Below are 121,661 nucleotides of genomic sequence, written 5' to 3' on the forward strand. Positions count from 1 at the left end.
AGGGATTACTGGAAGGCAGTTAGGTCATTGGTGGTGTGCTTTTTACAGAGATCCTGGGTCACTGGTTGGTTGTCACTTTGCTTCATGTCCTGTATGAGGCAAACAGCTTTCTCTGTCATGCAATCCCACAATGCTGTGTTGCCTTACCACAGGCCCCCAAAGCAACAGTTAGTTGACTATGGACTGAAACCTCCCAAACTGAGCCCGAACAAGACCTTATTTTTTCCTTCTTCTTGTCCTCCTGTTCTTCTTTCTCTTCATGTGTGTGTGTGTGTGTGTGTGTGTGTGTGTGTGTGTGAGAGAGAGAGAGAGAGAGGGAGGGAGGTGTGTATGTACTGGGGATTGAACCCAGGGGCATTATTCTACTGAGTTATATCCCAGCCCTTTGGTTTTTTCTTTTGAGGCAGGGCATAAGTTGCCCAGGTGGGCCTTACAATCTTCCTATCTCAGCATCCTGAGCTACTGGGATTATAGGCATTTAAAAAATTTTTATATAGCAAAATATACCAAATTTTTAAAAAATAGTTTTGTGTCTTGCTCAGGAAGATTCATCTTACAGTAAATCACATGTTTACTGGCTTACATGTAACTTATAATCTTTATTTATTTATTTTTTTATTGAACCGAGGAACACTCAACCACTGAGCCACATGCCCAGCCCTTTTTATTTTTTATTTTGCGACAGGGTCTTGCTAAGTTGCTTAGGACCTGGCTAAGTTGCTGAGGCTGACCTCGAACTTGTGATCTTCCTGCCTCAGCCTCCCATGTCACTAGGATTACAGGTGTGCACCATCAAGCCCAGCACTGTTTTGTTTTTTATAGTTCTCTTTTGGAAGGCTTTTGCATTGGCATCATCTACATTATTAGATTTTCAGACATGATTTTCTGTGGTTGAAAATTTACTGAAGGGATGGGGATGTATCTCAGTGGTAGAGAGCATGTATACTGTGTAGGAGGTTCTAGGTTCAAATCTCATCACTGGGAAAAATAAAAAAATCAACAAATTTATTGAATGACCACTTAGGTGTTGGCAGTCTTTTTGGGGTTACAATGGTAATCAAAAAGATAAGGCCCCTGCCTGAATAAAGTTTACATTATAGATGTGGCAGCAGACAATAATAAAGATTATTACCAAAAAAAAAAAAAAAAAAAAAAAAAAAAAAAGGTGGGGAGACAACTCTTATAGTGGTCACTGAGGGACTTAACAGAAGTATGCAAAAGATATGCACATAGAACAGTTCCATTTTGGGCTGGGATATAGCTCAGTGGTAGAGCATGTGCTTAGCAGGCACAGGCCCTATATTTAAATCGTCAACACCGAAAACAGAAATCCCACAATTACTTAACCATCTTTTTCTTAAGGGTTGAATTGTCAGTGTTAGTACTTTTTCACCGTTATACTAATAAATGTAATTAAGAAAAACTCGTCTATGTTCAGTTGCTTTCAAGAGGGAATTCTCCATTTTTATGTTTTTATATACCAAACTTTTTTAAGGGGCCAAGATATTGGTCAATGGTAGAGCATGTGCTTTACATGCACAAGGCCCTGAATTCAGTTCTCCAAGCATCCAAAACAAATCAAAACCAAAATTTTAAAAATAGGTGATTTCAATGAGAGTAACCTGAATAGTTGCTCTGAAAAGTGAGACCAGTAAATATATCTGTCAAAAAGCCCTGTCTGGGCTCAGCAAAAGGAAAAGCTAAATGTAACGAGTTGACCAGGATTTACCAGTGAGGAGTGACAGGAAGATGACAAGGCATTTGCTTGTGAACAAGAAAATCTGAATTCTAAAGGCATTTCAGCCACCCTGTGACCTTCACAGGTTGTACTTCTCCTTGAGTCTTAGTTTTTTAAAATTTAGGTGGGTTTTACGGTTAGTTCAGTTTTTATGGTTTCCACTGTCTTCAGGCCAACCAATCTGTAACCCCCCAAATCCCCAGATTCCACAGGAGCTTGTGAAACTGGCTTACAAGAGAACTGACTGAAACTTCACCCGCGGAACGCCAACTAATCACTCGCAGGCATTTCCGGAAGGCCAGGACAAAGAGTTTGAAGTCCTTGGGAGCGCACTTCCGGATAATTAAAGCTGCGTTTTCGATGTCACTACGCGAGCCGCAGCCGGGTGACTCGACAGCGCGACTGCGCATGCTTCCCGCAGGCGCGAGGCAGGGCGGGGCGCTGGATGGGGCGGGCCGGGCCCCTGACTTGTCTCGCGGTTACTGGGCCAGCGCGAGCGCGCGAGGCTCAGGGGCGGGGCCTCCTAGCCCGTGAAGTCGCGGCAGGTCTCTGCCGAGCGTCGCCGTGTTCGCTGGGCTGGGGTTGTCTCAGGTGAGGAGGTCGCGCCGGAAGTGGGTCTGGCCGTGGCGCCTTGGTGTTGTAAGGAGACTGCGCGGGGATTTGTTGTTAAGGGGGCGCGGCACCACCTTCTTCTCTACACTTCCATTGCAGCAGCCATGGCGAAAGGCAGAGTTGCCGAACGATCGCAGACTGGAGCGCTCCAGACAACCCCAATGGGGGACGGGAACGCGGGGACGCGGGGCCCTGCGGCACCGGGTGGCAGAGACCACGTGAAGGGTGAGTGGACCCAGCATCTGGAGCTGAGGAACTGGCCCAGAGGCCAGTTGGTAGGGAGGGGTTCCGGAGGGGAAAGGACACCAGCGGGTTTCGGGGGGTTTATGGGGTAAGAAGGAGCCTGCTGACGTTTGGGGGCGGGAACAAGAGAATGGGGTACTTGGGCTTAGGCCCCTGCGCAGCTCAAGGCCAGACGCCTAGTAGATGAATCTAGTAAATGCTCTTAATTGAGTTCAGGTAAAAGAAGGAATAACACCGGCTTATTGACGCTTAGAGCAATTGCAAGATTGATAACGAAGCTAGCCAGTTCTGGAAGGAACTTTAGCAATGGTTGCGTTGTTTTTACAGATGAAAATACTGAGGCCCGGGGTGGGTATTTGACTTTGTACGTACAGAGTCACAAAGCCAGAGTGGTAGAATAGTTACGAGCAAGGTCTTGATCTTCCAGGTGCCACTTCCTAGTGCAGGAACACCTGGATTTGAGTCCCTGCTCTGTTATTTACTTGGGACCTTGGACTCAATCTAAATTGTAAAATGGGAATAATCGTATCTGTTTCATTGGTTGACATATGAGTTGAACGAAATTCATATAATGCTTGGCTTATATAAAGTGGGGTCTAAGTAAATGTTAAGTTCAGTTATAGTTAAGGTCACTCATTCCAAAGCTTTTTTATTTTAACTTTTAAAAAAAATTATATGTGTAGTTGGACACAATACCTTTATTTGGTTTATTTATGTGGTGCTAAGGATTGAACCCTGTGCCCCACGCATGCGAGGCAAGCGCTCTACCACTGAGCCACAACCCAGCCTCCCAAAGTATTTTTTTTTTTTTTGTACCGGTTATTGAACTCAGTGTTACTCGACCACTGAGTCACATCCCTAGCCCTATTTTGTATTTTACTTAGAGACAGGGTCTCACTGAGTTGCTTAGAGCCTCGATGTTGCTGAGGCTGGCTTTGAACTCACCATCCTCCTGTTTCAGCCTCCTGAGCCTCTGGAATTACAGGCGAGTCTCTGGAATTACAGACGTGTGCCCCCGCGTCCGGCATTCCAAAGCTTTTTCCCCATTACACCATCCTATAATTTCTCAGGCTTTAAATATTATTGTAAGGAAAAAGTGTACTTTGAAACTAAGTTGATTCCATCTTGGTATGAAATTGTGCATTGCTTTTCAGCACTTGAAATGATTAAGCTCTTTTAAGGGATTTTAAAACTCATAAACTTGAAGTGATTCTAACATATGAACATTTAAATTGTCAGTAGCTCACTCACATTTTTATGTTCCACCACTAGAATGACTAAATTAAAAAACTTAGAAATGTTATTAAAGCATAATTTGCTCTAACGTTAAGGAACAGTGTTTTGAAGAGTACTGCTGAGAGTAACAGAAGTTTTCCAATTAGAGCAGTTCTGAGATTTTCATTTGACTTGAGATGGTGATCAGTTTTTTTTTTTAACCTAAATATATAAAGAAAATAAAACCTTGAAACCCCCGAAGTGCTTTTAAAATGATTTATCATTAGAACAACACATTTGGCACACTTTTTTTTTTTTAATCAAAGAAATTTTTTTTTATTTTTACAGACTGCATTTTGATTCATTGTACACAAATGGGATACAACTTTTCATTTCTATGATTGTACACAATGTAGATTCATACCATTCATGTAATCATACATATACATAGGGTAATACTGTCTGTCTCAGTCTACTACCCTTCCGGTGCCCCACCCCCCATTTTCCTCTACACCATCCAAAATCCCTCCGTTCTTCTCTTGCCCCTGCCTGCCACCCCCCTCCCTTGTTATGTATCATCATCCACTTATCCAGAGACAACATTCAGCCTTTGGTTTTTTGGGCTTGGCCTATTTCACTTAGCATATTTTCCAGCTTTATTCATTTACCAGCAAATGCCATAATTCTTTTTTATGGCTGAGTAATATTCCATTTTGTATATATACCACAGTTTCTTTATCCATTGGTCAGTTGAAGGGCATCTCGGTTGGTTTCACAATCTAGCTATTGTGAATTGCGCTGCTATGAACATTGATGTGACTGCATCACTGTAGTATGCTGATAATTCCTTTGGGTATAAACCAGGGAATGGGATAGCAGGGTCAAATGGTGGGTCCATTCCAAGTTTTCTGAGGAATCTCCATACTACTTTCCAGAGTGGCTACACCAATTTGCAACTCCACCAGCAAAGTATGAGTGTGGCACACTTACTCTTTATGATGATGGTGGAATGACTTTTGCAGAATGTAATCTCTAAGAAGACAAAGGGAAAAGATGTAAAGGACTGCCTCCATGGAGAAGTAGGGAGAAGGAAAGGGAATGTTGGGCTGGGAAACAGTAGACTTAAAGGTTTGTGTAAACTCTTTATATGTGTCAGTGAAGAGATAAAATTGTTACCAAGTAGTGGTTTCTGTTGGGTGGTAGTAGGAGATAAAGGTCCTATTCTGAATGGTGTGAGATTACACTAGGCAAGGGAGTTTTTTTATCTAACCTGTTTTATTAATGATTCCCAGTTTTTTATTTTCCTATTTTTCCTTTTCTTTCTCTAGTTACCATGAGGAGTTCTCTTACTAGGTAAAAGATTTTGGGGACATGATGTATGATAGGGTTTGGTTTACTTGGTAATCAGTTGTTGATGTGATGGTATTAGTAGTTACTTACCAACCTATTTTCCAGGCTTTAACAAATGGTTTTTATTAATTGCAGGTGCTAACGTGGCCTTCAAAAGAAGGAAAGATTTTGAAGAAGAGAGAAAAATTTTAGTAACTCTTGCTTAAGAAAGACATAGTAGGGCTGGGGCTGTAGCTTAGTGGCAGAGGACTTGCCTAACACTTGTGAGGCACTGAGTTTGATCCTTAGCACTGCATAAAAATAAACAAGTGAAATAAAGTCATGCTGTCTATCTACAACTACAAAAATAAATTTTTTTAAAGACAGTAATAAAAGGTTCCTATTAATTCCATGACACCTTAAATGAATTTTTATTTTACTAAGTGACAGAGCTACATAACTTTGACAGTTGTCATCATTAATTTTGAAATACCTTCTACCTGCAGCGTTGGGTGCATTTAGTGGATTCCTTGCTGTGACTCTGGTCTCTAAGGTCTGAACCTAAGAGACTGTGGACGACTTTGAAGACTTGAGCAAGGACATAACACAGAAAGTCTGATTCTACCTCTGTAGACAAGATGTAGAACCAGTTAGGCTCTTAATCTTTTTGAGGGTGCCTGGACTAGAGTGTTACTCTCTTTTGCATTGTTTGCCCTCACTAATTTGTTTAACCAGCAAATTCTCTAATTTAAGAGAACTCCTAGGATTTTTTTTTAGCAAATAGGTCATAACACTTATGAAGGGTATGTAATCAATTTTATAGATAATAATGAGCATTTAAAAAATGGAATAAAAGAGAAAATGTGAGTGCTCTCCATATAGTAGGGGGCAAGTTATTTCTTAAAATCTTTTTTTCCGTTACATAGATTTTGTGTGCATCAGATCTTGATATAAAAATAATTGCTTATTGTAGAATGCAGTCAGAAAAGTTTGAGCTGGGTGTGGTGGCACAGGCCATAATTCCAGTGACTCAGGAGACTGAGGCAGGAGGACTGTAAGTTCAAGCTAGGCCAGCAGCCTATCAAGGCCCTAAGCAATTTAGCAAGACCCTATGTCAGAATAGAAAGGGCTGCCCCAGCAACTTGAGACTGAGGCAGGAGGATCACAAGTTCAAAGCCAGCCTTAGCAACTTAGCAAGGCCCTAAGCAACTTAGTGAGACCCTATCTCAAAAAAGGTGGTGGGAGAGCTAGAAATGTGACTCAGTGGTTAAATGTCCCTGGGTTTGATTTCTGGTACCAAAAAAGAGTATAGTTTTAGAAACTGAATGTGGTTTCTTGGGAGCCTGAGGCAGGAGTCTTGCAAATTCCAGACCAGCCTTGGCAACATAGTGAGACCCTGTCTCAAAATAAAAAGGGCTGCCAATGTAGCTCAGCCTACAATGCATAAGACCCTGGGTTCAATCCCCAGTACTAACAAAAATAAATAAAATAAAAAGTTTGAGAAATACTATCTTTTTTTTTTTTTTTTTTTTTTTTGGGTACTAGGGATTTAACCAGTGAACTGCTACATCCCCAGTTCTTTTTAGTTTTTATTTTGAGGCAGAATCTTGCTAAGGTGCTGAAGGTCTTGCTGAATCACTAAAGCTGGCCTTGAGTTTGAGATCCTCATGTTTCAGCCTTGCTGGGATTACAGGCATGCACCACCTTGCCTGGATTGTTTTATTGCCTTTAGAAGACAATATTGTTCAAAGGTTTATTTAGCTCACAGTTTTGCAGGTTCAAACACATGGCAATTGTATCAACTCAATTTTGGTAAGGACCTCATGGAGGATGTCAGTGGTAAAACTTGCATGGAAATAAGCGATCACATCTTGAGACAGGAAGCACAGAGGACTGAGTGGGACCAAGATCACATTTTTATAACATCTCTGGCAAGGACTACCTTTGGAGGGGAATGCTCCCACCAATGACCTAAGGACCTCCCACTAGCTGCCACCTCCCAAAGGTTCCAGTGCTTCCCAATAGCACCACCCCGTGGACAAAGCCTTCAATCAGTGGACCCTTGGGAGACACATACTATACTATACCATATCAGAAAGATATTAAGGAAAGGATAAAGATTTCAGTCAAAGATGTTTAGGTGATACATGGTGTCCAGGTTGGGTGTGGAGGGAAGATAAATGAGGAGCCCAGCTGACAGGAGAAAACAAAGAGAGTAAGATAATGAAAAGAGAAAAGGTGATATAAGGCTGGGAATGCTTGCTTAGCCTGTGCAAGACCCTGGGTTTGATCCCCAGCCGTGAAAAGAAAAGTGATGAAAACAATGATGAAGGAATGGAATGTTGGAAATCATTCTTTCATTCATTTTATTTCTGTGGTACTAGGGATAAACCCACAGGTACTCCTCCATTGAGCTAGATCCCTAGACTTTTTTATTTTATTTTGAGATAGGGTCTTGCTAAGTTGCCCAAGCCAGCCTAGAACTTGCAATCCTCCTGTCTCAGCCTCCCAAGTTGCTGGGTAGAGGCATGGGCCACCAAGCCTGGATGGAATGTTAAAATGTCCCAAGGTAGAGCAGTACCTGGTGATGTGAGAACATCATGTGTAGCCCTGTAAGTGGGTGGCTAAATTTTCATAGAAATGAAAACCTACGGGGCAGAGTAGATCATTTAAATGAATAGTGAAATCTTTTGGGGTTATGGAGAAGTTTATTATAAGCCAGTCTTCGTTTTTAGTAAACGAGAGGATATACCCAAAAGTGGGTAGATGATTCTGAGTGAGGGTATGTAGGTTGGATGGTAGCACAGTTGCAGGGAATTAAGACTATAAAGAATGAGCTTTTATGTAAGATTGGGAGTGCTGCTGCTTCTACTGCCTATAAAAATGCTTTGTGTGTTATTTAAAAATTGATGGTTTGTATTTTGTAGTTATTTTAGTTATTTAAATTTATATTTTATAATAATACAATTTTTAAATCTTAATTTTTTAAAAATTTAAAGCCCTTGAAATGGTTTACTTCAAACAATGTTAGTGTATTCTGTGACCTTCAAAGACTTCTTAGTCTGTGAACTTATGTCCTGAAGAAAAAATGGATCTTTTCTGTCCTTCATGGTAGAGTCAAGTAGGTATAGAAAACACTGAATGTTGAGAACAGGGGCTAGATGACCAATCAGAGTCATTCCTAAGATCTTGTAGATGTTGGAAGATTTTGCTTTCTAAAATGTTTTAATACGAAAGGAGAGAATTACAAACTACTAGAGGGTAATGGTTAATATATGATTTTTCAGGATGGATTTACATATATTAGAAGTTAAGAGAAATAGTGCATGTAAGAGGGAATGTTGAAGATGTTGGATAAATGGAAGGAGTTGAAGAACAAAATCTTTGGGAAAGAGTGTTGACAGTTAATAAAAAAGATAAGGAGGACAGATAAGGGAAGATAATTTCATGAACAGATAGACATGTGGAGCTTACGAAAGTAGAAGGCAGTGTCATTGGTTGCAGGCAGAGGAAGTTAATAGTTTGAAGGGATTTGGAATTATCTTTTATAGGAGAGTGCTGTAAAAGGATTACTATTTGTCATTGATAACACTGATTGAAGCAAGGAAAGCGTATGAACTTTTTCTAATAGTACCTTTGACCAAGGAGATTGAAAAAGCAGAGAGTGGGATAATTCAGATTAGGAATTAGTGTGATAGAAGATTTGGAAGTTTATAAAGTAACAGTAAGAGTAGCTAAATGCTAATGGGACATGTTATACAGTCATAAGAAGACACATTATAAATATGCATGCTGCAAATTTATATGTAAATTATAAAAAACAAAATTTATAACTTATGTATAAACTATAATTGGATTAAATTCTAGTCCCTGAGTTTATTAGAATTATATGGAAGAAGAATTATTGAGTCATAAATACTAACAACTCCCTATTTACTAGTTTGTGTGAAAGAAAGAAGAGCCTCAATTGAATGTCACTCATTCTTTTTGCATTCTTTCAGTTGTTTTATTGTGTTACTGTTGAACACAATGCTTGAAAAAGTTCGCCTAATTTTAGAGTGAGGAAAATAGATATGTTAAACCTGGAGGTTTGTTTTGTTCAAATGTCTATATATTTCATCATCCAGCTCTAAAACAAGTAACAATTAGAAAGATGTATGCTCAAAGAAAACTGAGAGTAGTTAATGTTCTGTAGTCCAGTGAAACATTGTCTGAACCTTCTTTCCATCTGACTCCTAATGTAGGACTGGTGAGTTTATATGAAGAAAAACATTAGAGTAATTCAGAGCTAACATTCTAAGTCCTTATTTAATTTAAGAGAACTGCATTACCTGTTTAAATCCTTAAAAACGTTTAGCTACATACATATGGGTTAGAATGTTGTTTTCCCATCTTTTATTTTATTTATTTATTTATTATTTTGACCTGTGATTGGCAGAATATATACATATGGAACCTGTGGATACAGATGATTTACTGTATATTCAAACACCATTGGTTGCCGCTCCCCATGCTGATAATTGAATCCAGGCCTTCCTTGTTCAAGGCAAGAACTCATCCACTGAGCTATATCCCCAGCCCCCATCTTTTAATTTTCAGTTAAATTCCTGCTTACTCCATGAACCTTGCCTTCATCACTCAAATTCAGTTACCTTGCTTTCCTATAAACTCAGCCCCTTTTAATTCTGCTATTCCTTGCTCACAGGGTTTGGGGTATACTAAAGTTGGCATCAGCTTCTGAGGAACAGAGGTTGAACATCTTAGATGCTCAGCAGACAAAAGATACACTACATTTGAGTGCATTACTTAAATAGAAGTTCTAAGAAAGGGGGAAGATAACCATTAGTTTTTAGAAGTCATTCTGAGACCACAAATATCATCATAATAAAAAAAAAAAACACTGAAATTACTATTTTTGAAGAGTTTAAGAGATGTCCATAATATTAAATTTTTTGTTAGTCCTTTTTGTGTTCTGGACCTGATTCTAGTGAGTTAAAGCAACAAATTGGGACAAATTAATTCCAGATAGACTTAAAACTTTAAGAAGCAATAGGTACTGGGTGCAGTGGTGGACAGCTGTAATCCCCATGGCTCAGGAGGCTGAGGCAGGCGGATTGCGAATTCAAAGCCAGCCTCAGCAATTTAGCAGGGCCCTAAGCAACTTAGTGAAACCCTATCTCAAAATAATAATAATAATAATGGTAATAATAATAATAATAATGGGGGACAGTTGGGGATATGTCTCAGTGGTTAAGCACCCTGGGTTCAATCCCTGATACTGGGGTGGTGGGGAGGGAGGAGGAACAGGCATCCTGAAAAAATACACATACAATTTATGTGCATCATAATGTGTTTTGTTTTGATGGCAGCCCATAGAAAACTGCCCTAAAATATTTATGAATTACCCTTGCTCCTTTTCCAGTAGAGAGCCTTTTAAGTACATTTAATAATGTATAAAGGACTGGGGATGTAACTCTATGGTAAAGTACTTCTGAGTTCAATCCCCAGTGCCAGAAAGGAAAAAAAGAAAAGAAAGTTTTTAATAGCTAGTACAACTTCCTTCTGTGGGCCTCTCTTTAACCTGTAAAAATAGGGTGGGCCTGGGGGCTGGGGTTGTGGCTCAGTGGTAGAGTACTTGCCTAGCATGTGTGAGGCGCTGGGTTCGATCCTCAGTACTACATAAAAAAATAAATAAAAAATAAAGGTCCATCAAAATAGGATGGGCCAGATTCTTGTTTCTCAAGCTTTAATGTTCATGCAGATAACTGGATATTTTATTAAAATGTAGATTTTGATTCTTAGGTCAGGTGTAGGTGCCTATGAATCTGTATTTGTAACAAGACCAATGTGGTGCAGATTCATATAGTCCACAGAGCACACTTTGAGTGGCAAAGGGCCAAATGATTTCTGTTGCTCTATGTTCAGGATAGAATTTAGCAACATCTTACTAATTCAGTTATGACATATATAAAACTGCCATAATGATCAAGGAATAAAATGTACTCTTTTAGTCAAGACTTTGTGGTTAAAGGGAACAGAAACACTTTAAACCAACACAAATAAAAAGGAAAATTGTCATAAGAATAAAAGAGACCATTTCAGTGGCATCCATGAGTAAGAAATGAAATATAGCCAGGCTTCAAGGGAAGTTCAAAGTGAGAAATCAACAAGTTAGGTATCTCTCTCATTTCTTCTCTGGGTTTCTATAACAGCCTCTCTTACATTTTGTGGTACTTGTCTTCCTTACCATGTTATTGACTATGCCCTCCACTTTTTGACCTTTCAGCCCTAACACTCACTTGCCTTTTATAAACAATAACTCTTTTTCTTAGTTCAAAAATCTCAAGGGGAGGCACTGGGATTTGGTTCAGTGGGTAGAACATTCACCTAGCACTGGATTTACCAGTACCACCCAGTACCACACAATTCTCAGCACTGCATATAAGTAAATAAAAATAAAGGTCCATCAACAACTAAAAAAAAAAATAAAAAATAAAAAAATTTTTTTTTTAAAAACAACAACAAGGGCTGGAGATATAGCTCAGTTGGTAGAGTGCCTGCCTCGCAAGCACAAGGCCCTGGGTTCAATCCCCAGCACCGCAAAAAAAAAAAAAAAAAAAAAAAAAAAGCAACAACAAAATCTCAAGGAGAAAATATAGTCAACCAATAATCATTTGGTAAGATTAAGGCTACTGAGATTGGCCCCTTTGGAGGACCAGGGAAAGTTGTTCTAGGGAAAAAGAATGTGGGTAGAGCAGATAATGATAATATCTGTCTAATATACTTTAATAAACTTTTATAAAGAAGATTTGCTAAATTAGAGGAGTTCAGGCAGTTCAGTACTTTGGTTTAAGATACTTTATAAAAGCATGTATAAAAGCTACATGGCCAGTAGTTGGTGTGTGTGTATGTGGTAGATTCCTTCTCAAGGAACTAAAAATCACAAATCCTAATTAGAGCCCACATATTTTTAAATACCATGTTATCAGTATTATACTGGGATAATGGGAAGAAGGCAATAAAAATTGAGTCACCCACATCTTTACCTCTTACCCAGTGAGCCTAAGTGTGTTAAGCTGTTCTGGTCTCACCACTATTGATTACATCCTGGCACAACAGTTCTGCTCATTTTTCACTTGTTCTTTACTGGATCTCATTGTATATTTTTATCCTGTATATAATTTTTAATATATCAAAGGTTACCTTTTGAGGGGGTGTAAACATTTTCCAATTCTTGGAGTCATAGAGTCACTCAAAACATTACATTCTAAAGTTACATTAGTGGGCTGGGGATATAGCTCAGTTGGTAGAGTGCTTGCCTTGTAAGCACAAGACCCTGGGTTCAATCCTCAGCACTGCAAAAAAATAAAAAATAAAAAAATAAAGTTACATTAGTGAATATGCCCTTAAATCAGATTTAATGTCTTAGTGTTTGGGGGCAAAAATGTGAATCTTAATCTTATCTTTTTTTTTTTTTTTGCTTTGCTTTCTTTCAGAAAAGGCCTGGGCAGAAGCTGGGTCAGCACGAATGTCACTTCTTATATTGGTGTCTATTTTCTTGTCTGCAGCATTTGTTATGTTTTTGGTGTATAAAAATTTTCCTCAGCTTAGTGAGTAAGTATACTCAGAGAGAACTGAAAATGTCTAGATAATATGTGAGATGAAAGTGAATTAAAAGCTGAACTTACTTTAAGCAACAGAACTATCATGATGATTGTGTCTCAGTTCTCATGGCTTATAGCAAGCTCATGTCAGCACTGTTATATAAATACTTGTTTCCAAGACTAGGATTGTGGCTCAGTAGGAGCACTTGCCTAGCGTGTTTGAGATACTGGGTTCAGTCCTCAGCACCACATAAAAATAAATAAAATAAAAGGTGTTATATCCATCTACAATTAAAAAAAAAAAAACTTGTTTCCAAATTTACCTCTTGATTGGCTATGTAAGGTTTTCCTAGCTTTGCTTCTCTAATAAGGCCTCATCTTTCCAGTGGCTTCCAAAATTTTTTTAAAATATAATCACAAAAGAAAAGACATTTTAATATTATGAACCATTTCTCTCTCCCTCACAATTGTGTGTGTGCACTCACGTATTTATTTTGGGGGTGGAGGTTACCAAGGATTAAAACCCTGGGGTATTTAATCACTGAGCCGCATCCCCATCCCTTTTAATTAATTAATTAATTAGTTTATTGATTTTAAATTTTGAGACAGGGTCTCTCTAAGTTGCTTAAGACCTTAAGTTGCTGAGGCTGGCCTTAAACTGGCAGTTTTCTTCTGCCTCCTGAGATTCTGGGATTATAGGCATGTGCCACTGCGTCTGGCTACAATTATAAATAATTAAAATTAAGTAGGACTGAGGATATAGCTCAGTGACACAGTGCATGTTTAGCATGAGCAAGGCCCTGGGTTCAATCCCTAGAAAGGAAAAAACAGCAAATAACAACAATGAAGTTTCATGAAATTGATGGTGTTTCTAGTATTTTCTATTTGTTTCATTTGTTTAGTGTTACTGACCAAGTAAATTTATTTTTATAGTCCAGCCTAGATATTGACTTGTGGTTTGAATAAAATGGTATTCTTTTATTTTTTCCTATCCCTGTTTTCTCCCTTTGTACTCTTCCTTGCTTTAAATTTTTGTCTGCTTTTATTCATCCATTTCCTTTTTACCATAACTCTTGTCTTCTAACTTTTTCCCTCTGTTTTATGGAAATCATCTAGTCTGGATAGATAACTTTTCACTGTAAAAGACTATATCTAGTATACATCCATAATTCCATAACAAAAATCTTGGTAAAATGTGTTTCAGAATTTAGAAATTTTTCACTTTGGAAGGATAACATAATATGTGATACCTCCAGCAGAATCTAGAGTAACATCTCATAATCTAGTACATTAATATCTATGCAAAAAAGCCTGCATAGTAACACTAAACATTATAAAAGACTATGACTAACTTTACTAACAAATTTTTGCTGACAAATTATAAAGAAATTTTAGTTTTCAGAATTTTTTTTTTATCTTAGGAAAGAGATTATGGACCTAAAACCTATTTTAGGAGGTCAAAGTATCCCAGAGCTATTTTACCACCCTAAGACCACCCTGGCATAATCATAGATTATATAAAGAATTATAAAAATATGTTTAGACTTTCAACCAAGGCCAGCCTAATATGGTAGTACATATCTGTGAAATGGGGTTTCAAAGCATTAGAAAGTTTATGTGGCCTCTAAGTTCCTTTTATTCACAATCTGTCCCCATCCCATCCCCGACTGGGGATGAACCCAGGGCCTTGTGCTTGCCAGACAGATGTTATACCACCTAGCTACATTCCCAGTTCCTTATTCACAGTTATTTATGCTTGAAATTTTTATTTAAAAATTTTATAGACTGCATTTTGATTCATTGTATCCAAATGGGGTACATCATTTTGTTTCTATGGTTGTGCACTATGTAGATTCCTACCATTTGTGTAATCATATGAGTACATAGTGTAATGATGTCTGTCTCATTCTATCATTTTTCGTACCCCTCCCTCATTTCCCTTTACGTAGTCTAAAGTTCCTCCATTCTTCTCTCAGTCCTACCCCTGTTATATCATCATCCACTTGAAATTTTAGAGTTAAACTTAATTATTTTTATTTTTATTATTCTTATATATTCATTTATTTTGTGTGGTAATGGGAATCAAACTAAGGAACTGCACATGCTTGGCAAGGACTCTACCACTGAGCTACATTCCTAGCTCTAGTATTTTATTTTCCTACTTCAGTGTAAATGCTTTTAGGATGATGGCATGTTATGTTGCTAAGTTAATATTACTATGATTTAATTTTATATCCTTTCTACTTTTTTATCAAGGAGTAGGAAATAGAATTGATTGAAAGAGGGAAAGAACAGACTCCAAATTAAGGTTGTCTTTGCTCCCAGTCTTCTCTAAGAATGATAACATATTACTTGTATAAAGTAATGTACTATTACAAGCCTTTTACGTATGTGCATATGTGCATGCCCATGCATGCATACTCAGATAGAATCTTTTTATTTATTTATTTTGGTATTGGGGATTGAACCCAGAGATACTTGACCATTGAGCCACATCCCCAGCACCCAACCCTTGGCCCTTTTTTATATTTTATTTAGAGACAGGGTGTGGCTGAGTTACTTGGGGCCTTGCTGAGTTGCTAAGGCTGACTTTGAACTTTGATCCTCCTGCCTCAGCCTCCTGATCTGCTGGAATTACAGGTGGGTGCTACCATGTTGGGAACCAGGTATTTTTATAGGATTTAATAAAGCAGCATTCATTCAGCTGGGCATGGTGGCGTATTCCTGTAGTTCTTGCTACTCAGGATGCCGAGAGGGGGAAGATCACTTGACTCCACATTTTGGGACCAACTGGCAACAAAAGTGAGAACCTGGCTCAGCGGTTAGTAAATAAAATAAAAAAGCAGCACTCTATCATTGTTCTACAGAGTGCACAAATAAGCACAAATACATATTGAACATAAGAATGACCCTGGGTTTGTAGCTTGTACCACAACTTGAGAAGCTGAGGCAAGAAGATTGTGAGTTTGAGGGCAGCCTCACAACTTAGCAAGACCCTATCTCAAAAGAAAAGGGCTGAGAATGTAGAGTGTCCCGGAGTTCAATCTCCAGTACCATTAAAACAACAACAACAACAACAATAACAACAACAACAAAAAACAACCAAGTCACAAAGATGATTATTTGAGGCTTTTACAAGTAAGAAATCCAAACAAGGCACCAAATTTAAAGTAAAATTAACAGAAAAGGAAAAGTGTTTAACTTTTTTCCTGAACTCTGAACTGAAATGTTTCAGAAAAGTTGTGAATGGTAAATTTGTTGAAAGCTTTACTAATTTCCATTTTGAATGATTACTGATTTCAGATTATCAAGAGGATTAACCAAAATGATGTCAAATATGTTTTTAATATGCTAACATCAGTGGTTCATTTTTTAATGGTAAACTTAAATTTTAAGCTAATTATTGGAGGAAATGTTTTTAACCTTAAGTTTGGGTCATCCTAGACTTTCATATGTAGATTATATCTTGAGAGAAATTTAAAAACAATTAATTTACAGACTTCTGAACATGAAAAAATTGTTAATTTGACTTTAACAGAGATTAGGACATCAGATCATTTTGGCTAAAACTCTGTTTTGATCTTAACTTCGATTTTATGATGGCAAAATTCTATTTAAAAATTTTCACTTTAATTTTATTTCTTTAGAGAAGAAAGAGTGAATATGAAGGTTCCCAGAGATATGGATGATGCCAAGGCGCTAGGAAAAGTTTTATCCAAATATAAGGACACCTTTTATGTACAAGTTCTTGTAGCTTATTTTGCTACATATATTTTGTATCCTTTAAACTGAAAAATGCTTTTTAGTTTTGTTCAAGAAAAGGTTTAAAAGATCTGCCATTTACTTATATGTAATCATAAATTATTTTTCCTCTTAAAAATTGTTAATGCAGTGTTACAATACTAAAAAAAATGAAAATGGAAAAATATACTTTAATCTTAACTCATTTTTATTAGTTACCAATTTTTTGGTTTTCTGCTTGTTACTTATTAAATATTTTCCCTTATTATGAATATTTATTTTATCTATTTTTATTTATAATTATTTTAATTTTAAAAATCAAATTATTTGAGTTGTTACATATCATTTTTAAATGTATTCTGTTAGTTTTGGAGGTACTATTGACTTTCATTTATTTGCTTTTATAGATATTGTCTTATAAATCTCCTTTGTTCTTTCCCTTTAGAAATTTCTTTTGCAAAAGTTCTGAAGAAAATAAATATTCAAAGGAATTTCTTTGTTTTATAGAAATGAATGTTGTATTTTTTTTTTCATTTATTATTTTGTTTTTTTGGGGGTGCTAAGAATTAAACCCAGTGCCTCAAACGTGCAAGGCAAGTGCTCTACCACTGAACTACAACCCCAGCCCTATCTTTCATTCTTAAATAGTTTGTTTTCCAAATCTTCTTGGTTAACAGAAGATATTACTTCCTGATTTTGTAAATGTTACTTCACAACACGAACAGTCTGTTTTGGGAAACTATTTATAAAGTTATTTAATTGTACACACCCTGTCAATAAATCCACAACTGCCACGCATAGTGGCAAATGTTTGTGAAAATTTTAAGCTAGGTTTTGTTTTTTTTGTTTGTTTGTTTGTTTGTTTGTTTTTTTAAGACAAATTAACTATGTTGTTAATTCTGTTTAAGTATTTATATTTTTTCTTCCATTTTTATTTCCTGAATTAATTTTGGTTTGTTGGATTTTTCAACCTTTTCTCCTGTGAAATTTAATATCATTTTCTTTTTTTTTTAATCTGTTCTTAGTTGTACATGATAGGAGAATGAATTTTGACATATGTAAGTGGAGTATAACTTCCCATTTTGTGGTTGTACATGTTGTGGAGTTATAGCATTTTCTTTTCTTGGACTTATAATGTGTCAGATGTTACATGTTTCTACAGCTGATTAACTTATGCATTTTTTGAGTATATATGTAAATATATTGGAGAAGTTACTCCTAGCATAAGCAATTTAACACATAGGTTTACAAAATGTTTCGCTGCTGTTATGAACATTGTTTACCCACCTGGTGAAGATGGATTTGTATTTAGGTAGTGTGCTGTAGATGGGTACTTTTTTTTTTTTTTTTTTTTTTGCTATCCTCCCTATTTGTTATTAGAAAAATTAAAATCTGGAGCAAATTTGAGGAATAAATTCTGTGCACCTTTCTTCTTGGCAGGCTGTTTTGGGAAGCTATTCATGAAGTTATTTAATTGTGTATAAACTGTCTTAAGAAATCTATTACCTGCTGGGCATGGTGGCATATGCATGTAATCCCAGCAACCCAGGAGGCTGAGGCAGGAGGATTGCAAGTTCAAGGCCAGCCTCATCAATTTGGTGAGGCCCTAAGCAACTTGGTTAACCCCTGTCTCAAAATAAATAAAAAGGACTGGAGATGTAGTAAAATGCAGTGGTAAAATGCCAATACATTTGATATAAAATTTTAAGTAAGATACTGGTTAATAATATTATCAATTCAGTAGGTTTTGATTTCTTATAAAATAGTTAAATCTTTATTTTCTTATTATTTATACTTTTGAATGTTATAAAGATACTTTCAACTCAGTGAACGAACGGGAAATACTTTATCTTTGGGCATGTAAGTTGTAGTTTACTAGTGCAGGACTGATTAATAGAAATAGTTGGGAAGCCACATTTAATTTTTAAATGTTCTGGTAGGCACATTAGAGAAAGTAAAGAGGAACACCTGAAATTAATTTTACAAATGGTTTTACTTGAATCAGTGTAGTAATATTTTATCATTTCAACGTTGATCAGTATAAATTTTCATGTGAATGTGCTGGAGAACCCCAGGCCTCTCCTATGCTAAGCATGTACTGTACCACTGAGCTACACACCAGCCTTTAAAAAATTTATTGCTGAGATATTTCAGCATCCTTTTTTTCATACCATTTCTTTGAATTGTGGTATGTATTTTACATTCATAGCACATCTCAATTCAGACTTGCCGTGTTTCAGTGTTTAATAGCAGTATATGGCCACTGTATTCAGCAGTGCAGTGCTAATACCTTCTTGAATAAAAACTAATTTAAAACTTTTGGGTATAAATTATATTTTTATGTTGTATTCCTTATTTTAACCCTAGCTTTTATTCATTCAATTAGTTTTTTTAAAGCGCTGATTATATGCTAAGTACAATTCTAGTGTTTTGAGTTTTCAAAATCAGAGCAACTATTTTCAACTGGAATAATAAGGAATGGTGGGTAAAGAAATAGCACAGTTCTGGGCTGGGAATATAGCTCAGTCGGTAGAGTGCCTGCCTTGCAAGCACAAGGCCCTGGGTTCAATCCTTAGCACCGCAAAAAAAAAAAAAAAAAAAAAAAAAAAAAAAAGAAGAAGAAGAAATAGCACAGTTCTTCTATATAGAGCCAGTCTAGAGTAGAGCTTCTCAGCACAGGGTACTACTAGGGAGTGGTCAATAGTCCAATTTAGCTGGAGTGCAGAGCATAAGAAGGGGAGGACTGAAAAATTAGTATAGGAATCTGGGCAGTTGTGCTCAATTACAGGGGACTTTGAATACCAGGCTAAATAATTTAGAATATTCACTTGGAGTCCAGGACCTTGGTGCATACCTGTAATCCCAGCCACTTTCACAGGAGGATCTCGAGTTCAAGGCCAGCCTTAGCAACTTAGTGAGACACTGCCTCAAAATGTAAAAAGATAGCCAGCATGGTGGCACACACCTGTAATCCCAGTGACATGGAGGCTAAACCAGGAGGATCGTGAGTTCAAAACCAGCCTCACCAAAAAAGCAAGATGCTAAGCAACTCAGTGAAACCCTGTCTCTAAGTAAAATACAAAATGAGACTAGGGATGTGGCTCAGTGGTTGAGTGCTCCTGAGTTCAATCTCCAGCCCTGCCCCCGCCCCCAAAATGTAAAAAGATATGGGCATTTAGCTCAGTGCTGGAGTGCCCCTTAGATCAACCCCAGTACTGCAAAAGGACAAATATATGATTCCACGTATATGAAATACCTAGAATGGAAAAATTCATAGAGATAGAAAGACTTCAAAGAAATCTTAGATTTTTTTTAGTATTAATATTGTTAATAATAATATTGTTACTCATGTATTTTACAATGTGGAAAAGTTTCAGTATGATATTACTAACATTATGTAATTTTTAAATTTTTTTGTTTTTGTCAATGGACCTTTTTTAAAATTTATTTATATGTGGTGCTGAGAATCGAACCCAGTGCTTCATATATTCCAGGCAAGCGCCCTGCAACTGAACCACAACCCCAACCCGTATTATATATTTTTAGTAATATGTGAAGCAAACAGGTAATTATGTTGAGGTCATTAAGAACCAAGAGTTTAAGCTGAGTGTGGTGGCACATGCCTGTGATCTTAGGAGCTCAGAGGAGGATCACAGGTCCAAAACCAGCCTCAGCAATTTAGGGAGACAGTAAGCAACCTAGCGAGATCCTGTCTCAAAATAAAAAAATTTTCAAAAGGACTAGGAATGTGTCTAGGGGTTAAGCATCCCTAGGTTTAATACCTGGTAACAAAACAAAGCAAAACAAACCCCCCAAAATTGGAAATTAAAAATAGACTAGATATTTATGACAGTAAAAAGTTATAGTTAATTTCTTCAAGTGTGGCAATGAGATGTTAAAATGAAATGGACCCCTTTAATGATGTTGATATAGAACATTTATACTAGTTTCTGTACTTTCATATATTTGAAAATTTCCATAATAATGTCTTAACCACTGAGCCACATCCCCTGTCCTTTTTAATATTTTATTAGAGACAGGGTCTCTTAAGTTGCTGAGGCTGGCTTCAAACTTATAATCCTCCTGCCTCAGCCTCCCAAGCTGCTGGAGTGTATTATTATTTTTTTTAATGGAATTATCTATTAGACTATGGAAAATTTGAGACTGACATTTGATTAGAAAGGTTGAATCAGTGAAAATTCAGAATTATTAGGATATAACTGATATTTGGCTGATATTTGAAGCCATGGAAATGACTGCATTTTTTCCAAGGAAAAGGAAAGTTCTGCTAACAGAATGTTAGAGAATTCCCAGATTTGGGGACAAGGAGAAAAAACCTAAAGAACAAGTGATCTGTAAAGTAGAAGAAAGTACAGTTCACTGACCTTGAATTTCATGTGAGAGGAAGTTTCTCTGCTAGGGTCTCTAAAAGATGATTGCTTTTTGGTATTTATAGTTTAACAAATGGTCAATTGGTCAATGTAAGAGTTAGAGGCCTTATGGCTGAGGAGGAGTTTTTTTTTTTTTTTTTTTTAAACACTTTTGAATATCATTTTACTTTACCTTTTAATAAATCATCTTAGGAGTGGAAAAGGGGTCCAGACCAAAACTGGGAATCAGAAGACAGTAGAAAAAGTGTATCTGTTTTTAAAATAAGATGTGATTTTTGCTATATATGATCATCCTTTTTTTTTTTTTTTTTTTTTTTTTCCTTCTTGGTATTGGGGATTGAACCCAAGGGTGCTTAACCACTGAGCCACATCCCCTATCCTTTCCTATATTTTATAGACAGGTTTTATGTTTAGAGACAGGGTCTTGCTGAGTTGCTTAAGGCCTCACTAAGTTGCTAAGGCTGACTTTGAACTTGTGATCCTCCTGCCTCAGCCTTCCCAGCTGCTGGGATTTAGGCGAGTGCCACCACACCCAGCCCTGTCCTTTTTTTAATGAGTAGTTAATTGAAGTAACTTTCATAAATTCTTATAAATAAATCCTTGTTAATCTTATGTATACCTAGATTTCCAGAAATCTTGTTTCCTGAAACAAATGCATTAGAGAAGCATGTTATTTAAGATTACTGAAGACTTTGTTTTTTTTTTTCTTTTTTTGCCATATGTGTTCAGTGCCTCATCTGGTACATGTTGGATATTTATCTTGTTTTTTTTTTTTTTTTTTTTTTTTTTTTTCTTAAATAGCATAATTTTATTAGCACTGTGTTTATTAATTGTATTTTGGTGTTTATTGTTTAGTAAATTATCAACTTAGAAGCAATTATAGCTGAGGAGTCATATTTTATCTTTTAATACAGGTTGAACATCCCTAATCCAAAATATCCAGAATCCAAAATGTTCCAGAATCTGAAACTTTTTGAGTGCTGACATGACACCAAAAGTGGAAAATTTCCCTTCTGATCTCAGGTGATAGGGTTCAGTCAGAACATAGGCACACTAAAATTACTGTGTAAAATTACCTCCAGGTTATGTGTATAACATAGATGTGAAACAAATGAACTTTGTCTTTAGCCTTAGTTCCTATCCCTGAGATAGTGTGTGTATGGTACAAAATTTTAAAATTCTGGAAAAATCCTGAAGACTTCTGGTCCCAAGCACTTTGGGTAAGGGATTCTCAACTTTTACTGAAATATGGATATAATCGCATTAACATTATCATTTCTATATTTATACTTTTTTCCTGAAATGCTAGATTTGTCTTTTTAAAATTTCACTTAATTATGTTTTAATCCTTAACTTAAAAGTTAACAGCTTGCAAACATTTGCTATTCCAGGCTCTATATTTCTCAGTATACTCTCAGGGTTTCTTTATCCCTTTCCGCTAGCCTTATTTCTTGTTTGTTTGGTAAGTATCCCACTGGACTATTTAAGCATAAATTCATTTATTTAAGAGTCGTAAGTGGTATGTGTGAAGTCCCTCAGTAAGGTGGTGTTATGGATTGTTTTCTAAAGCAAGGTTATTGTAGACTTATTATCTTATAAGCTGTTTTAGGCTTTTTTTCCCTCCCTATTGTTTTATAAGTCAGGTAGTTTAAGAATATTGGTGAGCACAGTGAGTTAAGTCTCAGGGATGCAGGAAGCGTTTTTAAGCACAGCAGTTGACAAAAAATGGTGCCTGAAATTGTATTCTTAGGCTGAAAGTTTAACCACAACTGGTAATTTGTTTTGGGTGGTCTCATTTGAATTACAGTACTTGCAGAGTATCCTCTTCATCCCCAAAAGAAGTCAATGAGTTGAGCTTTTCTTCAGGTGAATGTATCCATGTGAATAAGATGGAAAAATAGAAAATGCTTGTGGCTTATTATTATTTTCCAGTGTTCCGGACTTGGTGCCTCATTCTGCTATATGCTCTCCTATTTAGTTGGAAGACCAGTTGTATATAAATATCTAACAGAGAAAGCAGTAAAATGGTCACAGCAGGTAAACATTTTTTGTTTTGTTTTTAAATATTTTTAGTTGTAGATGGCCACAATATGTTTATTTTGTTTATTTACGTGGTGCTGGGGCTCGAACCCAGTGCCTCGCACGTACTAGGCAAGTGCTCTATCTACCACTGAGCCATAACCCCAGGCCTTGTTTTGTTTTTGAGACAAAATCATGCTATGTTACCTACACTGGGCTCCTGCCTTGGCCTTAGCCTGCCAAGTGGCTGGGATTTCATGTGTGTGTCATTGTGTCCAGGTTACTTTAAAATTATGTAATACAATTTTGGTTAATTGGGAGTTCAATGTGTAGTTTCTACATAAGTTTAACATTAATTTAATTTATATAGAAAGTACATACATTTATTTATGTATTAAATCAGATAGTGAAACTTTATGCTTAAAAGTAATTTAGATAATAAGTATTATCTTTTGACCAAAACATCAAGTGCTATGCTAATATGAATTTTTATTTATTTTTCAGTACTGGAAATTGAAGCTTTGAGATAGGGTTTTAACTGGGCATGGTGGCACATAATTGTAATCTAAGTGACTTAGGAGGCTAAGGCAAGAGGATTCCAAGTTCAAGGCCAGCCTCAGCAACTTAGCAAGCCCTTAAGTAACTTAGTGAGACCCTATCTCAAAATAAGTAAAATGGGCTGAAGCTGTAGCTCACTGGTGAAGTTCCCCTGGGTTTAATCCCCAGTACCAAAAAGAGAGAGAGAGAGATAGGGTCTTGCTAAGTTGCCAGGCCTAGCCTTGAACTTGAGATGTTTCTGCCTCCTGAATCACTGCAGGTGCAGGCATGTACCTCTGCTCCTGACCATAATTTTATAAGCAAGTTTTTGTACTTGCAGTGATTATTTTATTTATTGATTTATTTTTTGTGGTGTTCAGGATCAAACCCAGGACCTCCTCATGAAAAGCATAAATTCTGCCTCTGAGCTATATACCATTAGACCCTCTGAAATGATCCTAATTCTTTGTCTTCATAAATTCAATCAACAGAGAAGTTCAGGTGTCAGTATGAAGGTATCCACATAATTAGACACTTCATCTGTTTTGTGTTGATGCAACATGCAGTTGCTGAAAAACTTGTATCAGCCACCTCTCCTAATGCATGTTATCAGTAGAAAGAATTATTATCTTCAGTCAGGATCTCTGCAAAGACTAGCAATGGTATGTACAAACCTTGCTACACAGAGAAGGCTAACAGTATTGTAAGCAAATCCTATTTTTTAAAAAAATCACAAGGAACAGACTATTATATCTCACAGGAATTTGTCAGCTCATTGTCCCCCTTTAAAGATTAGGAACTTAAGAGCAATAGTCTAGAATCTTATATCTAGACTTCTACTCTAGTGCTCTTTACATTATATCAGTAATGAAAATTAAAGTAGTTTTACCATTTAAGTTTTTCTTTGGAATAGCTCTTTTGTGTAAGATTAAAAGTTAGTCACTTGAGCTGGGTATGATGACGCACACCTATAATCCCAGCAGCTTGGGAAACTGAAGCAAGAAGATTACAAGTTCAAAGTCAGCCTCAGCAACTCAGTGAGACTCAGCAACTCAGTGAGACCCTGGTTATTTAGATCAGTAGTTAAACACCCCTACCCCTTCGTTCAATCCCTGGTACCAAAAATAGCTGGTCACTCCATATCATGTACCTCCACAAGATGGGATCCTAATTAGAATTAGATATACTGCATGTATATAAGATATATCAAAATATACTCTACTGTCATGTGTCATGTATATCTAAAAAGAAGAAATATGGGAAAAATAGTTATAGAAATAAAAATAGTTATAGAAATAAATTCACGAGAAAAACAAAATGAAACAAAGTTGGTCAAAGGTAATATAGACTAATCAGTGTGTATTTAATCAGCTAAATGTTTCCACATACTTATTTAAACTCATTTATCAGCAATGAATGAATTCACTCATGATTATCTGGAATTTTTAGACATTGGGAGCTGGGGTCTGAAAATTTAGCTCCTTGGTAGAGTGCTTTCTTAGCTAGTGTGAGGCCCTGGGTTCATTCAACACCTCCCCACATACACATACACATACACGTACACACACAACTAAATTTGTTGTGATATAGTAGTTCATTACATTGTAGAAAGGTAAAGGCATTAAAAATTGACCACTTGATAGGTATGCTTTATCTAGTTTTCATATGTTTAATTTTGGCATTTTGGGTGTCAAATATCTTTGAGCCATCATAAAGCTAATGTAGAACTTTAGAGGCATAACATTGATCAGAAAGCCTAATTTAAAAACAAAAGTCATGTTATTTAGCTATGGTAATGAGCATTTGGTATATAGTTTTGTCATTTTCAAATTCTATTTTAATCACTTCTATTGGATAAATTCTGAAATATCAGGGACAAGAATTTGAAATAAGGTGTTCCATAAAGCATCTTATTTTCAAAAGTGTCATTATCTGATGCTAATTATCTTCTTTCTTATGACAGGTTGAACGTCATAGAGAACATCTCATTAACTATATTATATTTTTGAGAATAACACCATTTCTGCCTAATTGGTTTATTAATATTACATCTCCTGTGATAAATGTGCCATTGAAAGTTTTTTTTATTGGCACTTTTCTAGGTAAGGCCTCTAGTGCATGCTATGTTAGAGCTCATTGTGTATGTATATCCACAATGTCTAGCTGGCCTAGATTATATGCTGTGTGCATACTTGCCAATGTCATATAAACTCTTGGGCACAAAGCCTGGCCTGTATAAATTGATACTCAGAAATGTTTGTGTTGATTTTAAGTGTTTTGGGTCACCTCTTTGTTTTATTTTATGTTTTTATTAAATTTTAAATAAATTAAATTTTATTAAATTATTTTATTAATTTTTGGTATGGGGGATTGAACCCAGGAGCACTTTACCACTGAGCTACATTCCCAGTGTTTTTATTTCTTTTCTTTTTTTTTTAAATTTTTTTATTTTGAGACAGGGTCTCACCAAGTTGCTGAGACTGGCTTTGAACTTGTGATCCTCCTGCCTCAGGTGCCAGATTGTTACCTCTTCAAAGACCACTTTCTATTGTTTATTGCTTTGATGATACAGGATTAAGCAGAACTTTTTTTTTTTTTTTTTTTTTTTTTAAACCACCAGTGCTGGGGATTGACCCCAGGGCCTTGCTCATGCTGAACTATCACTGAACCATACCCCTAATCTAAGTAAAACTTGGGAGTTTTTATTCTCTTTTTCTTCTAATCAAGTATTAAAATGTTGAACTTTTAATTTCAGTAGCGGATTGATCCTGTTTTTCATTGTATTGAAGTATTACCAAAGTGATTTCTGGAGGCAAGATCAGCAAACCTTTTTGCTTTCAAGGACCTGACACTTGACTTTGAAATTAATCAGTAGACATGAAGATTCATTTATATTTTGTGAATTTTTGTGGTTCGTTAATAAGAGTGCTCTGCTTTTCTTTCCAATTTAAATTGTTTAGCTATAATAAGCAGATGTTTCATATTAAATAGCTCTTAAAGCTTAATACTATTGAAATTAGACCTTTTTGAAGAAATAATAAAAATCTTTTTAGTGTGTTGCTGGGGATTTTCAAAATCAATTTTTTATTGCTACTATTTATTTATTTATTTATTTATTTATTTATTTAGTGATCCTGAGGATTGAATCCAGGTCCTTGCTCATACTAGGCACTACTGCCCCTGAGCTGCAACCTTTTGCTACTTTTGCTACTTTTATAAAAAATTCATTGGGGATATAGCTCAGTTGGTTGAGTGCTTGCCTCTCAAGCACAAGGCCCTGGGTTCAAATCCCCAGTACCGCCAAAAAAAAAAAAAAAAAAAAAAAAAATTTATGAGCAATTTTATTAATATGGATATCTTATCTCCTTGTTTTACAGGTGAAATAGATAGAAATTTAGTTTTTTTTTTCCAGCTTGTTTTGATTTTTAATATGTTCATTCCTTGTGTACTCTTGTATAACATGGTCTTTCTACCGTGTTTTGAATATGTTTGCATGTCAGTGTGTTTCCTGCCATTTCATTTTTATTTGAGGTATATTTAATTTATTCAGTTTTTGTTTCCTTTTCTTCTAGTACTGGGGATGAAACCCAGGGCCTTGCATATGCTAGGCAAGTGCTCTACCCATGAACTACATCCTCAACCTTATCGTTGAAGGTTTAGATTATTTGTAGATGTTTATTAAAAGGTATTGATAAACTCTTTAAAACTTGATTTTTACTCATGTACCTTATTATTTCCTACATTTGAAATTGCTAGATCAGAGCACTTTTTTTTTTTTTTTTTTTTTTTTTTTTTTTTTTACATATGTGGTACTGGGACTTGAACCCAGGGCTTCATGCATGCTATGCAAGTGGTCTACCCCTGAACTACTTCCCTAACCCTTTTTATTTTATTTTGAGACAGTCTTACTAAGTGGCCCAGTTGGCCATGAATTTGTGATGTCTCTATCTCAGCCTTCCAAGCCGCTGGATTATAAGCATGTACCACCGGGCCTGATTACATTTTTCCCCCACTTAAACTACTGATAATTGCTGTGAAACTGTTCTTGATTTTGTTGTTCATTATCCTTAAGAGGTTATTTTGAAAGATTAATTCTTTATGTAGGCATAAACTTGAGGAACTCTGGATTCTTAATGATTGTCTTTCCAAAATGGAAATAGCTGTATTCTTATAAGAAATTTTGTGCACAGAAATTTTTAACTTAAAAAAATTCATGGTTTTTGCTATAAACTTTTTTTTTTTAGGTGTTGCACCTCCCTCTTTTGTAGCAATTAAAGCAGGAACAACACTGTACCAGCTTACAACAGCAGGGGAAGCTGTTTCCTGGAACTCAGTATTTATTTTGATGATTTTGGCTGTTCTTTCTATTCTGCCAGCCATCTTCCAAAAAAAACTAAAGCAAAAATTTGAGTGAAAAATCATCTGGGTTTGGTTTTGCTATCATCATCATCGTCGTCATCATCATCTTCTCAGGATTAGCAGGTGCACCTATTTGTTTTTAAATCACCTCTTCAGTAATTGAAACAAATTTCTAAAATAATATTTCCCATCAGACAGAATAATGCATTTAAGTATCAAGGTGGAAGAGGAAAGTAAAAATAGAAATTGATATACTATGAAAATATTGTCATCAATAGTTGTTATAGACATAAATTATTGTACCAAGAGTAGCTATAGATAAATACTGTAATAAGAGCATGGTAGGAATTCTTGGTACAACTGATTCATTCAAGTTAATATTTTCTCTCTTGTCTAATTACTAAAATAGTGGTGCAATTCTTGGTAATATTTGCCTTCTTTCAGAGCTTAAACTGGATAGCTAAAATTTCAAAGATATTTGCTTTTTCTCTTTTTGCTTTTGATGTAATGAATTTGTTTAGAGGTTACATCCTCATAGACCACTGAGCATGGAATGGATATCAAGTTATCTATTTTGTTAATTTTATTTTTATTTCTCTTATAGACTTTTATCATGGATTAGTCTGGCAATTTAAATTCTGGCCAGTCTATTTTCATCCTTTTTTCTACCTTTTACAATATTTGCACCCTTATATAAAAAAATGAGAATTTCATGAGAACTATCATATTGGTGTTGATAATTTATATTCAGATAATATTTTGTTACAGTGTCTCTTTAATATCTCAAAAGGGGCTCTAAAAAGCAAACACTCGAAGCTCATAGTTTTTAGACATTAGAATAATTATTTTATATTTTGAAACAATGGCAGCACGGCACTAGTGGTTAAATGTAGTTTATTTGTTCCAATGACTGTAAAATTTACCTCATTTATTTATTAGTCTGGTCATTAAGGAATGTATTATGTAATTATCCTTTTTATGCATGATATACCTAGAAGAATGCCTTGTTTTCTTATGGATGGCTTTTTTGTTTGGGACTGCTTTTGATTAGTACAGTTTCCCAATTTAGAGCTTTTACTTTTCTAACTCACAAAAGTAACTTCTCATGTGGTAACTATTATATTTAAATAGTTCTGGAAAAACTAAACCACTCTCTACTGCTTGATTAATGGTAATGCCCTTGGTTCCTTGTATCCAGGACACAGCCATTCTAAAGTACTCTCTCTGTCAATTTTAGCTTCATCCCAAGCCTGTCGTTATGTTTAAAAGTGCTTTAGCTGTGTGAAAAATCCTTATATGTTTTCATTGTGAGAAGATCATCCTTAAAACCTGTTTCTACTACATGACGTGGACTGATTCATTTTTTATATCACAGTATTAACAAATGAATTTATTGTAAATACAAAGAAAATATATTAATATAGTAGTCTTATGTCATTTGACCTATTGTGCAGAATTATTTATTGTTACTTTTAGCAATGTTTTTTTTCTTATTGACCAGAATCTGAACAATAAAGCTTTTGTTATTTTTACAAATGAATTTAAAACAAAGCCTTTTGGGACAAAGTTCACTAAATATTACCATATAAACTGTAATTGAGCAAAATTTTATCAGACTTTTAAAATAAAAGAGCTTGGACTCAGGAGAAGCCTATTTACTCTGGTGTGTGCACATTGTACTTACTCTATTATCAGAGTATTTTCTTCATCTTTATTATAGACCCTTTACTAGTTATTTTTCCTGTTAGAAAACTATAGTTGTTACTTTAAATAATGGTATATTTTCTTCTCATAAGAAAATAGCCAGTGTTTCCAGATTCCTCATCAGAGACTTCATTGGGCTATACCCCAAATGTACTTGGTGGCCTGTATACACAGTCACAGAATTGGCCTAGGCCAAATGTAAAGTCAAGCTTCAGCCATCTACCTGCAACATTTTTTTTTTTTTTTTTTTTTTTCTTTTGGTGCTGGGGCTTGAACTCAGGACCTTGAGCATGCCAAGCATGCATTCTACCTTTGAGCTATACCCCCAGCCCCTTTGGCCACATCTGAAAGACAGTTACGTAGTAATAGCCACAAAAGAGCAAGCATCTGCAGTGGGTAGGCAAGCAAGGATAAATAAATAGAAAGTTGACACACTAAGAAAGTGAGGCCCTTCCCTTTTTACTTAATTCTCTCTCTCTAGAGCTGTTACTTTGAGTGTAAAATATCTAAGATACTTAATAAATGCAAACTAAAATGTAATAATAATAATAAAATATACTGGACAAACTTAAATGTCATCCTTGGGATTTATTTTATGGAAATACTTATATTTAAAACAACTTTGTTGAATAAAGGTATATTCTCTTGATGTCGTTGTTACTGTTATTTTTTAGTACTGGGGATTGAACCCAGGGGTACTGTTTCACTGAGCTACATCCTATTCCCAGTCCTTTTTATTTTTTATTTTCAGATAGGGTCTCACTAAGCTGCTGAGACTGGCCTCGAATTTGCAATTGCCCTGCTTCAACCTCCTAAGTCGTGAAATTCTGCTGTACATTTTTACCACTAAGAATAAAAAAACTGTAAAATCTTTACTTTTTTATTTTTTAAGGAAACAACTAAGCTGGGTACAGTCACACATGCCTGTAATCCCAGGCTGACACAAGAGGATTGCAAGTTCGAGACCAACCTCAGCAAAAATAAAAAATAAAAAGGGCTGGGAATGTGGCTCAGAGGTTAAACATTTCTGGGTTTGATCTCTGGTACCAAAAAAAGGGGCACCAGCAATGGAGAAAAGATAGCCTGTTCAACAAATGGTGCTGGGAGAATTGAAAATCCATATGCAACAGAATGAAACTAAACCCATATCTCTCACCATGCATGAAACTAAACTCAAAATGGATTAAGGACCTCGGAATCAGACCAGAGACCTTGCATCTTATAGAAGAAAAAGTAGGTCCAGAGCTTCAACATGTCAGCTTAGGACCAGAGTTCCTCAACAGGACTCCCATAGCACAAGAAATAAAAGCAAGAATCAATAACTGGGATAGATTCAAACTAAAAAGCTTTCTCTTAGCAAAGGAAACTATCAGCAATGTGAACAAAGAGCCTACAGAGTGGGAGAAAATCTTTGCCAATCATACTTCAGATAGAGCACTAATCTCCAGAATCTATAAAGAACTCAAAAAACTCTACAGCAAGAGTGCAAATAATCCAATCGACAAATGGGCTAAGGAAATGAATAGACACTTCACAGAAGAAGATCTACAAGCAATCAACAAACATGGAAAAATGTTCAACATCTCTAGTAATAAGAGAAATGCAAATCAAAACTACACTAAGATTCCATCTCACCCCAATTAGAATGGCGATTATCAAGAATACAAGCAACAACAGGTGTTGGCGAGGATGTGGGGAGAAAGGTACACTCATACATTGCTAGTGGGGATGCAAACTAGTGCAGCCACTCTGGAAAGCAGTGTGGAGACTCCTTAGAAAACTTGGAATGGAACCACCATTTGAGCCAGCTATCCCACTCCTTGGCCTATACCCAAAGGACTTAAAATCAGCATATTACAGAGATACAGCCACATCAATGTTCATAGCTGCTCAGTTCACAATAGCCAGATTGTGGAACCAACCTAGATGCCCTTCAATTGATGAATGGATAAAGAAACTGTGGTATATATATATATACAATGGAATATTACTCAGCCATAAAGAATGATAAAATTATGGCATTTGCAGGCAAATGGATGAAATTGGAGAATATCATGCTAAGTGAGCTAAGCCAGTCTCAAAAAACCAAAGGACGAATGGTATTGCTAATAAGTGGATGATGACACATAATGGGGGGTGGAAGGGGTTAGTGTTAGGGTTAGAGTTAGGGTTAGGGAGGGGGGCAAGAATGGAGGAAGGAAGGACTGTATATAGGGAAAAGAGGGGTGGGAGGGGTGGGGGGGAAGGGAAAAAATAACAGAATGAATCAAACAACATTACCCGATGTAAATTTATGATTACACAAATGGTATGCCTTTACGCCATGTACAAACAGAAACAACATGTATCCCATTTGTTTACAATTAAAAAAAAAAAAATCAAGAGTTAAAAAAAAGGGGGGGGCACCAGAAGAGATCCTCGTGGTGATGGAACTTGGTTTTTTTTTTTTTTTTTTTTGTGGTGCTGTGGATTGAACCCAGGGCCTCGTGATTGCAAGGCAAGCACTCTACCAACTGAGCTAAATCCCCAACCCGTATTTTTTCATTTTTAATAAAATATTTGAAATTCAGTTAACTTTCAAAGAAAAGAGGTTTACCTCTAAGAAATGAGTAATAAAATGTCCAGACCTTAAAAAAAGACGTTCATTTTAGCTCTCTGTTCCTGAGGTCCAAGACCAAGGGGCATCTAGCAACTCAGTGAGACCCTGTCTCAAAATAAAATAGAAAATAGTACTGGGGATGTGGCTCAGTGGTTGAGTGCCCCTGAGTTCAATCCCTGGTACCCCAGTAAATAAGTAAATAAATCCTAGGGAGAAAACATTGAAAGTACACAATGATACAACTAGTACAAGAAAAAAACATGAGGTTTAAATATTATAAAATATATTAGTGAAATTACAAAGGTAATCAAGCACTTCCCCTTCCAGAAGCCTCAGGCTGATATTTTTCAGGTTAAGTTCCAACAAATGAGAAACCTATCCAGTTTATAAGACAAATATAATTTTAATTCCAAGTCTAGTGAAAATAATGCAATAAAAGTACATACTCATTTCACTTATGAACCTCAATGCAAAGAATCCTAACATTGTATGTCTACATCCAGGCCTTATATTAATATATATTAAATGTTACATATTATATTAACTTTATATATGACATATATATCAAGACTAAAGACTTTAAAATGTGGTATGTATACAATGGAATATTACTAAGCCTCAAAGAAGAATGAAATTATGGCATTTGCAGTCAATTGAACAGAACTGGAGAATATCATGCTAAGTGAAATAAGCCAATCCCCAAAAACCAAAGGCCAAATGTTTTTTCTGATATGTGAACACTGATCCATAATGTGGGGAGGGTGTAGGGAAGAATGGAGAAACTTTGGATTGGGCAGAGGGGAGGTGGGGTAGGAAGGATGGTGGAATGAGACTGACATTATTAACCCTATGTACATATCTGATAGCACAAATGGTGTGACTGCATTGTGTACAGCCAGAGAAAAAAAGAAGTGCTCCATTTGTGTACAATGAGTTGAAAAGCATTCTGCTGTCATGTGTAACTAATTGGAACAAAATAAAAAAGAAAGAATAAAGAGTTTAGCTGGGCACAGTGGCACATGCTTGTAATCCCAACAACTCAGGAGGCTGTAGCAGGAGGATCGCAAGTTTGAGGTTGGCCTCGGCAATTTATCGAGGACTTAAGCAATTTGATGAGACCCTGTCTCAAAATAAAAAGAACTGAGAATGTGGCTCAGGGGTAAAGCACTCCTTAATTCAATCCTCAGTATTTAAAACAAAACAAAACAAAAAAACAGAGTTTATACCAGACCATAGGGACAATTTAACATCCGAAGAATTTATTAGTGTAATTCACATTGAGGAGAGAAATATTATTTCTGTATATTTGGGAAAAGTTGGTAGAATTACACCTATAAATGATAAAATTGTTGATATATGATAAAGTACTACCAAGTCAGTTATGGAGGGGAATTTCTTTAAATTGGTAAATGGTTTACCAAAAACCCATAGCAAAAAGGCTTTTCGTGTGTGTGTGTATGTAGCTAGGCATCAAACCCAGAGCTTTACACATGGTAGGCATGTATTCTACCCATGCCTGCAATTTTTTTTTTTTGGTACCAGCAATTGAACTAAGGGGCACTTAACCACTGAGCCACAATCCTGGCCCTTTTTATTTCTGAATTTGGCTAAGTCGATGAGACTGGTTTTGAACTTGGAATCCTCCTGCCTCGGCCTCTTCAGACACTGGGATTGCAGGTATGCACTACCATACCCAGCTCAATGTCATTCTTTTTTTTTTTTTTTTTTTTTTTAAATTTTCCAGTTGTAGATGGACACAATAACTTTATATTATTTATTTGTATGTGGTGCTAAGGATCGAACCCATGCCTCCTGCATGCTAGGCAAGTGCTCCACCACTGAGCCACAACCCCAGACCCTAAATGTCATTCTTAATGGAAAACTTTAGATGCATTCTCTTTAGAGTTGGAATCTAAATAAGGGTTCCTGCTATCATGAGATGACCTGCTCAGTACTAAAAAGAAAGAGAAATGTGAGGCATGAAGATTTGAAGAGAAAGGGAAAACTGCCATTATTTGCAGCTGACATAGGACTACTTAAATACACACACACACACACACACCACATGCACAGTAGAATAAACAAAGCTAAACTAAAATCAGGTTTTAGTAGGATCGTTGGACATGTTCAAATGGCCCTCCAGTTAATAGGACCCACCATCTTAGAATCTTTGGAATCTCATTCTTATACCACAAGGTGACCTCTCCCCCCAGGAATCTGTTTACAGTTGATAATAGAATAAAAAGCTCACAATGTGGTTGGATTTTATTTACTCTTCTGTCTCTCCCAACTAACCATGAACTCTTTGAGGACAGGAGCTTTGCTGATGAGAGGGAGGGTTTATGAGGTCTTCACCAACTGGTATTGCTTGAAGAAAGGAAGAGTAAAGGGACCAAGGATAGGGAGGGTGTAGGGGTGGTAGAGGATCAGCTATGTGCCTAGTAGCTGCAGGGAGAAGTTGGGTCTGGAGCTTTATGTTTAGTGGTGAAAGACTGAATCTGAAACCTAATCAAAGGTTGTGAGTAGTGGAATCTCAAGTTTTCTACTTTACATTGACAGAAGAGAAATGCCATTAGAAAAGTTGTGAACTTGAAGTCTAGAATCCGAGTTGGGACGTTCATGATAGTGACCAACATTGTCAAATAAACTCCAGGTTTGTTTCTTTTTCCTTTATTTATTTATATGTAGTGCTGAGAATTGAATCCAGTGCCTCACACGTGCCATGCAAGCACTCTACCACTGAGCCATAACCCTAGCCCCAGGTTTATTTTTTATTTTGTTTATTTCAAATAAAGATTTAATAAACACATACAAGTTGTGTGTTGTAGTTTTTAAATTGACCAGATATTTAGCTTAGTTTAATCATTACTGGTGGTGATATGGTAGAGAGATAATCCATTATAACATCTGACATTTTGGAGTCGGTTTTGAGCAACTATATACCAGGTGATTGGAGTAACAGGCTTTATGCTGCAGATCCAAACATGATTTGTAGACTACCAGTAACTGTAAGAACTCCCCACTGTAGCTGTGATTCAGAAGAATAGGATCTAAACTATCATAGCAACCATTGATGCCCTGACAGAGTAAGCCAGCTTACTGCCTTGGCCACTGCAATCTTGTCACATCTTCAACAAAACGACATGGATATTGGTATCTCTGCAACCCTACCTGCCCAAGGAATGCTGCCTAAAGTAGCAGGAAGATGACTTGTTTCTTGTTTTTCCATTCAAATCTCTTGCAAGTACTTCTAATTGTGGAATCTATTTTGTATGCAGAATCCTAACTTTTAAGTGTTTATAAGTTTCCAGTCTATGCAAGGCAGTAAAGAATAATTGGTTCCAGATATATAATATACATGGCTCAATGCAAAATCAAGGTGCCCAGAGTCCGTATTTGAAAAGCAAGAAAAAAATAAAGTGCATTAAAAATACAAGAGATGGCCCAGTATGGTATTGCATGCCTGTAATCCCAGCAACTCAGGAGGCTGAGGCAGGAGAATCACAAGGTCAAGGCCAGACTTAACAATTTAGCAAGGGCTAGGGATGTGGTTCAAAGGTTAAACACCCTGGGTTCAATCCCTGATACCAAACAAAACAAAATAAAAAAAATAAATAAAAGATAAACACTTTTCCTTTCATCTAGTCTCCCTCTTGACTTGTCATGCTATTTTTATTTTCTACTTAAAAGAAAAATTAAAATTTTAAATAATTACTTGAATTTTACTTTTATCTTTACATTTTCCAATGCCAGTTTTTAATATGAGTATTTACATTGTGGAATTGCTGAAATTACACAATTCTATTTTTGTAACTTTTACATTCACAGGTATTTCATTCTTACCAGAATAGTAGAAATGCTGAAAAAAGTAATCCCAACTGTTAATCGAGCCCAGAATCTCACACCTGGTAAACAATACTCTACCACAGAGCTATATCCCAGTCCTTGTTATTTTAAGACAGGGTCTTGCTAAGTTGCCCTGGCTGGCCTGGAACTTGTGATCCTCTTGCCTAGACCTCCTGAGTTTTGGGGATTACAGGCATGTGCCACCATACCAGACTTTATTTCACTTCTCGATATGTACATGTTCTACCAACACCCTCTGCCTTTAACTTAATGATGAATAAGGAAGTACTAAAAGGAAAGGAGATACGGGCTGCCCTATTTTTCTCTTTCCGTTGTTTTTAGCAAGTGATTCATTAATAGAGGTAGTCAAACAAATAAGAATGGCACATGCCTATAATTCCAGGGACTCAGTTTGAGGCCAGGCGAGGCACTGTGGCACACACCTGTAATCTCAGGGGCTTGAGAGGCTGAGGCCAGGAGGATCACCAATTCAAAGCCAGCCTCAGCAAAAGCAAGATGCTAAGCAACTCAGTGAGATTCTTGTCTCTAAATAAAATACAAAATAGGGCTGGGGATGCGGCTCAGTGGTTAAGTGCTCCTGAGTTCAATCCCTGATACCCCCCCCAAAAAAAAAAAAAAAGTTTGAGGCCAACCTCAGCAACTTAGAGAGGGCCTAGGCCATTTGGTGAGACCCTGGCTCAAAATTAAAAAGGACTGGAGTGTTAGGCACGGTGACGATGGCTTGGACGGCTGAGGCAGGAGGACCACAAATTCAAAAGGGCTGGGTAAAGTGCCGCTGTATTCAATCCCCAGTACTAAAAAAATGAATAAATAAGTGATAGAACACCATTGCCTTCTTGATGTTGGAAGTGCTAGTTTGAATGGATCAAACTCATGGCCCACATGCTAGGCAATCTACCACTAAGTTATGCCCCCAGCCCCCAAAAGGTGAAGCATTCCTTGACACTCCAGCTTATGCAGTTGTAACACCCTGTCCTGGCTTCATCTCTCTGAGGTCCTATCTATCACATATGCACTGGAATTCTTTACTCATGGGGGATTGCAAACATTATAAGGGAACAGAGGCAGGAAGGAACAAACATGCATAGCTGGTAGACCTTCAGTTATGTACACGCTCCTTTGGCCCACCAGATGTCACTTACAAAACACGAATTCAAAAATAAGATTATTTAGAATTTTAGGTCAGCACCAGCAGAGCATTAAAGCAAGTGTGTGGCTCTTCTGAGCACAGGGCCCTGTGCACAAGTGCAATGACAACCAAGACAGTTCTGGGCACAAAAGGAGGAGGAACGGATGTTGAGAGGTCAATGACCATATCCAGCAGAGACTGCTTGGAAACAGATAAATGGGAATAGAAGGTGAGAGAGAAAGGTACAGAGGACCAGAGGAAGCCATGTGATGAAAGAGCACAGCAGATATTGACTTAATACTTCTACAAGTCCTGTGTCCTGCAGTTCACTAGCACTGAGTTGGGCAATGCAAAGATGTGCAACCCCCCCACTGCTAGCTCATAGTGGCTTTCAGTGAACTAGAAAAAAATGCCCTTTTCTTCAGATACTTTACTGCTATCTGTTGGAAAATTGTCATAATAACGATATTAGCTAATAATGACTGCAATGAGTGTCAGCAGCAACCTTGCCTGTTACCCTCAGGGTCCCCAGGGTCAGAGGCACAAATGCTCATAACTGGAATCCTGAACTTAACAATTTAGCAAACAATGTGTGGCAGGTCAGAGCCCCGCTACACCCCTAACTCCCAGCCTCAGAGGTAGTGAGTTAAATATCAGAACTAGTGACTCCTTATTTTATATTGTTTTACTCCTGGCTACCCATGAAGATTGTTGTGCTGGGGTCTTTTAGATCACTTCCAACATTTGACAAAGCCTACTTCGTGGAATATATATATATTTTTTTAATCTGGGAGAAGACTAAAAGAGCCAATAACAACAAAATCCATTCATTTTTGCTTTTGACTGGAATTCTAGCAACTTTGTGGTCCACATATCTTATGCTAATTAAAAGGTTTGAGCATTAGATATAATGTATATTTTTAGTAATAAATATAAGAAACTGACTATAAATTTAGTTTGTTTCAGAAACAACATCTTCCTTATAGGGTCCCTGGGGTAGGAAGGCAATGAGATGACTTTTAAAGACGCAGACAATAGAAGCTACTACTTATGTTCAGGCCCTTCTTCTCGGAGGTGTTAGATCAAAGATTTGAGAGACAAAGGTCCTGCCTTATGTCACATCATATAAATAAACTTCAAAGTTGGGATCCTAACTCAGGCTTCCTGGCTCCTGAGCCAGGAAATTTCTCAGCTTCTAAGAGTAGGCAACTGCTTCTCTCTTCCTCCTTCTTCCTCTTGAAATTTTATGAACCTTTATTCAGATTCATAAGGAAGAAAAAGTTTTTATTAACATTTGCCAAAAGATGATTGTACATTGTGAATAACTTGTATTAACCACTATAAATGGGTGGTAGAACAAACCTATAATCTCAGTGACTCAGGAGGCTGAGGAGGGAGGATTGCAATTTTGAGGCCAGACTCAGCAACTTAGCAAGACCCTGTCTCAAAATAAAAAATAAAAAATAAAAAAATAAAAGAGTTGGGAAAGTGGCTCAGGGTAAAGTGCCCCTGGGTTCAAACCCCAATACCAAAACAAACAAACAAAAAATGCAACTATATTAATTCTCTTTTAAGAGCCACCATTTCTAGTGACCCAATGACATTTCTTCCCACAGAGCACATTAAACTATACTCTAAAAGCAGAGTAACTCCTTATGTATGTATATAAACCAAGTGTTCCCCAATACGTTGTAAGACATGATGCTTTGAGAGAATCGGTTTCTCTTCATTACGATTAATTTTTCATGTGTGTGTTTGGTACTGGTGAATGAACCCAGGGTCTCACTTATGCTGGGAAAGCCCTCAACCACTGAGCTACACCCCTGGCCCCCAGTTAATTCTTTTTATTTTTTTAAATTTTATTTATTTATTTATATGTGATGCTGAGGATTGAACCCAGTGACTCACACATGCTGGCAAGAGCTCTACCACTAAGCCCCAGCCCCAGCCCCAGCCGCAGACCCCCAGTTAATTCTTGATATGTTAAAAGTCTAGCCAGGTCTGGTGGTGCATGCCTGTAATCCCCACACCTCACGAGGCTGAGGCAGGAGGCTCACAAGTTCAAAGCCAGTCTCAGCAACTTAGTGAAGCCTTGAGTAACTCAGTGAGAACCTGTCTCTGTCTCTAAATAAAATACAAAAAATGCTGGGGATGTGGCTCAGGGGGTAAGTGCCCCTGAGTTCAATCCCTAGTTAAAAAAAAAAAAAAGTTTTGTGGCACATTAATTCTTTAAAATTCATTATTATAAATTTAATCATTTGTTAGTTGAATATATTTTCTCTATATAACAATTATTGTATGTATTTTCTCTGTCATAGCAAAGGCAGATTGAAGCAATCTAGAAAAATGATACTGATTCTGTTTTAATTTTATAGTCAACATGAAAAAATACTAGAATATTCACTTTTCAATTGCATTTTTCACCATATGAAGGTATCATTTATATACAGTAAAAGCCACCATTTTTTAGTATATTTCTTCTAATTTTTGGCAAACAAACAATTGTGTAACCATCACCACATTGAAGATGCACAACAATTCCATCACTTTCCCAAATCCTTTTTTTTTTTTTTTTTTTGGGTGCTGGGGATCGAACCCAGGGCCTTGTGCTTATAAGGCAAGCACTCTACCGACTGAGCTATCTCCCCAGCCCCCTCAAATCCTTGAGAGCTCAGTTACAGCTAAATATATCTTTCCTTTGGGATCTGATCCAAGGGCCTTTCAATTCCCCTCACTAGACCATCCGGCCTTTCCCAGGAAGCTCTTGGCCCCAGGCTGATGGGAATAACAAGGCCACTGTGTTCACAGTCCAAGGGAGAAGGCTGGGGGCAGCACATATAAGGCCATCTGTCTTGACTCTAAAGGTTGTCAATCCAGGCAGACACAGAAGGGAGAGAAAAGGGGCTGTGGGATACACCAACTGGCTTGGAAACCCAAAGATACTACTTTGTTTCCTGTGTTTGACCACCCCACCCTGCCTCAGCTTCCTCCGATAAACAGGGACAGACACACTCACTTATACATACCATTATTTATGCTTGCAAAAACACAATCATACATCTGATATATATATAAGCATGTACATACATGATCACCTCTATATATAATTGCTCACTCACATTGAAATAGGCATATATATAGAGAGATACATACATACATACTGCACATGTTCTCACAGTACTTTTGGGAAGGTTGCATCACTTGGGGACATTATCAGCAATGAACTCCTCCTCTTGCTCAACTTTACACTTCCTTATGGGTGCGGAAGCCTGAGACTGACTCTTTCTTTGGGGCTTTTTTGTTGATGTGGGTTATGGTGACTGAAGGGTGATGGCTGATTTTCAACAAATTTAGGGAGCTTGGGTCATTCAGAGAATGACATGAGGAGCCTGGTTAGAAACAAACTGTCGTGGGCTAGTGAGACAGTAGAAGGGTATGGGAAAGTGAGGGTGTGTGACTTGTTTCGTAGAGATGAATTATAGACAGTTGTGGGTGTTATCATTTATTATGGAGGAACTGTTATTCCTTAGGATCAGAGGGATGTATTTCAATTTGCATAAGCTGGAGTCTTCATTGAGCATGGGACAGGAAAGGTTTGATTACTTGTGGATACATTGACTGAATTTTTTTTTTTTTTTTTTTTTTTTGTGGTGGGGATCAAACCCAAGGCCTCAGTGCTGGTCAAGTGCTCTACCACTGAGCTACATCCTCAGTCCTCAGTCCTTTTCTTAATTTTTATTTTGAGATAGCGTCTCACAAAATTGTGGAGACTAGCCTCAAACCTGTGATCCTCCTGCCTCAGTCTCCCAAATTGCTGGGATTATAGGCATGCGCCACTGTGTCTGTCCAGCTGGCTGATTTTTCTTGGATGATGTACTGTGAGCTGGGGAGTAGACAGGTTCTGTCTGGATGGAGTCAGGCTGACCCAGGTCTTGCTGGAAGAAGCACCCATACTAGTAGTGTGGTGGTGCAGAACTGCAATCCCTAGTAGTAGAAGTATGGACTACCTCAAGGAGGCATAAAATGAGGCATTGTTAACATTGCTTTGGGGAAAGAAACTGAGCAGCTGGAATCAGGACCTTCTGGAATCAGGACCTTCTGCAATTAGACGCAGAGGGCTCCAGGAGTCTCCAGTGGAGAACTCTTAGAAGAGGTGGGGCTCCAGCCCATTCTGTAGGGGTAAAGGACCAGAATTAATCTGGTTTTAGCCTGACATCTGTCCTTATCTCTATCTTCCCTTAACCTTTCTTCTACCTGGAACCAAGGTTAGAATGAAAATATGGGAAGGGGTGAGGGGTTACTCCAGCCTCATTGCCTATATGATGTGGCAGGCAGGGGAAGGATTTTCTTTTCTACTTAACACAGTGTCCTACTGCTCTTTTCCCCTTAGGCTGAGGGCAAGAAAGAAGATGAAGTTCTTGTTTCCTGAGATGTTTTGCTCATTTGTTTGTTTTTCTGGTAAGAGAAGGTTGTTGGCTCAGGCATTCTTGGATCCAGATAACTCTTCTTCCTTCTAGGAGGTACCACTCTAAGGTGAGGCAGTGGGACTTCATTCTAAGACCTGAACTGCTAGGTTGCTGATCAGGCTTAGGTAGGGTCAGATGTTTATTTGCTCTCTCATGTCCTTCATGCTGAAATGGGTGCTCTGGATTACCACTTATTAACAGTATATTATGTCCTACATATTTAAAATTCCTCTTTTCATTAACTTAAAATTAATTTATGAATCTTTTTTTTTTTTTTTTTGGGTGCTGGGGATTGAACCCAGGGCCTTGATGCTTACAAGGCAAGCACTCTACCGACTGAGCTATCTCCCCAGCCCCAATTATGAGTATAATCTGGTGAGGGGTAAGAATGACGAATCTCATTTCAGAGAGGTTAATGATATGATATGATATGTCTTAGTTTATATAGGTATTAAGAGTGGGAGTGGGGATTGAAATATTAAATCATAAGAGCATCCAGTTCTATATTTCTTCTGGCTCTCTAACAAGCAATCACTCTGCCAAACATATTTCCTACTGGGAAGGAGATCACTTTACAGTTGAGTATTCTGGGCCTCTGAGCAGTTACATTTCCCAGAGCAAATTAATACAGTTATGCTTTTGTTTTTACTTGTGTTTTATGAGTTGAGTTAGTATGAGAGGTCTTCTAGCACTTGGTTACTCTGGACACAGTGGATAAAAGGTTTCTGGACTTTTAAACTAGGGCATTTATTCCTTTTCCAGGGCTTTTTTTTTTACAAAAACAGTGTGATCATTCTAAGATGTGGGTCAGATCTTTTTAGTGCTTGGCTTAAATTCCTTTAATTTATCCCATCTGCACACCTGATGGGATAAATTCTTTAACCTGGCACTGTCCTCCCTCTCCCTGATTTCGACCCCTTAACTGTCTCCTATCTTAATGGGTTACTTGCTATTGTGAGAACCCCTGGAGATTGTGAAGTTACTTTCTCCTCCCCACTTTTCTTGGAGTGCTGGGGATTGAACCCAGGGGCCTTAGTGCTTGAGAGGCAAGCACTCTACCTAAACTGAGCTATCTCCCAGCCCTCCTCTCCTACTTCTCTCCCACCAGTTAGGGCAGGTTAGATTCAGGGAGGAACTGGTGCTATGGTTTCCACTGATGTTGCCTGTGACCTCCAGGCCATCCTCCCCAAGAGAACCAATACTTGAGAGGAGTACCAGGGAGAGAACCCAGGAGAATGCCCAGGCTCAGCCCTTAGGGACGGGTGAACTGCCTTCTACTGCCCTTAGTGGCAGTCTGCTGGAGCAGACCTTTCTGGAACAATAATAATTGTAATATTTAACGAGTGCTCTATATTCCAGGCACTATTCTCACTATTTTACCTATACATGCATTTGTCTTATGTAATCTCTCAGTTCCCCCACACTTCTCCCAACTGGGAATTTAACTCGGGCGATTTACCACTGAACCACATCCCCAGCCCTTTTTAATTTTTAATTTTGAGACTCGGGTCTCGTGAAGCAGCTGGGGCTGGCCTCGAATTTGCCAAGGCTGGCATTAAACTTGGGATCCTCCTGCCTCAGCCTCCGGAGTCGCTGGGATTATAGGAGTGCACCACCACGCCTCACTTGTTTTATGTAATCTTCACAAAAACAAAACAAAGCAAAACAAAACTATACTAGCCAAACAAACAAAACCATGACTGTTGGCACTTGGAGATTAACTAACTTGCTTAAAGTCATACCAAAAAGGACGAAATCAGAATTCAAATATGAGAATTATTTCTAGAGCCCATGATGCCTCTAATCTCATTTCCAATAAAGTCACATCTGCTAGCTTGAGGGGTAAACGAAAGCAGAGGGTCCCAAACCAAGAACCAGGAGGTATATTTCTCTCTGCCTTATATTCGTTTTTCGCACAGGAAGGCTGGCTCAGGGATGCACGGAATATTCTCACAGTTTGAAGAGAAAGGGGAACTTCCAAGTGGCAGGAACCTCTGAAGACTCCCAGAGAGAAAGCGGAGAAAGCTCGTGCGTGGGAAAAGGCCTGGCTGTGGGTGGGGAGCAGCGAGCAGACCGCGAGGTCGTAGTCCAGGTTTTTGTCTCTTAAACTCAATGTAACCTTAGTGAGGTCGTTGCTCTTCCCCCAGCCTCCGTTCTTGTATTTGTAAATTAAAGATAAATATAAGACGGAGCTGATCCCCGCCAAAAGAAGGGGCATCCTCAGTTTTGCAGGGGAAAAGGCCCAGCACCAATGCCAAGGAGAGGGGGCAGGAAGAATGCGCTGTGTGGGGTTTGGGGCGACAGCCTGGCAACAGGATTGGGTGGGCTTCGGAGCTCAGTCCTGCGATCCCATCCCGGTGACAGGGCCGGGCTAAGGAGGAAATCTCCGGACCTCGAATGGGTACATAGGTGGGGGCACATGGGCCAGGGTCGTGGTTCTGCCGGATGCGCCCATTCTCCCCACACCTCCTCAGCACTCGCAACCGGAGTCGCAGTCTCCGGGGATGCCTGTTACAGGCGGCCAGGCATCCGCCGGCCGCGCTGCGGCGACCGCCCGGGAAGCTGCAGCCGGGGGGGGGGACCGAGAACATCACGTCATCCTTTCCGCCAGGCGCCCGCCCCCTCCTCGACGGCGCCTGCGCAGGCGCGGTGGGAGGGGGGGTGCCGCGGCGGGGCTCTCCCGGCGCTTTCCGCCCTTCCCCAGGTTCGCTCGGGCCGCGGCGCTCTGGGCTGGCGGCGGCGGCGCGGAGCGAAGGTGTCCAGGATGCGGCGCGGGGCGGCCCGGTACCCCCCTGCCCCGACACAGCAGCGGCGGCCGCGGGGACCGGGCCAGGATCAGGGGCGGCGGCTGGAGCCGCGGTAGCGGCGGCGGCGGCGGGAGGGGCGGCCTGAGGGCGGGCGGGCGCCCAGGTGCGGGGGTTCCACGCCGCTCCGCACAGCCCGGCCTGGCTCGGCCCCGGCGCCATAAGTGGCGGCGGCGGCGGAGGGGGCTCAGCGCCCAGTCGCTTTGCCGACTACTTTGTCATCTGCGGGCTGGACACCGAGACCGGGCTGGAGCCGGACGAGCTGTCGGGTGAGTGCACTGAGCCCCGGCCGCTTCCCCGCACCTACTGCAGCCAGTGACCCCGGAGGAGCCTCCCCCATCCCGCTTTGTCCCGGGAGCCCGGCGAGGGTCGGTTGGCAGGACGCAGGGCGGGCGCGGGCGAAGGGGGCGTCGAGCTGGCGGAGGGGGACGGGATAAGGGGCCCTGCGCGGGGAGGAGTCCCAACCGCCGCTCCGGCGCTCTGCGCCTTGGGCACTAAGCCATGGGGAAGAGGGAAGGGTCGTGTGCACTCCGACTGGTTGTAGGTCGAGTGACTTAGTGTAAAATAAAGGGAGACTTGTCTTCCAATACCCTTCTGGGAGGGAAGAACGCATCCCGCGTCCTAGTCAAAGTAAGTTCCACTCAGACTTTTAAAAAAAGCAAAACAAAAACTTGGTGGCTTTATCTGGCCTCTTCCCAAGAATCCTGCGAGACCAGTTCCTCAAAACCGTTATAACCCGCCTGGGTTTTCCGACGGATTGCAGCTCTGCCTAATCTGGGACATAAAATAAAGAACTGAACTTGGGCAGCACCAAGAATATGTGAACTCCCATGGCACTTGAAAGAGCTTGTACTCCAGGGCCATAACTTTTTTATGAAAAGCAATTTATGTCCTTTATGAGGCCAGGGTCATTTGTGAATAAAAGGGCGTCATCCTACTTGGGGTGGCTGTGTTGTGTTGTGTTGTTTCTCAAGTCGTCTTTCAAAGGGGGAAGTGGTGAGGGGAGGAGTGGCCATGGGCCCTGATCAGATTTGGAACTCACTGTGGAATTGTGTCAGAATTATAAAATCCCCGTGAATTCCACCCACCGTCATCCAAACCTTTGAATTGTAATAGTGTTGAAAAGTTTTTGTCTGAAGTATCCAGTTAGTGGGTGGAGGTTCGTTACGTTAATACTTTAAAATTATGTCATCTTGATTTGGTGAAGAAAATTCCTTTCCACTCTTTCTTTTTCCTTTCCGTTTTCTCATTCTTTTTTGGTACTGGGATTGAACCCAGGCCACCACACATGATCTGTCATGATGTCACAGTTTGCCATGAAGTTTCTCTTGATTTTTGTTTTGTTTTCAGTACCTGGAACTGAATCCTACTGAGCCACATCCCCAGCCCTTTTTGTTTTTTTGTTTTGAGACAAGGTCTCCTTAAGTTGCTTAGGGCCTTACTTAAGTTGCTGAGGCTGACTTTGAACTTGCAATCCTCCTGCCTCAGTGCCTGGGTTTATAGGCATGGGCCACCATCCCCACAAAGTTTCTCTTTTGAAAGTGATCATCCTGTTGATTAATTTTACTTTGCTTCAGAGATGACAGGACAGTTTCTTTTCTTTTGCCACCAGAAAAATTCCAGTATTTTTTAATGAAAAATATAGGTGCACATTACAAATGACAAAAATGGGTGTCTTTTAAAAATATGACAAATTGATGCTTTATCAAGGCAAAAAATAAACTGTTTCCTCAGATTGATAGCATGTAGAGAAAAAAATCACGAATCCTTTTGTTGGGGTAGCTTACTTTATTTATTTATTAGTACCAGGGATTGAGCCCAGAGGTTCTCTACCACTGTGCTACATCCCCAACCCTTTTATTAATTTTTTAAATTTTGAAACAGAGTCTTGTTAAGTTGCTGAAGCTGACCTTGGACTTGTGATTCTCTTGCCTCAGCCTCCAGAGTGGCTGGAATTAAAGGCATATGCACTACACCCAACTGGTTAGCTTTATTTCTTCAAGTTCACCTTTTTAGGTCTTCAAATTCTCATAATTCTGATTATTTGTTTCTTTTGTATTACATTTGTGACTTTGGGATGATACAGTTGATGGAATTCAGTGCAAGTTATTGGTGCTGGAAGCGAGCTCGGGGAGGAAAATGAGGCCCAGGAAGCACAGTAGGGCCAACATTCTACTAGGTCGTTGTTTAATCTTTTTCTGGTGGTCCTCTCATGACACTAAACTGAATCTCTTTGGCCTGGCTGGAGGTCTTACCCCCGCCAAAAAAAAAAAAAAAAAAAAAAAAAAAAATATATATATATATATATATATATATATATATATATATATATATTTAAAACTCAGCAGTGTTCTACTGAGCTATGTCCTACACCTCCAGCTTTTTTTCTTTTAAATTTTAAATTTTGAAAAGGGTCTCTCTAGGTCACTTACAGCTGAAATTCATAATCCTTCTGCCTCATTTGACTGGAATTGTAGGCATGTGCCACTGCATCTGCCTCTGACTGGATGTCTTTAGAAAATAGTAGCATGTTGAGAAAGAGTAAAAATAACAGTCTCAATAAAAGAAAATTAAAGGTGGAGTAAACCAATGTTATTATTGTACTGTGCTTTTGAGTGTATGATAAATTGTGTAGAAGCTTGGTTTTAGCAAATGAAGACAATGGTTTGCAAATGGTAAAACAGGAATGAAACTAGGAAGTTACTCTTAGTGAGGGCATGGTTTTTGGGGTCTGCTATGCTACCAACTATTTCTGTGATTGGGGGGCAAGTTTAATAACCCTGCTAGGGAAAAGTGAATATAAATATTATAATTCTCTCTTTTTTGCGGGGGAGGGGGTGGGTACTAGAGATTTAACCAGGGGCAATTTGCCACTGAGCTACATTCCCAACCCTTTTTATTTGAGACAGGATCTCACTAAGTTGCTTAATGCCTTGCTAAATTGTTAGAGGCTGGCGTTGAACATGCTGTCTTCCTGCCTTAGCTTCCTGAGCTGCTGGGATTACATGTGTGTGCCTCCATGCTGGGCTGTTCTCTTTTAATGAATATCTGTTAATTTCCTGGCTTTTCAGCAAGCTAAAATTATATCCCTATGTAAATTTATTGGGAGAATAAAAGGGAATGAGTTGTATAAATGTATAAGGAAGGTTATTTTCGCCGGGCGTTGTGGTGCATTCCTGTAATCCCAGTGATTTGGGAAGCTGAGGCAGGATTACAAATTGGAGGCAAGACCCTGTGTCATAAAATAAAGAGGACTGGGGATGTAGCTCAGTGGTAGACCTCCCATGAGTTCAATACCCAGTGTGGCACAGGTGGGAGTGGGTGGGGGAGGGGCAGGGCCTTTTCTTTCTTAAAATGTGGTTGTACAAATGGAATATGAAGATCATTTATCAGTAGGTGGCCTTTGTTAGAACAGATATTGATTGAAGGATTAATTTTACCCCCTTCACTCATTTCTTATGGGAAATCTGGACTACCCAGAGGGAATTTTTGAATAAAACAAAACAATACAAATAGCTCACCCTGCTGAAACTCTCCAGGGTGCATTTTCTTTCCTTTGCCTTCTCCATACCTCCCAAAGTGATGATGTCATAGTCAGTGAAACTACAGGAAGTTGTGAATTGCACCCAGGTTCTCTAGGGAGGTACTGAGGAGTCTGTTTTCTCCAAGCAAAGTAAATTATATACCTCACCCAGTTTCTGAACTTTAAAAAAGTGTATCCAGAGCAAGTAAAGCAAAGATGCTTAGTGTTCCTTCTGGTTTTGGGAAAAATTAAGATTCTTTCCTCTCCTTTTACAGTAATTAGCATGTGGAGTTGCTGTGTTGAATGTAGACTCAGATCCTCCTGCCTCAGCCTGAGTCACTGGGGATTACAGGCATGTGCCACCATGCCTTGCCCCATCTTTCAGCTGGATTCACTGTTCACATCTTGCCCCATTTTCTTTGTCACTTACATGTATGTCCCCTCTATATTATATATAGGTAAAACAAACTGTATTGAGATATAATTCACATACCATACAATTCACCTGTTTAAAGCATAAATGATTTTTAGTATATTCATAGTGGTATAGGCATCACTACATGTTAATTTTAGATTATCACTCAGATACTAATCACTCTGTCCTTGAAACCTGTACCTATTAGTAGTTACTCCCAAATTTCTTCTAATCTCTAAACCTCCAGCCCTAGCAGGATATCTTATTTAAAAGAAAGAAAAGCTGGTCATGGTGGTGCATACCTGTAATCTCAGCAACTGGGGAGGCTGAGGCAGGAGAATCACAAATTCAAGGCCAGCCTGAACAGTTTAGCAAGACCCTGTCTCTAAAATAAAAAGAGTTTTGGGGATGTAGCTCAGTGGTAGTGGTGCACCCCTGGGTTCAATCTCCAGTACCAAAAACAAAAACCAACCAAACAGACAAACAGAAAACTACACAGAAATAGAGCCTGCTTCTCCTCATTTTATAGAGATGAAGTGATTGTAAAAAGTTTAGTGAAGGGACTGGGTTTGTGGCTTAGTATAGTCAAATAGAGTGCTTTGGTATGGTCTGTAATGTCCTGAGTTCTGTCTCCAGCCCTGAAAAAATAAAGAGAAGAAAAAGAAAGAAAGAAAAGTTGGATGCGCCAGTTTCAAACTGGAATTCAGTATGAACTAAACTTAAATTTTTATTTTCCTTTGCCAGTTTGGTCAATTCTGGGGAAATTGTCTCATGGTCATCTCTACTTTGAAGCTTAGATTACTAGTTGTAGTGGAACTCAAATCCTGCTGGCTTACCTCAGGCATCTGTGGATACTGCCAGAAGTCAAGGTGCTGTAATGGAGATTTCCTAAGTCATGTGTTTTCTTTTGTTTGTAAGGTAGAAGAAGGAGGAAGTCAGAAGAGACTAGCACACAGAAATAGAGTATCCCAAGACAGTTAAAAGCACGTACTAAATGTACTTGGAGAGAGCCTATATTCCTAGAACGTAAGAGAATCCCATTTCACTTTCTCAGATAGGAAAGATCACATATAAAATAGGTGGATTTTACTTTAATGACACTGAGGCTCTGTTACTCTCTTCTTGGGAGGAAATCCTGAGTCAGTGTTTGGTGCTTAAACCAAATTCTTAGATTCTGCTTAGCCCTTCCTTCCTTCCGAGGTTAAAAATAAAGTTTACTTTGCTTCAGGCCTCCTTTGGCATACCCTTTTCCAGGCCTATATCCTTTTATAAACTTATTTTTTTGGCCAAGTCTGGTGGAAGGTACACTTGGGCTTGGCCTAGTTCCTCAATTCCTGTTTTGTTGTCCTTTGGATTGGAATTACAGTCAGACAACTTTAGAGGTCTCTCAGGGACCTGCATTCACACGTGGGAACCTATACTTGATTTGTTTTAGGTTCCTGCTGGATACGACATAGGATCCAGTGAGAGAGCCTCTCAGAACCTTGTGTCTTTTGGAAGTCAGTGATTAAATGCTGCCTACCATTGCCAGATTTTTAGATTTAGTTCTTGAAAGTTATTAAGTGAGGCAGATATTAATCAAGTGCCTACGTTTCATTTTCATGATTGTTGATTTCAGTTTGTAATATTTAGAACTACAGGGCTGAGTTCTAAGAGTGGCAGAGTCCTGTCATGACCAAAGGGAGTATATGTGCCAGATCTCAAGGTGTTTTCAGTATATTCCTAGGGGATCAGATGTAATTCTAGGAGATAAGATGGTAACCATTACATTTCTCAGATATTATACTTAGAATATTTGCTTGTTTGACATCCATGAGATTTCTCATACCTTCCTGTGAAAGGTTAGCCTTTATTCTTGTTCATTAGTGTGATGATTAAGTCAGGTCAAAATTTTGCTAAGCCATCTGAGTCTGCTGAGTGAACTGAACTAGCTGGGTAAGTCCAAAGTACTTTTATGGAATGCTGAGATGCTTGAGCAGTGAGAAAATCTGTGGAGATTCCTCTCATTAAGTTTCATTCCCCAGTGAGTGTGAGATTCCTTGATTTCTAAACTGTTTTCAGTTGGCAAAACACAGTATGTGTGTGCATTCATTTATCTTGGTCACAGAATCAAAAAATGTCAGAGCTAGATATCAGAGATGTTCAGTCACTGCTTTTGGCAGATGATAATGATTACCCTTGTAAATGACCTTAAAATTTCTTACTATACTTTTAAACTCATTTTAAATTTTTTCAGCCCCACTCGAATAAAATTTTCTGTCCAGTGTCACTTAACAAGTTAGAAAGAACAGTTAGAATCCAAGTCTTCTGTGTGCTCACTATTGATGTGATTTTTTTTTAATTATTATTTTATTGTAAACAAATGGGATACATGTTGTTTCTCTGTTTGTACATGGCGTAAAGGCATACCATTTGTGTAATCATAAATTTACATAGAGTAATACTGTTTGATTCATTTTGTTATTTTTTTCCCCTTCCCCCCCACCCCTCCCACCCCTCTTTTCCCTCTATACAGTCCTTCCTTCCTCCATTCTTGCCCCCCTCCCTAACCCTAACTCTAACCCTAACACTAACCCCTCCCACCCCCCATGATGTGATTTTTGTAATTAAATTTATTTTTTTCTTATAGTTGTGGGGAAACTGGAAGCCATGGCTTAATCATTGCATCTTGAGTGTGGTGTGACATGGCTTGGAATGAAGTGACTTCTTAGTGGTTCATCCCCAATGCATTTTGTAGTAGAGACAGCAGACCACTTATTTCTTTTTTTAATGTAATTAAGGTTGATTATTTTTTCTTCTCTTTCCATTCTCTCATTGATTGATTGTTTGATTGTAGTTTCAGAATATTTAATACTTTTTGCCTGAGATATGTTTCTTTGATTAAAAAAAGAGAAGAAAAAAAAAAAGATTCACATTTGCTAACCTCAAAAATTCCTCCGTATAGTTTTGTAGTTTGCATTTTTTCTGATTGTAGTTTGGAGTCTGACTGTGATTTCCAATTAACCATATTCTTTGTAGTGAAAGGATATGGGAAATGACCAAGAAACTTGTAAATTTTTTTTTTTTTTATGCTGGCGATTGAGCCCAGAGGTACTATATCACTTCAGTACATACGTACCCTTTTTTATTTTTAATTTTTATTTTGAGATAGGATCTTGTGAAGTTGTTCAGGGTCTTGCTAACTTGCTGAGGCTGGATTTGAACTTGTGATCCTCCTGTCTCAGCCTCCTGAATTGCTGGGATTGTCGGCGTGTACCACTGTGCTTGGCATTTAGGATTTAAGGCATTAAGACAGAAGAGAAATGACTTAGATATAATAATCACAGGCCATGATTTATAGGACAGTAAGTAGATAATCCCAATTTACAGCAGATTACTTGTGCTTTTGTTATAAGACATTAAAATTACTTTGCAGGAATGTCAAAGATCTTGGTTCTTTTCTCAAGATCAGGAGTATCATCTCTTAAGTCATTTTCTTTCCTTGCTTTTATGCAAAACATACATAAAATCTGCAATTTTTAAGCGGTTTAAAATGAATAATTCAATAGTATTTGGTATATTCAGTGTTGTGTAGCTTATCACCCTTATGAGTAGTTCCAAAACATTTCATCACCCCACCCACTAAAGAGTAAGTAGCTTTACCTCTTTTCCCAAGCTTGTGGCAAGTACTGATTAGCTCTTGGTCTATGTAAATTTACCCATCCTGGATATTTTGTACAAATGGAATCATGCAAGTTGTGACCTTTTGTGTCTGGTTTCTTTTACATAGTATATATTAAGGGTTCATCTTTGTTATAGCATGTGTCAGTAATTCATTCCTTTTTATGACAGTACTATTCCATTTCATCAATATATCACATTTTATTTATCCATTCATCTGTTGATGGACTTTGGGTTGTTTCCTCTTTCTGGCTATTGTGAATAGAATTTCTGTGAACATTTATGTATCAATTTTTATTTGAACACCTGTGTGGATATATACTAAGAAGTGATATTGGTGGATTATATGGTAACTGTTTAGCCTATTAAGAAATGGCCAAACTGTTTTCCACAGTTTCTTCATATTTTACATTCTTACATGCAGTGTATCAGGTTTCTACTTTCTCTACATCCTTAATAGTACTTATTTTCCACATTTCGATGTCATTGTGTTTTAATCTATATTTCTTTACTATTAAGAGATTTTTAAAAGCTACTTACTAACCCCTTATATTATTATTGTGGATTATCCATATATACTTGCTATTATTTCTCTTTTTGCTCTGGGTTTTTAGGGGACATGGGGAAAATTGAATTGGGGTGCTTTTAAGGTAATTATTGATCTTTCATGCTTCAGAAAACTGGTGAATCTATAATAGAAGTGGGGAGGGTAAATGAATGTGGTTTATAGGGTAGTTTATAGGTAGTTCTTATGGGCTTCAATGTCAAATTACCACAAACTATCTTTTTTTTTTTTTTTTTTTTTTTGAGGTGCTGAGGTGTATCTTTTTATTTAATTGATTAACTTATTTATTTTGCAAACTGGGTATTTTAAAACAATACGATAATTTATTTTATCACTGTTCCAGAGGCCAAAAGTTCAAACTCAAGGTGCCAGCAGGCCACAGTTCCTCAGTGGCTCTTGGGGAGAATAATTTCTTGCCTCTTTGAGCTTTTGGTGGCTTTTGCCATTCCTTGACCTCTGACCACACTAATCCAATCTCTGTCTCTGTCTTCGCGTTTGTCTTTGTGTTTTTTCTTCTTTGTGTCTATCTTATGGAATTCTTGACATTGAATTTTAATTCTACCCAACTAATGCAGGATGATCTCATCTCAAAGTCCTTGATTATGTCCATATGATCCTTTCCCCAAATAAGATAGCATTGATTGGTTCTGGGGATTAGGATATGGTCATACCTTTTGGGGACTACCATTTAACCCATTACAGAGGGCCTAAAGGGTTATCTTGAATTTCTTTGTGAGCAAGAAATATAGAGGAGTAAAAGGGGACAGTCTAGAAAGAATGGTTAAGTAGAAAGAAGCCCAATAATACTAGGACTGTTATAGTTACTATACTTGGTATTCAGAGATGTCACAGGATTTTAGGATAGATAAAAATGACTTAGATATAATTTTATTTGATAGAAACCATGTAACTCAGACAAGAAATCAAGTTTCTGCTAGGGTAGAACATTATTATCTAAAATTAAAATAAAAGCATTTCATTAACAGCCATGGAGATGGTAGAAAATGTCAGAATCTGTTTTTATTCTTATCAGCAGTCACCATCATTTCTTTTTTTCTTTTTCTTTTTTTGTGGCGTTGGGGATTTGAACTCAGGGTCTTGTGTTTGTAAGGCAAGCACTCTACCAACTGAGCTATATCCCCAGCCCATCACCATCATTTCTAAGCCTAGAATTTATACTATATTCTTTTAAAATAGGCAAGTTAGTCTTCACTGATGATAAGCAAGAGTAAGTTAGAATTTTCAATCTTCTTATTTTACGGAGGAAGAAATTATAGCTGAGAGTGTTCTGAGTAACTTGTCTTGAGTTCTCAGCTGGTGCCAGAGCTGAGTCTTGAATTTGGGGTTCCTTAACTCTTAGGTGACTGGATTTTTTTTCCATGATAAAATGAGAAGCTGTACAAACTTATCAAAGAATTGAAGGTTTGTGATTATTTATATATTTTCCCCCTTTAGAGTAGAAGTTCTCTACTAGGGCAGTAATGGGGATAATGTAATCTAGAGGTTACTTGTGTTTAAAATTCAGCCCTTCTGTCTTTCCTCCCTCCCGCCATTCATCCCTTCATCCCTCCTTCCCTCTTTCCTTCTTTCCTTCCCTTCCTTCTTCCTTTCCTTCTGATTGAACTCAGGGGCACTCTACCACTGAGCCACATCCCCAGTGCTTTTTGTTTTTTTATTTTGAGATAGGGTCTTACTAAGTTGCCAAGACTGGCCTTGAACTTGTGATCCTCCTGCCTCAGCCTTTTGAATTGCTGGGGTTACAGGCATACGCCACTACACTACTCTCTGTGTCTTCCTTTAACTATTTGTGTGACCTTGGGCAATCTCCTTTCCTTTTCAGTTTTTTGATCTTTAAAGTGGAAGTAGAACTCATCTCACAGAGTTCTTGTAAGGATTAAATGAATCAATACACTAAGTGACTTGGAACAATGCCTGGCAAATGGTATCTGTTGAATGTTCACTATTACTAACATTTTTATTGTTTTCATTTAAATTCCTTTATAATTTTGACATTGATGAGAAATTATGATACACATTATCTGTACACATTATCTCATTTGAGCTTGTTAGCAACTACATGAGGGAGATTCTATTAATCTCATTTTATAGATGAGAAAACTGAGGTATAGCACAGGTAAGTAACTTGCCTAAGGTTACACAGCTAATATGAGGAAAGACTGGGATTAAAATTCAGATCTGCTAGAATTCACTTTTTTTAAAATTAAAAATCCGTTGAAGTAAATATATATAAAGTACTCATCAAAATATGCAGTGATAATATTTTTATAAACTGAATATACCCATGTTGCTAGTACCCCAGAATCTTTTCTTATACCCCTTCCAGTCTTTTCTTATGTCCTACCACTCACCAGTGGTAACTGTCATTCTGACTTCTAAGAGCATAGATTAGTTTTGTCTGTCTTTGTACTTTATATATGATCATACACCATGCTTTTTCATGTCTGGATTCTTTTGCACAACATTATGTTGAGAGAATCACTTCACTTCATGTGTAGTTTTGGATTGTACATTCTCATTGCTGTATAGCTTTCCATTGTGTAACTTTACCCTGATTTATTTCTCAGTTTACAGTGGATGCTTGAGTAGTTTCAGGATTTTGAGTATTATAGTACTAATGTGTTGTGAACATTCACATATGTTCCTTTTTGTGAATATGCCTTTTGGTCTGTTGGGAATATATTTGGGTGTGGAATTGCTGGGTCATAGGTATACATATGTTCGGTGTTAATAGGTGTTGCCACACAGTTTTCTATAGCATTTGTACCAATTTCATTCCTACCTGCAGTGCATGAGATGTAGATTGCCCCCCATACTCAACAGCACTTGGCATTTTCCTTCCTTTTCATTTTGGCTTTTCTGGTGGTTATGCAGTGATATTACATTATTTGTTTTTGAGTGTTCTAGATGACTGATGAAGTTGAACACCTTTTAAAAGTTTATGGAACATTTTGTATGTATCCTCTTTCTTGAAGCATCAAGATCTTTTTGCTATTTTTCTTTGCAGGTTTTCTTTTTATCTTATTGGTTAAATGGAATTTTATATATGTTCTGGGTATGAGTATTTTGTTTTATGTTTTGCCATTTCTTGTATTTTGTATGTTCCCTTCTTGTCCACTTAATGGCAACTTTCAAGGAACAAAAGTTTTGAATTGTAATATTTATCAGTTTTCTCTATGTGTAGTGCATATTGTATCTTTGCTATTGCTGAGTCATGAAGATGTTCTGTATTTTCTTCTAAAGACTTTATTGTTTTACCTTTCACATTTAGATGTGTAATCCCAGAGCTAACCCTTCTAAATACTATGCTGTAACACTGCTCTGTACTGGATGAAAAAAGCTCCCCCATTCTGTTTTTTTTTTTTTTTTTTTTTTGGCTATTTTTCAGCTTTCTACAGAGTGAAAGAGAAACATTTTCATTGCTCACAGCTGGGCTTGAAGTACAACAAGGCTTTGATATGACCAATACAGTGCTTTTAATGCACATTTCGTAAAACAAATGCTAGCCTTTGTGCTTTGATATAGTACCAATTTGTAAGACTTTAGTGGTTAGAAAACTCTGTAAGAAAAAAAAATATTGCTATTAAAGGTTTTAAGGGAAAGGAAACTTTCTCTTTTGTTATTGAGGACAAATTTTCAGGAGGTCCCCAGATTCTTAAATCTTCTTGTATTTTATAGGAAAGAAGAGGCTTCTGGGTGGTCCCTTATAAACTGGTTTAAAATTTGAACTCAAGACAAACCAAGTTTCTTGAGATAGCCATTTGTACTGCCCTGGGCTCACAAATGCACCCTGTGAAGTGGATATATATTGCCATTTTCATGCAGTAGAGGCTTCTTTTTTGGGAAGTATTTAAGAACTTTCAGGGCATTTCTGTGTCTCATTTTTAAGGCTAAAGGTTTGGTGGCAATTCTTTACATATGATAGTCCTTTTTGGAAGAAAGGAGCTAATTTTTGTTAAATATCACTTGTGCTTTATGTTCCATATGCTTTACACACACACACACACACACACGCACACACACACACAATATCTATATATAGGGGCTGGGGAGATAGCTCAGTCGGTAGAGTGCTTGCCTTATAAGCACAAGGCCCTGGGTTCGATCCCCAGTACCCAAAAAAACAACAACAACAACAACAACAATATCTATATATATATCTTTGTGTGTGTGTGTGTGTGTGTGTGTGTGTGTGTGTGTGTAAAGCATATGTATGTGTATGTGTATATATATATATATATATATATATATATATATATATATATATATATATATTGGCACTGGGGATTTGAACTCAGGGGTCCTTAACCACTAAGCCACATTCCCAACCGCTTTTTTTTAAATTAAATCTTTTTTAGATGTTGATAGACCTTAGACCTTTATTTTATTCATTTATTTATATGTGGTGCTGAGAATTGAACCCAGTGCCTTATACATACTAGGCAAGTGCGCTCTACAACCTGGCCACTCCCCAGCCCTTTTTTAATATTTCGTTTTGAGAAAGGGTCTTGCTAAATTGCCTAGGGCCTCACTAAGTTTCTGAGGCTGACTTTGAACTCACTATCCTGCTGCCTCAGCCTCTTGAGCTGCTGGGATTATTATAGAGATTTTATTACTTTGAGTTCTGATTGATGTAATCATTCCTTATCAGCAATTAGTTAGCTTCTTTCCTCTTGGATCAGGAAGAGATGAATGGGGATGGGTAGAAGATGGGTTACAGAAAACCATGGGCATGTTTTGGCAATATTGAAGCATCCCATTTGAACAGAAGTATGGTATTCAGAGAATGATAATTGGGAGAAAGGGTTAAATAGTTATACCAGGTACACCAGATGGACTATATGATAAAAGAATAGTGGGGGAAAAGAGAGATGACTATGTTTGACTTTAATAGCATGGAAACTATCAGTTGCCACTATTACTTCTACAAACAATCTAGTTGTAGGAAAATCACTATCCTATTAGTTGTTCTGCTGGGATCCCCATTTTAGCATCTCTTATAAACCTAATAAAAGGAAAGGAGGAGATTGTTTGTAGGATTGTTGGTGTAAATGTATTTGTTTTCAAAGTTTGTCCAGATAGGAGGGCATGAGAGATGTAGAACACTGGACATTAAGAAGGTGGAGAGAAAGAATTTGCTCTTTTGGACTCTTTTAAAAAACCTGTAGCTTTTCACTTTTGGCAACATTAGTGGCTTTAGTCTTTTTTTTTTTTTTCCCTGTGGACTGGTAGAAGGCCTTAAGCTCATGTCTCTTATATTCTTCTTACTAATCTCAGTAACTGGCAGGTTGGGATTACATTTTATCCTTATTTGTTAACTTTCCCTAGATTTTTACCATTCCAGTAGTAGCATGGGAAAGCTCTGAGGGACAGTCTTTTTCCTGCTGAAGTGTGAGGCAGTTTGGAGATTGTTGGTGCTTCATGTAATGAAAGAATCCAGGTTTGGAGTTGCCTTGATTGGGGAAGAACCCTTTCATGACCTGTGTGTTGAGGATATCCTCTGCATCACAGAGGAGAACTTGGGACTTCCTGGCTCTTTAGCATTCTGTTTTTTTGTCCGCCCCCCCTTGGTACTAGGGAATTCAGGGGTGCTTTTCCACTGAGGCATATCTTCAGCCCTTTTTATTTTTTATTTCCAGACAGAGTCTTGCTCTTTTGCTGAGAGTCTCACTAAGTTGCTGAGGCTGGCCTCACACTTATGATCCTCCTGAGTCACTGGGATTATAGCTGTGTGCCACCGTACCCAGCTGACTCATTAGCATTCTGCTGAAGATGATTTACTTTTGAAGGTTTCCTTACACCAGAATTGTGCTTCTTTTTTTTTTTTTTTTTTTTTTTTTTTTGCGGTGCTGGAGATTGAACCCAGGGCCTTGTGCTTGCAAGGCGGGCACTCTACCAACTGAGCTATATCCCCAGCCCAGAATTGTGCTTTTTGACTGCTCTAAAATCTGAAGTTCTAAGGTGATAGAACCTTAGCTGGGTATCTGGAAAGGAGTTTCTAATTCCCTTTTGCTTCATCCTCACTGGATATTTCCTTCATAAAACTTATCTCAGGGATGGATGCAGAAACTTAAGTAAAATGGTATTTGTGTGTTTTTAATGAATTCCAGGTGGGATGTATGTGTGTACACATATATATGTGTACATGAGTGTGTGTATGTGAGTGCATTTTTTTTTTTTTTTTTTTTTACCTTTTGCAGGCAGGATTTCTTGTTCCATGTGTTAAAAAGAGGAAAAAATTCATTGAGATGTGGATAATTATGGAAAATTTGATTTCTGTAATCGGTTTCACGAAGTGTCATGTTGATCTTTTGAGGAGGAATACTTATTTATTTATTTATTTATTTTTGCGGTACTGGGGATCGAACTCAGGGCCTTGTGCTTGCAAGGCAAGCACTCTACCAGCTGAGCTATCTCCCCAGCCCTGAGGAGGAATACTTTTGATTTTCTAAGATTTTAAAGTACACAAGTGGAAAGCTCTGGAAGTGAAGTTTTTAAAGCTTTGGTAAGAAGCTTTATTTTCTTCTTTGGAAATATTAGCAAAACATAGAGAAAGTGGCTATTGGTGAGAAGTCTGGGAAGGAATAATTATTATTTTGGAATTTTGTTCATGAGACTACCTTGCTTTCTTCATTTGGTAGTCTGGGAAGGAGGACCAGTGCTGACTCAAGTTGTAAACTTAAATCCAGTCTTGGTAGATTTTGTACTGCAAAGTATTGGGTTATGAATTCCACATACTCTCTCTTCCCATAGGAGATTTTTAGTAACAAGGCAGGGAATGATGGATATTTTCCTTTATGCTCTCAATGAATAATATAGCTAAGCAAATCGCTTTAAAGGTGATGAGTCAGGACTCCTACAGTTGTTTTGGCTTTGAGTTGAATTTAAAGTTTTGTTCATTTATGTTTTCAAATATAATGTTAATATTGTATAACTACATCAGATAGACATTGCTGTGGTTTAATGGAAATACACAATGTGTTATTCTAGTATTCAACTTTTACTTAGTTGCAAATAAATAGGAAGAGTTATTTTTGCATCTCTATATTTTTGTACTGATAGAAGAAGGAAAAGTGATTTCTTTCTACCCCACTAGGGTTTTTGACTTGGTTAGAAATTAAATTGACACAAGACAGATTAGCAGGAGAAAATCCATTTGAAAAATAATGTATATATGCATGGGAATGAAATCTCACAAGACTTTTGAAGAATGGCCAGATAATACAAGCCTACGTAGCATTTAAAAAAATATTTTTCTTTAGTTGTGGATGGACCTTTATTTTATTTATTTATATGTGGCACTGAGGATCAAACCTAATGCCTTATACATACTAGGCAAACACTGTACTGCTGAGTCATAACCTCAGCCCTTACATAGCATCTTGAGCTATGGAAAGGAATGGGGGCTTTGGGCTTTTGGAGTGGCCTGGAAACAAGATTTGGGAGGGTGAGGGGAGAAAAATGTATGGTGAATAAAGGTTACTTTTGTTAATCACATAATATGTCTCTGAGGTAATTTGTTAGGGTGAACTTCACTCTTTCTGATTGAGGTTCTTTTACTAATGTATCTACCTCTATAGATGTAAATTTCCTTTATATCAGGGTAGTTTTTCAGAGCTACTCTCCTGTGTCTGCAGCTTTTTAAGAGAACCAGCTAGAAATATGCCTAACAAGTATATTTTGGAGTGACATAACTTGGTCCTAAGACATATTTTGGGGTGGGTGTTCTGAGTCCCTACATACTTTTAATAGTTAAATCAACTATCATTGCAATATAGAAATGGAAATTAATATTCTAAATTCTAGGTTTAAAAAAGTATCAGTTCAAGAGGAATGCACTAGTCAATTATTCATGTTGTTTTAGTGTATTCTTTTTTGTTACACAGATTATACATGTTTATTAAAGGAAATAGAAAAGTATAAAGAAAAAAAAAAGCAGTCACTTGTACTCTGACCCTCCAGAGGCAGGGCTTTTTTTTTTTCTTTTTTCTTTTTTGGTGGTGCTGGGTATTGAACCCAGGGCCTTAGTGCATGCTAGGCAAGCACTCAAACAGCTAAGCTATATCCCTAGCCCCAGAGGCAGTATTGTTATAGAGTAAGGACCTGCTATGGAGGTGAGGCAGCTGCAGTGGTCCTTAGTTACCTTTTTTGCAATCATGCTGAAAGGATTTCAGACATGTCACTCAGAGTAGCAGGTATGAATTTATTAGAAGGGACAGGAAAAGAGAAAAAGGGGACACTTTTAAAGGGAAAGAGCGGGTCCTCTCAGAGAGGAGAGGGATAGCATATCCCTCTGGCTCTCCTTTTTAATTGGGGGTCTCAGGGAAGCTTCCTGAAAGTCCTGCCTAGGTCTACCTCTTGACTCTTTTTTGTTTCTTTGGTCAGGGTGGGGTGTGGAACACCAGGGATTGAACCCAGGGGTCCTTAACCACTGAGCCACACCCCCAGCCCTTTTTTATTTTTTATTTTGAGATTGGGTCTCTCTCAGTTGCTTAGAGCCTTGCTAAATTGGGGAGGTTGCCTTTGAACTTGTGATCCTTCTGCCTCAGCCTCCAAACCACTGGAATTTCGGGCATATCACACTGTGATATGCCCTCTGGACTTTTTTTTTTTTTGGTGGTGCTGGGGATCGAACCCAGGGCCTTGTGCTTGCAAGGCAAGCACTCTACCGACTTGATCTATTTCCCCATTCCTGCCCTCTTGACTTTTGATGACAACAGGATTGCATCATACTTTTAAGTTTGCACTGCACATGATCCTACCTATGGAAGGGAGGTTTGCCATGCTAAAAATTCAAGGCTATTCTAAGTCACTTTGGTCCACATTGACCAGTTCTAATTATCACATCTCCCTGAATTCTGGAATCTAGTCTGTGTAAAGGTTCAAAGTTCCCTCCTTCAGAGTAACTTGGGTTCTTATCCACAGGTAGGAGGAGCCTTTTGGGCCTGCATTTCTCCTGCAGATAACAGGTTGTTTGCTGAGGAATGTAGCATATCCAGGCAGGGCTGCAGGTAAATCACTTTTTAAAGCATGGGGGGAGGGGTCAGCATAGTGGGCCCAATTTATAGAATTATCCCCTTAATCATATATTCTCAGTGCTCATGTCTGTTACCTATTTTTATAATAGTGCTTAATGTATTTTAGGGCTAGACGTGTAACTCAGTAGCAGAATGCTTGCCTTGCACAAATAAGGCCATAGATTCAGTCTTTAGCACTCCAAAAAAAAAGTTTATTTAAATTTTTTCTGTGTTGAATTGTTTTAAAATATCATACATTACAAATAAACTCATTTTTTTTTTTTGCAATTTATTGGAAAGTATTTGGGCTTAGAAAACATAACCTTAAAGTAGTGTGCTTTGAACTAAGGAGATTGGAAGACTTCAGAAGCAAAATCTCCTGTCTTCCTTCTGTTCCTCTGGTTCTTTCTGCAGTGAGTCATAGAAACTAAAATTCCTTTTCCCTCAGTTGAGTCATAACAACTACAACTTTTCTCCCCCAAAGTAAGTCACAAAACTTAGAAAGGTCGCTCTCTCCTTTTTCCCTTGGTCCCATATTTCAGAGAGGTTCTTCCCTGTCGTGGGAGAAGGAATGATGCCCAGAGAGACTAAGAAAAATTTGAACAGATAGGCCTTGCTGGGTTTTCCCCTTCAGTCTCTTAGCATTAGATAACATACTTTTTTTTTTTTTTTTTTTTTTTAAATACTGGGGATTGAACCTGGGGCACTTTACCACTTAGCTACATCCCCAGTCTGTCCTTTTATTTTGAGACAGGGTCACACTAAGTTGATTAGGGCCTCGCTAAATTGCTGAGGCTGGCCTCAAATTTGTGATCCCCTTTCTCAGTCTCTCAAATTGCTGGGATTATAGGCATGCACTTCTGCACCCAGCTAGATCAAAAATGTGATTTAACAATCACATTTTTGTACTGCTGTCCATTCTTCATTGAACCTAAGCATAGGAATAGTTAGTTTTCCCTGGGCCTTTGGATGTACATTTCTGAAGGCTCCTGTGTCACATAAAAGTTGATAAAGTTGTTATGCTTTTTCCTTATTAACTTGTCTTTTGTTAGTGTCAGCTGTGACACTTATGATGGAGAAGGAAAGGTATCACATCTTCCCACTCCTATGAAAGTTATCTCTCTTTCTTTCTTTCTTTTGTTTTCTTTTTTTGTAGGAGGTGCTAGAGATTGAACCCAGGGGTTCTCAGCCACTGAGCACATCCTCAGTCCTTTTTATATTTTGAGACAGGGCTGAGGCTGTCTTCAGACTTTCAGTCTTCCTGCCTTAGACTCTTAAGCTGCTGGGATTACAGGCATGTGCGACCGGGCCACGGCTCCTGTTTCTTTTAATACCTTTTGTCCTGCTTTAAATTTTTTTTGTATGATTTTTCATATATACCACCTATTTTTGTGGTAAACAAAAGTAAAACCACTGTTGTCTCTTCAAATGTCTTGAGTTATGTGTGTTAAGGTATAAAACTTCATTTGGAGTCACATTTACTAGACTTCTAGCGTGCTTTAGCTATTCCTCTATTTTCTTTCCTTTTGTTTCTAGGTGTTGATTTCCAATCAGGAAAATTGTTAATCTACATCATTATGCCATAATTTTTCCTTTGAGATTTGTAGCATCTGAGGTTCTCTTTGTTAAGGAGTCTGTTGTGGTTTTCTCTTGTGGGAGACCTGTAATGGATGCTTTAAAGCAGTGGTTTGAAGTAGTTGCTGTTTCATAGATATCCTTTTTAAAAAATATATATATTTTTTAGTTGTAGTTGAACACAATACCTTTATTTTTATGTGGTGCTGGGGTTGGAACCCAGTGCCTCCTCACATGTGCTAGGCAAGCTCTCTACCACTGAGCCATAACCCCAGCCCGCTGTTTCATAGATCCCTTTGAAAATATGATGCAAGTGGGGCATGGTGGCTCATGCCTGTGTTCTTAGCTACTATTTGGGAAACTGAGGTAGGAGGATTATAAGTTCGAGGTGAGCCTAGTCAACTTAGTGATATCCTGTATTCAAATAAAATAAAAGCACTGGTATCTCAGTGGTAGAGCACTTGCCTAGCATGTTTGAAGCCCTGGGTTCAATCTGTAGTCAACACACACACACACATGATCTGATGCAAGCTTTCCCTAGTCTTATCAGTCTGGATTGTTTCATGTTTTAGGCTGCCAAACCTACTGCACTTAAATCTTGGAACAATTCTTTGCTTTGTCTTGAAGTTATCCTTTGTTACTTTCTTGTGCTGGATGTAGCTTCCTACATATATACATCTTCATTTCATATATACAACTTTCTTAGTTAATTCAATTTTGGCAAAGCATATCCTTCCCGAGAAAGTATGCATGGAAAGCACATTTAAAAAAAGATTAAGTGTCTGAAAATGTCTTTCTTTTATTCTTTACTTTATTGATAATTGGACTGAGTATAGAATTATAGTTGGCAATAATTTTCCCATAGAATTTTTTTTTTGGGTGCTGGGGATCGAACCCAGGGCCTTGATGCTTACAAGGCAAGCACTCTACCGACTGAGCTATCTCCCCAGCCCCTCCCATAGGATTTTGAAGACATTGTTCCATTGTTTTTCAGCTTCCAATGTTGCTACTGAGAAGCCCAATCTGTTCATATTCTCTGTCCTTTGTAATTCTTTCTTTCTGGAAATGTCTGGAATTTCCTCTTGTTCTTGGCATTGTGAAATTTCAACATAATATGCCTTATGGGTCTGTTTTCATTTATTGTGCTAGAGCCTGTAAGAACACTTTGAATTTGGAAATTCATGTCTTTCATTTCTAGGAAATTCTGTTCAATTATTTTATATTTTATTTATATTATTTTATTTACATTTTATTATTTTCTCTTTTAAACTTTCTTCTTTCTTCATGGAATATTATTATTTGGATTTTAGAACTCCTGGACTTGAATCCAATTTCTTACTTTTTTTCCTACAATTTTATTTGGCTTTGCTTATTTCTGAGGTTATTTCCTCAAATCTATTTCCCAACTCTTCTATTGAGTTTTCAAGTTTTCTAATGCCTTTTTTTTGGTTTTTTTTTTTTTTTTTGTTTTGTTTTTTTGGTACCAGAATTGAACCCCGGGGGAGCTTAACCACTGAGGCAAATCCCCAGCCCTCTAATGCCATTTTAATTTTTAAAGTTTCAAAAATATCCTATGTGGGTGGTCCACACCTATAATCCCAGCTACTTAAGGTCACCCTCAGCAATTTATTGAGACCCTATCTTGAAATAAAAATAAAAATGACTGTGGGTTAGTTTAGTGGTAAAACATCTGTCACTTCCATCCCCAGTACCATAGGTGGGGGGGGAAGCATCATCCTATTCTTGTTTCATGTACACTATGTAGTATGTTTTAAAATCTTTGAGGATATTTATTTACTCTTTTTTTGGTATTGGGGATTGAACCCAGAGGTGCTTTACCACTGAGTCAACTCCCCAGCCTTTTCTATTTTTTATTTTTATTTTTTAACCTTTTTTTTTAATTAAAATCTTCTTTATTTTTACAGACTTCATTTTGATTCATTGTACACAAATGGGGTACAGCTTTTCTATGATTGTACACAATGTAGATTCACACCATTCATGTAATCATACATATACATAAGGTAATATTGTCTGTTTCATTCTACTGTCTTTCTTTCTCCCACCCCCTCCCACCCCATTTTCCTCTACACCATCCAAAGCTCCTTCGTTCTTCTCCCCACCATCTATTTTTTATTTTGAAACAGGATTTTTGCTAAGTTTCTGAGGGCCTCACTAAGTTGCAGAGGGTGACTTTGAAATTGTGGTCCTTCTGCCTCAGCCTATCCAGTTGCTGGGATTACATAGATGCACCACCATGCCCAGTCTCTGAGGATATTTATTATTGAAATTGTTTTGTATGTGGGAAAACCATTTTGTTAGAAATGACACATGCTCTGACAGGAGACTATATTTTACTAGCATACTAAATTTCCTGTCATTATCTTTTTGTTTTTTAAATAACTTTATTGAGTTATAATTTATGTACCATAAAGTTTGTTTAAGGTGTACAATTCAGTACTTTTTAGTGTAGTTACAGAGTTGTGCAGTCATCACTGTAAATTTTTTTTTTTTTTTTTTTTTGATACTGGGGATTAAACTCAGGGGCCCTTGACCACTGAGCCACATCTCCAGCCCTATTTTTGTATTTATTTAGAGACAAGGTCTCACTTAGTTGCTTAGCACCTCACCATTGCTGAGGCCAGCTTTAAACTCGCAATCCTCCTGTCTCAACCTCAAACCTCGCCCAGCTGTAATCTTATTTTATCATATTTTCATCACTCTGTAATGAAACCTGGTACCCATTAGCAGTCACTTTCACTTCAGGCAACCACAAAGCTAGTTTCTGTTTCTATAGATTTACTTATTCTAGATATTGTAGTTAAATGGGGTATGATTTTTGATTTTTAAAACATTCTTGATACACTTTATTTTGGAATAGAGTTAGAGAAAAATTGATAATGCGGGAGAGTTCATATATACCTCACACTCAGTTTCCCCTAATATTTGCATCTTATATTATTAGTGTGGTACATTCATTACAATTAATGAACAAATATGTTGTTGTTGTTATTATTATTATTATTATTATTATTATTAACAAAAGTCTGTACTTAGATGTAAGTTTTTGCCTAATATTCTTTTTCTGTTCCAGGGTACCATTCAGTATATATATATTACATTTAGTTGTCATGCCTTCTTAGTCTCTTCTTGACTGACAGTTTTTCAGACTTTTCTTGTTTTTGATGACTTTGTCAGTTTAAAAAAAAATTTTCCCCCCCTGGTACTGGGGATTTAACCCATGAACTCTCCATCACTAAGCTACATTCCTAGTCCTTTTTATTTTTTATTTTGAGATAGGGTCTTGCTAAATTGCTTAGGGCTTTCCTTGCTAAGTGCTGAGACTGGTCTTGAACTTGTGATTCTCCCTTCCTCAGCTTCCTGAGTCACTGGGATTAAAAACCTCTGCCACTAAGCCCGGTGAGTTTGGCAGTTTTTGAAGGGTTTTGGTTAGATATTTTGTAGAGTATCCCTCAGTTGGCATGTTTGTGAGGTTTTTCTCATGATTAGATTGGGGTTATTATTTTGGGGGGGGCAGAAGATATCAAGAGATAAAGTGCCATTCCTGCCATATCCAAGATACATATAGTTGACATGACTTATCAGTGTCGATAACCTGGTTATGTCGATTTTTCTTCAATGTAAAATTAACTCTTCTTTCCTTCTTTCCGTGCTGTACTCTTTGGAAAGGAGGTCACTGTGGATAGATAAGACTTAAGGAGTAGAAAGTTATATTTCACTTCTTTGGAGCAAAGTGTCTACATAAATTATTTGGAATTCTTTTGCATGAGAGAGTTGTCTGTCTTCATTTATTGATCTATTACTTATTTGTTTTGGTACAGACTCATGGATATTTATTTTATACTTTCAGTTATAATTCAACTTTGTTATTCAGATTGTTTGAACTTTGGCCATTGTGAGATCTTTCACTTGATTTGAGTGTCCCTTTGATGTGCCTAAGTTATTGTATTTGTTTTTGTAGATATTTTCTTACTTTCAAAATGCTCCAGGCTCATTTTGTATGTTTCTTGCTCCGGTTGTAGAAGCAGCCATTTTGCCAAGGGACGCTGGTTCTAATGGCTCTGTTTACTGGAGAATGGTATTTGAGACTAAGATGTGTGCTTGTTGTGCTTGCTGTTACCAGGATGATGTTTCTTGGGCATTTTTTTTTCCCTGTATAATTTATATTTCCTCAAGGTTATGCTATTATTTATTATTTAAAAATTAATTTAGCAAAGGACATCTTTGTTTTTAATCTTAGAATCTTTTTTCCCAGTGTCTCAAAATTTCTGGCTTTCTGTTTACATTTAAGAATATTGACCAAGTGTGGTGGTGCATGCCAATAATTCCAGTGGCAGGGGAGATGAGGCAGGAGGATTGTAAGTTCAAAGGCAGCCTTAGCAATTTAGTGAGGCCCTAAGCCACTTAGCAAGACTGTGTCTCAAAAAAAAAAAAAGGAGTGGGGGTACTGGGGATGTGGCTTATTGGTTAAATGCCTCTGGGTTCAATATCCCATACCAAAATAAATAAATAATGAAATAAAAAATAAGGGAAAATAAAGATAATATGCGGAGAAAAATACCAGACAAAACAAAACCAAAAACTGGGCGTTGTGTTGCACATCTGTAATTCTTAGTAACTTGGGAGGTTACGGCAGGAGGATTGCAAGTTCAAGGCCAGCCTTAGCAATTTAGTGAGGCTCTCATGCCCCATGCAGTTTTAGTGGGACTTTGGAAGACCCTGTCTCAAAACCAAAAAGGTCTGGCAATGTAGCTCAGTGGTAGAGCATCTCTGGTTTCATTCTCCCGTACCAAAGATAAAAACAAAAAAAAAACCCAAAAACATCAAACCCATCACCACCACTACAACAAAAAGACCAAAAATAATAATACATTAGGAAACTGACTGGATGCTCTGTGTACATAGGTGATTTTGGTGACTGAGAAGTTGACTGTAGAATAATCTGGTTGCAGAGTTTCTTCCCTAAAGGTATCATTAGTATATCTCTGGATCTTTTTTCTTGATCTGCTCAGGTTCACAGAAAAGACTTTTCCAGTTCTCTGTCTCGAGGGCATAATCCTAGCTGCCTGCTTTCTGAGAGCCAAGTATTAAAACACCAGGGGTCTCAATTTTCAGCATGTAAAATTTCTTTTACTTCCCTGTTTTTATTTATTTCTTTATTTTGGGTGCTGGGGAACGAACCCAGGGCCTTGTGCTTGCAAGGCAAGCACTCTACTGACTGAGCTGTCTCTCCAGCCCCTACTTCCCTGTTTTTAGAATGAGATACCCTTGCTCTCATCTGTGTTTGTGGTTTTCCAGCTGTTGGTGTTTGATACCTCAATTTGAATCCCCAAGTATAAGTACCCATTCTTTTATTTATCCTTTGTAAAGAATAAGCTTCAGTTTTCTTTTGAAATGGAGGCGGCCACATGGAGGGAAAGGTTATGGGGTATGAGGTCCAGTTGGTTGTTTTTTAAATAATTGAGATATAATTAACATAACTTTACCGTTTTTAAGTGTGCATTTTCGTGTTGTTTAATATATATATATTTTTTCCTCACTGTATTGTGCAACCATCACCACTATCAAATGTGAGAATATCTCAGTCTTTCCCAGTAGAAACTGCATAATACTTGGAGTTAATTAATCCCAATTTTCCCGTTCCCCCATCACCTGACAACCACTAATCTACTTTTTTCTTTCTATTCTTGACATTTTATATAAGTGAAATCATATAATATATGGTCTTTTTTTCCTAGCTTTTAGGATTCATCTGTCTCATAGCCTATAACAGAACTTCATTCCTTTTTTTTTTATTAAAATATTTTTTTATTTTTGCAGACTGCATTTTGATTCATTGTACACAAATGGGGTACAACTTTTCATTTCTGTGATTGTATACAATGTAGATTCACAGCATTCATGTAATCATTCATATACATAGGGTAATACTGTTTCATTCTACTATCTTTCTTTTCCCCACCCCCTCCCACCCTATTTTCCTCTATACCATCCAAAGTTCCTTCATTCTTCTCTTCCCCCTGCCACCTCCGTCTTGTATATTGTCATTCACTTATCAGAGAAAACATTTGACCTTTGGTTTTTTGGGCTTAGCCTATTTCACTTAGCATGATATTTTCAACTTCATCCATTTACCAAAAAATGCCATAATTTTATTCTTCTCTATGGCTGAGTAATATTCCATTGTGTGTATGTATATACCACAGTTTCTTTATCCATTCATCGGTTGAAGGGCATCTCGGTTGGTTCTACAGTCTAGCTATTGTGAATTGAGCTGCTGTGAACATTGATGTGACTGCATCATTGTAGTATGCTGATATTAAGTCCTTTGGGTATAAACCAAGGAGTGGGATAGCGGGGTCAAATGGTGGGTCCATTCCAAGCTTTCTGAGGAATCTCCATACTACTTTCCAGAGTGGCTGCACCAATTTGCAACTCCACCAACAATCCCCACATCCATGCCAACACTTATTATTGCTTGTGTTCTTGATAATAGCCATTCTGATTGGAGTTAGATGAAATCTTAGGGTAGTTTTAATTTGCATTTTTCTAATTAACAGGGATGATGAGCACTTTTTCATATATTTGTTGATCGCCTGTATATCTTCTTCTGTGAAGTGTCTGCCCATTTCCTTAGCCCATTTATTGACTGGGTTCTTTCTATTTTTAGTGTAAAGTTTTGAAGTTCTTAAACTTTGGAGATTAGTGCTATGTCTGAGGTGTGTGTGGAAAAGATTTTCTCTCACTCTGTAGGCTCTCTTTTCACATTATTGTTTCCTGTGCTGGGAAAAAGCTTTTTTAGTTTGACTCCATCCCATTTATTGATTCTTGCTTTTATTTCTTGCGCTATGGGGGTCTTGTTAAGAAAGTTTGGTCCTAAGCCAGTGTGATGGAGATTCCGGCCTACTTTTTTTTCTATTTGGTGAAGAGTCTCAGGCCTAATTCCTGGATCCTTGATCCATTTTGAGTTGAGTTTTATACAAGGTGAGAGATAGGGGTTTAATTTCATTTTACTGCATATGTATTTCCAGTTTTACCAGCACCATTTATTGAAGAGGCTATCTTTTCTCCATTGTAAGTTTTTGGCACCTTTGTCTAGAATGAGATAACTGTACTATGTGAGTTTGTCTCTGTGTCTTCTATCCTGTACTATTGGTCTGCCTGTCTATTTTGGTGCCAATACCGTGCTGTTTTTGTAACTATTGCTCTATAGTACAGTTTAAGGTCTGGTATTGTGATACCTCCTGCATCACTTCCTGCCCAGGATTGCTTTGGCTATTGTGGGTCTTTTGTTCTTCTAGATGAATTTCATGATTGCTTTTTCTGTTTCTATGAGAAATGTCATAGGGATTTTAATTGGAATTGCATTAAATCTGTATAGTACCTTTGAAAGTATGGCCATTTTGACAATATTAATTCTGTCTATCCAAAGAACATGGGAGATCTTTCCATCTTTTAAGGTCTTCTTCAATTTCTTTCTTTAATGTTCTGTAGTTTTCATTGTAGAGATCTTTCTCTTCTTTGATTAGATTGATTCCCAAGTATTTTATTTTTTTTTTGAGGCTATTGTGAATGGAATTGTTTTTCTCATTTCCCTTATGTTTCATTGCTTATGAATAAAAATGCTTTAGATTTATGCGTGTCGATTTTGTATCCTGCTATTTTGCTGAATTCATTTATGTGTTCTAGAAGTTTTCTTGTGGAGCTTTTTGGATCCTCTAAATATAGAATCATGTAATCAGCAAATAAAGACAACTTGAGTTCTTCTTTTCCTATTCGTATCCCTTTAATTTCTTTGGTCTGTCTAATTGCTCTGGCTAGTATTTCAAGGACGATATGGAATAGAAGTGATAAAAGAGGGCATCCCTGTCTTGTTCCCTTTTTTAAAGAGAATGCTTTGAGTTTTTCTCCATTAAGAATGATGTTGGCTGTGGGCTTAGCATAAATAGCTTTTACAATTTTCAGGTATGTTCCTACTATCCCTATTTTTTCTAGTGTTTTGAGCATGAAGGGATGTTGTATTTTGTCGAATGCTTTCTCTGCTTCAGTTGAAATGATCATATGATTCTTACTCTTGAGTCTATTGATGTGATGAATTACATGTATTGATTTCCGAATGTTGAACCAACCTTGCATCCCGGGATAAACCCCATTTGATTGTGGTGCACTATCTTCTTAATATGTTTTTGTATGCGATTTGCCAGAATTTTGTTAAGGATTTTTGCATCTGTATTCATCAGAGATATAGGCCTAAAATTTTCTTTTCTTTGCCTGGTTTGGGTATGAGGGTGATATTAGCTTCATAGCATGAGTTTGGAAGGGTTCCCTCTTTTTCTATTTCCTGAAATACTTTGAGGAGAACTGGAATGAGTTGTTCTTTGAAGGTCTTGGTAGATCTTGGCTGAGAATCTGTCTGGTCCTGGGCTTTTTTTGGTAGGCTTTTGATGGCTTCTTCTATTTCATTGCTTAAAAGTGATCTGTTTAAATTGTGTATATCCTCCTGGTTCAGTTTGGGAGGAGCAAATGTCTCTAGAAATTTGTCGATGTGTTTGGTATTTTCTATTTTGTTGGAGTGTAGATTTTCAAAGTAGCTTCTCATTATGTTATGTATTTCAGTGGTGTCTGTTGTGATATTTCCTTTTTCATCATGAATTTTAGAAATTTGAGTTTTTTTTTGCTCCTCCTCTTTGCTAGTGTGGCTTCTCCTTTAGGGTAGTTCCTCCCTTCGCTGACCTACGTTGTTGTTTTTCATTTCCTCCTCATGTAATATTTTGCTGAGAATATTCTGTAGCGCAGACTTTCTATTTGTAGATTCTTTTAACTTTTGTTTATCATCATAGGATTTTATTTTGTCTTCAAATCTGAAGGTTAGTTTTGCTGGGTATAGGATTCTTGGTTGGCACCCATGTTCTTTCAGAGCTTGAAATATGTTGTTCCAGGCCCTTCTATGTGTGCCACGTGACCCAGCTGCCTTCACTGTTTCTGATGGGAACCCAGTGATAATTTCAGTTATTTCCCTCCTGAATGTAGTATATCCTTTTCTGTCTCCTGTCAAGATTTTTCTCTTATCTTTCTAAAAGTTTGAATATGATGTGTCTGTGTATTGTTTCCTTGGTTTTTATTTTACTTTGGGTCCACAGAGTGTCTCAAATCTGTATGTTTTTGTCTTTTACCAAATTTGGTAAAAATTTATTCACTATTTCTTCTACTTCATTCTCTCTACTTTCCTCTGGAACTCCAGTTTTATGTATGTTAGTCTTGTTGCTCCACAGATCTCTGAGGTCCCCTTCTCACTGTCTTTTCTTTCTCTCTAATCTTTTTTTCTCTGTTCTTCAGATTGGATAATTTTTGTTTTTCTCTTTTTAAATTCACTGTTTCTTCTATCATCTCTAATCTACTGTTAAGCCTACCCACTGAATTATATAATGTATATTTCTCTTTTGAGAGATGTTTTTTAATTCATTATTATCATAGCTGTTTTAAAAATCTGCTAATTCCAATATTGAGGTCAATTCAAGGTCAGTATCTATTGGTTGACTTGTCTTTTGAGAGCAGGTCATATTTGCTTGTTTGTTTGTTTATATGTCGAGTAATTTTGAATTGTTTTTTTTTCTCTCTCTCTCTTTTTTTTTTTTTTTTGATACTGTGGATTGAACCGAAGTGTGTTACCACTGAGCTACATCCACAGCCCTTTTTTATTTTTCATTTTGAGACAGGATCTTGTTAAGTTGTTGAGGTCCTTGCTAAATTGATAAAGTTGGACTTTCAGTCCTCCTACCGTAGCCTCCCAAATTGCTGAAATTGTAGGTATGCACCACTGTGCCTGGCTTGATTGTGTTTTCGACATTGAGAATGATGTTGTAGAGGCTGTGATTTCTGATTCTACTGTTACCCTCTTCCATAGAGCAATGATTTTTGTTTTGTTAACTGTTTCTCTTCAATGAGTGGAGAAAATCAGTTCTTTTTTTAAATTTATTTTTCCTAAGTTGTTTAGGGCCTTGCTAATTTGCTGCGGCTGGCCTTGAACTTGTAGTCCTCCTGCCTCCAACCTTCTGAATAAGTGTTCCCCCTCCCTCCTTTTTTTTTATTAGAGCTTTATGGTTATACACAGTATTTGGGTTCATCCTGACAAACTCATACATGCATGGAAAACTCATTTCTTTTTTAAAAATATTTTTTTTAGTTGTAGATGAACACAGTATCTTCATTTATTTTTTTTGTGGTGCTGAGGACCAAACCTAGTGCCTCACATGTGTGAGGCAAGCACTCTACCACTGAGCCCCAGACCCACCCTGAAAACTCAATTATTTTAGTCCAAATTTGGTAACTTGGTGTCTGCTCCATATGTGCGTGGTTCAGAGATGGACTGGAATTGTAGGCAGAGTTCTAACACAGATTTCGAAGTACCCCTTTCTAGTTTTTTGTAGAATTTACAACCTTCCCAGTTGCTGTGGTTGTCTTAAAGTTTGTTCTCTGATTCTTCAACCTGGTAATACATTGGGGTTTTATCAGAATTTTAGCCACCTCTCATGCACAGACTGGGACTTGTCTAACTGGAAGCCACCCAGTGTCATTATCTTTTTTGAAGTGTTGACCGAACTCTTTCCCTGTCAGAATTTGCCTGCTTTTCATTCTCTACTACCTTTAAGTAGTATTTTTTATTTTTATTTTTGCAGTGCTGGGAACCAAACTCAGGGCCTCACCCATGCAAGGCAAGTGTCCTACCACTGAACTAAATCTCCAGCTCTAAGTACTTGTTTTTTGTATTTTGTCCAGAGTTCATAGTTGTTTGCAGGAAAGTTCATTGATAGGAGCTGCTCTGCCATGACTGGGAATAGAACTTTTATCAACTAGATATAAATTATTTTGTTGACAAAATCAATTTTTTAAGTTGTAGTTTCACAGACATTTATGTTATTTTCCCATTTTCCTCTAAGGTGCCAGATGTTAAGAATGACTTAGCACTGCTTCTTTTTTTTAAACACTTTTTAAATTTGATGTAAATCCTCTTAAGTGTCTTTCAACTTTTCCAAGTAATATTCATCTTATTTCATATATATAAAATCTTTAAGATGTAGATATAATTGACGTGTCCCACAAACAGTTTTCTGGTAAATGATGGTTAGTTTATTTTGCTTCAATTGAAGCATCTTGGTCTGTTGCCATAACATAATATCTAAGACTTGTAAAGAAAAAAAGTTCCACAATCTGGCTATTGTGAACTGAGCAGCTATGAACATTGATGTGGCTGTATCTCTGTAATATGCTGATTTTAAGTCCTTTGGGTATAGGCCAAGGAGTGGGATAGCTGGTTCAAATGGTGGTTCCATTCCAAGTTTTCTAAGGAGTCTCCACACTGCTTTCCAGAGTGGCTGCACTAGTTTACAGCCCCACCAGCAATGTATGAGTGTACCTTTCTCCCCACATCCTCGCCAACACCTGTTGTTGCTTGTATTCTTGATAATCGCCATTCTAATTGGGGTGAGATGGAATCTTAGGGTGGTTTTGATTTGCATTTCTCTTATTACTAGAGATGTTGAACATTTTTCCATATGTTTGTTGATTGCTTGTAGATCTTCTTCTGTGAAGTGTCTATTCATTTCCTTAGCCCATTTGTCGATTGGATTATTTTCATTCTTGGTGTAGAGTTTTTTGAGTTCTTTATAGATTCTGGAGATTAGTGCTCTATCTGAAGTATGATTGGCAAAGATTTTCTCCCACTCTGTAGGCTCTTTGTTCACATTGCTGATAGTTTCCTTTGCTGAGAGAAAGCTTTTTAGTTTGAATCTATCCCAGTGAATGATTCTTGCTTTTATTTCTTGTGCTATGGGAGTCCTGTTGAGGAAGTTTATTTTGGTTCTTGGTTTTGGAGACTAAGAAGTTCAAGATTGGGTAGCCACATCTGGTGAGGATTTTGTGCTGCTTCAATATGAAGAAATGTGGAAGGGCAAGCGGGCAAGAGCAGAAGAGAGAAAAGGGGGCCATACTTCTGCAATAACTAATAATTCCTGTGAGAGTGCCATTAATCCATTCATGAGGGCTCTGCTCCCATGACCTGACTACCTCCCAAAAGGCCCCATCTCCCAACACTGCCTTATTGAAGAATTAATATTCTCAAACATGAACTTTTGAGACACGCTCAAGTCAGAGCACTTAAGCTATGTTGTGGAATAGCTTTGTGTAGTACAACATAAAGGTCAAGGTATCACCATGTGGATTTTTCCCATGTAACTGTTTGGGATATGCCTTTTCATATTCATTCTTACCATTTCAAAAATGTCATTGTCTTTCACAGATGTAATACATTGAACATAAAAGTACAACTTTTGCATTTTGGTGATATTTCCTGATGACCTTCTAGGCTAGGCAGAAAGTTTTGAAAGAAATTTTTTTAAACTTACATGTGTTTATGTTTAAAAGGAAAGAATTCTCATCTATTCAATATAGACGTCTTATGATAGGAAAGGAGAATAATGTTGCCCTGATTTGGGTCAGCATCAACCTGGAAGTGGTCATTTAGTAGTGCATGTATCTTACCTGCTCATTTAGTTTAATCTGTAAATGGTCAAAAGTTTCCTGCCCAGATTAGGAGACACATTTGGAACTGTGGTTTCTAATTTTTTTGAAAGTTAAACAATGACTTTATTGTTTGAGTACATAGACAAATTTATGCCACCAGGGCAGAGGCTATGGATGACTCCAACTTTGGGGGACCACCTGCTTGGTCTTATAATATTGAGCCAGTTGGTAAAATTGTCTCTCTTTCAGAATCAGGTGGAATTTCAACCTTATCCTTTGTTTCTCTCAAAGTGCTTTTGAACATTTAATTGGTCTGTTGCCATAACATAATACCCAAGACTTGTAAAGAAAAAAGGTTTATTTTGGCTCATGGTTCTGGACACTAAGAAGTCTAATTTTTTAAATTAAATGGTAAAGATCCTCAGGAAGATTAGACCCAAGTTCTTTGCATTTAAGGATTCTTAAGATTTTATTGCCAGTCACGAAGTGTACTTGTAGAACGTTATGTAACTTCCTCCCTTAGTATCGCACTTATTTGTGACCCTCTTGACCAGTTTGTATATCTGCTCCTTCATGTTGTCAGATGTCAAATCAGCCACATGGGGACACTATGGTGATAAGGCAGAGCCTACTGAGTCAGGCCCTTCCCTAAACCATGCATGTGACCCATGATGGCTGTGCTCTGGCAACTTTTTTCTAACTTTTTAAAGAGTTATGAACCCTTTGAGATCTGATGAAAATTATGGATGTCTCCCCAGAAAAATGTACACATCTTCATGCAAAATTTTATAAAATCACTTCAAAGAATTCAGAGCTTCCTTTGAAACTTCCTGGTTTAAGCAACCCTCATTTAAGGTTATTCAAATCAAATTAGTATCAGCAGACTAATAGCACTACAAATATTTTGTTTCTGACTTGATCAAAGTAGAACAAATAAACAAAGAACTCATTAGAAGTTCTTGTAAGGCATGTAAGCTTTTTAAAAAATCTGCTATGGGGCTGGGGAGATAGCTCAGTCGGTAGAGTGCTTGCCTTGTAAGCACAAGGTCCTGGGTTTGATCCCCAGCACCCAAAAAAAAAAAAAAAAAAAAATCTGCTATGATTGGTCTGAACTGTTTTACCCCAGAGCAGATTCATACAGACAGACCAACACCTGCTTGATTTTTTTTTTTTTTTTTTTTTTTGAGACCAGTTCTAAGTTGCTGAGGCTGACCTCACACTTGGGATCCTGCTTCCTCAGCCTCTTGAGTAGGTGGGATTACAGGAGAGCACCATTGGGCCCAGTTTTTTTCTTTTTCTTTCTTTCTTTTTTTTTTTTTTTCCTTTAAGGAGATACATAGACAGGCAAAAACTGCTAGGAAATATTCCAAACTGCCTGGCATATTTTGTCATTTTACTTCCTTCAGAAGAACACTGAGGTGAAGAAAAGATAGCTGTGAGGAATTCCATTTGGAACTGTAGAGTTTTATAGTTGGAAAATGTCTGAGACTGCCTGTTATGACTCCTCCTTTTATAGGTGATGAAATTTAGGAATCTTGAGTAAATTTTAAGTCACTGTTAGAAATGTTTGTGTTTTGTGTTGGCAAAAAATTATTTGTTATTTCTAGGAAAGTATGACACTTGTGATGTATTACATGTAATATTGTTTGAATTTCCAAAGGTTATTAAATGATTGAATAATTAAAGTACTTGTGATATATAGGTTTCAGGACATAGGCCCGTGTAGGTGTTTTTGAAGCATTAAGTTTCCTTACTGTTGTTTTTAATTTTTTTTTTTTTTTGGTGGTACTGGGGATTGAACCCAGGGCCTTATGCATATGAGGCAATTTGGTACTGGGGATTGAACCCAGGGGTGCTTTACCAACTGAGCTACATCACCAGTCCTTTTTATTTTTATTTTGAGACAGGGTCTCACTAAGTTGCTTATGTTCTTACTAAGTAACTGAGGCTGGTCTAGACTTGTGATCCTCCTGCCTCAGCCTCCAAAGTCTCTGGGATTACATGTGCATACCACTGAATGCAGCTTCTCATACTTCTTTTTATACTTTCTTTCCCCTTGCAGTGATAGTGTGTTCCTGCTACTGGTTGTCTCATTCATTGGTCTTTTGTTTTAAGATTGGCCCCCTCAGTGGTGTTTTTACTCAGAACCAGGCCCTTTGATAGGAAGGGAGACTCTTCCCTCCACTTCTTTGAAGAAGGGCAGGAAATGAAGTGGTTGTGGAGGGGATAGAGACTCTAATAGCCACCTTTCCCCTCCCTCCTTTTTAGCCACACTCCAGATCAGGTCTCATGCTTACCTCTAGTTCTACTCTTTATCACACTGACTGTTTATGATTCTCTCCTTACTGTGCTGTTCTCTGAATTCTCATCATGTCTTGGGGCTATCTCATATGCATCAGGAAAATAACTTTCTTTAAAAACTTTCATACAGCACAGTGGTAGCTGCCCTGATTTCCTGTACATTAAGATATATATATATATATATATATATATATATTTTTTTTTTTTTTTTTTCCTGAGGGGATTTTCTAGCCTAGTTAGGAAGAAATGAGCAAACTGACAACTAAAGAAGCTTAAGAGAAAGAAAGGTATCTTGTCTCAGAACTGAAGACAGTTTAAAAATGTATTCTGGGAATTTAAGTCTGTAGACAAGATCGTTATATCAGGTGCTTATTGCTTAATTACTTTGTTCAGTAAGTGCAGGCTTGCCATGGTTGGGCTCAGAGGACGTGTTAGCGAAAGCAGAGACCACCTCTACATAAGCCATAGCCCTTTATTGCTATAGCTATTGCCAGTTGCTTTCTGATTTTTGCCAGTTTTCCTGAGTGAAGATAACCAGATGTAATCTGGTAATGAAATTAAATATGCTCAAAAAGAAAGTTTCAGATGAGTTGATTTGGAAGAAGCGATCAGGAAATGAGTGGATGTGAAATTGTGAAACTTGCTTTACTCAAAAAAAGAAGGTTGGATCATGTCAAAAGTTGAAAATTATGAATAAATGGGCTGAGGGTGATAATAATTCTTCTGAGGGTGAGCAAAACATCAGAGTAAACGAAGGTGACATTTTTAGTTATAAAAGCAATAACTCTGACTGGGATTACTTTTAGTTTTTGAAGCAAGTTCCTTAGAATTATTATGAACTTGTGTTTGTATGTGTGGCCAGGGGTACTAAGGATTGAATTTAGGCACTCTACACTGAACCACATCCCAGCACTCCCAACCCCCCTTTTTTGAGATAGGGTCTTGCTAAATTTTTGAGGCAGTCCTTGAACTTGTGGTACTCCTTCCATGGCTTCCCAAATAGCTGGAATTACAGGTATATATCACCATGCCCTCCATGAACTCTTTTTAAGAAACCTGTGAGGTGACTCTGCTATGATTTAGGGTGAGTAACTTTCTAACTTTAGACCCATCTCATCCTGTGATGGTGAAAAATGCATCTTCCTTAATAATTATCAGCCTCTTAGTTCCATAGCAACTTAAAGAAAACTGTAGTTGGAACAATTTTTTCTGTCAAAACCTGGAGCCTCTCAGAGAATTACCTCTCTGTGAAATGATTTTTTTTTTTTTTTTTTTTTTTTTTTTTTTTTTTGCGGTGCTGGAGTCCTGGGGATCGAACCCAGGGCCTCTACCGACTGAGCTGTATCCCCAGCCCACTGAAATGATTATTCATGTGTGTGCATTCATTTTTCTTTTCTTATTTTTTAAAAATTATTCTTTTTAGTTACACATGACAGTAGAATGCATTTTGACAAATTATACATACATAGAGTATAACTTATTCTATTTAGGATTCCACTCTTACGGTTGTACGTGATGTGGAGTTACCCTGGTTGTGTATTCAGATACAAGACTAGGAAAGTTATATCCAATTAATTCAACTGTCTTTCCTATCCCGCCCCCTTTTCTTATTTTTTTAGTTGGTGTTGGGAATCAAGTCCACAGCCTCACACATACTAAGCAAGCATTCTACCACTGAACTAGGTCCGTACCCCCTGTATGTGCATTTAACTGTAAGATTCTTTTTTTTTTTTGTCAATTTTTAGAAATTTATTGGTTCTTTTTAGTTATACATGACAGTAGAATCCATTTTGACATAATTATAAAAGCATGGACTATATCTCATTCTAATTTAGTACCAATACCTCTCTTTCCCTTCCCCTTCTGCTGTCCCCTGTTCCCTTCCCTCTACTGATTTTCCTACCATTTCCCTATAGTTGTTATTTTAAATTAATTTCTATGGATGTACATGATGGTGAGATTCATATATGTACATATATGAAAGTTATGTTAGATTCATTCTGCTGTTTTTCCTTTTCCCATCCTCCTCTCTTCCTTTTATCCCCTTTGTCTACTCCACTGATTTTTTTTTTTTTTTTTTTTTTTCAGTGCTGGGGATTGAACTCAGGGCCTTATGCTTGCGAGGCAAGCATTCTACCAACTAAGCTATATCCCCAGCCCTGATTTTTTTTTTTTTTTTTTAAATTTCCTGTTCTTATTTTTGGTTAGCTTTCACATATCAGAGAAAATATTTGACCTTTGGTTTTTTGGGATTGGTTTATTTCACTTAGTGTGAATGTCTCCAGATCTGTCCATTTACCAGCAAATGTCTTAAAGTCATTCTTCTTTATGGCTGAGTAATACCCTATTGTGTGTGTGTGTGTGTGTGTGTGTGTGTGTGTGTGTGTGTACATTCCACAATTTCTTTATCCATTCTTCTGTTGAAGGGCACCTAAGTTGGCTCCATAGGTTAGCTGTTGTGAATTGTGCTGCTATAAACATTGATGTGACTGCATCACTGTAGTATGCTGATTTTAAATCTTTTGGATATATGCCAAGGAGTGGGATAACTGGGTCAAATGGTGGTTCTATTCCTAGCTTTTTGAAGAATTTCCATACTGCTTTCCAGAGTGTACTCCAATTGCAGTCTCACCGACAGTGTGTGAATATACCCTTTTCCCCACATTCTTGCCAACGTTTAGTGTTACTTGTATTGATAATTTCCCTTCTGACTGGAGTGAGATAAAATTTCAGTGTAAATTTGTATTTCTCTATCTGCTAGAGATGTTGAACATTTTTTCATGTATTTGTTGACTGTTCTTATTTCTTCTTTTAAGAAGTATCTGTTTAGTTCCTTCGTCCATTTATTGATTGGGTTGTTTCTTTGGTGTTAAGGTTTTGAATTTTTTGTATATCCTGGATATCCTTATTTGAGGAGTAGGTGGCATAGATTTTCTTCCATTCTGTAGGCTCTCTTCACACTCTTGTTTCCTTTGCTGTGCAGAAGCTTTTTAATTTGATACCATCCTATTTATTGATTATTTATTTTACTTCTTGTGCTTTAGTAGTCTTGTTAAGAAAGTCAGTTCCTAAGCTGATATGTTGGAGTGTTGGGCCTGCATATTCTTTTAGAAGGTACAGGGTTTCTGATCTATTTCATAGGCCTTCAGTCCACTTTGACTTGAGTTTTGTGTAGGGTGAGAGATCCGGGTTAAATGTCATTCTACTACATATAGATTTCCAGTTTTCCCAGTGCCATTTTGTTAAAAAGGTTATCTTTTCTCCAGTGTATGTTTTTGGTACCCTTTTCAAGTATGAGATAAGTCAGTATTTATGTGGGTGTGTCTCTATGTCTTCTCTTCCATTGGTCTTCATGCCTGTTTTGGTGCCAACACCATGCTGTTTTTGTTACTATAACTCTAGTATAATTTAAGGTCTGGTATTGTGATACCTCATGGTTTGCTTTACTTGCTAAGGATTGCTTTGGCTATCTGGACCTCTTATTTTTTGAAATGAATTTTATGATTGCTTTTCCTATTTCTATGAACAACATCTTAGAATTTTGATGGGAATTGTATTGAATCTGTATAGAGCTTTTGGTAGTATGGCCATTTTGACAATATTAATTCTGCCTGCCTAATAACATGGGAAATCTTTCCATCATTTAAGATCTTCAGTTTCTTTCTTTAGTGTTTTATAGTTTTCATTGTAGAGGTCCTTCCCCTCTTTAGTTAGATTGATTCCCAAGTATTGTTTTTTTATTTTTTTTTTTGAAACGATTGTAAATGGCCTTTTTCAGCAGATTCAGGAACTCTATTAATTTATGGTTGTTGATTTTGTATTCTACTACTTTGCTGAATTCATTATGAGTTATAGAAGTTTTCTGGTGGTGTTTTTTGGGTCTTCTAAATATAGGATCATGTCATTAGTAAACAGTTTGAGCTCTTCTTTTCCAATTTGTATCCCTTTAATTTCCTACTCTTGCCTAATTGCTATGGCTAGAGTTTCAAGGAATATGTTGAATAGTAGTGGTACAAGTGGGCATCTCTGTATTGTTCCTGTTTTTAGAGGGAATGCTTTCTTACTGTAAGATTCTTGAGGGTAAGTGTTGGGTCTGGTTCATCTCTATCCCTACAGTACCTAAGTTCTTTATATAACATGATAACTCAGAAAATAGGTATAGAATTCAACTCAGTTGATCTGGTTTCTTATGTTTTTCCATGATACTTGTTAAACTTACTTGTTTGAGCTATTTAGGCACATATAATTTGTCCCCAACCCCTTAGGAAAAGCAATATTTGGGGGGATTTCTTTCAAGTAAAACCCTAAGGACTTGATAGTTAATTAGTATCAGTGGAGCTCTTTATTATATCTTATTGTAGTGTTTTTCAAACCATGAATTGTGGTCATTAGTGGGTCTGCAATCAGCTTTTACATTTTTTTTTTTTTTTTTAGTCGTAGATGGACACAATTTATTTTATTTAGTTTTATGTGGTGCTGAGGATTGAACCCAGTGCCTCACGCATGCTAGGCAAGTGCTCTACCATTGAGCCACAATCGCAGCCCCAAGGATTTTTTTAAAAAATGATGCAGAGTAGAAGATGTGAGAGGGCATCACATATGGTAAAGGTAAGTATTGTTTTATGAAGTTTTTGTTTTAGGTAAATTTATGTCTACACATACATGTATGTGTTTATTACTTCATGACAATGTATAATGTGTTTTGTACTGGAGTCGTGGTCAAAAAGTTTGAATAACACTGCTTTATTGTAATACTTTGTTATTTCATTTATCATATAGCATTATGCCAGTACATACAGGCTTCTAAAGCCAGGGATGGTGCCAGATCTTTCATTTCAAGTACGACTGAAGGTAAAAACAAAACAAAATTGAGAAAACCCAAAGCTTTCTGGTGATTCTTACACGTCTTCAGTGGCATTCTGTACCCTGTGACCTTCTAACTTTCTTGTGCTTTTTTTGACCAGTAGATTTTTCAGATTTATATCTCTGTAGGTGGTGGGTTCTTTGTTTTTCCCCTCCTCACTTCAGTATTCTTTATTTCAGTATACTCTACTGTTTTTTAGGAGGGGGAGGGGAGAAACAAAGAATTTTAGAAATTTGGAATGATTCCAAACAGAATAGCTTAATTAGATTTACCCTGAAGTCTGCTTTCTTGGTGTTCTTGTATCTTTTAGTCTCTTTTTTTAGCGATCACAGAAATGTATAGCTTATTCTGAACTTACAGTATTCTGCTTCTAATGATGTTTTCAGTTGGCTTTTAACAAATTAAATGTGACTTTCAGGGAAAGAAAAAAATATATACAGTCCTTTGTCATTCCTTGTGCTTATTCCCCTCTCCTCCATGAAAATTGACTATTGGTTTTGTAGTAATAATTTCAATTGAAAGAAAAGCAGAGAGCTAGTGGTGTCCACTATTAACCATATTATACTTTTTCAGCTTCTTTACTGATCTAATAACTTTAATGCCTTTCCTATTCTTAGATGGTTGGCATACTAATCCCCTTGCCTTTATTTCTGTACCTTGCTGGACTCCCAAGCTCAGACAGGCATAACCCTGTGATTTAAAGGAACTTATAGAATTGATTTGTTTCATTCTTTTTCTTATAGGAGAAAATTTTGAGCAGACACCATTGAGACGAACATTCAAGTCTAAGGTCCTTGCCCGATATCCTGAGAATGTAGAATGGAATCCCTTTGACCAAGATGCAGTGGGAATGGTTTGTATTTGTCAACTACAAGTATAAGATTCTTTACAGTTAAATTTATCATAGGATTATGAGTCCAGTCTGTGGTAGCAGTGCTTTTACCCCAAGTATCAGTACCTTTTGGGGGGCAGGGTTGGGTAGGGCGGGTACCAGGGATTAAACACAAGGGTGCTTAACCACTGAGCCACATTCCCAGCCCTTTTTAAAATTTTTTATTTTGAGGCAGAGTCTCACAAAGTTGCTTTGGGCTTTGCTAAATTGCTGAAGCTGGCTTTAAATTTGTAATCCTCCTGCCTCAGTCTCCCAAATCACTGGGATAGGATGCACCACCACACTGTCCTGTTTATCAGTACCTTTTTTTTTTTTTTTTTTTTTAATTATTGTACACAAATGGGATACATGCTGTCTCTCTGCCTGCATATGGCGCAAAGGCATACCATTTGTGTAATCACAAACCCACATAGGGCAATGTTTGATTCATTCTGTTATTTTTTTCCCTTCCCCCCACCCCTCCCACCCCTCTTTTCCCTCTATACAGTCCTTCCTTCCTCCATTCTTACCCCCCTCCCTAAACCTAACTCTAAACCTAACACTAACTCTTCCCACCCCCTTTTTTTTTTTTTTTGTAAAAATTTGTTCTAATTAGTCATACATGACAATAGAATGCATTCTGTATGTGTGTGTGTATATATATATATATATATATATATATATATATATATTTGCATTAAATAAATATAAATTTTATTAAAAACACATAGCATTATCAGGAATGATATAATAATAAACAGCTTTCAAATAACCTGCATTCATAACATTACAATACTTACAGTATTTATAACTATCCTTATATTTTATAAACAAACCAAACATCTCATGAAAATGAAATAACTACGTTAAAAAAATAAAGCATAGAAAAATGCACACAGAAGTTCATTATTTTAGTGTCGAACTGCAAAAATCTCCTACTCAAGTTAACCACTAGCTTTAGAAGTGAATTGTACATCACTATGCATCAATCAAGATGAAAAATTCATTCAAGTAATATATATATATATTTAAGTTGCAGGTGGACACAATGCCTTTGTTTTTTATTTATTTATTTATTTATTTTTTGTATCTTTATTTTATTTTTATGTGGTGTTGAGAATTGAACCCAGGGCCTCATGTGTGCTAGGCCAGCACTCTACCACTGAGCCACAACCCCAGCCCCAGTAGAGTACATTTTGACACATTGTTATCAGTATCTTTTGAGGAAGGAATTGTAATGCAAATTGTTTGTGATTCTGCGTTTTGATCAGTGTATCAAATATATATAAAATATCAATGTTTTCTTTTGTGTCAGACAAATATGTAGTATAGAGTCAGTGAATTTATTTTGGAGTACTATGCTATTGATTGCTTATTGCATTGGGATTACAAGATTGAAGTTTCTAGTGGTTTTTTCTCATTCTCCATTGTAAATATCTGAGTAATATGGCAGAAATGGATCTTTTTTTTAACAATAATTTTAGATAGAACAGCATTTTAAATCTTATGGACAAGAATACTACTTGGAATATTCTAACCTTTATTAAATATTTATCTTGTAGCAGGCATTCTAGTAAATATTTTACATAAATTAACTCATCTAATCTTAATATCCCTTAGATAGGTAATATTAAATAAATACACACATGTACATATTTTACAGATAAGTGAATTAAGATCTAGAGAGATTACGTAATGTGTTCAAGGTCACATGACTAATAAGAGTTGCAATATTGCAGTTTGGTTCCAGATCCCTGCTTTTGACCACATCTTTATACTGCCTCTTTTACATTTTTCATAGCATTCTATGGTTTTTTGAGGATGTTCATGTTTGATGCACACAAAAACTCTCTGAAGTGGGCAGAGTAAACTGTGTTATTGTTGTTTCACAGATGAGGAAACTGAGACTTAGAGAATCTAAAGTTTTTGACCATTGCTTATTTCATTTTTACAGGCTATATTTTAGAAACACACAGGTTTCAGAAAATTTAGTTCAAGGCTAATGTATGCAACATAATGTATGTAGGTCCTTATATTTGTTAACCCAGGCTATTCTTATTTCATTTATATAGCTAGGTTTGTATAAAATGGGAAAACAAGAACTGATTGATTCAGGTCAGTTTAATTATCTAAGCTTTTTTATATAACTCATCTGAGTTAAAGTGAAAAGTTTATCCTGGTTATGTCATCTTCTTGGATTATATGAAAGGAGCATGTTTTTTGATGTGAAAAGAGAATGTTTTATTGATGACAGAATGTTATGATCTGGTAAAATCTAAATCTATTTACATGTTTATTTTATTTTTAAGTATATATTTGCATGTATCTGGTTTTCAGATGTATTTCTTGCATCATCTCCTTAATATGTATCTTACTATCATGCTGTCATGCTTGTCTACCTAAATTGTCCAAGGGATTGAACCCATAAGTACTTTGTCACTAAGCTATATACCCAGTACTTTTTATTTATTTATTTTGAGATAGCATCTTGCTAAATTGCTGAGGGTCTTGTTGAGTTGCTGAGACTGATCTAAAATTTTTGATCCTCCGTCCTCAGCCTCCTGAGTACCTGGCATGTGCCACTGTGCCAGGCCAAGCATTCTGCTACTTCCATATATTCGTATATTTTGTTTCTGTCCTTGAAATGCCTTTCTTTTGTCTATAAGATGAATTTTAGTATAACCCCACTTCTGAAGCTTTTTCTGATGTTTTCAGACTGAGTTGTCCGTTTGGTGTTCTTCCAGCACTTTGTATATACTTTGGTACAGCTCTGATGACTGCATTATAATTTTATTTACTTGATTGTCTTGTATAAGAATGAAAGAGCTTTAAGGCAAATAGATATACATCCAGCACAGTAGGTGCTAGATAGGTAGGTATGTAGATAATATGTGTTCAGAAGAGGATCAGCAGTGAGTGAGTGTTCTTACTACATGTTGCCTTATCTTTTGCAGCTATGCATGCCTAAAGGGCTGGCATTCAAGACCCAGGCTGATCCCAGGGAGCCCCAGTTCCATGCCTTTATTATCACAAGAGAGGATGGCTCTCGAACATTTGGGTTTGCCCTCACATTTTACGAAGAGGTGACTAGCAAGCAGATTTGCAGTGCAATGCAGACCCTTTACCACATGCACAATGCTGAGTATGATGTTCTACATGCTCCCCTTGCTGATGGCCAGGACCAGAGTGGCATGGAAGATAGTGAAGGCACTCCTGGGACCAAACTTCAGCGCTTCAACTCCTATGACATTAGCCGGGACACACTCTACGTCTCTAAGTGCATCTGCCTCATCACACCCATGTCCTTCATGAAGGCATGTCGGAGTGTACTGGAGCAACTTCACCAGGCAGTCACTTCACCTCAGCCTCCTCCTCTGCCCCTTGAGAGCTACATATACAATGTACTCTATGAGGTGCCACTCCCACCTCCTGGCCGGTCCTTGAAGTTTTCGGGGGTCTATGGGCCAATAATCTGCCAGAGACCAAGTACCAGTGAGCTTCCCCTATTTGACTTTCCTGTCAAAGAGGTCTTTGAACTACTTGGGGTGGAGAATGTGTTTCAGCTCTTTACTTGTGCCCTTCTGGAGTTTCAAATCCTGCTCTATTCACAGCGTAAGTCAGTGGTTATTAGAGCTTTTTGCCTGCACAGGGCCTCCCTGCTTTCCATAGTCATGAACAGTGAGTGACTTTATAGTCAGTGGGACTGACTGTAAAGGTCAAGCCTGTTCCAGTTTGAGTAAAACCCAAATCTTTTGCAGGTAAGTAGGGGATGAAAAATTGATGAAACATGAGAGGGCTAACATTTTTGATTGGTCATCCTCATGACCTTTTGCTAGGCACTCCAGTGTCAGAGGGGAACCCTACCTCCTAACATTCCTACTTACCAAGACTGAAAAGAGGGACAAAGGGTGATGGTCACCAGAAGTAATATTCCATCAGTTCTGCTCTGTCATTCCACAGGGTTATTTTTGCCCCTTCCTCAGACTGACAGTAAAATCAAGGATTCACAAAAGATGATCCTTTAATATACGAAGAAAATGTATTAGAAAAAATGAGTTTTGCTTCTTTCCATTGTTGGTTTCACTGAATTTGTTTTATAAATGATCAGTTGAATGTGAGCAGCAGATTTGGAAAAAATAGTAGATCGAACAGAAGGAAACAGGGGCTTATTTAATAAGTCACATAAATAATATAAAATTTATTCATTCAGGATATTTACTGAGAGCATACCATGTGCCAGGTATTGTGGTGGACAAAGCAAATAAAAATTCTTTCTATAGTGGAAATTATATTTTAGTGGTGAGAGAGTGGAAGTCAATGAATACATTATACAGCGTGGAAGGTGGTTAATAAACTGAGGAAAATAAACTGGGAAAGGGATAGTATTTGAAATAGAGAAATTCCAGTTTTTAATGGGGTGTTTAGGTTAGGCCTCTCTGAATTACCTGTTAGTGTTCGTAGCAAAAGTATTCGAGGTAAAAGGCACAGGAAGTATAGGGGTCTGAGGCAAGAATGTGCTTTGAAGAAAAATGAGGAAAGTAGGTGGATGAAGTGAAGTGAATGAGAAGGAGAATAGCAGGAGATGGTGGTTAGAGACTTAATAGGAGGCCTGATCGTATAGAGTTTTGAAGGCTGTTGTAATGACTTTGACTTTTACCTTGAGGTATGTAACTATCAGAAGATTTAATTTTTTTCTCTTTATTTAGAAATAATTTCCAACTTATGGAAGAGTTGCAAGGAATGTTCAAAGAACTCTTGCATATCTGTTCACAAATTTACCAGCTGTTAATATTTTGCTGTATTTTCTTTAGTACTCTAAGTATTCTGTATGTGTGTGAACATAACTGAACCATTGAGAGTTTTTACAGATACCATATCCCTTGACTTTCTGAATGTTCAAGCTTTTATTTCCTAAAAATGAGGACATTCTCTCATATATCTATGGCATTATCAAATTTAGGAAATTTAACATTGATACCATATTTAAGTTTCACTATTGTCTGGTAATATCTGTTATGATAATTTTATTTCTGCTCCAGAATCAGTTACTGCATGCATTGCTTTTAGTTGTCATTTTCTCATCCTTTAAATGTCTTTCATAACATTAACATTTTTGAAGAGTACAGGCATGTTATTTTGTAGAATGTTCCTCACTTTGTGTTTGATATTCCCACATGATTAGATTCAGGTAATAAATTTTTGGCTGGAATATCACAGAGGCAGTATTTTGGTTCTCTTAGTTCCTTATATCAGGAGGCACATAATTTTGGTTTTTACCACTTTAGGAGACATGTATTGTCATTCTGTCTTATTTTTGGGTGATGTTAATTTGATCACATTACTTGGTTAAGATTGTGCCTGCTGTGTTTTTTAACTGCAAAATTATTTTCCCATTGTAATTAAAAAGTAATTTATGGGAAAACGCTTTGTGTACTAGTCCTCTTTTAGTTATACATGACAGTAGAATGTATTTTGACATATTATACGTTCATGGAGTATAACTTTCCATTCTTGTGGTTGTACATGATGTGGAGTTACACTGGATGTGTGTGCATATATGAACATAGGAAAGTTATGTCTGATTCATTCTACTGTGTTTCCTCTTCCCATATCCCTTTGTCTAATCCAATGAACTTCTGTTCATCTCCCTCCCCCATTGTGTGTTAGCATCCACATATCAGAGAGAACATTTGACCTTTGGTTTTTTGGGATTGGCTTATTTGACTAGCATGATAGTCTCCAGATCCAGCCATTTACCAGCAAATGCCATTAAGTCATTCTCCTTTATGGATGAGTAATATTCTGTTGTGTATATATACATATTTTCTTTATCCATTCATCTGTTGAAGGGCATGTAGGTTGGTTCCCATAGCTTAGCTAGTGTGAATTGAGCTGCTGTGAACATTGATGTTTGCCTAATAGTTTTAACATCTATTAATCGTTCTGATCTGAATCAATATATTTCTATGATGATTGAAAAATAGTGATTTTCTAATTCCATTTATATTTAGTAATTGGCATTCTACTATAAGGAAGAACATTCCATTCTTCCTTATTTGTTTATTATTATATGGAATCATAGATTTTAATTTTGTTTAATAGGTTACAATTTTAATTTTGTTTAGTAGGTAATATTTATTTTGATACTCAGATTGTTCCAGAAATTTGATCCAGAGGCAACCTTCACAATGGCAAGACTTCTACCTTTGGCTCACTGATATATTCTAAGTGTTAGAATGGTGACTGGTATATAAGAGTGCTCAAACGTTTTCTGAATGAATGAACAACTTTTAATAGGATATTTTAGCCACTATCTAAAGAGTATATTCCCAAAGGAGGAATGGAGGAAATCCAAGAGTCTATTTAGAAGGCCATTATAGTAATTCAAGTGAGAGATGATGCTGGCCAGGACTGAGGAGGTAATCATGAAGTGGTGTGAAATGATTGGAGTTTGGGATCTAGTTTGAAGGTGATACAATGGATGTGATGTTGAATCAAAGAGCACATACCCCATGTAGAGTGAATAGCCACAACCTGCAGTTCATTTCTTGTGGGAATACTGGCCTTATGTTACTTAAACTTTTTAGTTTTTTACAAGGACCCAGACTTTTTTTTTTTTTTTTTTTTTAAGCATGAAGTCTGTGATTTTTAAATGTTGACAGCAGCATTTTTGCTAAGTCCTGCAGGCCAAACAAAAAGCATCTGTAGGGTGACTGTGGTTGTTGAGGCTTCACTTTGTAACTTCTGGTTTAAAATAAGAGTCTTGTGTCAAATAATGACTTTTTGGTCAATGGCAGACTGCATATATGATGGCGGTCCCATAAGATTATATAATCTAGTCATAGCTATCTTTGTGTAAGGACACTGAGATGTTTATACAAGGATGAAATTGCCTAATGATGTATTTTTCAGAACATGTCCCAATCATTAAGTTTCATACAACTATACTGTATGAAGTTGCAGACTCTTGTCTGTATAGGTCGTTTCTTTCCTGGATGTTTTTTGGCTGAAGCTTTATGGAAATACTTTGAAACAGAGATTTGGTTGACTAGCATAGGCTTGTCTGATTTAGAACAGAAGAGAAAAGAGGAAGCCAAACTAAATAGTTAGGGTTTTAGAAGAGGCAGCTGGTATTTAGTTACCTGAAATGCAATGGGAATGTATAGAGGCAAGGACTGAAATAATATGACGAGGGGCTGATAATGTGGCTTAGTGGTGGAGCGCTTGCCTAGCACATGTGAGGCACGGGGTTCAATCCTCAGCACCACATAAAAATAAATAAAATCAAGGTATCTACAACTAAGAAAAATTAAAAAAAAAGAAATAATATGACAAATATGATGGAAAAGAATAATATTATTCCATTTGAGATCCTTCTGTATTTTCCAGAATATAGGTTCTTATTTCATAAAAAGAATTTTAAAAGGTGTGAATGCAGTTGACAAGATTTGTGTGTAAAATGGAATTGAATTCAGTTATGCTTAGCATGGACAAGAAAAAACTTTTTCCAGAAATTTCCTGGGCATTGCTAAGGTATGACTCAGTCTGAAATGGAGTAGATTGCCATTTGTTGGATGTATCTTATACTGTTATTAATAATATACTTGAAACAATTCAGGTTGGTTTTCTTAAAATGATGTTTTTTAAATTTTTGATTGAAACTCATCATCCTTTTGTAGATGAAAACCTCTGTGGCTCAAAATATACCAGTACCACTGCAGTTGGTGTTGCCTGCTTCATGTCCTGTCTTCAGAATAGAAGAGTTACTCAGGGAAAAGGAATCCAGACTAAATTGCAAGATTCAGTGTGTAACCCTTTCAGTGACTTAACTGATAGATTTGAGCAGCGTTTTGTTTGTTAGGTTAGTTTATGTTTTATTTTGGTCCATATGGAAAAAATTTAAATAGTATTATTTTTTAGTGGTTGCTTTATTTTTGTGGTGCTGGGGATAGAACCTAGAGCCTAAAGCATGTCAGGCATGTACTCTACCACAGAGCTACAGCCCCAACCTTAGTGGTTGTTTTAAAGTAATGTGTAGAACAAAATCTCTTTACCTGATGTGGCTTAGTAGGGTTGTTCATAGCATAATTGAAAAAGTCAGTTACGTCTGGAAATCCTAAAAATGATATATGCATTTATTAAACATTTTAACTTAAGACATGTAACTGTAGTCACCAATCTTTGGATGATGAGTCTAGGCATTTCCCTTGATTAGGGGTCTACAAATGTCTGTCTTGCTTTTCTTACATAAACCACACTTGTAATGTGTTGTTTAGGTTTCTTAACCGTGCAAAAAACCTGAGTGAAGACTGCCTCTAGATTTTTGCAGTTTTTCCTAGTTGTTTTTGCTTAATTGCCTCTTGGTATGCCTATTCAATTACAATATTTTTTTTTAGTGATTTTGCATTACTCAGTCTTTTAAAACATTTTATGTGTTTAGAAAAACAACCATTCTTTCTTTTCTATTTTTCTTTTTCTCTCCCTCTCCCTCTCTCTCTCTTTTCTCTTTTTTCTTTTTTTGGCACCAGGGTGCTTTACCTCTGAACCACATTTTTTAAAATAGGCTTTTGCTTATAACTCTTGGCAGTCTCCGCATCCTTGTGTGGATGCCAGATTGCTGGATACCTGAGGCATTATTTTTTAGACTGTCCTTCAAGGTGGGATGTTGCTTTAAAAAAAAAATTAATGTAGAGGAAGAAAACCCACAACTAGATCAAAAAGCCAAAAAATTTGAAATTTAATTTAATTTGCTAAATCAAACTTTACATGAAGAGAAAGGGGTTAAACTTGAAAGGGATTTTTATCTCTTCCAAAAGAATTTTGTTTCTGGGAATGCCACAGATAAGTGCATCACAGGAATTTCAAACAAGTGCATCTTTAGAGATTTCAATCTGAGGCAAATAAAATTATCCACCCTCCCAGAAACAAATGGTCTGAGTTTCAAATACTAGATTACAGTCATCATGAAAGGTAAACTAGAACAAGATTTCTGTACTGTTAAAAACCTTGTTTTTATGGAATAGTTAAAGCCTTTCTCTTTAAACTCTAGCATGCCCTGATTTGTCCTTACGGAGTAGATGTTCCCAGACCCTGCAGTTCTGTACTGAATAGAATATCCAATGTCCAGGAAGCCTCACAACAATGGCATTTCAGGAACTGCCACACTCAGAGTATCTGTTGGTACACTGTGAGAAGTTACTGTCCCTAAACAGAACTGTCAGGAATGCCAGCCACATGAAACAATATTATCTGTTTTACTGACTTCGGGTGAGGGAAGAAAGAAGCTTTTTGCTTTTCTTGTGATTAAAATGACTTCTGGTACTTACCTTTTTTTTTTTTTTTTTTTTTTTTTTTTAAATCTAGAAATTGTATGTGTCTACACTGAAAGAAGGGAATTATTCTGTCAAATGTTTATTTAGGATATGTGTTCAAGCAATGTGTGGGGTATAGTGGAGATGGATTTAAATATCAGTTGAAGGTTTTCTCCCATGCCTTTGCACTCTTTTGAAATATCTTAATTTTTAATTTTAAAATAAATTGTTACATTTGGGATTCTTAAGATGCTTGTTCTTGGGTGGATTATTTATAGATATTCTTATCTCAGTGGGGGAGCAGTCCTTTGTACTAAATTGGATTTTTTTTTTTTTTTTTTTTAATGGTACTGGGGTTTGAATTCAGGGCCTCCCACAAGTATTCTCCCCTAGCCCATTGTTTATCTTTTTTTTGGGACAGTCTTCACTTTGTTGCTCTTGGACTCAAGTGATCTTCCTGCCTCAGCATCCTTGGAACTATAGGCACATGGTACCAGGATCTCTGAGCTCCGTTTTACTCACTGATTGGCTATATCACTGATCTGTCAAGTGCATTAGTTTCCCCAAAGAAGCATATAGGCAATTTCACGCAGTGTACTCAAAATGTGCTTTTTTTTTCTCCCTTCCCTTTTTGGTGGTACTGGGGATGAACCCAGGGTCTTGCAATGCATATGCAAGTGCACTACCACTGAACTACATCCCCAGCCCATTTTAATTTTGTTTTGAGACAGTCTCTCAAAACTGCCGAGGCTGGCTGTGTATCCTCCTTCTTTAGTCTTCTATAGGTGTGTGGTGCTGGGCCTGACTCAAAATGTTTTAAAAAATGAATTTTAACTCATTGATTCCTATTTATTTGAATTACTTATTTGGTATCTTTCTACTCAAAATATACTTCTGATACCAAATAGAAGAGGGTTTTCCTCATACCAATTAATTTTCCAACTTTCTAGACTCAGTTTAATTAAATTCTGATACTACCTGAAGTTATTACAGATCCCACAGGGAGAGCCCAGTCTTACAAAACTACCCCCTCTTAAGATGCCAGTGGCAAGTCAGGGCCAAGCTGTTGACCTTCAGGCTATATATTTGGGAGGTTCCCACAATGCTCTATTTGTATTTGATAATTTGCCAAACTGGCTTACCAAATCCAGGGAAGTGGTTTACTTTTACTCATTTATTATCAGTAATGATACAACTCAGGAACAGCTAAACAGAAGAGATATATAAGGAAAGGTTTGATATATAAGGAAGGCATATAGCCTCCATGCCTTCATCCTGTGTTACCTCCCAGCACCTCAATGTGTTTGCCCAGATCTTTGAATTATCTTTCATGGAGGTTTTATTACTGTGTAGGTCTGATTGATGAAATCTTTGCTCACTGGTGATTACTTAAATCTCCAACTCCTCTCCTTCTCCTAAGATTGGGGTTGAGCTGAAGGTCCCAACCCTATAATTGTGCCTTGGCTTTTCTGGTGACTAGCACTCATCCCAATGCTATCCAGGTGCATTCCCTGCCTTCCCCATCCCAGTCACCTACAGTCATCTCAACATATAAAAGTTTTCAGGGGTATGTGAAGAACTGGGGATCAAGACCTAATATGTATTTAGCACTGTAATTAAAAGTTATTTACAGGTCATACTCTTTGATTAGCCAGGAGCAAGGTGATAGACAGCTTTCAAAGCTTAATTACTGACACTGTTTTTGGCTTCCATGTGGAGTGAAGACTCTGACCACTGTTGCTTTTCTTTTTGTTCTGTGTCTTCCTGTGTAATTAAACATGTGCATGCAACATATTCTGGGGTAGTATCTGGAGCAAGGTGCCAGTTATAATTTGTTTATTTCCATACTAAATTTTATTACTAACTGGACCTGTGTGTATGGGATAAGGGGATAGTATCTGGAGGAAGGTGCTGTTTATTATTTCTCTTTATTTCCATATTAAATTTTATTATTAGTTAGACCTGTGTGTGTATGTGGAGGAATCTCTCAGTTGTCTCTGACACCTACGAGGTAGTCATACTGAGCATGTCCTTTCTGAAGTTTATCCTGATCCTTTGTAATGTGAAATTGCTTTGAAGGTTTTAACTTACTATTTGAGAAGCAAGTACCTCATTTTTGACTGGTTTGTGTGTGTTTCTTTCTTTCTTTCTTTCTTTTTTTTTTTTTTGACCTAGATTACCAGAGACTGATGACTGTGGCGGAGACGATTACAGCTCTCATGTTTCCTTTCCAGTGGCAGCATGTCTATGTCCCTATTCTCCCGGCTTCTCTCCTGCATTTCTTAGATGCTCCTGTTCCATACCTGATGGGCTTGCATTCCAATGGCTTGGATGACCGGTCAAAGCTGGAACTGCCTCAGGAGGTGAGAGCCTGAGTATTGGTGCTCTGTCCCTGATCCAGGATTGGGGGGACGGAAGCTTTGGGATAATCCCAGCATGGTGTCATTAAATTTTTTTTTTATTTTGGGGGACATGAATAACTTTTTAGGAAAAAAGTATAATCAGTAGACATTTAGCTCAATTTATATTATTCCAGAGATATAATCTTTTATTACTTGACATTATAATTTTTTAAAAAATTATCTTTTTATATACTTTGTCTTTTTTGTACTGGGGATTAAATCCAAGGGCACTTTACCACTGAGCTATATCCCTAGTCCTTTTTATTTTTTATTTTGAGACAAGCTCTTGCTAAGTTGCTGAGGGTCTCACTAAATTGCTGAGGTTGGCCTCAAACTTTCAATCCTCTTTCTTTAGCCTCTCATATTGCTGGGATTAGAGACATGTGCCACTGTGCCCAGCATCATACACATTTTTTCAAACATGGTATTTTATATACTTTTTTCCTTCCAGTATGATTATTGAACCCAGGGGCACTTTACCACTGAGATATATCCCTTGTCCTTTTTATTTTTTATTTTAGAACAGAGTTTCACAAAATTGCTGTTACTGAGACAGATTGGGATTTCCTACCCCAGATTCCTGACTAGCTGGATTGCAGGTGTGAACCCTTACTAAGCTGGGGTATTTTACATATGTACATTTATTTATTTATTTATTATGTGGTGCTGAGGATCGAACCCAGTTCCTCACACGTGCCAGGTGAACACTCTACCACTGAGCTACAACCCCAGCCCTATTTTACATACTTTTAAAAACATTTATTAGAAAAATGTTTTATTATGTAAAATTCTGTAGATAAAATACAGAAAAGAATAGCACAGTGAATCCCTGTGTTCTCAAAACCCAGCTTCAGTTGTTCTCATATGTTGAGCTGAATTTTATCTCCTGATTTTTACTTTTCATTTCCTGTTATTTTAAACAAATCCTATATAATATAATTTAATAAATGCCTTAGAAGTTAGACACATATTGATAAGTCAGTGGTTTTCTTTTATAGGCCAGAGTTGGTCTATAGAAGTTGATCTGATCATAGTGTTTCTTGTGGTCCTGAGCCAGTTTTGAAACTCTCAAGACAAGGAAAGTCTTGAGAAAATACTTTTCCTTTCTTGCTTCTATTTCTTGCTTCATTCTAAAACAGGTTGTGAGCATGTTTAGAAAAAGATTATTTGGAAGCTGGAGATGTGGCTTAGGGGTGAAGCACTTGCCTAGCATGGGCCAGGCCCTGGGTTTGATCCCCAGCATCAGTGATACACTAGACCACCACCAAAAAAAAAAAAAAAAAAAAAAAAAAGCTTGCTTTATTTTTAATTTTATGGTCTACCTTTTCATATTTTGTCACTGATAAGAAACTATATTCAACATCTTCCGCAATTAGAGAAATACAAATCAAAATTAGACTGAAATTTCATCTCATTCCAGTCAGAATTACAGCCATCAATAATAAATACTGGAGAGGATAAGGGGGAAAAGGAGCACTCTTCCACTCTTGGTGAGATTTTAAATTAGTACAACCACTAAGGAAATCAAGATTTCTCAAAAGACTAGAAGTAGAACCACCATATGATCTAGCTATACCACTCCTCAGTCTTTATCCTAAAGAAAAAAAGTCATTGTACTATAGCAATGCATGCATACATATGTTTATAGTGGCATAATTCACAATAGTCAAACTTTAGAATAAGCCTGGGTGTCTGTCAGTGGATGAATGGATAAAGAAGTTATGGAGTTTTATTTGGCTAAAAAGAAGATTGAAACCAGGTGTGGTGGTGTACACTTGTAATTATAGTGGCTTGGGAGATTAAGGCACGTGGATCATAAGTCCAAAGCCAGCCTCAGCAATATAGCGAGACTCTAAGCGACTTAGTGAGACCCTGTCTCAAAATAAAAAATAAAAAGGGCTGGTGATGTGGCCTAGTGGTTAAATGCTCCTGGGTTCAATCCCTGGTACCAAAAAAAGTTGGGGGGGGGGGGGAGGAAAGAAAGAAATTATGTCACTTGCAGGAAAATGGATGGAACTTGAGAGCATTATGTTAAGGAAAATAAGCCAAAGGGTCATGTGTTTTCTGTCATATGTGGAAGGTAAAGAGGGAAAAGGTAGGCAGGGGAATCTCATGAAAATTCAAGGGAGACCAGTAAAGTAGAGGAAAGGGACCAGGGGAAAGAGGAGGGAAGGGAAAGGGCAAATCTTGGGAAATGATACTGACCAAATTGTATTGTTATTTCATGTGCATATATAAATATGTAACAAGGAATTCCACTAATATGTATAATTATAATGTACCAATAAAAAATATGGGGGAAAGGAGGATTAAAAAAAAAATTAAAAAGGCAGGCCTGGGAAGAAGATTTTGGGAGTACACGTAACTCTTGTTTCGTCTCTCTACCAATTCTTTTTTTTTTTTTTTTTTTTTTTTGCGGTGCTGGGGATTGAACCCAGGGCCTTAGTGCTTGCAAGGCAAGCACTCTACCAACTGAGCTATATCCCCAGCCCTCTACCAATTCTTTTCCTCCAATGCTGGGGATTGAACCCAGGGCGAGCTCTTTACTGGTCACCTCTAAATACTTTTTTTTGGGGGGATGATCTAAAAAATATATATACATATGGGGAATATGAGTAGGAGATCTCTGAACAAGAGAACATTCTCATAGAATTGCATAGGAACAAAACTCAATTGGGCATCTGGGAATTGTCCTTGGTGAATGCCCTGATAATTAGACCATATTTGTGATACTTAAATTATAGTCAAGTGCATGTTTTTGCTCCTTTTCCTCTTTCTTCTGGTTTAGAATAAAAATATCTTCCTCGACATTTCCTCCTCTTTCTCCTTTGATTCCTCCAAAGTTTTTGTTCTTTGGGGTGGCACAAAATTAATTAAAGAAAAAAAGAATTAAATGATGGAGAAAACTATTGAGTTATTGGATTTTTGGATATTGAGTTATTGTATACTTGTCTACTGTAGCCATAAATGTTCATGAAGAGTAATATCAAAGACTGGAGAAAGAAACTTTTTGGTTTTTGCTTTAAGCAAATATATATATTTTAAACATTTTTATATTTTTAAATTTGTTCTAATTAGTTACACATGGAAGTAGAATGCATTTTGACACATCATATATAAATGGAGTACATGATGTAGAGTTACACAGATTGTGTAATCATATATGCATATAGGGTAATACTATCTGATTCATTCTACTATCATTCCTACCCCCATGACCCCTTCCCTCCCTTCATTCCCCTCTGTCTAGTCCAAAATACCTCTATTCTCCACGCTCCCCCTACTTATTGTGAATTAGCATCTGCATATCAGAGAAAACATTTAGCCTTTGGTTTTTTGGGACTGACTTATTTCTAAGCATATGTATATTTAACATTGATAGCTACTTCTAGTTAATCTAATTCTGATTTTGTAAAGTCAAAATAAGGAATAACAAGAAATGATTGAAGATGGAAGTCCAAGGAGGTATGCTATATGCATAATCTGGTAAATAGTTTATTAACCAAAAAGGCAAATTTCTCAGTATACGTGGAACAAGTTTCTGTTTTGTTTTTCCTTTGGTACTGGGGATTGAACCCAGTGGCACTTAACCACTAAACCACATCCCCAGCCCTTTTTTGTATTTTATTTAGAGACAAGGTCTCACTGAATTGCTTAGGGTCTTGCTAAGTTAGGACCTTGCTAAGTTGCTGAGGATGGTTTTGAACTTGCTATCCTTCTGCCTCAGCCCCTTGAGCTGCTGGGATTGTAGGTATGTGCCACTGTGCCTAGCTTGGAGCAAGTTCTGTTCCCTCTTGGATCATTCAGCAATGATCTTTGTGTGCTTCATATATGTGGATATATGAAGAGGGTGCTTGGAGACTAGCAGTTTTCTTAATGGGACTGTTTGACCACTTTTGCAGCATTCCCCATCACTACTGCTGCCTTTGTACATGAGCTCCTGACTTCTCCCTGGACTGCTTGGGAGAGAGTGGTGACACTGGGATGATAGAATACCAGTGTGTGCTTCATAAGTAGTTTGAGGGTCTTGGAGTCCCATTTCACCCAGGTTTTTCCTCTGAAGGTCACATATTTTTTAGGACAGTTAAGAGCTAGTAACCAACCTCTGCGATATTTGAATCTGTGTAGTCCGTATGGAAAATCCTAGACTGGGGAGAAGAGAGCAGTCCTTCTAAGGGAGAGAAGCACTATGAGGTTACAATAATTAAAGGAGAGTGATAGTGTCTTTGAAATGTAATTTTGTGGTATCTCAGAAATGATCATGTTTATAGTGAAAAAGTCAACAATAAAATTATTTCAAATTTTATTACCCAGAGACAACTAATTTCAGCATTTGGTGGACTTTTTTTTTTTTTTTTTTTTTTTTTGGTACTGGCACTTATACTGAGCCATATCCCTGACCCTTTCTATTTTGTATTTTGAGATAAAGTCTTGCCAAGTTGCTGAAGCTAGCTTTGAACTTGGAATCCTCTTGCCTCAGCCTCCCAAGTCTCTGGTATTACAGGTGTGTGTCACTATACCCAACTGGTGGACATCTTTAAACTATGTGATATCTTAGCCAGATGTAGTGACACACGTCTGCAATCCCAGTTACTCATGAGGTTGAGGCAGGAGGATCACAAGTTCAAAACCAGCCTTAGCTACTTAGAACAAATCATGTTAGTATCTTTAAACTCTGCTTTGAGGCAGGACTAGGGATGTTCACCTGGTTTGTGCCAAAGGCCATCATCAGGGTAGCAAGGTCAGACAAACTTGGTTTCTAAAAGGGATTTCCTCCAGAGGGACAGAGAGTGTACATTTCCTAGCCCCCCCAAATTGGAATTCATCAGTTGTTGCCCAATCTTTGGGCATCAAAAAATCTATAAAAAGCCCTTTTTTTTTTTTTTTTTTTAACACCAACATATGAGCACTCAACTGACCCTGAGCAAGAGAAAGTGTTGAGCTGCTTTTGTGAGGCATCCTTTGTTCTGTGCCTCTCTTTGAGGCTTCATTGTCTGAATCCAGGAAGGAGGCATTTCATCCACAGCCATGTCAGGGAAGTAAACAGGCAATATTAGAATAAAGAGGTATCACTTTTTTCTGTCTTGGTTGTTTCTTTCTTGCCCCTTCTTAGAACACTCTTAATAGTTTTTCCCCAGTAATCTGTATGTTGAGCGTCCCATCAGATGTGAGGATAGACTACTGGGATAAGCTGGCTGTGGTCTTCTTCTTAGTAGGGGTACTAGGGATTTAACCCAGAGGCCCTTTACCACTGAATATATCCCCAGCCCTTTTTTATTTTTTATTTTGAGATAGGGTCTCATTATGTTGTTTAGGACCTTAATAAATTGCTGAGGCTGGTCTCAAACTTGAGATTCTCCTATCTAAGCCTCCCAAGTCGCTGGGATTACAGGTGTGAGCACTGTGTCCAGTGCTGACTTATTCAGCATTAGAAACTCAGGGTTGAGAAAAGGGCATTATGACCCCTCCACAGGAAGAGATTTGGGAGACTTTTGAATTTGGGAAATTCATATGATCAATTCCCCAGAGTGGCCAAGTCTTCCCATGGCCCTTTCAACAGTAGAGATTAACAGAGGAAAACTGATCACTTGGGGTTTAGTACATCTTTTAGGCTATTACTTCTCTCTAGAGCTAATAGGCAAGAACAGGGCTCTTGTCAGCTAAGGAAGGAGTACCCAAAGAGTTGGTGGTAGGTTTATAATTTGCTTCTGTTTGCCATATTTCTCTGAATGCTGGGAGAAAACAACATGAGGCTTGTGTGAGCCTAGAAATTAAATGGCTTTCTTTTTCATTTTGCCTTCTTTCTCCTTCCTTTCAACCCATTTTTGCAAAGAATGTCTAGTAGTGTCTGTTGGAGGATCTTGTTTTATCTTCATATGGTCCATCTTTGTGATGTGTCTGAGCTACTTTCTCTTCTCAGCCACCTCTGACCAGGGGATATCCACAAATGTGGACTCATCATTTGGAGTTTATAAAATTCTTTATAGACACTCTATATTTGGTTCATAGCAATGGGAGAAAAGCCAAGCAAACATTGTTGAGTGGATTTAGTTTTTAGCTTCCTCTATATTTCCATTTAGAGAAATTGCTTTTTTTCCTCCAAGGAGAAGAGAACCAAGGAAATAAATGATCACATTGTGTGCCTCTCTGGTGGTCATAGTGTATTATTCTGATAGGTTCATGGATAGGACCTGTGAGGCAGGTGATCTTTATGACAAGGTGAGTTCATTCTGTTTTTAGTATCTTTTTTGATTGGTTGGCCCGACAGCATTTATAATTTTAAAATCTTAAAAGGAATGAGCAAAAATTAGCCAATTTGGGGGCAGAAAGTATTTATTTGATCCTTTAACCAGGGAGGACTCAAAGTTGTTCTTGTGGAAGAACTCTAAAAAGTGAAATTTAAAGAGATTTTTCTAGTCTTTGAATTTTTTGAATTGAGAAAGCTTTTTTAGTTGTATGTTGGTAGGCAGACTAATTCATTGATTCAGCAAATGTTTATTGAGTGATACATGCAGGACCTGTAAAACATACAGTTTTAATTAGATTGAAAGTTTTTGAATAGCTATGTTAAGCTGGTCTTAATCATGTTACCCTCTTGCCTCTTTCAAAATATGATTTATTGGCACAGGGATAAACAGGTCAACAGAATGGCATTTTGATATACAATTGGAGATACCATGTCAAAGGAGAGACTACTTAATGATGATGCTAGAAAAATTGTATATTATGGTTTGTTTCTAGAATGTCCCCCCAAAAGCTTGTATGTTGAAAGCCTGGTCCCTAATGTGGCAAGATTCATAGGTTGGGTGTTTAGGCAATGATTGTATCATGAGAGCTCTGACCTCATCAGTGGATGAATCCATTTGATGGATTAATAATTTGAATGGACTTCCTGGGAAGTGATGAAAACTACAAGCAGGTGGGACTTGGCTGGAGGAAGTAGGTCACAAAATTGGGGTCTGTGTGACCTTGGAGACTCTGTTCTTGGTGCATGTGTGTGTGCGTTAGCATTCATCTATCTCTCTCTCTCTCTCTCCCCCTCCCCTTCCCCTACCCCCCTTCCTTCCCTTTCTTTCTCTCCCTCTATTTTTCTCTTTTTCTGCCATGAGTTGAACAGTTTTCCTCTGCCCTACCCTCTACCATGATGTTTCTTGCTTGAGGCCAACCAACCATGGACTGAATTCTCTGAAATTGTACACCAAAATAAATATTTTCTCTTCTGAATTGTTTTTGTCAGGTATTTTAGTCACAGTAACAAAAACTAAAAATAGGGGAAAATTAAACAAGGAGCTGTATCTCATGCCATAACAACCTCATGCCATAACAAAATCAATTTCAGATGGATTTAAAAAGTTTAAATATCAAAAGCTCATGTTTAAATCTTCCAGAGAAGAAAATATCAATGAATACTTTCTGACCTCTGCATAGAGAAGTATTATATAAACAAGGTACAGAAATCACTATCCATAAAGTAAAAGATTTACATATTTGATTTTCTTAATAAAGAAAAAAGATATCTTAAAGATAGCTAGGAGAAAATATGAATAACATCTAACTCATGAAGAGTTAGCATCAGGAAAATACAAAGTATCAGGTGTGATGGCACAAGTCTGTAATCCCAGCAGCTCTGAATACTGAGGCAGAAGAATCAAGAGTTCAAAGCCAGCCTCAGCAACTTAGCAAGGCCCTAAGTAACTTAGTGAGACCCTGACTCAAAATTTTAAAAAGGTCTGGTGATGTGGCTCAGTAGTTAAACACCCCTGGGTTCAATCCCCAGTACTACCAAAAAAAAAAAAAAAAGGAAAAAAAGAAAGAAAGAAAATTAAAGATAAATAACTATAAGTCATTAAGAATGTTTGCATTAAGAATGTTTGATAAGCAACACAGTAGAGAAATGGCATAAGAAATGAATAGGAATTACACAAAAATGTACATTTCTTAATTTCGTTAACAAAGAAGTATAAAGCATATGTACCACGCAGTACCATTTTATTCTCCTTTCATTGACAAAATTATAGAAGTGTGAGGATTCCAAGTTTTGAAAGGGATTTGAATCAGGTTGCATTAGAGTACTGGTAAAAATATAAATTGTTGCAATTACTTTGGAATGCAAGCATGATCTACCTTAAAGTTGAACATTTGTATACCATATAACAGTGCATAGGGAAAATGTTTTTCAGGAATAATGGGGAACCATGTTATGTAGTGATCCTGAGATAGGAAAGACTTTGGCACAAAAAGATTAAAGAAGAATAAAGAAGTTTAAAAGTATGAAGTGTATGACTTATGCAGGTTCCCATTACAGGTGTAGGTGAATGACTGTGAGTATCGTACAAACCTATAAAGTCACTTTTCCTTTACTAAACTGCCACTTAGGGCTATGGGTGTAGCTTGCCTGGTACATGTGAGGCACTGGGTTTGATCCTCAGCACCACATAAAAATGAAGATATTAAAAAAAAAGAACCACCTTTTAATAAAGTCAAGGCAAGGTAGAGAAGTGTTCAGATTTACATTTGACAACATTTTTCTGCTAGGTAAGAATGTATGGTAATGGGTGATAGTGTCTGCATATAGGATTTGCTTTTTTGTTTGTTTTGTTTTGTATTCCAATGACAATAATAGCTTTTACCAGGATACTAACAATAGAGAAGGAAGAATTGGTAGTATCGATGTGGAATGTATTAGAGGTAGAGGGAGAAAATGTTATCTTAGACAACTCTGGTGTGTGAAGTAAATATGAATATACTGAGCTGAAACCTCCTTTTGATCAGAGGCTCAGAATTTTTTCTTGGAATGTACTTGGTGGGTCAAAGCATAGGAGCATATTCAGGTTTCCAGAGCAACATTATTTTTCCTCCAAAATGGTTATACTCATATGGAGCTTAAACAGCAGTATTAAAATTTCCCTTTGTGTTATATTCTTTCATGTAATATTAAGGCAATTTGCTTGATTTTTTTTGCATGGAATGAGTATAGTCAGTGTCTTATTGTGATCTTAATTTTAACTTCCCTATTACTAAAGAGAGTATGCATCATTTATGTTTATTGACCATTTTCTGTTTCTGTTTCCGTTTTTCATTATTACAGATTAATCCCAGTCCCTGGGTTATCTTGTTACAGTATCTTCTAATGAGCAATTCATGTTTATTTAATTGTTAATCTCTCTTTTGTGCTTAGTATTTTGTGTTTTAACAAATGCTACTCTATTCTGATATCAGAGATAATTTTTCTCATATTTTACAAAGTTTTTTAGAGTTTTCAAATTTAAATAATTAATATGCATAGAAATAGTTTCCATGAATGATGTGAGTTACTGATCTAATTGTATTTTTCCTCCTTGAATAACTTATTGTAAAGCATAATGTGTCATGTAGTCTTATGTCACACTGACCACTGATGCTCCTGTCATGTGTCAGATTTCTATATCTGCATGATTCTAGTTTGGATCAATTGAACAATTTGTCTCTCTGATGTATTCAGTTGAAGCATTTGTCCCTGAACATTTGTACCTAAACATGGTAAAACCAAAAGACAATACATAATATTAGGTAACTGGAAAGTGCTCTGATACATGTAGTAAAAGACAATTGAAGGTATTATTTCCAAATCAAAATTCATTGCCACATAAATTTCATCAAATACGAGTCTACCTATGAGTTCAACACATCACAATGAACTCCTTTTATGGTCCTGTTCTTTGCTTTATGTTTGTTCCAATAGTATTTGATGTTTTAGATATGCACACCAAGAGGTGACGTGAAACAGTAATTGGGATCATTATGGTTAACCTGAGTTTGTTGGCATCTAGGTAGTGTTGAGTGCTGTTACAGGGTGTCTAGAGTGAATGTAGAACCTGACTGAATTATGCATTTTAAAACAGGCAGAAAAGTATGGGCACAGTGGTCAACAACAGTTTCCAAATAACCAACAGCTGGTTCATGGGTGGTATTTGTAATACTAAACACCCACAGAATTTGGTCCACAGGAACATCCTTGCTGTGCAATTGAAGAATCAATTGAAGATTTTTAACACTCCGGGACCAAATACTGTTTCTGTATTTCTCTTCTTCCTGATCTGTTTCATTGGTCAGTTCCTTCACAAATACTATATACATTTAATTAATACAACTCTATAGTAAGTTGTGATATCTGGTAGGGTAAATGTACATGCTTCAGTCTTTTTTTTTTTTTGGTCCTGGGGATTGAACTCAGGGGCACTTGACCACTGAGCTACATTCCAGCCCTATTTTGTATTTTAGAGACAGGCTCTCACTGAGTTGTTTAGTGCCTCGCAGTTGCTGAGGCTAGCTTTGAACTCTCAATCCTCTTGTCTCTACCTCCTGAGCTGGTGGGATTACAGGTGTGTGCCACCACACCTAGCTGCTTCAGTCTTTAGGAAAGTTCAGCTGTCCTGGAATCATGGGATTTTTCCACATCAATTTAGAATGAAATTATAAAATTTCCTTAAGAAATCCTGTTGGGATTCTGATTGGAACTGCCTTGAATCTGAAGATGAATTTTGGAATGATTTGTATCTATAAGGTACTGAGTCTTCTGTTCATTATTATAATCCTTTATTTAGGGACTTTACATTTTTTCAAAAAATATTAACAATTATATCCATAAAAATAAGACCTTGAAAACATACAGAACAGTGTAAATTTGATAAACAGGAAACAACCCATACCCTTTATTAGGAAAATGGATAAATAAATTATATGTTGACATGGTGGAATATTATAGAAGAGTAAAAATTTAATATATCTACATGCAACAAAATGGCTGAATCTCAATGTTTTCTCCTTTTGAAATTTTTTTTGTAGTTGGGGATGGACAGAATGTCTGTATTTGTTTATTTTTATGTGGTGCTAAGGATTGAACCAGTGCCTCACACAGGATAGGCAAGCGCTCTGCCACTAAATTTTGCCACTGTTAATTTTGGTGGTGCTGAAGACTGAACCTAGGACCTTGTACATGCTAGGCATGCATGTTGCCGACTGAACTACATCCCCAGCTCCCTGAATCTCAATGTTGATTGAAAATGTGCCAAAATACTGCTTAAAGAATGATAATTCCAGGGCTGGGGTTGTGGCTCAGTGGTAGAGCACTTTGGTAGTATGTGTGAGGCACTGGATTCAATTTTCAGCACCACATAAAAATAGTAAAATAAAGGTCCATCAATAACTAAATATATACATATTTTAAATAAAAAATGATAATTCTGGTATAAAATTAAAAACCTTATATAAAATTTAAAAAATACGAGGAATTTTAAAGGCATATGTCCATATGCGATGAATTAAAAACAAGGCAAAAAGTAAGTATAGTTACAAAAATTAAGTTTAAAATTCAGGGTAGCTGTTCCCTGGGAGCAGAATGTAGAGGTTGGGACATGGGGTTGGAGAGGAGCATTTAGGGAGAGAAAAGTAGTATTGTTAATGTTCTAGTTTGTGGATTGGGTTTGGGGGGAAAAGAGGCTGTAAGATTATCTGCAGAAAGTTATTTACATTCCTAATAACAATATATGACAGGTTTATTTTCTAGTAGCTGTCAGCTTTGGACATTATACATTTAAAAATTTTTTACCAAGCCAATGGAATGAAAATTTAGGTGAAAAATGTTTTGTTTGCCCTTCTTGGTTCAAATGAAATTAAACACTTTTTTTATGTATTTGAAGTTAACTAATAGAAAGTTTTTTGGTTTGCCTTTCATGCCTATTCCCATTTTTAAGTTGGGTGAATTATTTTTGTCTCAGTGATTTCTTTGTATATGAACTTTTAATGTTATGTGTGACAATAATTGTTTCCTAGATTATTGATCTTTTAATTTTCGATGGCATTATTTGCCTCCATGATTTCTATCCTTGTATAAAGTTTAGACAGCCAAATTCCAACCTAAGATAGAATCGTAATCTTTTATTTTTCATTTCAGTACTTTTGCAGGTTGATTTTAATTTTTTTACTGTTCATTATAGAAAATATCAAAAGCATGTAAGAGAAAAGAGGCTAGTGTCCATCATTATTCAGTAATTATCAGTTTATGACTCTTCTTCCTTCTTCCCTCCTCCCCTTCCTTCTCCTTTTTCCTTCCTCCTTTTTTTTTCCCCCTTCTTCTTTTTTGGTGCTGGGATCAAGCCCAGGCCCTCACACATGCTAAACATGCACTCTTCCACTGAACGACACCTCCAGCCAGTCACTATGTCCTCCCTCTCCCTACTCTCTCTGATATTATTATTATTATTATTATTAATATTTTGGTACTGGTGGATTCAACCCAGGGACTCTTAACAACTGAGCAACATCCCCAGCCCTTTTTATTTTTTATTTTGAAACAAGGTCCACTAAATTGCTGAGGCTAGCTTTGAACTTGTGATTCCCCTGCCTCAGCCTCATGAGCTGCTTGGATTACAGGCAGTATGCCACTGTGCCCAGTTCCTACTGAGTTATTTTAAAGCAAATTTCACCACTATTATGTCATCCAATTATATTCAGTATATATGTGTAAACATAAGGACTCTTTTTTTTTTTTTTTTTTTTGTAGTGGAGATAGAACCCTGGGGTGCTCTACCACTTAGCAACACCCCTTTTTATTTTTTATTTTGAGACAAGTTCTTGCCAAGTTGCCAAGAGTGACCTTGAAAATTGCAATCCTCCTGCCTAAGTCTCCCAAATAGCTGAGAGTATGGGCATGTACCACCACGCCAGCAGATAAAGATTCTTTTTCTTTTCTCAGTGGTTATATATGACAGTAGAATGCTTTTTGACACATCATACATAAATGGAATATAACTTCTCATTCTTTTGGTTGTACATGATGCAGAATTATACCGATTGCGTAATCATACATGCACACAGGGTAATAGTATCTGATTCATTCTGCTATCTTTCCTATCCCCATACCCGCTCCCCTCCTTTCACTCCCCTCTGTCTAATCCAAAGTGCCTCTATTCTTCCCTAATCACCCCTCACCCTTATTGTGAATTAACACCACATATCAGAGAAAACATTCGTCGTTTGGTTCTTTGGGATTGGCTTATTTTACTTAGCATAATATTCTCTAGCTCCACCAATTTACCAGCAAATGCCATAATTTCATTCTTCTTTAAGGCTGAGTAATATTCCATTGTGCATGTATATCGCATTTATCTATTCATCTCTTGAAGGGCACCTAGGTTGGTTCCATAGTTTAGGTATTGTGTATTGAGCTGATATAAACATTGATAAGGCTGTGGTGTCACTGTAGTATGCTGATTTTAAGTCCTTTGGGTATAAACTGAGGAGTGGGATAACTGGATCAAATGGTGTTTCCATTCCATACTGCTTTCCAAAGTGGTTGAACCAATTTTCAATCCCATCAACAATGTATGAGTGTACCTTTTTCCCCACTTTCTTGCCAACACTTAATTATTGCTTGTATTCTTGATAATTGCCATTCTGACTGGAGTGAGATGAAATCTTAGAGTAGGTTTGGTTTGCATTTCTCTAATTGCAAGAGATGATGAAGAACATTTTTTCATGTTTGTTGATCAATTTTATTTCTTCTTCTGTGAAGTGTCTTTTAAGTTCCTTAGCCCATTTATTGATTGGGTTATTTGTTTTTTTGGTGTTAAGTTTTTTGAGTTCTTTATATATCCTGGAAATTAGTGCTGTATCTGAGATGCATGTGGAAAAGGTTTTTTTTCCCTTTCTGTTGGTTCTCTCTTCATGTTATTGTTTCCTATGCTGAGAAGAAGCTTTTAGTTTGAATTCATACCATTTATTGATTCTTAATTTTACTTCTTGCACTTTAGGAGTCTTGTTAAGGAAGTCAGATACAAAGCCAGCATGATGAAGATTTGGGCCTACTTTTTCTTCTATTAGGCACAGGGTCTCCATTCTAGTACCTAAGTCTTGATCTACTTTGAGTTGATTTTTGTGTAGGGTGAGAGATAGAGCTTTACTTTCATTTTGTTACATGTGGATTTCCAATTTTCCCAGCACCATTTGTTGAAGAGGCTATCTTTTCTCCAATGTATATCTTTGGCACCTTTGTCTAGTATAAGGTAACCATATTTATGTGAGTTTGTCTCTGTGTCTTCTATTTTGTGCCATTGGTCTACATGTCTATTTTGGTGCCAATACCTTGCTGTTTTTGTTACTATTGCTCTATAATATAATTTAAGGTCTAGTATTGCTATGCCTCCTGCTTCACTCTCCTTACTAAGGATTGCCTTGGCTATTCTGGGTCTCTTATTTTTCCAAATGAATTTCATGACTGCTTTTCTTATTCTATGAAGAATGTTATTGGGATTTTAATAGGAATTGCATTGAATCTGTAGAACACTTTTGGTAGTATGACCATTTTGACAATATTAATTCTGCCTGTCCAAGTATGGGAGTTCTTTCCATCTTCTAAGGTCTTCAATTTCATTCTTCAGTGTTCTATAGTTTTTATTGTAGAGGTCTTTTACCTCTTTTGTTAGATTGATTCCCAAGTTTTTTTTTTTTTGAGGCTATTGTGAATGGGATAGTTTTCCTAATTTCCCTTGCAGTGGATCGTTGCTTACTTATAGAAATGCATTTGATATATGGGTATTGACTTTATATCCTGCTATCTTGCCAAATTCATTTATGAGTTCTAGAAGTTTTCTGGTGGAATTTTTTTGATCTTCTAAATATAGAATCATGTTGTTGGCAAATAGTGATAGTTTGAGTTCTTTTCCTATTTGTATCCCTTTAATCTCTTTCATCTGTCTGATTGCTCTGAGTATGGTTTCAAGGATGATGTTGAATAGAAGTGGTGAAAGAGGGCATCCCTTTCTTGTTCCAGTTTTTAGAGGTAATGCTTTCAATTTTTCTCCATTTAGAATGATGTTGGCCATGGGCTTAGCATAGATAGCTTTTATAATGTTGGGGTATATGTCTACTATTTCTGGTTTTTCTAGTGTTTGGAACATGAAGAGGTGCTGTGTTTTTGTCAAGTGTTTTTTCTGCATCTATTGAGATAATCATATAATTCTCGACTTTAAGTCTAGTGATATGATGTATTACATTAATTGATTTCTGTATGTTGAACCTTGCATTCCAGGGATGAACCCCCCTTGATTGTGGTGCACTGTCTTTTAAATATATTTTTGTATGCCATTTACCAGAATTTTATTGAGAATTTTTGCATCTATGTTCATCTGGCATATTGGTATGAAGTTTTCTTTCCTGAATGTGTCTTTGTCTGGTTTTGGTATAAGGATGACACAAGCCTCATAGATGAGTTTAGAAGGGTTCCTTCCTTTTCTATGTCATGAAATAATTTGAGAATTTTTGGCATTAATTCTTCTTTGAAGGTCTTGTAGAACTTGGCTGAGAATCCATCTGGTCCTGGACTTCTCTTGGTTGTAGGCTTCTGATGGTGTCTTCTATTTCATTGCTTGAAATTGATCCGTTTAGATTGTGTATATTCTCCTGCATCAGTTTGGGTAGATCATATGACTAACTTTGGTTTGAAGTCCATTTTGTCTGATATGAGGATGGAAATCCCTACTTGTTTACTCAGTTCGTGTGAGTGATATGTTTTTTCTCAACCTTTCACCTTTAGTCTGTGGATGTCTTTTCCTAGGAGGTGAGTCTCTTGAAGACAGCATATTGTTGGGTCTTTTGTTTTAATCCAGTCTTCCAGTCTGTGTCTTTTGATTGATGAGTTAGGCTATTAATATTCAGGGTTAATTTTGAGATATTATGATTTGTATTCCCTGTCATTTGGTTTATTTTTGGTTTTTACCTTGACTTAGTTTCTCCTTTGATTGACCTTTCCTTAGTGTAGTTCTTCCCTTTGCTAGTTTCCTTTTTTTTTTTTTTTCATTTCCTCCTCTTGGAATATTTTGCTGACAATGTTCTGTAGTGAGACTTTCTAGTTGTGAATTCTTTTAACTTTTGGTTATCATGGGAGATTTTTAATTCATCTTCAAATCTGTAGGTTAATTTTGCTGGATATAAAATTCTCAATTGGCATCCATTTTCCTTCAGAGCCTGATATATGTTATAGTAGGACCTCCAGGTGTTGAGGGTCTGGGTTGAGGAATCAGCTGAGATCTGAATTGGTTTTCCCCTATATGTAATTTGATTTTTTTCCTTTTACAGCATTTAAAATTCTATCTTTATTCTATGCATAGTAATTTTCATTATAATGTGTCTTGGTGTGGGTCTGCTGTAATTTGTACAGTTGGAATCATGTAAGCCTCTTATACTTGATTTCCATTTCATTCTTTAGATTTGGGAAGTTTTCTGATATTATGTCATTGAAAAGATTGTGGCATTCCTTTGATTTGTATCTCCACACCTTCATCTATTCTCATAAATCTTACATTTGGTTTTTTCATGTTATCCCATATTCTTGGAAGTTCGGTTCATGGTTTCTTGACCATCTTCTTGGTGCAGTCAACTTTATTTTCTAGAGTATATATTTTATTTTCATTTTCTAAGGTTCTGTCTTCCAAGTGATCTAGTCTGTTGGTGTTACTTTCCATTGAATTTTTAACTTGGTTTAGTGTTTCTTTCATTTCAAGGTTTTCTGCTTGATTCCTTTTTATAATCTCTGCCTCTTTATTGAACTGATCTTTCACTTCCTGTATTTTCTCTCCAGTATCATCCTTTATTTTTTTGAAGATCAATCTAACTATGTATTTTATAAACTTTCTCTAACATTTCTTCTACTGTGTTGTCTATGGATTTTATTGTTGGAAAATCTTGGTTTGTTTGAAGCACTTTGTTCCCTTGTTTTTTCATGTTGTTTGTGTGCCTTCTCATCTAGTGGTATGGATCTAAGACAGTACAATTTCTACCTTGTAAGCTTATAGTGTCCCTGAAGGCTTCCAGTACCTCACCTTTAAGGGGGAGACCAATATTAACAGTATCCAATACAAACAATATTTCACCTTAAACCAAATGGCTCCTATTAAGGCATTTACAGTTTTGTCACAATAGACAGAAATGAAGTATTCAATTTTTGTCTACATTATAAACCGTAAGTTTGCTAAAATAGTTTACCTTTCCAAATGATGGACAATGAGGGAACAGAAGTAGTGTAAGATATGATGTTTATGAGGGAGAAGGAGAGAAGACAGAGGTAAAAATTTATAGTAAGAGCAAGGGAGGAATTCATATAGGTTGGCTCTTAGAATGAGAGAAGTGAGAAAGAGAATCCAGGGAGACAGGTAGGTGAGAGGAAAATAATATATACAGATTTTTTAAAAAGTAAAAATATAAGAATACACAACAAAACTGTCATGTACTATTCAGACATCCCATTCCTCAATAAAATTGATGCATGAAAAATGTATGGATTTAAAGATGGTAAAGGTCTGAGAGAGAGGGTGAAAGAAGAAAAAAATGAGGAAAGTCTCTATGGAAATGGAATGATTGCTTCCTTTGACTTTCAAAAAATTTCTCAGCTTCTCTTCTCTGCTGATAGGTGGGGCCGTCTGAAGTTTGATGTTAGCTCTAGTCAAGGGGTGGCTGAACTGGTTGGGTGGGTGAGCCAATAGCAAGATGCCCTTATACCCTCTTCCAGTCTTCCCACCAGTTATAGCTGGCCCCCTCCATCCCTGCACACTTCAGGACTCACTGAGCTGAAGAGAGCAGTTTTCTCTAGTTTCTTCAACCTGTACTCCCCCTGGGAACTGCCCCTAGTCTCCGGCTTCCCACAGGCTTGCCAGACCCAGACTGGCCCATGAAAACCCAGCTGCATTCTGGTCGACCTGGGCTTCAGCTTCCCCAGGCCCTGTCTTTCTGCAGTCCCAAGATCTCAATGTCCTTTCAACTTACAGAGAGATCACCAGTGATGCGCTCACACAAAGGAGCGACCCTGCAAAGAGGCAGCCAAATGGCAGCCATTACCATACCAAGCAGAAAGACCTCAGGTGCAGCCAGGTACCCCAATATATCTCCAAGCCCTGGCCTGAGTCCCCAGACCAAGGTGGCCACACCCCGAGATGGCAGTGGGTGGCCACAGCTGCAAACCTACAGACCCTGGCTGTTGTCCCAAGATGGCGGCAGCAGCATGTAACCAAACTTGTGGGTACTGTGACAATGGACTTCCAGGCAACAGTGGGCAGCAGGTGATCAACTGGTGTTCTGTGGGTGGTCTCCTGGCAAAGGGTGGATGTTTGTCGGGTAGACATCGGGGTTGGGGGGTGGACAATGGGCTGGCAAGAGGCAGGCAAACAGGCAAATGGTTATTAATTCATTAAGTGGATCAATTCACTGGTTAGATTGCAACTCTTATAATCTTATAATTTACCTTTGACTGTTTCCTGCATTGTCTTACATGAGCTTTAAGGGGGACACCTCATATCTAAACCATAAAAATGATTATGAGATAAACATACAAAAATAGATGACTTTTCTGATCTATAACTGTAAGAAAATTCTAACAGGGACAAGAACTATGAAGTATTAAGTGTAACTGAACAAGAATATGTGAGACCTCTGAAAATTAGTAGAGGGGATGTTGAAGAGCTCAAGGGTTATGACTGAAGTCAGGCTAGCAGAATTCAAATTCCAGCCCTACTATTTACTAGATATGTAACCTCAGACATGTCATTTAATCTGTGAGTTTTGTCTGTAAAATAGTAGTAGCTAGATATTATCAAGTCCTTTGTTCATCCAGATTACATAACCTGTCAGTATTATAAGAGAGTGTTGTCTCTATATCCTTTTAGAAGCAATCATGAGACCAGAAGGAAGCATAGGAATCATCTGTATTAGCCACCAAATCTTACAAATCAGTACTGAGACTCAGAAAGGGATAAACCACTCAGTATATTCAGGGTCATATAGAAAGATAGTGACAGAGGCAGAACTGCAACCTAGACTTTCTAATGCCTAATGTTCTCTCACTGACTGTAGAATTCATGAATGTATCAAACATTTAACAATAATATACTATATGTGGGGCTGGGGTTATAACTTAGTGGTAGACCACTTGCCTAGCACATGTGAGGCACTAGTTTGATCTTCAGCACCACATAAAAATAAATAAAAAAGTATTGTGTCCATCTACAACTAAAAAAAGTTTAAGTAAATAAAATATTTTTTAAAAATACACTATATGTGAAATTCTGTGTTAGATGCTTAACATCTGTGACACATAATATCCTCACCTCTCTCTAACGTGAGTGTTTCAAACTTTACCTCCATTTTATAGCTGAGGAAAAGGAGTCAAGTAACATCCTTTATGTCTCAACTGGAAATTGTCAGGGAAAGATTAGAACTCAGGTCTATCTCATTTCTGTGTCCCAACTTCTCACATTTTCCTATTTCAGGTGTTTTCCCTTCCCTCTCTTGTTCTTAACCTTTTTTTTTTTTATATTTATTTTAGATGTTGGTAGACCTTTATTTTTATTCATTTATTTATATACAGTGCTGAGAATCAAACCCAGTGCCTCACACATGCTAGGCCAGTACTCTACCACTGAGCCACAACCGTAGTCCCTCATTATCCTTTATAAAATTTCTTCCTAGATGTTCTGAATTGTTTGTATGACTCATCCTGTTTTGATTGCCAGGCTAACCTCTGCTTTGTGGATGTTGACAACCACTTCATTGAACTGCCAGAGGATTTGCCTCAGTTTCCCAACAAATTGGAGTTTGTTCAGGAAGTCTCTGAGATTCTCATGGCATTTGGCATTCCCCCTGAAGGAAACCTTCATTGCAGTGAGAGTGCCTCCAAGTTAAAGAGGCTCCGGGCCTCTGAGCTTGTCTCTGACAAGAGGAATGGGAACATTGCTAGCTCCCCTTTGCATTCCTATGAGCTCCTCAAGGAGAATGAAACTATTGCCCGGCTGCAAGCCTTGGTCAAGAGGACTGGGGTGAGCTTGGAAAAGGTAAGATGCTGTATATGAGTCTTAGAAATTTGATTTGTTCTTGAATGCTGTCCTGGTTGAATAAGGTGTGGGATGATAAAGCTCCCAGTTCAGCACAAGGCATATTTGTGTGCAGTGAAAGAATGCTCTGTGTGAGAGACTGATTCAGCTCTAGAGCAAATGTGATCCTGGCAAATGCTATTCAAATCAGAATCTGGATAGCTTCTCCCATGCATGTCAAGGAGATCCTGCTGCAATTCTGTGTGAGCAGAATTGACTCTGCAGTCACTACAGCAGAGTGACTTGGAGGGATGGTGGTGGTAATCCTGTGTTCAGACCTCTTTCAGATTCATTGCCTTGTGAGTTTCACAGCAACCTAAGGAACTTAGGACAGGCATTAATCGTTTTATAGCTGAAGAAAGCAAGCTTTAGAGAACCTAAGTGGTTTTGCCTAAGGTTCAAGGCTAGCAAATAACTGAGCTGAGGCTAGAACTGGTCCCCTTAAATTCGAATCCTGTGCTCCTTCCACTGATGCACGTAACTTCTTGTTTTCTGACTTTGGTGAAACTAAGCTTTCTGTACTTGGTTACCTATCTTCTTAACTCTCCCATTCTTATTGTTAAAAGTACTTGTGTAAAAGTGATATGTAAACAAATGGGCCAATGTATATTTTGTTTGGATTTTTTTTCTGCTTTTTTTTAGTAGAACAGTTCCCCCCCACCCCCCAGAGGTAGTAATTAGGGAGATTAGGAAGATTAAAAAGGGTTTTTTTTGGGTCCCCCCTCCCCTTTTTCTTCTAAAAAGGAAAAATCCTTAGGCAGAAAGATAAGGAAGTGACATGGGGAAGAAATCCAAAGAGGTAGAGAACCACAGTCTGACCTTGATGCTTTGTATTAATGTTTTCTCAATGATTTCCTACATTCCCTTTTTCTCCTCGGCCCTTGAGATAATTAGCACCTTTTCCTCTATGGCTGAATTTCTCTGATCCTATCTCCATTTTCATTGAATTGCTAGATACATCCAAATGGAGCTTTTTAACTTTCCTCCCTGATCAGAATCCCTTTATTTTATTATTTTTTTTCTTCTCATTTTCCCCTTGTTTTTTCTCACCTTCTTACCTTTGCTGGTAAGTAAAAGACCACTAGAAAAAAAATCAGAAGATTTGCATTTCTTTTGAATAAAATGAAGAACATCTGTACTTAGCTGTTGTTTCATTTTTGTAGCTGGAAAGTGCGTGAAGACCCCAGCAACAATAAAGATCTTAAAGTTCAGTGTGATGAAGAAGAACTCAGAATTTACCAGCTAAATATCAGATCCGGGAAGTTTTTGCAAATCGTTTTACTCAGATGTTTGCAGATTATGAAGTGTTTGTTATTCAGCCCAGCCAGGATAAGGAATCCTGGTTTACCAACAGGGAGCAGATGCAAAACTTTGATAAAGTGAGTGTAATATTGCTGGGGAAGAGGTGGTTAGGAATGAGAACTTCAGTTACATTTGAAGTAATTTAAAATGAGATATTCTTTTGCATTATTATTGGAAAAAGTGGGGGTTTTTTGTGGGAGAGAAGTTGGGGGGTATGAGGATTGAACTCAGGGGTGCTTAATCACTACCACATCCCCAGCTCTTCAGCCCTTTTAAAAATTTATTTATTTGGGGGCTGGGGATATAGCTCAGTTGGTAGAGTGCTTGCCTTGCAAGCACAAGACCCTGGGTTTAATCCTCAGCACCGCCAAAAAAAAAAAAAAAAAAAAAATTATTTATTTATTTATTTTGAGACAGGGTCTTTCTAAATTACTTAGGGCCTAACTAAATTGCTGAGGCTGTCTTTGAACTTGTAATCCTCCTGCCTCAACCTTCCCACTGGGTGGAACAAGTTTTATGGTCTTCAGATGTTGGTAAGCTGAAAGGTCTTATTGCTTAAAAACAGATGTGCTGATTATTACTATCAGGTGATTTACACTTAGACAAAGGATTCTCTCTTCCTTCTCTTTTCATCTTCTTCTCTTCCCTACCCCACTTCTGTCCTCCTTCCTCTCCCTCCTTCCTTTTTGTGCAGTACTAGGGAAAAGGACTCTTAAGGTAAAGCTGTTCATTAGATTTATTGGTTGCCTCAGAAGATTACATGAGTAAATTTGTAACAATATGAGTGTTTAAAAAAGAAGGAGCATGGGAATCCTGGTACAGTGGTTCATTCCTGTAATCCCCACCACTCAGGAGACTGAGGCAGGAGGATCATAAGTTCTAGGCCAGCCTGTTGAACAACTTTGAGTCAAGCAAGACCCTGACTCAAAATTAAAACAAATAAAAAGGAGTGGGGATGTAGCTCAGTTGTAAATACCCCTGGGTTCAATCCCCAGTACCAAAAATACCAAACTAAAACAAACAAGAAGAATGAAGGGATTTTGCAGTTTGTTTTTCATAAAGACCTAGAAAGCTCCAGAAGAATTCACCTACTGCATCCTGTAGACATGTTGCCTTTGCAGTTCAAGGCTGACATACTCTTTTTCCTTTTGATCCCACCAGGCATCTTTTCTGTCAGATCAGCCTGAGCCCTACCTGCCTTTCCTCTCAAGATTCTTGGAGACCCAGATGTTTGCTTCTTTCATTGACAACAAAATCATGTGTCATGATGATGATGATAAAGACCCTGTACTCCGGGTGTTTGATTCCCGGGTAGACAAGATCAGACTGTTGAATGTTCGGACGCCTACTCTCCGCACATCCATGTACCAGAAATTGTACCACTGTGGACGAAGCAGGTAAGGCCTCCTGGGACCTATACATTTTAGCCTCTTGGACCTTGTCACTAACAGGTCTCTGTTCCTAAACATGCCAACCTCTTCCTCTATTTCTGCCTTTGTGTATGTTTTTGCCATTGCCTGCAATGCTCTTGTTGTTTTTGCCTGGCAATCTTGTCGTTCTTTAACACTTATGTCAGTTGGGAATGGGCACTGTTGTAAGTAATAGATAACCCAATCAGCAGTGGGTTAAGCAGGTTATTTTTCTCAAATTAGGGAGAAGTTCAGAATTGGTTGTTGCTGGTGTTGCTCAGCTGCTCAATCAGGAACTGAGAATTCTTTTTATTCAGCTTTCCTTAGCATGTTGGCTTTTATGTTTATGCTGATAACTTCATGGTTATAAGAGGCTTTTTATATACACATGCAAGCCAACGGAGAGGGGAAAATTGATACCAGCTGTTTTTTTTCCCCTTTCATCAGAAAGCTAACGTTTTCCTGAAAATTCCCTATAACCTGTCTTGAGTATCATAGGCCAGAGTCATGTTATTTGTCTGTCTTTAAGTGCAACGAAGGATGTGAAAGTGAATCCTGAACTGAGCGCAATGCTACCCTGAATAATATTGAAGTTCTATAATCAAGAAAGGAGTGAATGAAGTTTGAGTAAGAAGTGATGTTTGCTACATCACTTGCTCTCTGAAGCCTTCTGTGATGCCGTAGTCCGTGCCAGTTGATTCTTCCTCTGTGCCATTTGGTGCTTTGCTCTTGCCTCTACTCTGTAGTTTCTTTCTTTTCTTTTCTTTTATGGTCCTGTCATTATTAGGAACAGCTTAAGTGTGGAGAATGTATTTACTCTTTTTCTTACCCCTAATCCTCCATGCCTGGCACACATGGATATGAAAAGTTATGGATTACACAAATGATTAAATATGCCTTTCTGTTCACAGAGACTAATCTATATCTAGATCAACTTAACTAGAGGATAGTGTTAGTTTAACGTGTTAGATTAAGTAGTGGGTTCACTTCCTTATGGTATGATCAGTTTCTTTATTGTATTTTTGTATATTTTTATTGATTCATTTACCATATATTATTATAACTACCACCAGATATATGCCCAGCATCTGCTAATTGCTCAACAAATATTTGCCAAATGAACAAATATGCCAGGCTTTTTTTTTTTTTTTTTTAAGGTTTGAGGATATAAGTGGTAACAGTTTGAACGAAGCCTTGCTTTCATCAACCTTACTTCTACCCTACTTCCCTTCCCTTCCCTTCCCTTCCCTTCCCTTATAATACTGAGGATTGATCCCATGACTGCCCTCTCAATGAGCTACATTCCCAGTCCATTTTATTTTTATTTTGAGGCAGCATCTCACCAAGTTGCCAAGGCTGACTTTGAACTTGTGTTCTTTCTTGCCTTGGCCTCCTGAGTAGCTGGGATTATAGGCGTGCACCTCCATGCCCAGATCAACCTTACATTTTCTAACCTTCTGTCTTTACTGAATAGTTTCTCTCCCAGGTTTTTCATTAAGATAGGCACATTACTATATAAATAACCCTAACCCTGTCTTAGGCTTTGGACCTGGGCAGTTTGGACGATTTTTAAAACTGTGGATTTAGCATACCATCTCCTAAATCAACATTCAAATCAGGACTCCATCCCTTTCATTTTGTGGAATACTTGGAAATGACAATATTTTGAGTATGACACACTGGACTAAAGTGAGACATCTGGTTATAGCTAGAGGCTGTAAGGCCAGATGCTGTAGTCACTTGAGGCCCTACTCATCTGCCATAAGGGTTGAGGCAATTAGTTTTGATCCCTTTTATAATCCATCTGTTAAACACTGAACACTGCAACATACTGATTTGAATCACTCTTATCTCAGTTGTGGCCAGACATTTGGTGTCATGGGCCTGTTAGAATGTGGGTTTTGGAATATGGAATGAAGAGTTAACTAACCCTCACTTACATTGTTTATTTTAGAAAAATGGGTGCCTAGAGATGCTTCAGACAGCTATCTGCTTTGCTTCCAGAAATCATAGGTCGGTCCTTGCCATTAGTATGTCCCTTAGGTATAAACCAGATATACACACTTCAAATATGCTTGAGCAGGCTCTTGCCACTAGCCTCAGATTACTTAGCCTTGTGGAGTAGTGCAACCATCTCATCCCCTCCCACCTCTTAGCTTCTTGAACCAGTTTGATTGGAAAATGGTAATAATGTAACTAAAGACATCTTATTGGAGATCCTTTAAAATGTTTCATTTTATGATCCATTCAAAGTTTTGTTGAATGAGAGAAAAAGGCAAGGGGAAGTAAAGAAAGCCCAGAGACGAGATGACTTGACCTAGAACACATAGCAAGGCCAAAGGTTGAGATTTTCTTACATGACTCTAGAAAACACTGGGAGAGTTATTAGCTTTTTAAATTTTTACTCTGTAAAAGTTTTGAGATATAATTGGCATATAACAAGCTGCATATATTTAAAGTGCCAGCATGTGCTTACACTTGCATCAAGAACTGGTGAACATACTATTACCCTCAAAAGTTTCCTCAGATCACTTTGTAATTGTAGATTTTAATAAATGTCACGATATAGTTGAATACTGTTAATATCTCTGCTAACTCTGACAGTTGTGTCAGTTCTGTCAGTTTCAATCATGATTAGTTTTTTTTTTTTTTTTTTTTTCTTTCATGATGTGTTATGTTATCTGGCTTCTTTGTTCACCTGGTGTTTTAGTCAGCCTTTTCAGTGCTGTGAGCAAGAGACCTGACAAGAAAAATTAAAGGAGGAAAAGTTATTTTAGGGGATTATGTTTCAGAGGTCTCAGTCCATAGAAGGCCAGCTCTCATCAACCCAGTCATTTTGTCTCCTAGCTTTCTTGCATTGTCTCAAATGTTAGGTTTTAGGGGACATCTAATATCTAACCATCACACCTGGTAATCTTTGATTATATAAATTTTATCATTTGAGACCTGGATATTTTGTATTCCTATAAATATTCTTGATTATTGTTCTGGGATGTAATTAAGTTATTTGGAAATAGTTCCAGTTTTTTGGACTTTCCTTTTGGGTTTAGTCATTTATTTGAACTAGAGAATCCTTTAGTCTGTGGCTTATTATTTCCCACTACTTAGGCAAGACTCTTTTGAGTTGTCTATTTAAAGACCTATAAATGATGAGGTTTTCTAGATTGGTTTCTTGCCCTGGATAATAATTGTGTAGACTGTTCCTTCTAAAGTTTTCAGGTGATTCTTTTCTCCAGCCTTGAGTGGTTGCTTTACTCGTATGAACTAATCAGTTAACCTACTGAATACTCAAGTGGGGGACCCCTGCAGATCTCCTGGGTTCTCTCTCCTCTCTGCTACCATTTCTTGTTAACTCTGGCCACCTTGGTCTCTTTAACTCAGGGAGACCACTGAACTCTTGTCTAGATTTCCTCTCCCAGTGTCACAGCTTGGAAACTCAAAAGACAATTAACTGAGGTAGTTTTGAGAGTTACCTCATTTATTTCCCGTATCTCAGGGACTACTGTCCACTGTTTTGAAATTCATTTTTTTATATATTTTGCCTGGTTTCTTTTTTCCTGTTATTTTAGGAAGAAGGGTAAAATCATTCCTTTTTACTGCATCTTGGCTGAAGTGGAAGAGTAACTTCTTCTAAAA

The 121,661-nt window shown here is 37.3% G+C and overlaps 1 protein-coding gene, 2 non-coding genes and 1 pseudogene across 6 annotated transcripts; 3 read left to right on the forward strand and 1 right to left on the reverse strand.

Annotated features, from left to right (window-relative positions):
* Window positions 1–2,192: 2,192 nt before the first annotated feature.
* Window positions 2,193–30,141, forward strand: Tmem41b (transmembrane protein 41B). Of its 4 annotated transcripts, XR_007110694.1 has the most exons (9): window positions 2,194–2,329; window positions 2,450–2,575; window positions 12,634–12,751; window positions 16,389–16,517; window positions 22,242–22,335; window positions 22,806–22,910; window positions 25,393–25,531; window positions 27,674–27,911; window positions 29,026–30,141. XR_007110694.1 is itself a non-coding variant. In XM_047567659.1 (8 exons), the coding sequence occupies exons 2-8, from the start codon at window positions 2,455–2,457 to the stop codon at window positions 27,841–27,843; spliced, it is 876 nt and encodes a 291-aa protein (XP_047423615.1). In that variant the 5' UTR covers window positions 2,193–2,329; window positions 2,453–2,454; the 3' UTR covers window positions 27,844–30,141. The 4 variants fall into 4 exon arrangements, 3 of the variants coding, with proteins under 3 accessions (XP_047423615.1, XP_047423613.1, XP_047423614.1); XM_047567659.1 differs by having other exon boundaries at window positions 2,193–2,329; window positions 2,453–2,575; window positions 27,674–30,141; XM_047567657.1 differs by having other exon boundaries at window positions 2,195–2,329; window positions 27,674–30,141.
* Trnae-cuc (transfer RNA glutamic acid (anticodon CUC)) lies at window positions 26,659–26,732 on the forward strand. Its single transcript has one exon. It is a non-coding gene; the product is annotated as a tRNA-Glu (tRNA).
* A 14,519-nt stretch (window positions 30,142–44,660) lies between the features above and the next one.
* On the reverse strand, window positions 44,661–76,340 carry LOC124958358 (40S ribosomal protein S13-like; annotated as a pseudogene).
* Window positions 56,586–56,656, forward strand: Trnai-uau (transfer RNA isoleucine (anticodon UAU)). The gene has a single exon. It is a non-coding gene; the product is annotated as a tRNA-Ile (tRNA).
* Window positions 76,341–121,661: the final 45,321 nt, after the last annotated feature.

The sequence above is a fragment of the Sciurus carolinensis genome, chromosome 11, assembly GCF_902686445.1.
Source record: "Sciurus carolinensis chromosome 11, mSciCar1.2, whole genome shotgun sequence".
Lineage (NCBI taxonomy): Eukaryota > Metazoa > Chordata > Mammalia > Rodentia > Sciuridae > Sciurus > Sciurus carolinensis.

Bases quoted from the DNA above. Each gene is read 5' to 3' on its own strand.
- Tmem41b (XM_047567659.1), top strand. From the start codon at position 2,455: ATGGCGAAAGGCAGAGTTGCCGAACGATCGCAGACTGGAGCGCTCCAG. The intron at 2,576-12,633 runs GTGAGTGGACCC...GCTTTCTTTCAG, and splicing joins TGGCAGAGACCACGTGAAGG to AAAAGGCCTGGGCAGAAGCT. The intron at 12,752-16,388 runs GTAAGTATACTC...TTATTTCTTTAG, and splicing joins AATTTTCCTCAGCTTAGTGA to AGAAGAAAGAGTGAATATGA.